The following is a 139456-nucleotide window of genomic DNA, read 5'->3' as shown; positions in this document are numbered from 1 at the left end:
TTCTTTCTAGTGTCCTTCGTTTGGGAGAAAAATGCAAAGGTACAATACAGCTTTTCCTTGCCGATATCTCTATTTTGCAAAGAGATAGGCATTGGAAAATTCAGGGCTATAACGTGTAGATGAAGCACTAACAGGAGGCTTTAAAATTTTCATTCTTGTGTCTTTCGTTTGGGAGAAAAATGCAAAGGTACAATACAGCTTTTCCTTGCCGATATCTCTCTTTTGCAAAGAGATAGGCATTGGAAAATTCAGGGCAATAACGTGTAGATGAAGCACTAACAGGAGGCTTTAAAATTTTCATTCTAGTGTCCTTTGTTTGGGAGAAAAATGCAAAGGTACAATGCAGCTTTTCCTTGCCGATATCTCTCTTTTGCAAAGAGATAGGCATTGGAAAATTCAGAACTATAACGTGTAGATGAAGCACTAACAGGAGGCTTTAAAATTTTCATTCTAGTGTCCTTCGTTTGGGAGAAAAATGCAAAGGTACAATGCAGCTTTTCCTTGCCGATATCTCTCTTTTGCAAAGAGATAGGCATTGGAAAATTCAGGGCTATAACGTGTAGATGAAGCACTAACAGGAGGCTTTAAAATTTTCATTCTAGTGTCCTTCGTTTGGGAGAAAAATGCTAAGGTACAATGCAGCTTTTCCTTGCCGATATCTCTCTTTTGCAAAGAGATAGGCATTGGAAAATTCAGGGCTATAACGTGTAGATGAAGCACTAACAGGAGGCTTTAAAATTTTCATTCTAGTGTCCTTCGTTTGGGAGAAAAATGCAAAGGTTCAATACAGCTTTTCCTTGCCAATATCTCTCTTTTGCAAAGAGATAGGCATTGGAAAATTCAGGGCTATGCCGTGTAGATGATGGCCTAACAGGAGGCTTTAAGATTTTCTTTCTAGTGTCCTTCGTTTGGGAGAAAAATGCAAAGGTACATTGCAGCTTTTCCTTGCCGATATCTCTCTTTTGCAAAGAGATAGGCATTGGAAAATTCAGGGCTATAACGTGTAGACGAAGCACTAACAGGAGGCTTTAAAATTTTCATTCTATTGTCCTTCGTTTGGGAGAAAAATGCAAAGGTACATTGCAGCTTTTCCTTGCCGATATCTCTCTTTTGCAAAGAGATAGGCATTGGAAAATTCAGGGCTATGCCGTGTAGATGATGGCCTAACAGGAGGCTTTAAAATTTTCTTTCTAGTGTCCTTCGTTTGGGAGAAAAATGCAAAAGTACAATACAGCTTTTCCTTGCCGATATCTCTCTTTTGCAAAGAGATAGGCATTGGAAAATTCAGGGCTATAACGTGTAGATGAAGCAATAACAGGAGGCTTTAAAATTTTCATTCTAGTGTCTTTCGTTTGGGAGAAAAATGCAAAGGTACAATACAGCTTTTCCTTGCCGATATCTCTTTTTTGCAAAGAGATAGGCATTGGAAAATTCAGGGCTATAACGTGTAGATGAAGCACTAACAGGAGGCTTTAAAATTTTCATTCTTGTGTCTTTCGTTTGGGAGAAAAATGCAAAGGTACAATACAGCTTTTCCTTGCCGATATCTCTCTTTTGCAAAGAGATAGGCATTGGAAAATTTAGGGCTATAACGTGTAGATGAAGCACTAACAGGAGGCTTTAAAATTTTCATTCTAGTGTCCTTCGTTTGGGAGAAAAATGCAAAGGTACAATGCAGCTTTTCCTTGCCGATATCTCTCTTTTGCAAAGAGATAGGCATTGGAAAATTCAGGGCTATAACGTGTAGATGAAGCACTAACAGGAGGCGTTAAAATTTTCATTCTAGTGTCCTTCGTTTGGGAGAAAAATGCAAAGGTACAATGCAGCTTTTCCTTGCCGATATCTCTCTTTTGCAAAGAGATAGGCATTGGAAAATTCAGGGCTATAACGTGTAGATGAAGCACTAACAGGAGGCTTTAAAATTGTCATTCTAGTGTCCTTCGTTTGGGAGAAAAATGCAAAGGTACAATGCAGCTTTTCCTTGCCGATATCTCTCTTTTGCAAAGAGATAGGCATTGGAAAATTCAGGGCTATAACGTGTAGATGAAGCACTAACAGGAGGCTTTAAAATTTTCATTCTAGTGTCTTTCGTTTGGGAGAAAAATGCAAAGGTACAATACAGCTTTTCCTTGCCGATATCTCTCTTTTGCAAAGAGATAGGCATTGGAAAATTCAGGGCTATAACGTGTAGATGAAGCACTAACAGGAGGCTTTAAAATTGAAATTCTAGTGTCCTTCGTTTGGGAGAAAAATGCAAAGGTTCAATACAGCTTTTCCTTGCCAATATCTCTCTTTTGCAAAGAGATAGGCATTGCCGTGTAGATGATGGCCTAACAGGAGGCTTTAAAATTTTCTTTCTAGTGTCCTTCGTTTGGGAGAAAAATGCAAAGGTACATTGCAGCTTTTCCTTGCCGATATCTCTCTTTTGCAAAGAGATAGGCATTGGAAAATTCAGGGCTATGCCGTGTAGATGATGGCCTAACAGGTGGCTTTAAAATTTTCTTTCTAGTGTCCTTCGTTTGGGAGAAAAATGCAAAGGTACAATACAGCTTTTCCTTGCCAATATCTCTCCTTTGCAAAGAGATAGGCATTGGAAAATTCAGGGCTATAACGTGTAGACGAAGCACTAACAGGAGGCTTTAAAATTTTATTTCTATTGTCCTTCGTTTGGGAGAAAAATCCAAAGGTACATTGCAGCTTTTCCTTGCCGATATCTCTCTTTTGCAAAGAGATAGGCATTGGAAAATTCAGGGCTATGCCGTGTAGATGATGGCCTAACAGGAGGCTTTAAAATTTTCTTTCTAGTGTCCTTCGTTTGGGAGAAAAATGCAAAGGTACAATACAGCTTTTCCTTGCCGATATCTCTATTTTGCAAAGAGATAGGCATTGGAAAATTCAGGGCTATAACGTGTAGATGAAGCACTAACAGGAGGCTTTAAAATTTTCATTCTTGTGTCTTTCGTTTGGGAGAAAAATGCAAAGGTACAATACAGCTTTTCCTTGCCGATATCTCTCTTTTGCAAAGAGATAGGCATTGGAAAATTCAGGGCTATAACGTTTAGATGAAGCACTAACAGGAGGCTTTAAAATTTTCATTCTAGTGTCCTTCGTTTGGGAGAAAAATGCAAAGGTACAATGCAGCTTTTCCTTGCCGATATCTCTCTTTTGCAAAGAGATAGGCATTGGAAAATTCAGAACTATAACGTGTAGATGAAGCACTAACAGGAGGCTTTAAAATTTTCATTCTAGTGTCCTTCGTTTGGGAGAAAAATGCAAAGGTACAATGCAGCTTTTCCTTGCCGATATCTCTCTTTTGCAAAGAGATAGGCATTGGAAAATTCAGGGCCATAACGTGTAGATGAAGCACTAACAGGAGGCTTTAAAATTTTCATTCTAGTGTCTTTCGTTTGGGAGAAAAATGCAAAGGTACAATACAGCTTTTCCTTGCCAATATCTCTCTTTTGCAAAGAGATAGGCATTGGAAAATTCAGGGCTATAACGTGTAGACGAAGCACTAACAGGAGGCTTTAAAATTTTCATTCTATTGTCCTTCGTTTGGGAGAAAAATGCAAAGGTACATTGCAGCTTTTCCTTGCCGATATCTCTCTTTTGCAAAGAGATAGGCATTGGAAATTCAGGGCTATGCCGTGTAGATGAAGGCCTAACAGGAGGCTTTAAAATTTTCTTTCTAGTGTCCTTCGTTTGGGAGAAAAATGCAAAGGTACAATACAGCTTTTCCTTGCCGATATCTCTATTTTGCAAAGAGATAGGCATTGGAAAATTCAGGGCTATAACGTGTAGATGAAGCACTAACAGGAGGCTTTAAAATTTTCATTCTTGTGTCTTTCGTTTGGGAGAAAAATGCAAAGGTACAATACAGCTTTTCCTTGCCGATATCTCTCTTTTGCAAAGAGATAGGCATTGGAAAATTCAGGGCTATAACGTGTAGATGAAGCACTAACAGGAGGCTTTAAAATTTTCATTCTAGTGTCCTTCGTTTGGGAGAAAAATGCAAAGGTACAATGCAGCTTTTCCTTGCCGATATCTCTCTTTTGCAAAGAGATAGGCATTGGAAAATTCAGAACTATAACGTGTAGATGAAGCACTAACAGGAGGCTTTAAAATTGTCATTCTAGTGTCCTTCGTTTGGGAGAAAAATGCAAAGGTACAATGCAGCTTTTCCTTGCCGATATCTCTCTTTTGCAAAGAGATAGGCATTGGAAAATTCAGGGCTATAACGTGTAGATGAAGCACTAACAGGAGGCTTTAAAATTTTCATTCTAGTGTCTTTCGTTTGGGAGAAAAATGCAAAGGTACAATACAGCTTTTCCTTGCCGATATCTCTCTTTTGCAAAGAGATAGGCATTGGAAAATTCAGGGCTATAACGTGTAGATGAAGCACTAACAGGAGGCTTTAAAATTTTAATTATAGTGTCCTTCGTTTGGGAGAAAAATGCAAAGGTTCAATACAGCTTTTCCTTGCCAATATCTCTCTTTTGCAAAGAGATAGGCATTGGAAAATTCAGGGCTATGCCGTGTAGATGATGGCCTAACAGGAGGCTTTAAAATTTTCTTTCTAGTGTCCTTCGTTTGGGAGAAAAATGCAAAGGTACATTGCAGCTTTTCCTTGCCGATATCTCTCTTTTGCAAAGAGATAGGCATTGGAAAATTCAGGGCTATGCCGTGTAGATGATGGACTAACAGGAGGCTTTAAAATTTTCTTTCTAGTTTCCTTCGTTTGGGAGAAAAATGCAAAGGTACAATACAGCTTTTCCTTGCCAATATCTCTCTTTTGCAAAGAGATAGGCATTGGAAAATTCAGGGCTATGCCGTGTAGATGATGGCCTAACAGGAGGCTTTAAAATTTTCTTTCTAGTGTCCTTCGTTTGGGAGAAAAATGCAAAGGTACATTGCAGCTTTTCCTTGCCGATATCTCTCTTTTGCAAAGAGATAGGCATTGGAAAATTCAGGGCTATAACGTGTAGATGAAGCACTAACAGGAGGCTTTAAAATTTTAATTCTAGTGTCCTTCGTTTGGGAGAAAAATGCAAAGGTTCAATACAGCTTTTCCTTGCCAATATCTCTCTTTTGCAAAGAGATAGGCATTGGAAAATTCAGGGCTATGCCGTGTAGATGATGGCCTAACAGGAGGCTTTAAAATTTTCTTTCTAGTGTCCTTCGTTTGGGAGAAAAATGCAAAGGTACATTGCAGCTTTTCCTTGCCGATATCTCTCTTTTGCAAAGAGATAGGCATTGGAAAATTCAGGGCTATAACGTGTAGATGAAGCACTAACAGGAGGCTTTAAAATTTTCATTCTATTGTCCTTCGTTTGGGAGAAAAATGCAAAGGTACATTGCAGCTTTTCCTTGCCGATATCTCTCTTTTGCAAAGAGATAGGCATTGGAAAATTCAGGGCTATGCCGTGTAGATGATGGCCTAACAGGAGGCTTTAAAATTTTCTTTCTAGTGTCCTTCGTTTGGGAGAAAAATGCAAAGGTACATTGCAGCTTTTCCTTGCCGATATCTCTCTTTTGCAAAGAGATAGGCATTGGAAAATTCAGGGCTATAACGTGTAGATGAACCACTAACAGGAGGCTTTAAAATTTTAATTCTAGTGTCCTTCGTTTGGGAGAAAAATGCAAAGGTTCAATACAGCTTTTCCTTGCCAATATCTCTCTTTTGCAAAGAGATAGGCATTGGAAACTTCAGGGCTATGCCGTGTAGATGATGGCCTAACAGGAGGCTTTAAAATTTTCTTTCTAGTGTCCTTCGTTTGGGAGAAAAATGCAAAGGTACATTGCAGCTTTTCCTTGCCGATATCTCTCTTTTGCAAAGAGATAGGCATTGGAAAATTCAGGGCTATGCCGTGTAGATGATTGCCTAACAGGAGGCTTTAAAATTTTCTTTCTAGTGTCCTTCGTTTGGGAGAAAAATGCAAAGGTACATTGCAGCTTTTCCTTGCCGATATCTCTCTTTTGCAAAGAGATAGGCATTGGAAAATTCAGGGCTATGCCGTGTAGATGATGGCCTAACAGGAGGCTTTAAAATTTTCTTTCTAGTGTCCTTCGTTTGGGAGAAAAATGCAAAGGTACATTGCAGCTTTTCCTTGCCGATATCTCTCTTTTGCAAAGAGATAGGCATTGGAAAATTCAGGGCTATAACGTGTAGACGAAGCACTAACAGGAGGCTTTAAAATTTTCATTCTATTGTCCTTCGTTTGGGAGAAAAATGCAAAGGTACATTGCAGCTTTTCCTTGCCGATATCTCTCTTTTGCAAAGAGATAGGCATTGGAAAATTCAGGGCTATGCCGTGTAGATGATGGCCTAACAGGAGGCTTTAAAATTTTCTTTCTAGTGTCCTTCGTTTGGGAGAAAAATGCAAAGGTACATTGCAGCTTTTCCTTGCCGATATCTCTCTTTTGCAAAGAGATAGGCATTGGAAAATTCAGGGCTATAACGTGTAGATGAAGCACTAACAGGAGGCTTTAAAATTTTAATTCTAGTGTCCTTCGTTTGGGAGAAAAATGCAAAGGTTTAATACAGCTTTTCCTTGCCAATATCTCTCTTTTGCAAAGAGATAGGCATTGGAAAATTCAGGGCTATGCCGTGTAGATGATGGCCTAACAGGAGGCTTAAAAATTTTCTTTCTAGTGTCCTTCGTTTGGGAGAAAAATGCAAAGGTACATTGCAGCTTTTCCTTGCCGATATCTCTCTTTTGCAAAGAGATAGGCATTGGAAAATTCAGGGCTAGGCCGTGTAGATGATTGCCTAACAGGAGGCTTTAAAATTTTCTTTCTAGTGTCCTTCGTTTGGGAGAAAAATGCAAAGGTACATTGCAGCTTTTCCTTGCCGATATCTCTCTTTTGCAAAGAGATAGGCATTGGAAAATTCAGGGCTATGCCGTGTAGATGATGGCCTAACAGGAGGCTTTAAAATTTTCTTTCTAGTGTCCTTCGTTTGGGAGAAAAATGCAAAGGTACATTGCAGCTTTTCCTTGCCGATATCTCTCTTTTGCAAAGAGATAGGCATTGGAAAATTCATGGCTATAACGTGTAGACGAAGCACTAACAGGAGGCTTTAAAATTTTCATTCTATTGTCCTTCGTTTGGGAGAAAAATGCAAAGGTACATTGCAGCTTTTCCTTGCCGATATCTCTCTTTTGCAAAGAGATAGGCATTGGAAAATTCAGGGCTATAACGTGTAGACGAAGCACTAACAGGAGGCTTTAAAATTTTCATTCTATTGTCCTTCGTTTGGGAGAAAAATGCAAAGGTACAATGCAGCTTTTCCTTGCCGATATCTCTCTTTTGCAAAGAGATAGGCATTGGAAAATTCAGGGCTATAACGTGTAGATGAAGCACTAACAGGAGGCTTTAAAATTTTCATTCTAGTGTCTTTCGTTTGGGAGAAAAATGCAAAGGTACAATACAGCTTTTCCTTGCCGATATCTCTCTTTTGCAAAGAGATAGGCATTGGAAAATTCAGGGCTATAACGTGTAGATGAAGCACTAACAGGAGGCTTTAAAATTTTAATTCTAGTGTCCTTCGTTTGGGAGAAAAATGCAAAGGTACAATACAGCTTTTCCTTGCCAATATCTCTCTTTTGCAAAGAGATAGGCATTGGAAAATTCAGGGCTATGCCGTGTAGATGATGGCCTAACAGGAGGCTTTAAAATTTTCTTTCTAGTGTCCTTCGTTTGGGAGAAAAATGCAAAGGTACATTGCAGCTTTTCCTTGCCGATATCTCTCTTTTGCAAAGAGATAGGCATTGGAAAATTCAGGGCTATGCCGTGTAGATGAAGCACTAACAGGAGGCTTTAAAATTTTAATTCTAGTGTCCTTCGTTTGGGAGAAAAATGCAAAGGTTCAATACAGCTTTTCCTTGCCAATATCTCTCTTTTGCAAAGAGATAGGCATTGGAAAATTCAGGGCTATGCCGTGTAGATGATGGCCTAACAGGAGGCTTTAAAATTTTCTTTCTAGTGTCCTTCGTTTGGGAGAAAAATGCAAAGGTACATTGCAGCTTTTCCTTGCCGATATCTCTCTTTTGCAAAGAGATAGGCATTGGAAAATTCAGGGCTATGCCGTGTAGATGATGGCCTAACAGGAGGCTTTAAAATTTTCTTTCTAGTGTCCTTCGTTTGGGAGAAAAATGCAAAGGTACATTGCAGCTTTTCCTTGCCGATATCTCTCTTTTGCAAAGAGATAGGCATTGGAAAATTCAGGGCTATGCCGTGTAGATGAAGCACTAACAGGAGGCTTTAAAATTTTAATTCTAGTGTCCTTCGTTTGGGAGAAAAATGCAAAGGTTCAATACAGCTTTTCCTTGCCAATATCTCTCTTTTGCAAAGAGATAGGCATTGGAAAATTCAGGGCTATGCCGTGTAGATGATGGCCTAACAGGAGGCTTTAAAATTTTCTTTCTAGTGTCCTTCGTTTGGGAGAAAAATGCAAAGGTACATTGCAGCTTTTCCTTGCCGATATCTCTCTTTTGCAAAGAGATAGGCATTGGAAAATTCAGGGCTATGCCGTGTAGATGATTGCCTAACAGGAGGCTTTAAAATTTTCTTTCTAGTGTCCTTCGTTTGGGAGAAAAATGCAAAGGTACATTGCAGCTTTTCCTTGCCGATATCTCTCTTTTGCAAAGAGATAGGCATTGGAAAATTCAGGGCTATGCCGTGTAGATGATGGCCTAACAGGAGGCTTTAAAATTTTCTTTCTAGTGTCCTTCGTTTGGGAGAAAAATGCAAAGGTACATTGCAGCTTTTCCTTGCCGATATCTCTCTTTTGCAAAGAGATAGGCATTGGAAAATTCAGGGCTATAACGTGTAGATGAAGCACTAACAGGAGGCTTTAAAATTTTCATTCTAGTGTCTTTCGTTTGGGAGAAAAATTCAAAGGTACAATACAGCTTTTCCTTGCCGATATCTCTCTTTTGCAAAGAGATAGGCATTGGAAAATTCAGGGCTATAACGTGTAGATGAAGCACTAACAGGAGGCTTTAAAATTTTAATTCTAATGTCCTTCGTTTGGGAGAAAAATGCAAAGGTTCAATACAGCTTTTCCTTGCCAATATCTCTCTTTTGCAAAGAGATAGGCATTGGAAAATTCAGGGCTATGCCGTGTAGATGATGGCCTTACAGGAGGCTTTAAAATTTTCTTTCTAGTGTCCTTCGTTTGGGAGAAAAATGCAAAGGTACATTGCAGCTTTTCCTTGCCGATATCTCTCTTTTGCAAAGAGATAGGCATTGGAAAATTCAGGGCTATGCCGTGTAGATGATGGCCTAACAGGAGGCTTTTAAAATTTTCTTTCTAGTGTCCTTCGTTTGGGAGAAAAATGCAAAGGTACAATACAGCTTTTCCTTGCCAATATCTCTCTTTTGCAAAGAGATAGGCATTGGAAAATTCAGGGCTATGCCGTGTAGATGATGGCCTAACAGGAGGCTTTAAAATTTTCTTTCTAGTGTCCTTCGTTTGGGAGAAAAATGCAAAGGTACATTGCAGCTTTTCCTTGCCGATATCTCTCTTTTGCAAAGAGATATTCATTGGAAAATTCAGGGCTATAACGTGTAGATGAAGCACTAACAGGAGGCTTTAAAATTTTAATTCTAGTGTCCTTCGTTTGGGAGAAAAATGCAAAGGTTCAATACAGCTTTTCCTTGCCAATATCTCTCTTTTGCAAAGAGATAGGCATTGGAAAATTCAGGGCTATGCCGTGTAGATGATGGCCTAACAGGAGGCTTTAAAATTTTCTTTCTAGTGTCCTTCGTTTGGGAGAAAAATGCAAAGGTACATTGCAGCTTTTCCTTGCCGATATCTCTCTTTTGCAAAGAGATAGGCATTGGAAAATTCAGGGCTATGCCGTGTAGATGATGGCCTAACAGGAGGCTTTAAAATTTTCATTCTAGTGTCCTTCGTTTGGGAGAAAAATGCAAAGGTACATTGCAGCTTTTCCTTGCCGATATCTCTCTTTTGCAAAGAGATAGGCATTGGAAAATTCAGGGCTATAACGTGTAGACGAAGCACTAACAGGAGGCTTTAAAATTTTCATTCTATTGTCCTTCGTTTGGGAGAAAAATGCAAAGGTACATTGCAGCTTTTCCTTGCCGATATCTCTCTTTTGCAAAGAGATAGGCATTGGAAAATTCAGGGCTATGCCGTGTAGATGATGGCCTAACAGGAGGCTTTAAAATTTTCTTTCTAGTGTCCTTCGTTTGGGAGAAAAATGCAAAGGTACATTGCAGCTTTTCCTTGCCGATATCTCTCTTTTGCAAAGAGATAGGCATTGGAAAATTCAGGGCTATAACGTGTAGACGAAGCACTAACAGGAGGCTTTAAAATTTTCATTCTATTGTCCTTCGTTTGGGAGAAAAATGCAAAGGTACATTGCAGCTTTTCCTTGCCGATATCTCTCTTTTGCAAAGAGATAGGCATTGGAAAATTCAGGGCTATAACGTGTAGACGAAGCACTAACAGGAGGCTTTAAAATTTTCATTCTAGTGTCCTTCGTTTGGGAGAAAAATGCAAAGGTACAATGCAGCTTTTCCTTGCCGATATCTCTCTTTTGCAAAGAGATAGGCATTGGAAAATTCAGGGCTATAACGTGTAGATGAAGCACTAACAGGAGGCTTTAAAATTTTCATTCTAGTGTCTTTCGTTTGGGAGAAAAATACAAAGGTACAATACAGCTTTTCCTTGCCGATATCTCTCTTTTGCAAAGAGATAGGCATTGGAAAATTCAGGGCTATAACGTGTAGATGAAGCACTAACAGGAGGCTTTAAAATTTTAATTCTAGTGTCCTTCGTTTGGGAGAAAAATGCAAAGGTTCAATACAGCTTTTCCTTGCCAATATCTCTCTTTTGCAAAGAGATAGGCATTGCCGTGTAGATGATGGCCTAACAGGAGGCTTTAAAATTTTCTTTCTAGTGTCCTTCGTTTGGGAGAAAAATGCAAAGGTACAATACAGCTTTTCCTTGCCAATATCTCTCTTTTGCAAAGAGATAGGCATTGGAAAATTCAGGGCTATGCCGTGTAGATGATGGCCTAACAGGAGGCTTTAAAATTTTCTTTCTAGTGTCCTTCGTTTGGGAGAAAAATGCAAAGGTACATTGCAGCTTTTCCTTGCCGATATCTCTCTTTTGCAAAGAGATATTCATTGGAAAATTCAGGGCTATAACGTGTAGATGAAGCACTAACAGGAGGCTTTAAAATTTTAATTCTAGTGTCCTTCGTTTGGGAGAAAAATGCAAAGGTTCAATACAGCTTTTCCTTGCCAATATCTCTCTTTTGCAAAGAGATAGGCATTGGAAAATTCAGGGCTATGCCGTGTAGATGATGGCCTAACAGGAGGCTTTAAAATTTTCTTTCTAGTGTCCTTCGTTTGGGAGAAAAATGCAAAGGTACATTGCAGCTTTTCCTTGCCGATATCTCTCTTTTGCAAAGAGATAGGCATTGGAAAATTCAGGGCTATGCCGTGTAGATGATGGCCTAACAGGAGGCTTTAAAATTTTCATTCTAGTGTCCTTCGTTTGGGAGAAAAATGCAAAGGTACATTGCAGCTTTTCCTTGCCGATATCTCTCTTTTGCAAAGAGATAGGCATTGGAAAATTCAGGGCTATAACGTGTAGACGAAGCACTAACAGGAGGCTTTAAAATTTTCATTCTATTGTCCTTCGTTTGGGAGAAAAATGCAAAGGTACATTGCAGCTTTTCCTTGCCGATATCTCTCTTTTGCAAAGAGATAGGCATTGGAAAATTCAGGGCTATGCCGTGTAGATGATGGCCTAACAGGAGGCTTTAAAATTTTCTTTCTAGTGTCCTTCGTTTGGGAGAAAAATGCAAAGGTACATTGCAGCTTTTCCTTGCCGATATCTCTCTTTTGCAAAGAGATAGGCATTGGAAAATTCAGGGCTATAACGTGTAGACGAAGCACTAACAGGAGGCTTTAAAATTTTCATTCTATTGTCCTTCGTTTGGGAGAAAAATGCAAAGGTACATTGCAGCTTTTCCTTGCCGATATCTCTCTTTTGCAAAGAGATAGGCATTGGAAAATTCAGGGCTATAACGTGTAGACGAAGCACTAACAGGAGGCTTTAAAATTTTCATTCTAGTGTCCTTCGTTTGGGAGAAAAATGCAAAGGTACAATGCAGCTTTTCCTTGCCGATATCTCTCTTTTGCAAAGAGATAGGCATTGGAAAATTCAGGGCTATAACGTGTAGATGAAGCACTAACAGGAGGCTTTAAAATTTTCATTCTAGTGTCTTTCGTTTGGGAGAAAAATACAAAGGTACAATACAGCTTTTCCTTGCCGATATCTCTCTTTTGCAAAGAGATAGGCATTGGAAAATTCAGGGCTATAACGTGTAGATGAAGCACTAACAGGAGGCTTTAAAATTTTAATTCTAGTGTCCTTCGTTTGGGAGAAAAATGCAAAGGTTCAATACAGCTTTTCCTTGCCAATATCTCTCTTTTGCAAAGAGATAGGCATTGCCGTGTAGATGATGGCCTAACAGGAGGCTTTAAAATTTTCTTTCTAGTGTCCTTCGTTTGGCAGAAAAATGCAAAGGTACATTGCAGCTTTTCCTTGCCGATATCTCTCTTTTGCAAAGAGATAGGCATTGGAAAAATCAGTGCTATGCCGTGTAGATGATGGCCTAACAGGAGGCTTTAAAATTTTCTTTCTAGTGTCCTTCGTTTGGGAGAAAAATGCAAAGGTACAATACAGCTTTTCCTTGCCAATATCTCTCTTTTGCAAAGAGATAGGCATTGGAAAATTCAGGGCTATAACGTGTAGACGAAGCACTAACAGGAGGCTTTAAAATTTTCATTCTATTGTCCTTCGTTTGGGAGAAAAATGCAAAGGTACATTGCAGCTTTTCCTTGCCGATATCTTTCTTTTGCAAAGAGATAGGCATTGGAAAATTCAGGGCTATGCCGTGTAGATGATGGCCTAACAGGAGGCTTTAAAATTTTCTTTCTAGTTTCCTTCGTTTGGGAGAAAAATGCAAAGGTACATTGCAGCTTTTCCTTGCCGATATCTCTCTTTTGCAAAGAGATAGGCATTGGAAAATTCAGGGCTATAACGTGTAGATGAAGCACTAACAGGAGGCTTTAAAATTTTAATTCTAGTGTCCTTCGTTTGGGAGAAAAATGCAAAGGTTTAATACAGCTTTTCCTTGCCAATATCTCTCTTTTGCAAAGAGATAGGCATTGGAAAATTCAGGGCTATGCCGTGTAGGTGATGGCCTAACAGGAGGCTTAAAAATTTTCTTTCTAGTGTCCTTCGTTTGGGAGAAAAATGCAAAGGTACATTGCAGCTTTTCCTTGCCGATATCTCTCTTTTGCAAAGAGATAGGCATTGGAAAATTCAGGGCTAGGCCGTGTAGATGATTGCCTAACAGGAGGCTTTAAAATTTTCTTTCTAGTGTCCTTCGTTTGGGAGAAAAATGCAAAGGTACATTGCAGCTTTTCCTTGCCGATATCTCTCTTTTGCAAAGAGATAGGCATTGGAAAATTCAGGGCTATAACGTGTAGATGAAGCACTAACAGGAGGCTTTAAAATTTTAATTCTAGTGTCCTTCGTTTGGGAGAAAAATGCAAAGGTTCAATACAGCTTTTCCTTGCCAATATCTCTCTTTTGCAAAGAGATAGGCATTGGAAAATTCAGGGCTATGCCGTGTAGATGATGGCCTAACAGGAGGCTTTAAAATTTTCTTTCTAGTGTCCTTCATTTGGGAGAAAAATGCAAAGGTACATTGCAGCTTTTCCTTGCCGATATCTCTCTTTTGCAAAGAGATAGGCATTGGAAAATTCAGGGCTATGCCGTGTAGATGATGGCCTAACAGGAGGCTTTAAAATTTTCTTTCTAGTGTCCTTCGTTTGGGAGAAAAATGCAAAGGTACAATACAGCTTTTCCTTGCCAATATCTCTCTTTTGCAAAGAGATAGGCATTGGAAAATTCAGGGCTATGCCGTGTAGATGATGGCCTAACAGGAGGCTTTAAAATTTTCTTTCTAGTGTCCTTCGTTTGGGAGAAAAATGCAAAGGTACATTGCAGCTTTTCCTTGCCGATATCTCTCTTTTGCAAAGAGATAGGCATTGGAAAATTCAGGGCTATGCCGTGTAGATGAAGCACTAACAGGAGGCTTTAAAATTTTAATTCTAGTGTCCTTCGTTTGGGAGAAAAATGCAAAGGTTCAATACAGCTTTTCCTTGCCAATATCTCTCTTTTGCAAAGAGATAGGCATTGGAAAATTCAGGGCTATGCCGTGTAGATGATGGCCTAACAGGAGGCTTTAAAATTTTCTTTCTAGTGTCCTTCGTTTGGGAGAAAAATGCAAAGGTACATTGCAGCTTTTCCTTGCCGATATCTCTCTTTTGCAAAGAGATAGGCATTGGAAAATTCAGGGCTATGCCGTGTAGATGATTGCCTAACAGGAGGCTTTAAAATTTTCTTTCTAGTGTCCTTCGTTTGGGAGAAAAATGCAAAGGTACATTGCAGCTTTTACTTGCCGATATCTCTCTTTTGCAAAGAGATAGGCATTGGAAAATTCAGGGCTATGCCGTGTAGATGATGGCCTAACAGGAGGCTTTAAAATTTTAATTCTAATGTCCTTCGTTTGGGAGAAAAATGCAAAGGTTCAATACAGCTTTTCCTTGCCAATATCTCTCTTTTGCAAAGAGATAGGCATTGGAAAATTCAGGGCTATGCCGTGTAGATGATGGCCTAACAGGAGGCTTAAAAATTTTCTTTCTAGTGTCCTTCGTTTGGGAGAAAAATGCAAAGGTACATTGCAGCTTTTCCTTGCCGATATCTCTCTTTTGCAAAGAGATAGGCATTGGAAAATTCAGGGCTAGGCCGTGTAGATGATTGCCTAACAGGAGGCTTTAAAATTTTCTTTCTAGTGTCCTTCGTTTGGGAGAAAAATGCAAAGGTACATTGCAGCTTTTCCTTGCCGATATCTCTCTTTTGCAAAGAGATAGGCATTGGAAAATTCAGGGCTATGCCGTGTAGATGATGGCCTAACAGGAGGCTTTAAAATTTTCTTTCTAGTGTCCTTCGTTTGGGAGAAAAATGCAAAGGTACATTGCAGCTTTTCCTTGCCGATATCTCTCTTTTGCAAAGAGATAGGCATTGGAAAATTCATGGCTATAACGTGTAGACGAAGCACTAACAGGAGGCTTTAAAATTTTCATTCTATTGTCCTTCGTTTGGGAGAAAAATGCAAAGGTACATTGCAGCTTTTCCTTGCCGATATCTCTCTTTTGCAAAGAGATAGGCATTGGAAAATTCAGGGCTATGCCGTGTAGATGATGGCCTAACAGGAGGCTTTAAAATTTTCTTTCTAGTGTCCTTCGTTTGGGAGAAAAATGCAAAGGTACAATACAGCTTTTCCTTGCCGATATCTCTCTTTTGCAAAGAGATAGGCATTGGAAAATTCAGGGCTATAACGTGTAGATGAAGCACTAACAGGAGGCTTTAAAATTTTCATTCTAGTGTCCTTCGTTTGGGAGAAAAATGCAAAGGTACAATGCAGCTTTTCCTTGCCGATATCTCTCTTTTGCAAAGAGATAGGCATTGGAAAATTCAGAACTATAACGTGTAGATGAAGCACTAACAGGAGGCTTTAAAATTTTCATTCTAGTGTCCTTCGTTTGGGAGAAAAATGCAAAGGTACAATGCAGCTTTTCCTTGCCGATATCTCTCTTTTGCAAAGAGATAGGCATTGGAAAATTCAGGGCTATAACGTGTAGATGAAGCACTAACAGGAGGCTTTAAAATTTTAATTCTAGTGTCCTTCGTTTGGGAGAAAAATGCAAAGGTTCAATACAGCTTTTCCTTGCCAATATCTCTCTTTTGCAAAGAGATAGGCATTGGAAAATTCAGGGCTATGCCGTGTAGATGATGGCCTAACAGGAGGCTTTAAAATTTTCTTTCTAGTGTCCTTCATTTGGGAGAAAAATGCAAAGGTACATTGCAGCTTTTCCTTGCCGATATCTCTCTTTTGCAAAGAGATAGGCATTGGAAAATTCAGGGCTATGCCGTGTAGATGATGGCCTAACAGGAGGCTTTAAAATTTTCTTTCTAGTGTCCTTCGTTTGGGAGAAAAATGCAAAGGTACAATACAGCTTTTCCTTGCCAATATCTCTCTTTTGCAAAGAGATAGGCATTGGAAAATTCAGGGCTATGCCGTGTAGATGATGGCCTAACAGGAGGCTTTAAAATTTTCTTTCTAGTGTCCTTCGTTTGGGAGAAAAATGCAAAGGTACATTGCAGCTTTTCCTTGCCGATATCTCTCTTTTGCAAAGAGATAGGCATTGGAAAATTCAGGGCTATGCCGTGTAGATGAAGCACTAACAGGAGGCTTTAAAATTTTAATTCTAGTGTCCTTCGTTTGGGAGAAAAATGCAAAGGTTCAATACAGCTTTTCCTTGCCAATATCTCTCTTTTGCAAAGAGATAGGCATTGGAAAATTCAGGGCTATGCCGTGTAGATGATGGCCTAACAGGAGGCTTTAAAATTTTCTTTCTAGTGTCCTTCGTTTGGGAGAAAAATGCAAAGGTACATTGCAGCTTTTCCTTGCCGATATCTCTCTTTTGCAAAGAGATAGGCATTGGAAAATTCAGGGCTATGCCGTGTAGATGATGGCCTAACAGGAGGCTTTAAAATTTTCTTTCTAGTGTCCTTCGTTTGGGAGAAAAATGCAAAGGTACATTGCAGCTTTTCCTTGCCGATATCTCTCTTTTGCAAAGAGATAGGCATTGGAAAATTCAGGGCTATGCCGTGTAGATGAAGCACTAACAGGAGGCTTTAAAATTTTAATTCTAGTGTCCTTCGTTTGGGAGAAAAATGCAAAGGTTCAATACAGCTTTTCCTTGCCAATATCTCTCTTTTGCAAAGAGATAGGCATTGGAAAATTCAGGGCTATGCCGTGTAGATGATGGCCTAACAGGAGGCTTTAAAATTTTCTTTCTAGTGTCCTTCGTTTGGGAGAAAAATGCAAAGGTACATTGCAGCTTTTCCTTGCCGATATCTCTCTTTTGCAAAGAGATAGGCATTGGAAAATTCAGGGCTATGCCGTGTAGATGATTGCCTAACAGGAGGCTTTAAAATTTTCTTTCTAGTGTCCTTCGTTTGGGAGAAAAATGCAAAGGTACATTGCAGCTTTTCCTTGCCGATATCTCTCTTTTGCAAAGAGATAGGCATTGGAAAATTCAGGGCTATGCCGTGTAGATGATGGCCTAACAGGAGGCTTTAAAATTTTCTTTCTAGTGTCCTTCGTTTGGGAGAAAAATGCAAAGGTACATTGCAGCTTTTCCTTGCCGATATCTCTCTTTTGCAAAGAGATAGGCATTGGAAAATTCAGGGCTATAACGTGTAGATGAAGCACTAACAGGAGGCTTTAAAATTTTAATTCTAATGTCCTTCGTTTGGGAGAAAAATGCAAAGGTTCAATACAGCTTTTCCTTGCCAATATCTCTCTTTTGCAAAGAGATAGGCATTGGAAAATTCAGGGCTATGCCGTGTAGATGATGGCCTTACAGGAGGCTTTAAAATTTTCTTTCTAGTGTCCTTCGTTTGGGAGAAAAATGCAAAGGTACATTGCAGCTTTTCCTTGCCGATATCTCTCTTTTGCAAAGAGATAGGCATTGGAAAATTCAGGGCTATGCCGTGTAGATGATGGCCTAACAGGAGGCTTTTAAAATTTTCTTTCTAGTGTCCTTCGTTTGGGAGAAAAATGCAAAGGTACAATACAGCTTTTCCTTGCCAATATCTCTCTTTTGCAAAGAGATAGGCATTGGAAAATTCAGGGCTATGCCGTGTAGATGATGGCCTAACAGGAGGCTTTAAAATTTTCTTTCTAGTGTCCTTCGTTTGGGAGAAAAATGCAAAGGTACATTGCAGCTTTTCCTTGCCGATATCTCTCTTTTGCAAAGAGATATTCATTGGAAAATTCAGGGCTATAACGTGTAGATGAAGCACTAACAGGAGGCTTTAAAATTTTCATTCTAGTGTCTTTCGTTTGGGAGAAAAATTCAAAGGTACAATACAGCTTTTCCTTGCCGATATCTCTCTTTTGCAAAGAGATAGGCATTGGAAAATTCAGGGCTATAACGTGTAGATGAAGCACTAACAGGAGGCTTTAAAATTTTAATTCTAATGTCCTTCGTTTGGGAGAAAAATGCAAAGGTTCAATACAGCTTTTCCTTGCCAATATCTCTCTTTTGCAAAGAGATAGGCATTGGAAAATTCAGGGCTATGCCGTGTAGATGATGGCCTAACAGGAGGCTTAAAAATTTTCTTTCTAGTGTCCTTCGTTTGGGAGAAAAATGCAAAGGTACATTGCAGCTTTTCCTTGCCGATATCTCTCTTTTGCAAAGAGATAGGCATTGGAAAATTCAGGGCTAGGCCGTGTAGATGATTGCCTAACAGGAGGCTTTAAAATTTTCTTTCTAGTGTCCTTCGTTTGGGAGAAAAATGCAAAGGTACATTGCAGCTTTTCCTTGCCGATATCTCTCTTTTGCAAAGAGATAGGCATTGGAAAATTCAGGGCTATGCCGTGTAGATGATGGCCTAACAGGAGGCTTTAAAATTTTCTTTCTAGTGTCCTTCGTTTGGGAGAAAAATGCAAAGGTACATTGCAGCTTTTCCTTGCCGATATCTCTCTTTTGCAAAGAGATAGGCATTGGAAAATTCAGGGCTATAACGTGTAGACGAAGCACTAACAGGAGGCTTTAAAATTTTCATTCTATTGTCCTTCGTTTGGGAGAAAAATGCAAAGGTACATTGCAGCTTTTCCTTGCCGATATCTCTCTTTTGCAAAGAGATAGGCATTGGAAAATTCAGGGCTATGCCGTGTAGATGATGGCCTAACAGGAGGCTTTAAAATTTTCTTTCTAGTGTCCTTCGTTTGGGAGAAAAATGCAAAGGTACAATACAGCTTTTCCTTGCCGATATCTCTCTTTTGCAAAGAGATAGGCATTGGAAAATTCAGGGCTATAACGTGTAGATGAAGCACTAACAGGAGGCTTTAAAATTTTCATTCTAGTGTCCTTCGTTTGGGAGAAAAATGCAAAGGTACAATGCAGCTTTTCCTTGCCGATATCTCTCTTTTGCAAAGAGATAGGCATTGGAAAATTCAGAACTATAACGTGTAGATGAAGCACTAACAGGAGGCTTTAAAATTTTCATTCTAGTGTCCTTCGTTTGGGAGAAAAATGCAAAGGTACAATGCAGCTTTTCCTTGCCGATATCTCTCTTTTGCAAAGAGATAGGCATTGGAAAATTCAGGGCTATAACGTGTAGATGAAGCACTAACAGGAGGCTTTAAAATTTTAATTCTAGTGTCCTTCGTTTGGGAGAAAAATGCAAAGGTTCAATACAGCTTTTCCTTGCCAATATCTCTCTTTTGCAAAGAGATAGGCATTGGAAAATTCAGGGCTATGCCGTGTAGATGATGGCCTAACAGGAGGCTTTAAAATTTTCTTTCTAGTGTCCTTCGTTTGGGAGAAAAATGCAAAGGTACATTGCAGCTTTTCCTTGCCGATATCTCTCTTTTGCAAAGAGATAGGCATTGGAAAATTCAGGGCTATGCCGTGTAGATGATGGCCTAACAGGAGGCTTTAAAATTTTCATTCTAGTGTCCTTCGTTTGGGAGAAAAATGCAAAGGTACATTGCAGCTTTTCCTTGCCGATATCTCTCTTTTGCAAAGAGATAGGCATTGGAAAATTCAGGGCTATAACGTGTAGACGAAGCACTAACAGGAGGCTTTAAAATTTTCATTCTATTGTCCTTCGTTTGGGAGAAAAATGCAAAGGTACATTGCAGCTTTTCCTTGCCGATATCTCTCTTTTGCAAAGAGATAGGCATTGGAAAATTCAGGGCTATGCCGTGTAGATGATGGCCTAACAGGAGGCTTTAAAATTTTCTTTCTAGTGTCCTTCGTTTGGGAGAAAAATGCAAAGGTACATTGCAGCTTTTCCTTGCCGATATCTCTCTTTTGCAAAGAGATAGGCATTGGAAAATTCAGGGCTATAACGTGTAGACGAAGCACTAACAGGAGGCTTTAAAATTTTCATTCTATTGTCCTTCGTTTGGGAGAAAAATGCAAAGGTACATTGCAGCTTTTCCTTGCCGATATCTCTCTTTTGCAAAGAGATAGGCATTGGAAAATTCAGGGCTATAACGTGTAGACGAAGCACTAACAGGAGGCTTTAAAATTTTCATTCTAGTGTCCTTCGTTTGGGAGAAAAATGCAAAGGTACAATGCAGCTTTTCCTTGCCGATATCTCTCTTTTGCAAAGAGATAGGCATTGGAAAATTCAGGGCTATAACGTGTAGATGAAGCACTAACAGGAGGCTTTAAAATTTTCATTCTAGTGTCTTTCGTTTGGGAGAAAAATACAAAGGTACAATACAGCTTTTCCTTGCCGATATCTCTCTTTTGCAAAGAGATAGGCATTGGAAAATTCAGGGCTATAACGTGTAGATGAAGCACTAACAGGAGGCTTTAAAATTTTAATTCTAGTGTCCTTCGTTTGGGAGAAAAATGCAAAGGTTCAATACAGCTTTTCCTTGCCAATATCTCTCTTTTGCAAAGAGATAGGCATTGCCGTGTAGATGATGGCCTAACAGGAGGCTTTAAAATTTTCTTTCTAGTGTCCTTCGTTTGGCAGAAAAATGCAAAGGTACATTGCAGCTTTTCCTTGCCGATATCTCTCTTTTGCAAAGAGATAGGCATTGGAAAAATCAGTGCTATGCCGTGTAGATGATGGCCTAACAGGAGGCTTTAAAATTTTCTTTCTAGTGTCCTTCGTTTGGGAGAAAAATGCAAAGGTACAATACAGCTTTTCCTTGCCAATATCTCTCTTTTGCAAAGAGATAGGCATTGGAAAATTCAGGGCTATAACGTGTAGACGAAGCACTAACAGGAGGCTTTAAAATTTTTATTCTATTGTCCTTCGTTTGGGAGAAAAATGCAAAGGTACATTGCAGCTTTTCCTTGCCGATATCTTTCTTTTGCAAAGAGATAGGCATTGGAAAATTCAGGGCTATGCCGTGTAGATGATGGCCTAACAGGAGGCTTTAAAATTTTCTTTCTAGTGTCCTTCGTTTGGGAGAAAAATGCAAAGGTACATTGCAGCTTTTCCTTGCCGATATCTCTCTTTTGCAAAGAGATAGGCATTGGAAAATTCAGGGCTATAACGTGTAGATGAAGCACTAACAGGAGGCTTTAAAATTTTAATTCTAGTGTCCTTCGTTTGGGAGAAAAATGCAAAGGTTTAATACAGCTTTTCCTTGCCAATATCTCTCTTTTGCAAAGAGATAGGCATTGGAAAATTCAGGGCTATGCCGTGTAGATGATGGCCTAACAGGAGGCTTAAAAATTTTCTTTCTAGTGTCCTTCGTTTGGGAGAAAAATGCAAAGGTACATTGCAGCTTTTCCTTGCCGATATCTCTCTTTTGCAAAGAGATAGGCATTGGAAAATTCAGGGCTAGGCCGTGTAGATGATTGCCTAACAGGAGGCTTTAAAATTTTCTTTCTAGTGTCCTTCGTTTGGGAGAAAAATGCAAAGGTACATTGCAGCTTTTCCTTGCCGATATCTCTCTTTTGCAAAGAGATAGGCATTGGAAAATTCAGGGCTATGCCGTGTAGATGATGGCCTAACAGGAGGCTTTAAAATTTTCTTTCTAGTGTCCTTCGTTTGGGAGAAAAATGCAAAGGTACATTGCAGCTTTTCCTTGCCGATATCTCTCTTTTGCAAAGAGATAGGCATTGGAAAATTCATGGCTATAACGTGTAGACGAAGCACTAACAGGAGGCTTTAAAATTTTCATTCTATTGTCCTTCGTTTGGGAGAAAAATGCAAAGGTACAAGACAGCTTTTCCTTGCCGATATCTCTCTTTTGCAAAGAGATAGGCATTGGAAAATTCAGGGCTATGCCGTGTAGATGATGGCCTAACAGGAGGCTTTAAAATTTTCTTTCTAGTGTCCTTCGTTTGGGAGAAAAATGCAAAGGTACAATACAGCTTTTCCTTGCCGATATCTCTCTTTTGCAAAGAGATAGGCATTGGAAAATTCAGGGCTATAACGTGTAGATGAAGCACTAACAGGAGGCTTTAAAATTTTCATTCTAGTGTCCTTCGTTTGGGAGAAAAATGCAAAGGTACAATGCAGCTTTTCCTTGCCGATATCTCTCTTTTGCAAAGAGATAGGCATTGGAAAATTCAGAACTATAACGTGTAGATGAAGCACTAACAGGAGGCTTTAAAATTTTCATTCTAGTGTCCTTCGTTTGGGAGAAAAATGCAAAGGTACAATGCAGCTTTTCCTTGCCGATATCTCTCTTTTGCAAAGAGATAGGCATTGGAAAATTCAGGGCTATAACGTGTAGATGAAGCACTAACAGGAGGCTTTAAAATTTTCATTCTAGTGTCTTTCGTTTGGGAGAAAAATGCAAAGGTACAATACAGCTTTTCCTTGCCGATATCTCTCTTTTGCAAAGAGATAGGCATTGGAAAATTCAGGGCTATAACGTGTAGATGAAGCACTAACAGGAGGCTTTAAAATTTTAATTCTAGTGTCCTTCGTTTGGGAGAAAAATGCAAAGGTTCAATACAGCTTTTCCTTGCCAATATCTCTCTTTTGCAAAGAGATAGGCATTGGAAAATTCAGGGCTATGCCGTGTAGATGATGGCCTAACAGGAGGCTTTAAAATTTTCTTTCTAGTGTCCTTCATTTGGGAGAAAAATGCAAAGGTACATTGCAGCTTTTCCTTGCCGATATCTCTCTTTTGCAAAGAGATAGGCATTGGAAAATTCAGGGCTATGCCGTGTAGATGATGGCCTAACAGGAGGCTTTAAAATTTTCTTTCTAGTGTCCTTCGTTTGGGAGAAAAATGCAAAGGTACAATACAGCTTTTCCTTGCCAATATCTCTCTTTTGCAAAGAGATAGGCATTGGAAAATTCAGGGCTATGCCGTGTAGATGATGGCCTAACAGGAGGCTTTAAAATTTTCTTTCTAGTGTCCTTCGTTTGGGAGAAAAATGCAAAGGTACATTGCAGCTTTTCCTTGCCGATATCTCTCTTTTGCAAAGAGATAGGCATTGGAAAATTCAGGGCTATGCCGTGTAGATGAAGCACTAACAGGAGGCTTTAAAATTTTAATTCTAGTGTCCTTCGTTTGGGAGAAAAATGCAAAGGTTCAATACAGCTTTTCCTTGCCAATATCTCTCTTTTGCAAAGAGATAGGCATTGGAAAATTCAGGGCTATGCCGTGTAGATGATGGCCTAACAGGAGGCTTAAAAATTTTCTTTCTAGTGTCCTTCGTTTGGGAGAAAAATGCAAAGGTACATTGCAGCTTTTCCTTGCCGATATCTCTCTTTTGCAAAGAGATAGGCATTGGAAAATTCAGGGCTAGGCCGTGTAGATGATTGCCTAACAGGAGGCTTTAAAATTTTCTTTCTAGTGTCCTTCGTTTGGGAGAAAAATGCAAAGGTACATTGCAGCTTTTCCTTGCCGATATCTCTCTTTTGCAAAGAGATAGGCATTGGAAAATTCAGGGCTATGCCGTGTAGATGATGGCCTAACAGGAGGCTTTAAAATTTTCTTTCTAGTGTCCTTCGTTTGGGAGAAAAATGCAAAGGTACATTGCAGCTTTTCCTTGCCGATATCTCTCTTTTGCAAAGAGATAGGCATTGGAAAATTCATGGCTATAACGTGTAGACGAAGCACTAACAGGAGGCTTTAAAATTTTCATTCTATTGTCCTTCGTTTGGGAGAAAAATGCAAAGGTACATTGCAGCTTTTCCTTGCCGATATCTCTCTTTTGCAAAGAGATAGGCATTGGAAAATTCAGGGCTATGCCGTGTAGATGATGGCCTAACAGGAGGCTTTAAAATTTTCTTTCTAGTGTCCTTCGTTTGGGAGAAAAATGCAAAGGTACAATACAGCTTTTCCTTGCCGATATCTCTCTTTTGCAAAGAGATAGGCATTGGAAAATTCAGGGCTATAACGTGTAGATGAAGCACTAACAGGAGGCTTTAAAATTTTCATTCTAGTGTCCTTCGTTTGGGAGAAAAATGCAAAGGTACAATGCAGCTTTTCCTTGCCGATATCTCTCTTTTGCAAAGAGATAGGCATTGGAAAATTCAGAACTATAACGTGTAGATGAAGCACTAACAGGAGGCTTTAAAATTTTCATTCTAGTGTCCTTCGTTTGGGAGAAAAATGCAAAGGTACAATGCAGCTTTTCCTTGCCGATATCTCTCTTTTGCAAAGAGATAGGCATTGGAAAATTCAGGGCTATAACGTGTAGATGAAGCACTAACAGGAGGCTTTAAAATTTTCATTCTAGTGTCTTTCGTTTGGGAGAAAAATGCAAAGGTACAATACAGCTTTTCCTTGCCGATATCTCTCTTTTGCAAAGAGATAGGCATTGGAAAATTCAGGGCTATAACGTGTAGATGAAGCACTAACAGGAGGCTTTAAAATTTTAATTCTAGTGTCCTTCGTTTGGGAGAAAAATGCAAAGGTTCAATACAGCTTTTCCTTGCCAATATCTCTCTTTTGCAAAGAGATAGGCATTGGAAAATTCAGGGCTATGCCGTGTAGATGATGGCCTAACAGGAGGCTTTAAAATTTTCTTTCTAGTGTCCTTCATTTGGGAGAAAAATGCAAAGGTACATTGCAGCTTTTCCTTGCCGATATCTCTCTTTTGCAAAGAGATAGGCATTGGAAAATTCAGGGCTATGCCGTGTAGATGATGGCCTAACAGGAGGCTTTAAAATTTTCTTTCTAGTGTCCTTCGTTTGGGAGAAAAATGCAAAGGTACAATACAGCTTTTCCTTGCCAATATCTCTCTTTTGCAAAGAGATAGGCATTGGAAAATTCAGGGCTATGCCGTGTAGATGATGGCCTAACAGGAGGCTTTAAAATTTTCTTTCTAGTGTCCTTCGTTTGGGAGAAAAATGCAAAGGTACATTGCAGCTTTTCCTTGCCGATATCTCTCTTTTGCAAAGAGATAGGCATTGGAAAATTCAGGGCTATGCCGTGTAGATGAAGCACTAACAGGAGGCTTTAAAATTTTAATTCTAGTGTCCTTCGTTTGGGAGAAAAATGCAAAGGTTCAATACAGCTTTTCCTTGCCAATATCTCTCTTTTGCAAAGAGATAGGCATTGGAAAATTCAGGGCTATGCCGTGTAGATGATGGCCTAACAGGAGGCTTTAAAATTTTCTTTCTAGTGTCCTTCGTTTGGGAGAAAAATGCAAAGGTACATTGCAGCTTTTCCTTGCCGATATCTCTCTTTTGCAAAGAGATAGGCATTGGAAAATTCAGGGCTATGCCGTGTAGATGATTGCCTAACAGGAGGCTTTAAAATTTTCTTTCTAGTGTCCTTCGTTTGGGAGAAAAATGCAAAGGTACAATACAGCTTTTCCTTGCCAATATCTCTCTTTTGCAAAGAGATAGGCATTGGAAAATTCAGGGCTATGCCGTGTAGATGATGGCCTAACAGGAGGCTTTAAAATTTTCTTTCTAGTGTCCTTCGTTTGGGAGAAAAATGCAAAGGTACATTGCAGCTTTTCCTTGCCGATATCTCTCTTTTGCAAAGAGATATTCATTGGAAAATTCAGGGCTATAACGTGTAGATGAAGCACTAACAGGAGGCTTTAAAATTTTAATTCTAGTGTCCTTCGTTTGGGAGAAAAATGCAAAGGTTCAATACAGCTTTTCCTTGCCAATATCTCTCTTTTGCAAAGAGATAGGCATTGGAAAATTCAGGGCTATGCCGTGTAGATGATGGCCTAACAGGAGGCTTTAAAATTTTCTTTCTAGTGTCCTTCGTTTGGGAGAAAAATGCAAAGGTACATTGCAGCTTTTCCTTGCCGATATCTCTCTTTTGCAAAGAGATAGGCATTGGAAAATTCAGGGCTATGCCGTGTAGATGATGGCCTAACAGGAGGCTTTAAAATTTTCATTCTAGTGTCCTTCGTTTGGGAGAAAAATGCAAAGGTACATTGCAGCTTTTCCTTGCCGATATCTCTCTTTTGCAAAGAGATAGGCATTGGAAAATTCAGGGCTATAACGTGTAGACGAAGCACTAACAGGAGGCTTTAAAATTTTCATTCTAGTGTCCTTCGTTTGGGAGAAAAATGCAAAGGTACAATGCAGCTTTTCCTTGCCGATATCTCTCTTTTGCAAAGAGATAGGCATTGGAAAATTCAGGGCTATAACGTGTAGATGATGGCCTAACAGGAGGCTTTAAAATTTTCTTTCTATTGTCCTTCGTTTGGGAGAAAAATGCAAAGGTACATTGCAGCTTTTCCTTGCCGATATCTCTCTTTTGCAAAGAGATAGGCATTGGAAAATTCAGGGCTATGCCGTGTAGATGATGGCCTAACAGGAGGCTTTAAAATTTTCATTCTAGTGTCCTTCGTTTGGGAGAAAAATGCAAAGGTACAATGCAGCTTTTCCTTGCCGATATCTCTCTTTTGCAAAGAGATAGGCATTGGAAAATTCAGGGCTATAACGTGTAGATGAAGCACTAACAGGAGGCTTTAAAATTTTCATTCTAGTGTCTTTCGTTTGGGAGAAAAATACAAAGGTACAATACAGCTTTTCCTTGCCGATATCTCTCTTTTGCAAAGAGATAGGCATTGGAAAATTCAGGGCTATAACGTGTAGATGAAGCACTAACAGGAGGCTTTAAAATTTTAATTCTAGTGTCCTTCGTTTGGGAGAAAAATGCAAAGGTTCAATACAGCTTTTCCTTGCCAATATCTCTCTTTTGCAAAGAGATAGGCATTGCCGTGTAGATGATGGCCTAACAGGAGGCTTTAAAATTTTCTTTCTAGTGTCCTTCGTTTGGGAGAAAAATGCAAAGGTACATTGCAGCTTTTCCTTGCCGATATCTCTCTTTTGCAAAGAGATAGGCATTGGAAAATTCAGGGCTATGCCGTGTAGATGATGGCCTAACAGGAGGCTTTAAAATTTTCATTCTAGTGTCCTTCGTTTGGGAGAAAAATGCAAAGGTACATTGCAGCTTTTCCTTGCCGATATCTCTCTTTTGCAAAGAGATAGGCATTGGAAAATTCAGGGCTATAACGTGTAGACGAAGCACTAACAGGAGGCTTTAAAATTTTCATTCTATTGTCCGTTTGGGAGAAAAATGCAAAGGTACATTGCAGCTTTTCCTTGCCGATATCTCTCTTTTGCAAAGAGATAGGCATTGGAAAATTCAGGGCTATGCCGTGTAGATGATGGCCTAACAGGAGGCTTTAAAATTTTCATTCTAGTGTCCTTCGTTTGGGAGAAAAATGCAAAGGTACAATGCAGCTTTTCCTTGCCGATATCTCTCTTTTGCAAAGAGATAGGCATTGGAAAATTCAGGGCTATAACGTGTAGATGAAGCACTAACAGGAGGCTTTAAAATTTTCATTCTAGTGTCTTTCGTTTGGGAGAAAAATACAAAGGTACAATACAGCTTTTCCTTGCCGATATCTCTCTTTTGCAAAGAGATAGGCATTGGAAAATTCAGGGCTATAACGTGTAGATGAAGCACTAACAGGAGGCTTTAAAATTTTAATTCTAGTGTCCTTCGTTTGGGAGAAAAATGCAAAGGTTCAATACAGCTTTTCCTTGCCAATATCTCTCTTTTGCAAAGAGATAGGCATTGCCGTGTAGATGATGGCCTAACAGGAGGCTTTAAAATTTTCTTTCTAGTGTCCTTCGTTTGGCAGAAAAATGCAAAGGTACATTGCAGCTTTTCCTTGCCGATATCTCTCTTTTGCAAAGAGATAGGCATTGGAAAAATCAGTGCTATGCCGTGTAGATGATGGCCTAACAGGAGGCTTTAAAATTTTCTTTCTAGTGTCCTTCGTTTGGGAGAAAAATGCAAAGGTACAATACAGCTTTTCCTTGCCGATATCTCTCTTTTGCAAAGAGATAGGCATTGGAAAATTCAGGGCTATAACGTGTAGATGAAGCACTAACAGGAGGCTTTAAAATTTTCATTCTTGTGTCTTTCGTTTGGGAGAAAAATGCAAAGATACAATACAGCTTTTCCTTGCCGATATCTCTCTTTTGCAAAGAGATAGGCATTGGAAAATTCAGGGCTATAACGTGTAGATGAAGCACTAACAGGAGGCTTTAAAATTATCATTCTAGTGTCCTTCGTTTGGGAGAAAAATGCAAAGGTACAATGCAGCTTTTCCTTGCCGATATCTCTCTTTTGCAAAGAGATAGGCATTGGAAAATTCAGAACTATAACGTGTAGATGAAGCACTAACAGGAGGCTTTAAAATTTTCATTCTAGTGTCCTTCGTTTGGGAGAAAAATGCAAAGGTACAATGCAGCTTTTCCTTGCCGATATCTCTCTTTTGCAAAGAGATAGGCATTGGAAAATTCAGGGCTATAACGTGTAGATGAAGCACTAACAGGAGGCTTTAAAATTTTCATTCTAGTGTCTTTCGTTTGGGAGAAAAATGCAAAGGTACAATACAACTTTTCCTTGCCGATATCTCTCTTTTGCAAAGAGATAGGCATTGGAAAATTCAGGGCTATAACGTGTAGATGAAGCACTAACAGGAGGCTTTAAAATTTTAATTCTAGTGTCCTTCGTTTGGGAGAAAAATGCAAAGGTTCAATACAGCTTTTCCTTGCCAATATCTCTCTTTTGCAAAGAGATAGGCATTGGAAAATTCAGGGCTATGCCGTGTAGATGATGGCCTAACAGGAGGCTTTAAAATTTTCTTTCTAGTGTCCTTCGTTTGGGAGAAAAATGCAAAGGTACAATACAGCTTTTCCTTGCCAATATCTCTCTTTTGCAAAGAGATAGGCATTGGAAAATTCAGGGCTATGCCGTGTAGATGAAGCACTAACAGGAGGCTTTAAAATTTTCTTTCTAGTGTCCTTCGTTTGGGAGAAAAATGCAAAGGTACATTGCAGCTTTTCCTTGCCGATATCTCTCTTTTGCAAAGAGATAGGCATTGGAAAATTCAGGGCTATAACGTGTAGATGAAGCACTAACAGGAGGCTTTAAAATTTTAATTCTAGTGTCCTTCGTTTGGGAGAAAAATGCAAAGGTTCAATACAGCTTTTCCTTGCCAATATCTCTCTTTTGCAAAGAGATAGGCATTGGAAAATTCAGGGCTATGCCGTGTAGATGATGGCCTAACAGGAGGCTTTAAAATTTTCTTTCTAGTGTCCTTCGTTTGGGAGAAAAATGCAAAGGTACAGTGCAGCTTTTCCTTGCCGATATCTCTCTTTTGCAAAGAGATAGGCATTGGAAAATTCAGGGCTATGCCGTGTAGATGATTGCCTAACAGGAGGCTTTAAAATTTTCTTTCTAGTGTCCTTCGTTTGGGAGAAAAATGCAAAGGTACATTGCAGCTTTTCCTTGCCGATATCTCTCTTTTGCAAAGAGATAGGCATTGGAAAATTCAGGGCTATGCCGTGTAGATGATGGCCTAACAGGAGGCTTTAAAATTTTCTTTCTAGGGTCCTTCGTTTGGGAGAAAAATGCAAAGGTACATTGCAGCTTTTCCTTGCCGATATCTCTCTTTTGCAAAGAGATAGGCATTGGAAAATTCAGGGCTATGCCGTGTAGATGATGGCCTAACAGGAGGCTTTAAAATTTTCTTTCTAGTGTCCTTCGTTTGGGAGAAAAATGCAAAGGTACATTGCAGCTTTTCCTTGCCGATATCTCTCTTTTGCAAAGAGATAGGCATTGGAAAATTCAGGGCTATGCCGTGTAGATGATGGCCTAACAGGAGGCTTTAAAATTTTCTTTCTAGTGTCCTTCGTTTGGGAGAAAAATGCAAAGGTACATTGCAGCTTTTCCTTGCCGATATCTCTCTTTTGCAAAGAGATAGGCATTGGAAAATTCAGGGGTATAACGTGTAGACGAAGCACTAACAGGAAGCTTTAAAATTTTCATTCTATTGTCCTTCGTTTGGGAGAAAAATGCAAAGGTTCAATACAGCTTTTCCTTGCCAATATCTCTCTTTTGCAAAGAGATAGGCATTGGAAAATTCAGGGCTATGCCGTGTAGATGATGGCCTAACAGGAGGCTTTAAAATTTTCTTTCTAGTGTCCTTCGTTTGGGAGAAAAATGCAAAGGTACAATACAGCTTTTCCTTGCCAATATCTCTCTTTTGCAAAGAGATAGGCATTGGAAAATTCAGGGCTATGCCGTGTAGATGAAGCACTAACAGGAGGCTTTAAAATTTTCTTTCTAGTGTCCTTCGTTTGGGAGAAAAATGCAAAGGTACATTGCAGCTTTTCCTTGCCGATATCTCTCTTTTGCAAAGAGATAGGCATTGGAAAATTCAGGGCTATAACGTGTAGATGAAGCACTAACAGGAGGCTTTAAAATTTTAATTCTAGTGTCCTTCGTTTGGGAGAAAAATGCAAAGGTTCAATACAGCTTTTCCTTGCCAATATCTCTCTTTTGCAAAGAGATAGGCATTGGAAAATTCAGGGCTATGCCGTGTAGATGATGGCCTAACAGGAGGCTTTAAAATTTTCTTTCTAGTGTCCTTCGTTTGGGAGAAAAATGCAAAGGTACAGTGCAGCTTTTCCTTGCCGATATCTCTCTTTTGCAAAGAGATAGGCATTGGAAAATTCAGGGCTATGCCGTGTAGATGATTGCCTAACAGGAGGCTTTAAAATTTTCTTTCTAGTGTCCTTCGTTTGGGAGAAAAATGCAAAGGTACATTGCAGCTTTTCCTTGCCGATATCTCTCTTTTGCAAAGAGATAGGCATTGGAAAATTCAGGGCTATGCCGTGTAGATGATGGCCTAACAGGAGGCTTTAAAATTTTCTTTCTAGTGTCCTTCGTTTGGGAGAAAAATGCAAAGGTACATTGCAGCTTTTCCTTGCCGATATCTCTCTTTTGCAAAGAGATAGGCATTGGAAAATTCAGGGCTATAACGTGTAGACGAAGCACTAACAGGAGGCTTTAAAATTTTCATTCTATTGTCCTTCGTTTGGGAGAAAAATGCAAAGGTACATTGCAGCTTTTCCTTGCCGATATCTCTCTTTTGCAAAGAGATAGGCATTGGAAAATTCAGGGCTATGCCGTGTAGATGATGGCCTAACAGGAGGCTTTAAAATTTTCTTTCTAGTGTCCTTCGTTTGGGAGAAAAATGCAAAGGTACATTGCAGCTTTTCCTTGCCGATATCTCTCTTTTGCAAAGAGATAGGCATTGGAAAATTCAGGGCTATGCCGTGTAGATGATGGCCTAACAGGAGGCTTTAAAATTTTCTTTCTAGTGTCCTTCGTTTGGGAGAAAAATGCAAAGGTACATTGCAGCTTTTCCTTGCCGATATCTCTCTTTTGCAAAGAGATAGGCATTGGAAAATTCAGGGGTATAACGTGTAGACGAAGCACTAACAGGAAGCTTTAAAATTTTCATTCTATTGTCCTTCGTTTGGGAGAAAAATGCAAAGGTACATTGCAGCTTTTCCTTGCCGATATCTCTCTTTTGCAAAGAGATAGGCATTGGAAAATTCAGGGCTATGCCGTGTAGATGATGGCCTAACAGGAGGCTTTAAAATTTTCTTTCTAGTGTCCTTCGTTTGGGAGAAAAATGCAAAGGTACAATACAGCTTTTCCTTGCCGATATCTCTCTTTTGCAAAGAGATAGGCATTGGAATATTCAGGGCTATAACGTGTAGATGAAGCACTAACAGGAGGCTTTAAAATATTCATTCTAGTGTCCTTCGTTTGGGAGAAAAATGCAAAGGTACAATGCAGCTTTTCCTTGCCGATATCTCTCTTTTGCAAAGAGATAGGCATTGGAAAATTCAGGGCTATAACGTGTAGATGAAGCACTAACAGGAGGCTTTAAAATTTTCATTCTAGTGTCTTTCGTTTGGGAGAAAAATGCAAAGGTACACTACAGCTTTTCCTTGCCGATATCTCTCTTTTGCAAAGAGATAGGCATTGGAAAATTCAGGGCTATAACGTGTAGATGAAGCACTAACAGGAGGCTTTAACATTTTCTTTCTAGTGTCCTTCGTTTGGGAGAAAAATGCAAAGGTACATTGCAGCTTTTCCTTGCCGATATCTCTCTTTTGCAAAGAGATAGGCATTGGAAAATTCAGGGCTATGCCGTGTAGATGATGGCCTAACAGGAGGCTTTAAAATTTTCTTTCTAGTGTCCTTCGTTTGGGAGAAAAATGCAAAGGTACAATACAGCTTTTCCTTGCCAATATCTCTCTTTTGCAAAGAGATAGGCATTGGAAAATTCAGGGCTATGCCGTGTAGATGATGGCCTAACAGGAGGCTTTAAAATTTTCTTTCTAGTGTCCTTCGTTTGGGAGAAAAATGCAAAGGTACATTGCAGCTTTTCCTTGCCGATATCTCTCTTTTGCAAAGAGATAGGCATTGGAAAATTCAGGGCTATAACGTGTAGATGAAGCACTAACAGGAGGCTTTACAATTTTAATTGTAGTGTCCTTCGTTTGGGAGAAAAATGCAAAGGTACATTGCAGCTTTTCCTTGCCGATATCTCTCTTTTGCAAAGAGATAGGCATTGGAAAATTCAGGGCTATGCCGTGTAGATGATGGCCTAACAGGAGGCTTTAGAATTTTCTTTCTAGTGTCCTTCGTTTGGGAGAAAAATGCAAAGGTACAAGACAGCTTTTCCTTGCCAATATCTCTCTTTTGCAAAGAGCTGCGCATTGGAAAATTCAGGGCTATGCCGTGTAGATGATGGCCTAACAGGAGGCTTTAAAATTTTATTTCTAGTGTCCTTCGTTTGGGAGAAAAATGCAAAGGTACAAGACAGCTTTTCCTTGCCAATATCTCTCTTTTGCAAAGAGCTACGCATTGGAAAATTCAGGGCTATACCGTGTAGATGAAGCACTAACAGGAGGCTTTAAAATTTTCATTCTAGTGTCCTTCGTTTGGGAGAAAAATCCAATGGTACAAGACAGCTTTTCCCTTGCCAATATCTCTCTTTTGCACAAAGCTGCGCATTGGAAAATTCAGGGCTATGCCGTGTAGATGATGGCCTAACAGGAGGCTTTAAAATTTTCTTTCTAGTGTCCTTCGTTTGGGAGAAAAATGCAAAGGTACAAGACAGCTTTTCCTTGCCAATATCTCTCTTTTGCAAAGAGATAGGCTTTGGAAAATTCAGGGCTATGCCGTGTAGATGATGGCCTAACAGGAGGCTTTAAATTTTTCTTTCTAGTGTCCTTCGTTTGGGAGAAAAATGCAAAGGTACATTGCAGCTTTTCCTTGCCGATATCTTTTTTTTGCAAAGAGATAGGCATTGGAAAATTCAGGTCTATGCCGTGTAGATGATTGCCTAACAGGAGGCTTTAAAATTTTCTTTCTAGTTTCCTTCGTTTGGGAGAAAAATGCAAAGGTACATTGCAGCTTTTCCTAGCCGATATCTCTCTTTTGCAAAGAGATAGGCATTGGAAAATTCAGGGCTATGCCGTGTAGATGATGGCCTAAGAGGAGGCTTTAAAATTTTCTTTCTAGTGTCCTTCGTTTGGGAGAAAAATGCAAAGGTACAAGACAGCTTTTCCTTGCCAATATCTCTCTTTTGCAAAGAGCTGCGCATTGGAAAATTCAGGGCTATGCCGTGTAGATGATGGCCTAACAGGAGGCTTTAAAATTTTATTTCTACTGTCCTTCGTTTGGGAGAAAAATGCAAAGGTACAAGACAGCTTTTCCTTGCCGATATCTCTCTTTTGCAAAGAGATAGGCATTGGAAAATTCAGGGCTATAACGTGTAGACGAAGCACTAACAGGAGGCTTTAAAATTTTCATTCTATTGTCCTTCGTTTGGGAGAAAAATGCAAAGGTACATTGCAGCTTTTCCTTGCCGATATCTCTCTTTTGCAAAGAGATAGGCATTGGAAAATTCAGGGCTATAACGTGTAGACGAAGCACTAACAGGAGGCTTTAAAATTTTCATTCTAGTGTCCTTCGTTTGGGAGAAAAATGCAAAGGTACAATGCAGCTTTTCCTTGCCGATATCTCTCTTTTGCAAAGAGATAGGCATTGGAAAATTCAGGGCTATAACGTGTAGATGAAGCACTAACAGGAGGCTTTAAAATTTTCATTCTAGTGTCTTTCGTTTGGGAGAAAAATACAAAGGTACAATACAGCTTTTCCTTGCCGATATCTCTCTTTTGCAAAGAGATAGGCATTGGAAAATTCAGGGCTATAACGTGTAGATGAAGCACTAACAGGAGGCTTTAAAATTTTAATTCTAGTGTCCTTCGTTTGGGAGAAAAATGCAAAGGTTCAATACAGCTTTTCCTTGCCAATATCTCTCTTTTGCAAAGAGATAGGCATTGCCGTGTAGATGATGGCCTAACAGGAGGCTTTAAAATTTTCTTTCTAGTGTCCTTCGTTTGGCAGAAAAATGCAAAGGTACATTGCAGCTTTTCCTTGCCGATATCTCTCTTTTGCAAAGAGATAGGCATTGGAAAAATCAGTGCTGTGCCGTGTAGATGATGGCCTAACAGGAGGCTTTAAAATTTTCTTTCTAGTGTCCTTCGTTTGGGAGAAAAATGCAAAGGTACAATACAGCTTTTCCTTGCCAATATCTCTCTTTTGCAAAGAGATAGGCATTGGAAAATTCAGGGCTATAACGTGTAGACGAAGCACTAACAGGAGGCTTTAAAATTTTCATTCTATTGTCCTTCGTTTGGGAGAAAAATGCAAAGGTACATTGCAGCTTTTCCTTGCCGATATCTCTCTTTTGCAAAGAGATAGGCATTGGAAAATTCAGGGCTATGCCGTGTAGATGATGGCCTAACAGGAGGCTTTAAAATTTTCTTTCTAGTGTCCTTCGTTTGGGAGAAAAATGCAAAGGTACAATACAGCTTTTCCTTGCCGATATCTCTCTTTTGCAAAGAGATAGGCATTGGAAAATTCAGGGCTATAACGTGTAGATGAAGCACTAACAGGAGGCTTTAAAATTTTCATTCTTGTGTCTTTCGTTTGGGAGAAAAATGCAAAGGTACAATACAGCTTTTCCTTGCCGATATCTCTCTTTTGCAAAGAGATAGGCATTGGAAAATTCAGGGCTATAACGTGTAGATGAAGCACTAACAGGAGGCTTTAAAATTTTCATTCTAGTGTCCTTCGTTTGGGAGAAAAATGCAAAGGTACAATGCAGCTTTTCCTTGCCGATATCTCTCTTTTGCAAAGAGATAGGCATTGGAAAATTCAGAACTATAACGTGTAGATGAAGCACTAACAGGAGGCTTTAAAATTTTCATTCTAGTGTCCTTCGTTTAGGAGAAAAATGCAAAGGTACAATGCAGCTTTTCCTTGCCGATATCTCTCTTTTGCAAAGAGATAGGCATTGGAAAATTCAGGGCTATAACGTGTAGATGAAGCACTAACAGGAGGCTTTAAAATTTTCATTTTAGTGTCTTTCGTTTGGGAGAAAAATGCAAAGGTACAATACAGCTTTTCCTTGCCAATATCTCTCTTTTGCAAAGAGATAGGCATTGGAAAATTCAGGGCTATGCCGTGTAGATGAAGCACTAACAGGAGGCTTTAAAATTTTCTTTCTAGTGTCCTTCGTTTGGGAGAAAAATGCAAAGGTACATTGCAGCTTTTCCTTGCCGATATCTCTCTTTTGCAAAGAGATAGGCATTGGAAAATTCAGGGCTATAACGTGTAGATGAAGCACTAACAGGAGGCTTTAAAATTTTAATTCTAGTGTCCTTCGTTTGGGAGAAAAATGCAAAGGTTCAATACAGCTTTTCCTTGCCAATATCTCTCTTTTGCAAAGAGATAGGCATTGGAAAATTCAGGGCTATGCCGTGTAGATGATGGCCTAACAGGAGGCTTTAAAATTTTCTTTCTAGTGTCCTTCGTTTGGGAGAAAAATGCAAAGGTACATTGCAGCTTTTCCTTGCCGATATCTCTCTTTTGCAAAGAGATAGGCATTGGAAAATTCAGGGCTATGCCGTGTAGATGATTGCCTAACAGGAGGCTTTAAAATTTTCTTTCTAGTGTCCTTCGTTTGGGAGAAAAATGCAAAGGTACATTGCAGCTTTTCCTTGCCGATATCTCTCTTTTGCAAAGAGATAGGCATTGGAAAATTCAGGGCTATGCCGTGTAGATGATGGCCTAACAGGAGGCTTTAAAATTTTCTTTCTAGTGTCCTTCGTTTGGGAGAAAAATGCAAAGGTACATTGCAGCTTTTCCTTGCCGATATCTCTCTTTTGCAAAGAGATAGGCATTGGAAAATTCAGGGCTATAACGTGTAGACGAAGCACTAACAGGAGGCTTTAAAATTTTCATTCTATTGTCCTTCGTTTGGGAGAAAAATGCAAAGGTACATTGCAGCTTTTCCTTGCCGATATCTCTCTTTTGCAAAGAGATAGGCATTGGAAAATTCAGGGCTATGCCGTGTAGATGATGGCCTAACAGGAGGCTTTAAAATTTTCTTTCTAGTGTCCTTCGTTTGGGAGAAAAATGCAAAGGTACATTGCAGCTTTTCCTTGCCGATATCTCTCTTTTGCAAAGAGATAGGCATTGGAAAATTCAGGGCTATGCCGTGTAGATGATTGCCTAACAGGAGGCTTTAAAATTTTCTTTCTAGTGTCCTTCGTTTGGGAGAAAAATGCAAAGGTACATTGCAGCTTTTCCTTGCCGATATCTCTCTTTTGCAAAGAGATAGGCATTGGAAAATTCAGGGCTATGCCGTGTAGATGATGGCCTAACAGGAGGCTTTAAAATTTTCTTTCTAGTGTCCTTCGTTTGGGAGAAAAATGCAAAGGTACAATACAGCTTTTCCTTGCCGATATCTCTCTTTTGCAAAGAGATAGGCATTGGAATATTCAGGGCTATAACGTGTAGATGAAGCACTAACAGGAGGCTTTAAAATATTCATTCTAGTGTCCTTCGTTTGGGAGAAAAATGCAAAGGTACAATGCAGCTTTTCCTTGCCGATATCTCTCTTTTGCAAAGAGATAGGCATTGGAAAATTCAGGGCTATAACGTGTAGATGAAGCACTAACAGGAGGCTTTAAAATTTTCATTCTAGTGTCTTTCGTTTGGGAGAAAAATGCAAAGGTACACTACAGCTTTTCCTTGCCGATATCTCTCTTTTGCAAAGAGATAGGCATTGGAAAATTCAGGGCTATAACGTGTAGATGAAGCACTAACAGGAGGCTTTAACATTTTCTTTCTAGTGTCCTTCGTTTGGGAGAAAAATGCAAAGGTACATTGCAGCTTTTCCTTGCCGATATCTCTCTTTTGCAAAGAGATAGGCATTGGAAAATTCAGGGCTATGCCGTGTAGATGATGGCCTAACAGGAGGCTTTAAAATTTTCTTTCTAGTGTCCTTCGTTTGGGAGAAAAATGCAAAGGTACAATACAGCTTTTCCTTGCCAATATCTCTCTTTTGCAAAGAGATAGGCATTGGAAAATTCAGGGCTATGCCGTGTAGATGATGGCCTAACAGGAGGCTTTAAAATTTTCTTTCTAGTGTCCTTCGTTTGGGAGAAAAATGCAAAGGTACATTGCAGCTTTTCCTTGCCGATATCTCTCTTTTGCAAAGAGATAGGCATTGGAAAATTCAGGGCTATAACGTGTAGATGAAGCACTAACAGGAGGCTTTACAATTTTAATTCTAGTGTCCTTCGTTTGGGAGAAAAATGCAAAGGTTCAATACAGCTTTTCCTTGCCAATATCTCTCTTTTGCAAAGAGATAGGCATTGCCGTGTAGATGATGGCCTAACAGGAGGCTTTAAAATTTTCTTTCTAGTGTCCTTCGTTTGGGAGAAAAATGCAAAGGTACAAGACAGCTTTTCCTTGCCAATATCTCTCTTTTGCACAAAGCTGCGCATTGGAAAATTCAGGGCTATGCCGTGTAGATGATGGCCTAACAGGAGGCTTTAAAATTTTCTTTCTAGTGTCCTTCGTTTGGGAGAAAAATGCAAAGGTACAAGACAGCTTTTCCTTGCCAATATCTCTCTTTTGCAAAGAGCTGCGCATTGGAAAATTCAGGGCTATGCCGTGTAGATGATGGCCTAACAGGAGGCTTTAAAATTTTCTTTCTAGTGTCCTTCGTTTGGGAGAAAAATGCAAAGGTACAAGACAGCTTTTCCTTGCCAATATCTCTCTTTTGCAAAGAGCTGCGCATTGGAAAATTCAGGGCTATGCCGTGTAGATGATGGCCTAACAGGAGGCTTTAAAATTTTCTTTCTAGTGTCCTTCGTTTGGGAGAAAAATGCAAAGGTACAAGACAGCTTTTCCTTGCCAATATCTCTCTTTTGAAAAGAGCTACGCATTGGAAAATTCAGGGCTATACCGTGTAGATGAAGCACTAACAGGAGGCTTTAAAATTTTCATTCTAGTGTCCTTCGTTTGGGAGAAAAATCCAATGGTACAAGACAGCTTTTCCTTGCCAATATCTCTCTTTTGCACAAAGCTGCGCATTGGAAAATTCAGGGCTATGCCGTGTAGATGATGGCCTAACAGGAGGCTTTAAAATTTTCTTTCTAGTGTCCTTCGTTTGGGAGAAAAATGCAAAGGTACAAGACAGCTTTTCCTTGCCAATATCTCTCTTTTGCTTAGAGCTGCGCATTGGAAAATTCAGGGCTATGCCGTGTAGATGATGGCCTAACAGGAGGCTTTAAAATTTTCTTTCTAGTGTCCTTCGTTTGGGAGAAAAATGCAAAGGTACAAGACAGCTTTTCCTTGCCAATATCTCTCTTTTGCAAAGAGCTGCGCATTGGAAAATTCAGGGCTATGCCGTGTAGATGATGGCCTAACAGGAGGCTTTAAAATTTTCTTTCTAGTGTCCTTCGTTTGGGAGAAAAATGCAAAGGTACAAGACAGCTTTTCCTTGCCAATATCTCTCTTTTGCAAAGAGCTGCGCATTGGAAAATTCAGGGCTATGCCGTGTAGATGATGGCCTAACAGGAGGCTTTAAAATTTTCTTTCTAGTGTCCTTCGTTTGGGAGAAAAATGCAAAGGTACAAGACAGCTTTTCCTTGCCAATATCTCTCTTTTGCAAAGAGCTGCGCATTGGAAAATTCAGGGCTATGCCGTGTAGATGATGGCCTAACAGGAGGCTTTAAAATTTTCTTTCTAGTGTCCTTCGTTTGGGAGAAAAATGCAAAGGTACAAGACAGCTTTTCCTTGCCAATATCTCTCTTTTGCAAAGAGCTGCGCATTGGAAAATTCAGGGCTATGCCGTGTAGATGATGGCCTAACAGGAGGCTTTAAAATTTTCTTTCTAGTGTCCTTCGTTTGGGAGAAAAATGCAAAGGTACAAGACAGCTTTTCCTTGCCAATATCTCTCTTTTGCACAAAGCTGCGCATTGGAAAATTCAGGGCTATGCCGTGTAGATGATGGCCTAACAGGAGGCTTTAAAATTTTCTTTCTAGTGTCCTTCGTTTGGGAGAAAAATGCAAAGGTACAAGACAGCTTTTCCTTGCCAATATCTCTCTTTTGCAAAGAGCTGCGCATTGGAAAATTCAGGGCTATGCCGTGTAGATGATGGCCTAACAGGAGGCTTTAAAATTTTCTTTCTAGTGTCCTTCGTTTGGGAGAAAAATGCAAAGGTACAAGACAGCTTTTCCTTGCCAATATCTCTCTTTTGCAAAGAGCTGCGCATTGGAAAATTCAGGGCTATGCCGTGTAGATGATGGCCTAACAGGAGGCTTTAAAATTTTCTTTCTAGTGTCCTTCGTTTGGGAGAAAAATGCAAAGGTACAAGACAGCTTTTCCTTGCCAATATCTCTCTTTTGCAAAGAGCTGCGCATTGGAAAATTCAGGGCTATGCCGTGTAGATGATGGCCTAACAGGAGGCTTTAAAATTTTCTTTCTAGTGTCCTTCGTTTGGGAGAAAAATGCAAAGGTACAAGACAGCTTTTCCTTGCCAATATCTCTCTTTTGCAAAGAGCTGCGCATTGGAAAATTCAGGGCTATGCCGTGTAGATGATGGCCTAACAGGAGGCTTTAAAATTTTCTTTCTAGTGTCCTTCGTTTGGGAGAAAAATGCAAAGGTACAAGACAGCTTTTCCTTGCCAATATCTCTCTTTTGCAAAGAGCTGCGCATTGGAAAATTCAGGGCTATGCCGTGTAGATGATGGCCTAACAGGAGGCTTTAAAATTTTCTTTCTAGTGTCCTTCGTTTGGGAGAAAAATGCAAAGGTACAAGACAGCTTTTCCTTGCCAATATCTCTCTTTTGCAAAGAGCTGCGCATTGGAAAATTCAGGGCTATGCCGTGTAGATGATGGCCTAACAGGAGGCTTTAAAATTTTCTTTCTAGTGTCCTTCGTTTGGGAGAAAAATGCAAAGGTACAAGACAGCTTTTCCTTGCCAATATCTCTCTTTTGCACAAAGCTGCGCATTGGAAAATTCAGGGCTATGCCGTGTAGATGATGGCCTAACAGGAGGCTTTAAAATTTTCTTTCTAGTGTCCTTCGTTTGGGAGAAAAATGCAAAGGTACAAGACAGCTTTTCCTTGCCAATATCTCTCTTTTGCAAAGAGCTGCGCATTGGAAAATTCAGGGCTATGCCGTGTAGATGATGGCCTAACAGGAGGCTTTAAAATTTTCTTTCTAGTGTCCTTCGTTTGGGAGAAAAATGCAAAGGTACAAGACAGCTTTTCCTTGCCAATATCTCTCTTTTGCAAAGAGCTGCGCATTGGAAAATTCAGGGCTATGCCGTGTAGATGATGGCCTAACAGGAGGCTTTAAAATTTTCTTTCTAGTGTCCTTCGTTTGGGAGAAAAATGCAAAGGTACAAGACAGCTTTTCCTTGCCAATATCTCTCTTTTGCAAAGAGCTACGCATTGGAAAATTCAGGGCTATACCGTGTAGATGAAGCACTAACAGGAGGCTTTAAAATTTTCATTCTAGTGTCCTTCGTTTGGGAGAAAAATCCAATGGTACAAGACAGCTTTTCCTTGCCAATATCTCTCTTTTGCACAAAGCTGCGCATTGGAAAATTCAGGGCTATGCCGTGTAGATGATGGCCTAACAGGAGGCTTTAAAATTTTCTTTCTAGTGTCCTTCGTTTGGGAGAAAAATGCAAAGGTACAAGACAGCTTTTCCTTGCCAATATCTCTCTTTTGCTTAGAGCTGCGCATTGGAAAATTCAGGGCTATGCCGTGTAGATGATGGCCTAACAGGAGGCTTTAAAATTTTCTTTCTAGTGTCCTTCGTTTGGGAGAAAAATGCAAAGGTACAAGACAGCTTTTCCTTGCCAATATCTCTCTTTTGCAAAGAGCTGCGCATTGGAAAATTCAGGGCTATGCCGTGTAGATGATGGCCTAACAGGAGGCTTTAAAATTTTCTTTCTAGTGTCCTTCGTTTGGGAGAAAAATGCAAAGGTACAAGACAGCTTTTCCTTGCCAATATCTCTCTTTTGCAAAGAGCTGCGCATTGGAAAATTCAGGGCTATGCCGTGTAGATGATGGCCTAACAGGAGGCTTTAAAATTTTCTTTCTAGTGTCCTTCGTTTGGGAGAAAAATGCAAAGGTACAAGACAGCTTTTCCTTGCCAATATCTCTCTTTTGCAAAGAGCTGCGCATTGGAAAATTCAGGGCTATGCCGTGTAGATGATGGCCTAACAGGAGGCTTTAAAATTTTCTTTCTAGTGTCCTTCGTTTGGGAGAAAAATGCAAAGGTACAAGACAGCTTTTCCTTGCCAATATCTCTCTTTTGCAAAGAGCTGCGCATTGGAAAATTCAGGGCTATGCCGTGTAGATGATGGCCTAACAGGAGGCTTTAAAATTTTCTTTCTAGTGTCCTTCGTTTGGGAGAAAAATGCAAAGGTACAAGACAGCTTTTCCTTGCCAATATCTCTCTTTTGCACAAAGCTGCGCATTGGAAAATTCAGGGCTATGCCGTGTAGATGATGGCCTCACAGGAGGCTTTAAAATTTTCTTTCTAGTGTCCTTCGTTTGGGAGAAAAATGCAAAGGTACAAGACAGCTTTTCCTTGCCAATATCTCTCTTTTGCAAAGAGCTGCGCATTGGAAAATTCAGGGCTATGCCGTGTAGATGATGGCCTAACAGGAGGCTTTAAAATTTTCTTTCTAGTGTCCTTCGTTTGGGAGAAAAATGCAAAGGTACAAGACAGCTTTTCCTTGCCAATATCTCTCTTTTGCAAAGAGCTGCGCATTGGAAAATTCAGGGCTATGCCGTGTAGATGATGGCCTAACAGGAGGCTTTAAAATTTTCTTTCTAGTGTCCTTCGTTTGGGAGAAAAATGCAAAGGTACAAGACAGCTTTTCCTTGCCAATATCTCTCTTTTGCAAAGAGCTGCGCATTGGAAAATTCAGGGCTATGCCGTGTAGATGATGGCCTAACAGGAGGCATTAAAATTTTCTTTCTAGTGTCCTTCGTTTGGGAGAAAAATGCAAAGGTACAAGACAGCTTTTCCTTGCCAATATCTCTCTTTTGCAAAGAGCTGCGCATTGGAAAATTCAGGGCTATGCCGTGTAGATGATGGCCTAACAGGAGGCTTTAAAATTTTCTTTCTAGTGTCCTTCGTTTGGGAGAAAAATGCAAAGGTACAAGACAGCTTTTCCTTGCCAATATCTCTCTTTTGCACAAAGCTGCGCATTGGAAAATTCAGGGCTATGCCGTGTAGATGATGGCCTAACAGGAGGCTTTAAAATTTTCTTTCTAGTGTCCTTCGTTTGGGAGAAAAATGCAAAGGTACAAGACAGCTTTTCCTTGCCAATATCTCTCTTTTGCAAAGAGCTGCGCATTGGAAAATTCAGGGCTATGCCGTGTAGATGATGGCCTAACAGGAGGCTTTAAAATTTTCTTTCTAGTGTCCTTCGTTTGGGAGAAAAATGCAAAGGTACAAGACAGCTTTTCCTTGCCAATATCTCTCTTTTGCAAAGAGCTGCGCATTGGAAAATTCAGGGCTATGCCGTGTAGATGATGGCCTAACAGGAGGCTTTAAAATTTTCTTTCTAGTGTCCTTCGTTTGGGAGAAAAATGCAAAGGTACAAGACAGCTTTTCCTTGCCAATATCTCTCTTTTGCAAAGAGCTGCGCATTGGAAAATTCAGGGCTATGCCGTGTAGATGATGGCCTAACAGGAGGCATTAAAATTTTCTTTCTAGTGTCCTTCGTTTGGGAGAAAAATGCAAAGGTACAAGACAGCTTTTCCTTGCCAATATCTCTCTTTTGCAAAGAGCTGCGCATTGGAAAATTCAGGGCTATGCCGTGTAGATGATGGCCTAACAGGAGCCTTTACAATTTTCTTTCTAGTGTCCTTCGTTTGGGAGAAAAATGCAAAGGTACAATACAGCTTTTCCTTGCCAATATCTCTCTTTTGCAAAGAGCTGCGCATTGGAAAATTCAGGGCTATGCCGTGTAGATGATGGCCTAACAGGAGGCTTTAAAATTTTCTTTCTAGTGTCCTTCGTTTGGGAGAAAAATGCAAAGGTACAAGACAGCTTTTCCTTGCCAATATCTCTCTTTTGCAAAGAGCTGCGCATTGGAAAATTCAGGGCTATGCCGTGTAGATGATGGCCTAACAGGAGGCTTTAAAATTTTATTTCTACTGTCCTTCGTTTGGGAGAAAAATGCAAAGGTACAAGACAGCTTTTCCTTGCCAATATCTCTCTTTTGCAAAGAGCTACGCATTGGAAAATTCAGGGCTATACCGTGTAGATGAAGCACTAACAGGAGGCTTTAAAATTTTCATTCTAGTGTCCTTCGTTTGGGAGAAAAATCCAATGGTACAAGACAGCTTTTCCTTGCCAATATCTCTCTTTTGCACAAAGCTGCGCATTGGAAAATTCAGGGCTATGCCGTGTAGATGATGGCCTAACAGGAGGCTTTAAAATTTTCTTTCTAGTGTCCTTCGTTTGGGAGAAAAATGCAAAGGTACAAGACAGCTTTTCCTTGCCAATATCTCTCTTTTGCAAAGAGCTGCGCATTGGAAAATTCAGGGCTATGCCGTGTAGATGATGGCCTAACAGGAGGCTTTAAAATTTTCTTTCTAGTGTCCTTCGTTTGGGAGAAAAATGCAAAGGTACAAGACAGCTTTTCCTTGCCAATATCTCTCTTTTGCAAAGAGCTGCGCATTGGAAAATTCAGGGCTATGCCGTGTAGATGATGGCCTAACAGGAGGCTTTAAAATTTTCTTTCTAGTGTCCTTCGTTTGGGAGAAAAATGCAAAGGTACAAGACAGCTTTTCCTTGCCAATATCTCTCTTTTGCAAAGAGCTGCGCATTGGAAAATTCAGGGCTATGCCGTGTAGATGATGGCCTAACAGGAGGCTTTAAAATTTTCTTTCTAGTGTCCTTCGTTTGGGAGAAAAATGCAAAGGTACAAGACAGCTTTTCCTTGCCAATATCTCTCTTTTGCAAAGAGCTGCGCATTGGAAAATTCAGGGCTATGCCGTGTAGATGATGGCCTAACAGGAGGCTTTAAAATTTTCTTTCTAGTGTCCTTCGTTTGGGAGAAAAATGCAAAGGTACAAGACAGCTTTTCCTTGCCAATATCTCTCTTTTGCAAAGAGCTGCGCATTGGAAAATTCAGGGCTATGCCGTGTAGATGATGGCCTAACAGGAGGCTTTAAAATTTTCTTTCTAGTGTCCTTCGTTTGGGAGAAAAATGCAAAGGTACAAGACAGCTTTTCCTTGCCAATATCTCTCTTTTGCAAAGAGCTGCGCATTGGAAAATTCAGGGCTATGCCGTGTAGATGATGGCCTAACAGGAGGCTTTAAAATTTTCTTTCTAGTGTCCTTCGTTTGGGAGAAAAATGCAAAGGTACAAGACAGCTTTTCCTTGCCAATATCTCTCTTTTGCAAAGAGCTGCGCATTGGAAAATTCAGGGCTATGCCGTGTAGATGATGGCCTAACAGGAGGCTTTAAAATTTTCTTTCTAGTGTCCTTCGTTTGGGAGAAAAATGCAAAGGTACAAGACAGCTTTTCCTTGCCAATATCTCTCTTTTGCACAAAGCTGCGCATTGGAAAATTCAGGGCTATGCCGTGTAGATGATGGCCTAACAGGAGGCTTTAAAATTTTCTTTCTAGTGTCCTTCGTTTGGGAGAAAAATGCAAAGGTACAAGACAGCTTTTCCTTGCCAATATCTCTCTTTTGCAAAGAGCTGCGCATTGGAAAATTCAGGGCTATGCCGTGTAGATGATGGCCTAACAGGAGGCTTTAAAATTTTCTTTCTAGTGTCCTTCGTTTGGGAGAAAAATGCAAAGGTACAAGACAGCTTTTCCTTGCCAATATCTCTCTTTTGCAAAGAGCTGCGCATTGGAAAATTCAGGGCTATGCCGTGTAGATGATGGCCTAACAGGAGGCTTTAAAATTTTCATTCTAGTGTCCTTCGTTTGGGAGAAAAATCCAATGGTACAAGACAGCTTTTCCTTGCCAATATCTCTCTTTTGCACAAAGCTGCGCATTGGAAAATTCAGGGCTATGCCGTGTAGATGATGGCCTAACAGGAGGCTTTAAAATTTTCATTCTAGTGTCCTTCGTTTGGGAGAAAAATGCAAAGGTACAAGACAGCTTTTCCTTGCCAATATCTCTCTTTTGCTTAGAGCTGCGCATTGGAAAATTCAGGGCTATGCCGTGTAGATGATGGCCTAACAGGAGGCTTTAAAATTTTCTTTCTAGTGTCCTTCGTTTGGGAGAAAAATGCAAAGGTACAAGACAGCTTTTCCTTGCCAATATCTCTCTTTTGCAAAGAGCTGCGCATTGGAAAATTCAGGGCTATGCCGTGTAGATGATGGCCTAACAGGAGGCTTTAAAATTTTCTTTCTAGTGTCCTTCGTTTGGGAGAAAAATGCAAAGGTACAAGACAGCTTTTCCTTGCCAATATCTCTCTTTTGCACAAAGCTGCGCATTGGAAAATTCAGGGCTATGCCGTGTAGATGATGGCCTAACAGGAGGCTTTAAAATTTTCTTTCTAGTGTCCTTCGTTTGGGAGAAAAATGCAAAGGTACAAGACAGCTTTTCCTTGCCAATATCTCTCTTTTGCAAAGAGCTGCGCATTGGAAAATTCAGGGCTATGCCGTGTAGATGATGGCCTAACAGGAGGCTTTAAAATTTTCTTTCTAGTGTCCTTCGTTTGGGAGAAAAATGCAAAGGTACAAGACAGCTTTTCCTTGCCAATATCTCTCTTTTGCAAAGAGCTGCGCATTGGAAAATTCAGGGCTATGCCGTGTAGATGATGGCCTAACAGGAGGCTTTAAAATTTTCATTCTAGTGTCCTTCGTTTGGGAGAAAAATCCAATGGTACAAGACAGCTTTTCCTTGCCAATATCTCTCTTTTGCACAAAGCTGCGCATTGGAAAATTCAGGGCTATGCCGTGTAGATGATGGCCTAACAGGAGGCTTTAAAATTTTCATTCTAGTGTCCTTCGTTTGGGAGAAAAATGCAAAGGTACAAGACAGCTTTTCCTTGCCAATATCTCTCTTTTGCTTAGAGCTGCGCATTGGAAAATTCAGGGCTATGCCGTGTAGATGATGGCCTAACAGGAGGCTTTAAAATTTTCTTTCTAGTGTCCTTCGTTTGGGAGAAAAATGCAAAGGTACAAGACAGCTTTTCCTTGCCAATATCTCTCTTTTGCAAAGAGCTGCGCATTGGAAAATTCAGGGCTATGCCGTGTAGATGATGGCCTAACAGGAGGCTTTAAAATTTTCTTTCTAGTGTCCTTCGTTTGGGAGAAAAATGCAAAGGTACAAGACAGCTTTTCCTTGCCAATATCTCTCTTTTGCAAAGAGCTGCGCATTGGAAAATTCAGGGCTATGCCGTGTAGATGATGGCCTAACAGGAGGCTTTAAAATTTTCTTTCTAGTGTCCTTCGTTTGGGAGAAAAATGCAAAGGTACAAGACAGCTTTTCCTTGCCAATATCTCTCTTTTGCAAAGAGCTGCGCATTGGAAAATTCAGGGCTATGCCGTGTAGATGATGGCCTAACAGGAGGCTTTAAAATTTTCTTTCTAGTGTCCTTCGTTTGGGAGAAAAATGCAAAGGTACAAGACAGCTTTTCCTTGCCAATATCTCTCTTTTGCAAAGAGCTGCGCATTGGAAAATTCAGGGCTATGCCGTGTAGGTGATGGCCTAACAGGAGGCTTTAAAATTTTCTTTCTAGTGTCCTTCGTTTGGGAGAAAAATGCAAAGGTACAAGACAGCTTTTCCTTGCCAATATCTCTCTTTTGCAAAGAGCTGCGCATTGGAAAATTCAGGGCTATGCCGTGTAGATGATGGCCTAACAGGAGGCTTTAAAATTTTCTTTCTAGTGTCCTTCGTTTGGGAGAAAAATGCAAAGGTACAAGACAGCTTTTCCTTGCCAATATCTCTCTTTTGCACAAAGCTGCGCATTGGAAAATTCAGGGCTATGCCGTGTAGATGATGGCCTAACAGGAGGCTTTAAAATTTTCTTTCTAGTGTCCTTCGTTTGGGAGAAAAATGCAAAGGTACAAGACAGCTTTTCCTTGCCAATATCTCTCTTTTGCAAAGAGCTGCGCATTGGAAAATTCAGGGCTATGCCGTGTAGATGATGGCCTAACAGGAGGCTTTAAAATTTTCTTTCTAGTGTCCTTCGTTTGGGAGAAAAATGCAAAGGTACAAGACAGCTTTTCCTTGCCAATATCTCTCTTTTGCAAAGAGCTGCGCATTGGAAAATTCAGGGCTATGCCGTGTAGATGATGGCCTAACAGGAGGCTTTAAAATTTTCTTTCTAGTGTCCTTCGTTTGGGAGAAAAATGCAAAGGTACAAGACAGCTTTTCCTTGCCAATATCTCTCTTTTGCAAAGAGCTGCGCATTGGAAAATTCAGGGCTATGCCGTGTAGATGATGGCCTAACAGGAGGCTTTAAAATTTTCTTTCTAGTGTCCTTCGTTTGGGAGAAAAATGCAAAGGTACAAGACAGCTTTTCCTTGCCAATATCTCTCTTTTGCAAAGAGCTGCGCATTGGAAAATTCAGGGCTATGCCGTGTAGATAATGGCCTAACAGGAGGCTTTAAAATTTTATTTCTAGTGTCCTTCGTTTGGGAGAAAAATGCAAAGGTACAAGACAGCTTTTCCTTGCCAATATCTCTCTTTTGCAAAGAGCTACGCATTGGAAAATTCAGGGCTATACCGTGTAGATGAAGCACAAACAGGAGGCTTTAAAATTTTCATTCTAGTGTCCTTCGTTTGGGAGAAAAATCCAATGGTACAAGACAGCTTTTCCTTGCCAATATCTCTCTTTTGCACAAAGCTGCGCATTGGAAAATTCAGGGCTATGCCGTGTAGATGATGGCCTAACAGGAGGCTTTAAAATTTTCTTTCTAGTGTCCTTCGTTTGGGAGAAAAATGCAAAGGTACAAGACAGCTTTTCCTTGCCAATATCTCTCTTTTGCAAAGAGCTGCGCATTGGAAAATTCAGGGCTATGCCGTGTAGATGATGGCCTAACAGGAGGCTTTAAAATTTTCTTTCTAGTGTCCTTCGTTTGGGAGAAAAATGTAAAGGTACAAGACAGCTTTTCCTTGCCAATATCTCTCTTTTGCAAAGAGCTGTGCATTGGAAAATTCAGGGCTATGCCGTGTAGATGATGGCCTAACAGGAGGCTTTAAAATTTTCTTTCTAGTGTCCTTCGTTTGGGAGAAAAATGCAAAGGTACAAGACAGCTTTTCCTTGCCAATATCTCTCTTTTGCAAAGAGCTGCGCATTGGAAAATTCAGGGCTATGCCGTGTAGATGATGGCCTAACAGGAGGCTTTAAAATTTTCTTTCTAGTGTCCTTCGTTTGGGAGAAAAATGCAAAGGTACAAGACAGCTTTTCCTTGCCAATATCTCTCTTTTGCTTAGAGCTGCGCATTGGAAAATTCAGGGCTATGCCGTGTAGATGATGGCCTAACAGGAGGCTTTAAAATTTTCTTTCTAGTGTCCTTCGTTTGGGAGAAAAATGCAAAGGTACAAGACAGCTTTTCCTTGCCAATATCTCTCTTTTGCTTAGAGCTGCGCATTGGAAAATTCAGGGCTATGCCGTGTAGATGATGGCCTAACAGGAGGCTTTAAAATTTTCTTTCTAGTGTCCTTCGTTTGGGAGAAAAATGCAAAGGTACAAGACAGCTTTTCCTTGCCAATATCTCTCTTTTGCAAAGAGCTGCGCATTGGAAAATTCAGGGCTATGCCGTGTAGATGATGGCCTAACAGGAGGCTTTAAAATTTTCTTTCTAGTGTCCTTCGTTTGGGAGAAAAATGCAAAGGTACAAGACAGCTTTTCCTTGCCAATATCTCTCTTTTGCAAAGAGCTGCGCATTGGAAAATTCAGGGCTATGCCGTGTAGATGATGGCCTAACAGGAGGCTTTAAAATTTTCTTTCTAGTGTCCTTCGTTTGGGAGAAAAATGCAAAGGTACAAGACAGCTTTTCCTTGCCAATATCTCTCTTTTGCAAAGAGCTGCGCATTGGAAAATTCAGGGCTATGCCGTGTAGATGATGGCCTAACAGGAGGCTTTAAAATTTTCTTTCTAGTGTCCTTCGTTTGGGAGAAAAATGCAAAGGTACAAGACAGCTTTTCCTTGCCAATATCTCTCTTTTGCAAAGAGCTGCGCATTGGAAAATTCAGGGCTATGCCGTGTAGATGATGGCCTAACAGGAGGCTTTAAAATTTTCTTTCTAGTGTCCTTCGTTTGGGAGAAAAATGCAAAGGTACAAGACAGCTTTTCCTTGCCAATATCTCTCTTTTGCAAAGAGCTACGCATTGGAAAATTCAGGGCTATACCGTGTAGATGAAGCACTAACAGGAGGCTTTAAAATTTTCATTCTAGTGTCCTTCGTTTGGGAGAAAAATCCAATGGTACAATACAGCTTTTCCTTGCCAATATCTCTCTTTTGCAAAGAGCTGCGCATTGGAAAATTCAGGGCTATGCCGTGTAGATGATGGCCTAACAGGAGGCTTTAAAATTTTCTTTCTAGTGTCCTTCGTTTGGGAGAAAAATGCAAAGGCATGGATCTGCTGCGTTGTAATGCTGATACTTTTTTTTTCAAAGTACCAATAGCTTCATATAATGTTCACAATTTTTATGCAGGATCAAATAGCTCAATAGGTAGGGTGTTTGATTAGAATTCAACAGGTTATAGGTTTGAATCCTGGGTATGGTAGTTTGAGATGTGTTATTTAATAAAGTATGTTGTTCTAACTGCCGGCATCCTATCACCTGGGATATCATACTAAATAAATGGAGTTGATCAATTTTTTTTTATTTTTTTTTTAAACTAGGGACAATTTCCAGATACTTTTCTTTATAACTGAGATTGCCCACTGGAACTTCACATCAGTTGACAACTATGCATGAGTGGGCAGTGCTTGCTCTGGATCTGCCCACCCATTTATGTGCCGTCATAAAAGAAAGCACAACTGACAGTTATCCTGGGCGTACACTACACAATTATCTGTCAGGCTATCTATCCAGTCTGGATGGATGGAATGAAAATCTGGTAATGTATAGGAGCAAATGTCAATTAACCATTTGCTCCCAAACACTAGAAAAGTGGTCAAAAATGGTCATTACACAAATTGGTTAAACCCAAAATGTAACCAATTTGTTTAGGGGACCATTTTTGTCCATTTTCTAGTGTTTGAGAGTAAATCGTTGATGGTCATTTGCTCACATAGATAACCGGATTTCTATTCCAACCAGCCAGTGTTGGAGATATGGTCTGCCAGAATGCATAATGCATACCAGAGCCATAACTAGACTTTTTGGTGCCCTGTGACAGATAATTATATGCCCCCCCCCCCTCCTCCTCCCCATTTTTGCAATATGGACAAAAGGCGCATGCCTTGTGGGGAAGGGGCATAACAAGATTGGTCTCAGAGAAAGCACATGAGATATGAAGATATATCTAGTATACTTGACACTCAATGGTTTGTGGTATTGCCGGGGTGCCCTCCTTAAATGCATATATAGTCACACATGGCGTGTTTGTGCAAATGGCATATCAGCAGTCAGCACTAACTGGTGACATGCCATTTGTACAAGTAAACCATGTGTGACTAATATATAAACATACTTTATTAAATAACACCTCAAACTATCATACCCAGGATTCAAACCTATAACCTGTTGAATTCTAATCAAATACCCTACCCATTGAGCTACTTGATCCTGCATCTATTCTAACCTCCAAAAACAGATTCAGTTGCATTTTCCAGCGTGTTTTGTTTGCGCCTTTGCAAATGTCTTACATCGACAAACTTATTTAGTACTATTTTGCAAATAGGGTTACATTGTCGCAACATTGTGTTCCCTAATTGCTTGATTTTTTTAAATGCAACAATTGATAAAGACACCTGATAATTGCTCTGTGGAGTCTTATTTTGTGTCTACTTCTTATCTACATTTAATTCCCTACCTCTAATCAAGGCATTTTTAAATGCTGGGGGCTGCCAGGACGTGAGGCCTACCTAGACTTTAGATCTGAATTTGAATGTACTTGTGAACTAACTTAATTTCCTACTTCTAAATTCATTCCTAAATTCACTACTTATATTAATCCTGTAGTTGGGCATTTTGAGCCTTCAATTGTGGGCATTGTTTTGTGTCCAGACCAGCAGCTGGTGGTGTGCATTTTGCTGGAAAGGCATCGAAGACCTCCGATATGCTGCATCTCCTGATGTGTGTCTCCCTCAAGTGGCTGTCAGCAAATGCATGCTAGACACCCCATTCCAAGCTGATTGTGACATCACGGAACATGCATCATAGAACAGGCATGCTAGAATATGGGTCTTCAACCTGCGACCCTCCAGCTGCTGTGGAACTACATATACCAGCATGCCCTGCCTCAGTTTTAGCATACCTTAATAGCAAAACTGTGGCAGGGCATGCTGGGATGTGTAGTTTCACAGCAGCTGGAGGGCCACAGGATGAAGACCCATGTGCTAGAGCCAAGCCGCAGGTACATTGAATGCTAGCAAGCTGAATGTTTAAATCATTTTTGTTCCGCAGCATTCCAATGCGGAAGATTCCATGGAACCAGAGATTATTCCATTGAGAAGGACATGCTGCCTGGATGACTGCACTGTGCAAATTAAATCACGGAGGCAGTTGGCTTGTGGGTGGCTCTGGTGACTGGGTGGTTGGGTGGGCGGTGTGTCGGAGGTGGAGCACATGCAAATGAATGTGTATCATCCAGCTAGTGAGAGTGAAAACTCATGCAGGAGTGTGCCTGCTTGTCAGTGGGTTATGCACCTTGCCAGGCGTCAAATCTACATGGAGCAGCTGGAGGGGACAAGAGCAGGTTTGCAAAATATAGATAGAAGAGCATATATGCTGGCGCATTCTCCATGATTGTGTCAGCTTATGTTTTGGTGCACTGCACTTTCCTTCACTAAGTTTTAGCCATTTTGGTTAAACACAAGTGTAGTTGCTTCTCGCCCTTTTGGCTGTGATCTTGTATCGTGGTTGAAGAGTCTTCTGGAGGGATTGTTTTCTTCATTGGCGAGAGACTGAAGATATTCCAGGATGGAAGGCTTGGGAACACTATCCGTTTTTCAGTTGTGGAAGAGTTGAAAGACCGGATTGGACTACATTCTATAGTAAAGGATATCTTTGTATTTATTAATCCTCCCTTTATATGTGTCTGTCTTTCAATAAAGCTTCGGGCTTGTGATTCCTTCACCCTCTTACACTCCACACCCATAGCCTTATTAACTGTTGTATTATTGTATTGTTTAAATGTATAGTGCAGTTCATGATTTATAGTGTAGGCTGGCCTGTGCTGTAGTTCTTGAACTGTACTATACCGACAGCATTTGTATTGTGTTTTGGCTGTGCTGCAACACGGTACTTATGTGTGTAATGTTTATGTATGTTTTTTTGCTTCTTTATGTCAATAAAGACTGCTTTTTCAATCCAATATCTGAAAACAATCAATGTTTATCTTTGATGGCAATAGAAGTGGTATGATATTTGCTGCTTTTGAAAGGCAATATCTGATATGTCCCCTATCTGGGAACCATATATTAAATGGCTTTTCAGAAAAGGGAGATGGGAGAAGAGCTTTCAGTACTTGTAGGACCAATGCTCATTTCCTATTCTAGCCTCCAAAAACAGATTCAGTTGCATTTTCCAGCGTGTTTTGGATGCGCCTTTGCAAATGTCTTACATCGACAAACTTATTTAGTACTATTTTGCAAATAGGGTTACATTGTTGCAACATTGTGTTCCCTAATTGCTTGATTTTTTAAATGCAACAATTGATAAAGACACCTGATAACTGCTCTGTGGAGTCTTATTTTGTGTCTACTTCTTATCTACATTTAATTCACTACCTCTAATCAAGGCATTTTTAAATGCTGGGGGCTGCCAGGACGTGAGGCCTACCTAGACTTTAGATCTGAATTTGAATGTACAAAGGGAGATGGTAGAAGAGCTTTCAGTACTTGTAGGACCGATGCACATTTCCTATTCTAGCCTCCAAAAACATACTCAGTTGCATTTTCCAGCGTGTTTTGGATGCGCCTTTGCAAATGTCTTACATCGACAAACTTATTTAGTACTATTTTGCAAATAGGGTTACATTGTTGCAACATTGTGTTCCCTAATTGCTTGATTTTTTAAATGCAACAATTGATAAAGACACCTGATAACTGCTCTGTGGAGTCTTATTTTGTGTCTACTTTTTATCTACATTTAATTCTCTACCTCTAATCAAGGCATTTTTAAGTGCTGGGGGCTGCCAGGACGTGAGGCCTACCTAGACTTTAGATCTGAATTTGAATGTACTTGTGAACTAACTTAATTTCTGTTATGCACACCAGTGCCTGCAGGAAAGTACTGGTGTCAGAACTGTTATGCACTCCAGTGTCTGCAGGAATGTACTGGTGTTTGAACTGTTATGCAAAACAAATGGACTCACAGACAAACTGGGGAATATGACATAACGTACACAGAAGGTAATAGGGTAACAAAATACACACAAAGTGAACAGAGAAGCCCAGAGGCTAAGGAACTGGGTATCTCCCTTGTATTAGAACTGCACAGATGGAAAAAGCAAGATGTTGTGTTTTAATACGTAGAGAACCCGAAATGCTGTTGCTAAGGGCAACAGCAAAACCCTAAAGGGTTACCAACGGGTGTGGCAGTAAACTCCTTGGTCAGAGATGGAATGATAGACACAAGGAGAGTCTCCACAATCCTATTTCTCACTTGCAGTGCACAGGTTTTAGCTTACTGCCACTAAACTGACCCCTGACACCTAGCACAGTGAGACAGGATTAGACAGGCAAGTCTTAGAATACAGCCGCAAACTTGCTAAGTTCACAGAGTAGTAACAGAACCCCAGCAAGCTAAACGACTGACTCCAGTCTTACTGCTAGGTCTGGATTGGCAGAGTGTAATACCAAATCCCCAGGCCTATTTGCAGTAAGCAACAAACAAATACAAAGCTACACAGTACTGGCTAACTTTCATGAACTGACTAACCAACAAAGATTCAGCAGCATCTGCTTACCCTGAAAAGAGGCCTTATAAAGCAGGTGCTGTCCACGCCCCACTCAGACCTCACAGACTGTGAGCACAAAAACCAGCACCGGATCCCCTGCCGTGCACAGAGCCTATAACCACTGCACAGCAAAAGACCCGAACCGGAGTATCAGCTGCGCTCAGGTTACTCCACTAGCACTTGTCTCCCGGTTGCCATGACGACGTGGCAGCACAGGGCAGGAGACCCTAACAGTACCCCCCCTCTGACGAGGGGTCAAAGAACCCCTACCACCGGGTTTATCAGGGAACTGCGAGAAGAAAGAGCGTATCAGTCTGGGGGCATGAAGATCACAACTGCGCACCCACGACCGCTCCTCCGGGCCATACCCCTTCCAGTGCACCAAAAATGACAGCCGACCCCGAACCACCTTGGAGTCAAGAATCCTTTCAACAACAAACTCCCTCTGGCCACGTATCAGAAGAGGGGAAGGTCTTCCACTGGAAGAAGGATTACTAATCGCCCGTTTTAAAAGGGAACAATGAAATGTTTTATTGATACCCAAAGAACGGGGCAGATCTAACTGAAATGCCACCGGATTGATAACCCTGGTGATCTTATAAGGGCCGATGAACCGGGGCCCTAACTTATGAGATGGCTGTCTCAACTTCAAATTCTTGGTAGACAACCAGACGAAGTCTCCTAATTTGAAGCTGCAGGGTCTTTTCCGCTTATCAAAAACCCTTTTGGTCACTAATGACACAGACACAAGGGCTTTCTTCACTTTCCGCCAAATACCTCTAAGGACCGAAACCACAGAGGAACCACCAGGCGTGGAGTCCAGGGGGTCAAAAGAATTGGCCTTAGGATGATGCCCATACACACAAAGGAAGGGAGAGATCCCTGTAGCAGAGTGAGCCGCGTTGTTATAGGCAAACTCCGCCATGGACAGATGAGCAACCCAGTCAGTCTGACACTTGGAGACATAACACCTGAGGAACTGCTCCAAGGACTGGTTCACCCTTTCAGTCTGCCCATTAGACTGCGGATGGTAGCCTGACGACAAGCTGACAGAAATCTGGAGATCGGAACAAAATGCCCTCCAGAATTTGGCCACAAACTGGGATCCGCGGTCAGAGACCACATCAAGTGGCAACCCGTGGAGACGCACAACATGCAGCATAAATAATTCAGACAGGCGTCTGGCTGATGGCAGCCCAACCAGTGGAACGAAGTGCGCCATCTTCGAAAACCTGTCAACGACAACCCAGATGGCTGTCATCCCCGAGGATTTGGGCAAGTCCACCACAAAATCCATTGAAATGTGGGTCCATGGCTTAGATGGGATAGAGAGTGGATGTAATGGGCCAACAGGAACCCCTCTAGGAGTCTTATTTCGGGCACAGATGTCACATGCCCGAACCCACTGATCCACATCCTTAGCCACCGAGGGCCACCACACCGCCCTAGATAGCAACTCCCGAGTTCTGGCAATACCCGGGTGACCTGCCGACTTCTTGGCATGGAATTCCAGGAACACTCGCTGTCTTAACCTAGGAGGCACAAACAAAAGACCTACCGGAAGGTATGGAGGAGCCTGCTCCTGTGCTCTAAGGACTAATGATAAGAGGTCCTGGGTAATGCCCACTTTAATACATGATGGGGAAACAATGGGCAACGGCTCCTCGGTGGTCTCCTGGATTGGAGCAAAACTCCGCGAGAGCGCATCAGCCTTGATGTTTTTTGACCCAGGGCGATATGTTATCAAAAAATTAAAGCGAGCAAAAAACAAAGCCCATCGTGCCTGCCTGGCATTGAGACGCTTCGCTGACTCTAAATATGCCAGATTCTTATGGTCAGTGAGAATTGAGACCACAAACTTAGCCCCCTCAAGCCAGTGTCTCCACTCCTCGAGTGCATCCTTAATAGCCAACAATTCCCGGTTACCCACGTCATAATTCATCTCGGCAGGCGAAAATTTACGGGAAAAGTAAGCACAGGGATGAAGGCGATTATCAGACACTCCCATCTGAGAAAGCACTGCCCCAATACCCATCTCAGAGGCATCCACCTCCACCACAAAAGGACGCTCTGGATCTGGGTGTCGCAGCACCTTGGCCGAAACAAATGCCCTTTTGAGACGGGCAAAAGCCGCTTTAGCCTCACAAGACCAGTGAGCAACATCCGCCCCTTTCTTAGTGAGTGCCACCAAGGGCGCCACTATAGACGAAAATCCAGCGATAAATCGTCTATAAAAATTCGCAAAGCCCAGGAAACGCTGAAGCGCCTTCAAACTAGTGGGCTGCACCCAATCCAGGACTGCCTGTACCTTGGAACCCTCCATTTGGAAACCCTCTGGGGAGATAATATATCCTAGAAATGCGATTTGCTGAACTTCAAATTCGCACTTCTCCAGCTTCGCCCCAAGCCGGTGGTCTCTGAGTTTCTGGAGGACTAAGCGTACATGCTTCCGATGTTCCTCCAGGGAATGGGAGAAGATTAGGATGTCATCTAAGTATACAACTAAGAATCTATCCAAATATTCCCTGAGCACATCATTCATGAAATCCTGGAAGACTGCCGGGGCATTACAGAGCCCAAAAGGCATCACCAAATATTCATAATGCCCTGAGTGGGTATTAAAGGCAGTCTTCCATTCATCCCCCTCTCTTATTCGGATTAGATTGTACGCACCGCGTAGGTCAATCTTAGAAAAAATGGTGGCAGTACGAAGCTGGTCAAACAAGACCGAAATGAGAGGCAGTGGGTATGAGTTTTTAATCGTGATACGGTTCAATTCCCTGAAGTCGATGCAGGGTCGCAACGAACCGTCCTTTTTACCCACGAAGAAGAACCCCGACCCAACTGGAGACTGTGAAGGTCTGATAAATCCCTTAGCCAAGTTCTCCTGAATGTACTCTGCCATAGCCTGAGTCTCAGGACGTGACAGGGAGTACAACCTGCTCTTGGGAAGCTTAGCATTTGGCAACAAATCAATGGCACAGTCATAGGGGCGATGGGGAGGTAGTACCTCTGCAACTTTTTTGGAGAACACGTCCGCAAAATCAGCATAACACCCTGGCAATCCTGGCAAACTTAGCTGCGAGAGCCTGACTGGAAGGCTCAAGCAACTCCTGAAACAATCAGTACCCCAACTAAGAATCTCCCCAGAGACCCAGTCAAATTGAGGATTGTGGGCCCTTAACCAGGGTAACCCCAACACCAATGGGGCAAAAGTACAGACAGTCACATAAAAGGACAATTTTTCAGAGTGTGTGGCTCCAATAAACAAAGAAATCTGGCTAGTGCAAGAGGTAATTTTACCTTGGGATAATGGTTCCCCGTTTAACCCACAAATCTCAATTTCCGATGCCAAGGGTACTAAGGGAACAGAGTGTTTCAGGGCGAATTGGCGGTCCATAAAAACCCCGTCGGCCCCACTGTCCACAAAGGCCTCAGTCTTGACAGTTTGACCGAGGATCTTCAAGGTCACCGAAATGATAAAAGTCTTCTTGGGAAATTCTGACTTCTGGCCTGACAGGATATTTCCCATCACCCTCAGGCCCTGAAGTTTTCCGGCTTTTCTGGGCATGATACTACCACATGACCTTTATTCCCACAGTACAAACACAACCCCTGCTGTCTCCTCCGCGTCTTCTCACGCGAGGAGAGGCGGGTAGCCCCAATCTGCATAGGCTCCTCAGAAAATTCCTTAGAGTCTGAGGTTCCCTTGGGAAGGAAGGAAATCTCAGTCTCCCTTTCAAGCCTACGCTCTCTCAGCCGTCTATCCACCCGGATGGATAACTGCATGAGCTGATCCAAGCTATCAGGCAAGGGATATTGTACCAGTTGGTCCTTTATCTGGTTAGAAAGACCTCTTCGGTACTGGTGTCTCAGGGCTGGGTCATTCCACTGGGTATCATAGCCCAACCTCCGAAACTCCGTACAGTAAACCTCAACTGGCCTTCGCCCTTGCTTAAGGATCGAAATCTGAGCCTCGGCTGAGGCCGTCTTGTCAGGGTCATCATACAACATGCCCAGTGCCGTAAAAAAAGCATCAACACTTTTAAGCGACGGACAGTCAGGCTGCAACCCATATGCCCAGACCTGTGGGTCTCCTTGTAGCAAGGAAATCACTATGCCCACCCGCTGAATCTCCGACCCAGAAGACTGAGGCCTAAGCCGGAAGTATAGCTTGCAGCTCTCCTTGAAACAAAAGAACTGCGAGCGATCTCCAGAAAAACGATCCGGGAGATTTACTTTCGGCTCCTTAACCCCTGCAGGTGCTGCTGCTGCGGGAGCTCCGCCAGCAGCCTGGGAGGTGTGCATTTTAATGGACAAATCATTAAATTGTCGAGTCAGGACCTGCACCTGATCGACCACCTGTTGCAACGTATTTTGAGGGGTATGCTCCATATTCCCACAAAATTTCAACAGGAGTATTAGGCTGCTGAATATGTTATGCACACCAGTGCCTGCAGGAAAGTACTGGTGTCAGAACTGTTATGCACTCCAGTGTCTGCAGGAATGTACTGGTGTTTGAACTGTTATGCAAAACAAATGGACTCACAGACAAACTGGCGAATATGACATAACGTACACAGAAGGTAATAGGGTAACAAAATACACACAAAGTGAACAGAGAAGCCCAGAGGCTAAGGAACTGGGTATCTCCCTTGTATTAGAACTGCACAGATGGAAAAAGCAAGATGTTGTGTTTTAATACGTAGAGAACCCGAAATGCTGTTGCTAAGGGCAACAGCAAAACCCTAAAGGGTTACCAACGGGTGTGGCAGTAAACTCCTTGGTCAGAGATGGAATGATAGACACAAGGAGAGTCTCCACAATCCTATTTCTCACTTGCAGTGCACAGGTTTTAGCTTACTGCCACTAAACTGACCCCTGACACCTAGCACAGTGAGACAGGATTAGACAGGCAAGTCTTAGAATACAGCCGCAAACTTGCTAAGTTCACAGAGTAGTAACAGAACCCCAGCAAGCTAAACGACTGACTCCAGTCTTACTGCTAGGTCTGGATTGGCAGAGTGTAATACCAAATCCCCAGGCCTATTTGCAGTAAGCAACAAACAAATACAAAGCTACACAGTACTGGCTAACTTTCATGAACTGACTAACCAACAAAGATTCAGCAGCATCTGCTTACCCTGAAAAGAGGCCTTATAAAGCAGGTGCTGTCCACGCCCCACTCAGACCTCACAGACTGTGAGCACAAAAACCAGCACCGGATCCCCTGCCGTGCACAGAGCCTATAACCACTGCACAGCAAAAGACCCGAACTGGAGTATCAGCTGCGCTCAGGTTACTCCACTAGCACTTGTCTCCCGGTTGCCATGACGACGTGGCAGCACAGGGCAGGAGACCCTAACAATTTCCTACTTCTAAATTCATTCCTAAATTCACTACTTACATGAATCCTGTAGTTGGGCATTTTGGGACTTCGATTGTGGGCATTGTTTTGTGTCCAGACCAGCAGCAGGTGGTGTGCATTTGCTGGAAAGGCATCGAAGACCTCCGATATGCTGCATCTCCTGATGTGTGTCTCCCTCAAGTGGCTGTCAGCAAATGCCTGCTAGACACCCCATTCCAAGCTGATTGTGACATCACGGTACATGCATCATAGAACAGGCATGCTAGAACATGGGTCTTCAACCTGCGACCCTCCAGCTGCTGTGGAACTACACATCCCAGCATGCCCTGCCTCAGTTTTAGCATACCTTAATAGCAAAACTGTGGCAGGGCATGCTGGGATGTGTAGTTTCACAGCAGCTGGAGGGCCACAGGATGAAGACCCATGTGCTAAAGCCAAGCCGCAGGTACATTGAATGCTAGCAAGCTGAATATTTAAATCCTTTTTATTCCGCAGCATTCCAATGTGGAAGATTCCATGGAACCAGAGATCCTTCCATTGAGAAGGACATGCTGCCTGGATGACTACACTGTGCAAATTAAATCACGGAGCCAGTTGGCTTGTGGGTGGCTCTGGTCACTGGGTGGTTGGGTGGGTGGTGTGTCAGAGGTGGAGCACATGCAAATGATTGTGTATCATCCAGCTAGTGAGAGAGAAAACTCATGCAGGAGTGTGCCTGCTTGTCAGTGGGTTATGCACCTTTCCAGACGTCAAATCTACATGGAGCAGCTGGAGAGGACAAGAGCAGGTTTGCAAAATATAGACAGAAGAGCTCTCCAGCCTAGTTTGCTGTCTGTTTCCACTTCTCTTTTCTTGAGCCGCTCCCTTCTATGCCCTTGCGCACTATCCTGACTTCTCCCATCTGCTTACTTTGTGCCTTCCAACGCACAATGCGAACTACAGGTAGTGCTGCAGGGCCCACACCCTTTTACTTGCCATACAGAGCAGCTCTGGAGCTGTTACAGTGCCCAGCTTCTGCAAGAAATCAGCTTGAATGCTTCAGGGGCTGGGGCATAGCCAACATGAGCCCCACACCGAAGGAGGGTGGAGGTGTTTAATGCGAACTAGGGGTCATCCAAGCGCCGCAAAAGGCCGCCATGCCCTGCACGCCCCTTTTCTCTTTTCATATGCAGACGAGGGTTGAAGCCAACTTTGACCCACTGCTTGGATGACATCACCATATGCAAATCCATCTGCTGCAGGCCTTCCCCCAGGAATGCTTGCACTAGTTGTTGCATTTGGTTTGTTGTTTGGGGGTGCTTCAGTATTAGGCAGCCTTCTGCCCTCCCATGTTCATCTGAAAATATGTGTTCTCCCTGCAGTTGTTGTCCCCAGATGAGAGTTCCCTTGTGCTGCCTCAGTTGAATCTTCTTAACTTGACAGAGATGTGCCTGAGCAGCGGCCCTCCCCAGCCCTATCCCAAATCATACTTATTTTGCATAGGAGATACCATGGTCATGAAGATTGTTCTCCCAGGGTGAGGTTCATTCATTGCATTCTGGGTATGCTGACCCCTGTGATTTCCCCAAATGTGGGAAACTTGACTGCATTATTTGTGGTAGTGGGGGACTGTGTTTGTGCTTTCCTCTGGTCAGCTCTGGTAAAAGTCAGATTTCTTTGTCTCAGATCTTCCTCTAGCCTTGTTCTTCTTTCGAGAGTTCCCTTGTGCTGCCTCAGTTGGATCTCCTTCACTTGACAGGGGGGTGCCCAAGCAGCGACCCTCCCCAGCTCTAGCCCAACTCCTACTTACCTGCCAGGTGAGATACTATGATCATGAAGGTGCTTCTCCCAGGGCAAGGCTCACCCATTGCACTCTGGGTGTGCTGCCCCTGTGATTTCCCCAAATGTGGGAAACTTGACTGCATAATTTGTGTTTCCACTGGTCGGCTTTCATATAATTCAGATCTCTTTGTCTCAGGTCTCTCTCCAGCCTAGTTTGCAGTCTGTTTCCACTTCTTTTTTTTTGAGCCCCTCCCTTCTATACCCTTGTGCACTATCCTGATTTCTCCTCCTGTCTGCTTACTTTGTGCCTTCCAATGCACAATGCAAACTACAGGTAGTGCTGCAGGGCCCACAAACTTTTACTTGCATTACAGAGCAGCTCTGGAGCTGTTACAGTGCCAAGCTGCTGCAAGAAATCAGCTTGAATGCTTCAGGGGCTGGGGCATTGCCAACATGAGCCCCACACCGAAGGAGGGTGGGGGTGTTTAATGCGAACTAAGGGTCATCCAAGCGCCGCAAAAGGCCGCCATTCCCTGCATACCCCTTTTCTCTTTTCATATGCAGATGAGGGTTCCAGCCAACTTTGACCCACTGCTTGGATGACATCACCATATGCAAATCCATCTGCTGCAGGCCTTCCCCCAGGAATGCTTGCACTAGTTGTTGCATTTGGTTTGTTGTTTGGGGGTGCTTCAGTATTAGGCAGCCTTCTGCCCTCCCATGTTCATCTGAAAATATGTGTTCTCCCTGCAGTTGTTGTCCCCAGATGAGAGTTCCCTTGTGCTGCCTCAGTTGAATCTCCTTTACTTGACAGAGATGTGCCTGAGCAGCGGCCCTCCCCAGCTCTATCCCAAATCATACTTATTTTGCATAGGAGATACCATGGTCATGAAGATTGTTCTCCCAGGTTGAGGTTCATTCATTGCATTCTGGGTATGCTGACCCCTGTGATTTCCCCAAATGTGGGAAACTTGACTGCATTATTTGTGGTAGTGGGGGACTGTGTTTGTGCTTTCCTCTGGTCAGTTCTGGTAAAAGTCAGATTTCTTTGTCTCAGATCTTCCTCTAGCCTTGTTCTTCTTTCGAGAGTTCCCTTGTGCTGCCTCAGTTGGATCTCCTTCACTTGACAGGGGGGTGCCCGAGCTGCGACCCTCCCCAGCTCTAGCCCAACTCCTACTTACCTGCCAGGTGAGATACTATGATCATGTAGGTGCTTCTCCCAGGGCAAGGCTCACCCATTGCACTCTGGGTGTGCTGCCCCTGTGATTTCCCCAAATGTGGGAAACTTGACTGCATAATTTGTGTTTCCCCTGGTCGGCTCTCGTATAATTCAGATCTCTTTGTCTCAGGTCTCTCTCCAGCCTGGTTTGCTGTCTGTTTCCACTTCTCTTTTCTTGAGCCGCTCCCTTCTATGCCCTTGCGCACTATTCTGACCTCTCCCGTCTGCTTACTTTGTGCCTTCCAACGCACAATGCAAACTACAGGTAGTGCTGCAGGGCCCACACCCTTTTACATGCTTTACAGAGCAGCTCTGGAGCTGTTACAGTGCCCAGCTGCTGCAAGAAATCAGCTTGAATGCTTCAGGGGCTGGGGCATAGCCAACATGAGCCCCACACCGAAGGAGGGTGGAGATGTTTAATGCGAATTAGGGGTCATCCAAGCGCCGCAAAAGGCCGCCATGCCCTGCACGCCCCTCTTCTCTATTCATATGCAGATGAGTGTTGAAGCCAACTTTGACCCACTGCTTGGATGACATCACCATATGCAAATCCATCTGCTGCAGGCCTTCCCCCAGGAATGCTTGCACTAGTTGTTGCATTTGGTTTGTTGTTTGGGGGTGCTTCAGTATTAGGCAGCCTTCTGCCCTCCCATGTTCATCTGAAAATATGTGTTCTCCCTGCAGTTGTTGTCCCAAGATGAGAGTTCCCTTGTGCTGCCTCAGTTGAATCTTCTTAACTTGACAGAGATGTGCCTGAGCAGCGGCCCTCCCCAGCCCTATCCCAAATCATACTTATTTTGCATAGGAGATACCATGGTCATGAAGATTGTTCTCCCAGGGTGAGGTTCATTCATTGCATTCTGGGTATGCTGACCCCTGTGATTTCCCCAAATGTGGGAAACTTGACTGCATTATTTGTGGTAGTGGGGGACTGTGTTTGTGCTTTCCTCTGGTCAGCTCTGGTAAAAGTCAGATTTCTTTGTCTCAGATCTTCCTCTAGCCTTGTTCTTCTTTCGAGAGTTCCCTTGTGCTGCCTCAGTTGGATCTCCTTCACTTGACAGGGGGGTGCCCAAGCAGCGACCCTCCCCAGCTCTAGCCCAACTCCTACTTACCTGCCAGGTGAGATACTATGATCATGAAGGTGCTTCTCCCAGGGCAAGGCTCACCCATTGCACTCTGGGTGTGCTGCCCCTGTGATTTCCCCAAATGTGGGAAACTTGACTGCATGATTTGTGTTTCCACTGGTCGGCTTTCATATAATTCAGATCTCTTTGTCTCAGGTCTCTCTCCAGCCTAGTTTGCAGTCTGTTTCCACTTCTTTTTTTTGAGCCCCTCCCTTCTATACCCGTGTGCACTATCCTGATTTCTCCTCCTGTCTGCTTACTTTGTGCCTTCCAATGCACAATGCAAACTACAGGTAGTGCTGCAGGGCCCACAAACTTTTACTTGCATTACAGAGCAGCTCTGGAGCTGTTACAGTGCCAAGCTGCTGCAAGAAATCAGCTTGAATGCTTCAGGGGCTGGGGCATTGCCAACATGAGCCCCACACCGAAGGAGGGTGGGGGTGTTTAATGCGAACTAAGGGTCATCCAAGCGCCGCAAAAGGCCGCCATTCCCTGCATACCCCTTTTCTCTTTTCATATGCAGATGAGGGTTCCAGCCAACTTTGGCCCACTGCTTGGATGACATCACTGTATGCAAATCCGTCTTCTGCAGACCTTCCCCCAGGAATGCTTGTACTAGTTGTTGCATTTGGTTTGTTGTTTGGGGGTGCTTCAGTATTAGGCAGCCTTCTGCCCTCCCATGTTCATCTGAAAATATGTGTTCTCCCTGCAGTTGTTGTCCCCAGATGAGAGTTCCCTTGTGCTGCCTCAGTTGAATCTCCTTAACTTGACAGAGATGTGCCTGAGCAGCGGCCCTCCCCAGCCCTATCCCAAATCATACTTATTTTGCATAGGAGATATCATGGTAATGAAGACTGTTATCCCAGGGTGAGGTTCATTCATTGCATTCTGGGTATGCTGACCCCTGTGATTTCCCCAAATGTGGGAAACTCGACTTCATTATTTGTGGTAGTGGGGGACTGTGTTTGTGCTTTCCTCTGGTCAGCTCTGGTAAAAGTCAGATTTATTTGTCTCAGATCTTCCTCTAGCCTTGTTCTTCTTTCGAGAGTTCCCTTGTGCTGACTCAGTTGGATCTCCTTCACTTGACAGGGGGGTGCCCGAGCTGCGACCCTCCCCAGCTCTAGCCCAACTCCTACTTACCTGCCAGGTGAGATATTATGATCATGTAGGTGCTTCTCCCAGGGCAAGGCTCACCCATTGCACTCTGGGTGTGCTGCTCTTGCGATTTCCCCAAATGTGGGAAACTTGACTGCATAATTTGTGTTTCCCCTGGTCGGCTCTCGTATAATTCAGATCTCTTTGTCTCAGGTCTTTCTCCAGCCTAGTTTGCTGTCTGTTTCCACTTCTCTTTTCTTGAGCCGCTCCCTTCTATGCCCTTGCGCACTATCCTGACTTCTCCCGTCTGCTTACTTTGTGCCTTCCAATTCACAATGCAAACTACAGGTAGTGCTGCAGGGCCCACGCCCTTTTACATGCTTTACAGAGCAGCTCTGGAGCTGTTACAGTGCCCAGCTGCTGCAAGAAATCAGCTTGAATGCTTCAGGGGCTGGGGCATAGCCAACATGAGCCCCACACCGAAGGAGGGTGGGGGTGTTTAATGTGAATTAGGGGTCATCCAAGCGCCGCAAAAGGCCGCCATGCCCTGCACATCCCTTTTTTCTTTTCATATGCAGACGAGGGTTGAAGCCAACTTTGACCCACTGCTTGGATGACATCACCATATGCAAATCCATCTGCTGCAGGCCTTCCCCCAGGAATGCTTGCACTAGTTGTTGTATTTGGTTTGTTGTTTGGGGGTGCTTCAGTATTAGGCAGCCTTCTGCCCTCCCATGTTCATCTGAAAATATGTGTTCTCCCTGCAGTTGTTGTCCCCAGATGAGAGTTCCCTTGTGCTGCCTCAGTTGAATCTCCTTTACTTGACAGAGATGTGCCTGAGCAGCGGCCCTCCCCAGCTCTATCCCAAATCATACTTATTTTGCATAGGAGATACCATGGTCATGAAGATTGTTCTCCCAGGTTGAGGTTCATTCATTGCATTCTGGGTATGCTGACCCCTGTGATTTCCCCAAATGTGGGAAACTTGACTGCATTATTTGTGGTAGTGGGGGACTGTGTTTGTGCTTTCCTCTGGTCAGCTCTTGTAAAAGTCAGATTTCTTTGTCTCAGATCTTCCTCTAGCCTTGTTCTTCTTTCGAGAGTTCCCTTGTGCTGCCTCAGTTGGATCTCCTTCACTTGACAGGGGGGTGCCCGAGCTGCGACCCTCCCCAGCTCTAGCCCAACTCCTACTTACCTGCCAGGTGAGATACTATGATCATGTAGGTGCTTCTCCCAGGGCAAGGCTCACCCATTGCACTCTGGGTGTGCTGCCCCTGTGATTTCCCCAAATGTGGGAAACTTGACTGCATAATTTGTGTTTCCTCTGGTCGGCTCTCGTAAAATTCAGATCTCTTTGTCTCAGGTCTCTCTCCAGCCTAGTTTGCTGTCTGTTTCCACTTCTCTTTTCTTGAGCCGCTCCCTTCTATGCCCTTGCGCACTATTCTGACCTCTCCTGTCTGCTTACTTTGTGCCTTCCAACGCACAATGCAAACTACAGGTAGTGCTGCAGGGCCCACACCCTTTTACATGCTTTACAGAGCAGCTCTGGAGCTGTTACAGTGCCCAGCTGCTGCAAGAAATCAGCTTGAATGCTTCAGGGGCTGGGGCATAGCCATCATGAGCCCCACACCGAAGGAGGGTGGAGGTGTTTAATGCAAACTAGGGGTCATCCAAGCACCGCAAAAGGCCGCCATGCCCTGCATGCCAATTTTATCTTTTCATATGCAGACGAGGGTTGAAGCCAACTTTGACCCACTGCTTGGATGACATCACCATATGCAAATCCATCTGCTGCAGGCCTTCCCCCAGGAATGCTTGCACTAGTTGTTGCATTTGGTTTGTTGTTTGGGGGTGCTTCAGTATTAAGCAGCCTTCTGCCCTCCCATGTTCATCTGAAAATATGTGTTCTCCCTGCAGTTGTTGTCCCCAGATGAGAGTTCCCTTGTGCTGCCTCAGTTGAATCTCCTTTACTTGACAGAGATGTGCCTGAGCAGTGGCCCTCCCCAGCCCTATCCCAAATCATACTTATTGTGCATAGGCGATACCATGGTCATGAAGATTATTCTCTCAGGGTGAGGTTCATTCATTGCATTCTGGGTATGCTGACCCCTGTGATTTCCCTAAATGTGGGAAACTCGACTGCATTATTTGTGGTATTGCTTTCCTCTGGTCAGCTCTGGTAAAAGTCAGATTTCTTTGTCTCAGATTTTCCTCTAGCCTTGTTCTTCTTTCGAGAGTTCCCTTGTGCTGCCTCAGTTGGATCTCCTTCACTTGACAGGGGGGTGCCCGAGCAGCGACCCTCCCCAGCTCTAGCCCAACTCCTACTTACCTGCCAGGTGAGATACTATGATCATGAAGTTGCTTCTCCCTGGGCAAGGATCACCCATTGCACTCTGGGTGTGCTGCCCCTGTGATTTCCCCAAATGTGGGAAACTTGACTGCGTAATTTGTGTTTCCCCTGGTCGGCTCTCATATAATTCAGATCTCTTTGTCTCAGGTCTCTCTCCAGCCTAGTTTACTGTCTGTTTCCACTTCTTTTTTCTTGAGCCCCTCCCTTCTATACCCGTGTGCACTATCCTGACTTCTACTCCCGTCTGCTTACTTTGTGCCTTACAATGCACAATGCAAACTACAGGTAGTGCTGCAGGGCCCACACCCTTTTACTTGCCTTACAGAGCAGCTCTGGAGCTGTTACAGTGCCCAGCTGCTGCAAGAAATCAGCTTGAATGCTTCAGGGGCTGGGGCATGGCCAACATGAGCCCCACACAGAAGGAGGGTGGGGGTATTTAATGCGAACTAGGGGTCATCCAAGCGCCGCAAAAGGCCGCCATGCCCTGCATACCCCTTTTCTCTTTTCATATGCAGATGAGGGTTCCAGCCAACTTTGGCCCACTGCTTGGATGACATCACCGTATGCAAATCCGTCTTCTGCAGACCTTCCCCAAGGAATGCTTGTACTAGTTGTTGCATTTGGTTTGTTGTTTGGGGGTGCTTCAGTATTAGGCAGCCTTCTGCCCTCCCATGTTCATCTGAAAATATGTGTTCTCCCTGCAGTTGTTGTCCCCAGATGAGAGTTCCCTTGTGCTGCCTCAGTTGAATCTCCTTTACTTGACAGAGATGTGCCTGAGCAGCGGCCCTCCCCAGCCCTATCCCAAATCATACTTATTTTGCATAGGAGATACCATGGTCATGAAGATTGTTCTCCCAGGGTGAGGTTCATTCATTGCATTCTGGGTATGCTGACCCCTGTGATTTCCCCAAATGTGGGAAACTTGACTGCATTATTTGTGGTAGTGAGTGACTGTGTTTGTGCTTTCCTCTGGTCAGCTCTGGTAAAAGTCAGATTTCTTTGTCTCAGATCTTCCTCTAGCCTTGTTCTTCTTTCGAGAGTTTCCTTGTGCTGCCTCAGTTGGATCTCCTTCACTTGAGAAGGGGGTGCCCGAGCAGCGACCCTCCCCAGCTCTAGCCCAACTCCTACTTACCTGCCAGGTGAGATACTATGATCATGAAGGTGCTTCTCCCAGGGCAAGGCTCACCCATTGCACTCTGGGTGTGCTGCTCCTGCGATTTCCCCAAATGTGGGAAACTTGACTGCATAATTTGTGTTCCCCTGGTCGGCTCTCGTATAATTCAGATCTCTTTGTCTCAGGTCTCTCTCCAGCCTAGTTTGCTGTCTGTTTCCACTTCTCTTTTCTTGAGCCCCTCCCTTCTATGCCCTTGCGCACTATCCTGACTTCTCCCGTCTGCTTACTTTTTGCCTTCCAACGCACAATGCGAACTACAGGTAGTGCTGCAGGTCCCACACCCTTTTATTTGCCTTACAGAGCAGCTCTGGAGCTGTTACAGTGCCCAGCTGCTGCAAGAAATCAGCTTGAATGCTTCAGGGGCTGGGGCATAGCCAACATGAGCCCCACAGCGAAGGAGGGTGGAGGTGTTTAATGCGAGCTAGGGGTCATCCAAGCGCCGCAAAAGGCTGCCATGCCCTGCACGCCCCTTTTCTCTTTTCATATGCAGACGAGGGTTGAAGCCAACTTTGACCCACTGCTTGGATGACATCACCATATGCAAATCCATCTGCTGCAGGCCTTCCCCCAGGAATGCTTGCACTAGTTGTTGCATTTTGTTTGTTGTTTGGGGGTGCTTCAGTATTAGGTAGCCTTCTGCCCTCCCATGTTCATCTGAAAATATGTGTTCTCCCTGCAGTTGTTGTCCCCAGATGAGAGTTCCCTTGTGCTGCCTCAGTTGAATCTCCTTTACTTGACAGAGATGTGCCTGAGCAGCGGCCCTCCCCAGCCCTATCCCAAATCATACTTATTTTGCATAGGAGATACCATGGTCATGAAGATTGTTCTCCCAGGGTGAGGTTCATTCATTGCATTCTGGGTATGCTGACCCCTGTGATTTCCACAAATGTGGGAAACTCGACTGCATTATTTGTGGTAGTGGGGGGCTGTGTTTGTGCTTTCCACTGGACAGCTCTGGTAAAAGTCAGATTTCTTTGTCTCAGATTTTCCTCTAGCCTTGTTCTTCTTTCGAGAGTTCCCTTGTGCTGCCTCAGTTGGATCTCCTTCACTTGACAGGGGGCTGCCCGAGCAGCGACCCTCCCTAGCTCTAGCACATGTAAGTTTGTTTTTATTTTACTACATTGTGGTTTGTGGCTCTATACCATGTAATGCATGTCTTTTAACAGTAGTCAAGTCTTCCAATGTGCTTGTTAGTGAAACCCAATACATAGCTTTATTTTATTTTGTTTCTTCAAATATTGAATGCATATGTCTTTTTAACTTTTTTTTTCAATATATAAACATTTTTATTATAAGATTTTCAATGACACAAGTACATCCAAGTTGCAGATTATGGGTTGTGAAGGACAAATCAACCATATAAACAATTTAAGCAATTTAAATTGCATGCAGGTAGTAGAATATCAAACTCCTTGGATGAGAGTTGGTCGTAATAAACTAGGATAGAAAAGAATAAAGTAGAAAATAAGATTTTAAACCTACCGGTAAATCTTTTTCTCGTAGTCCGTAGAGGGTGTTGGGGACTCCGAAAGGACCATGGGGATAGACGGGCTCCGCAGGAGACATGGGCACTTTAAGAAAGACTTTAGTTCTGGGTGTGCACTGGCTCCTCCCTCTATGCGCCTCTATGCCACAGTTAGAGAAACTGTGCCCAGAGGAGACTGACAGTATGAGGAAAGGATTTTGTTAATCCAGGGCAAGATTTTTTGTTAATTAAAGTAATCCAAAACTGGGATTGATATGTTGGCTCTTTTATTTTTACTTACAGTACAATAACTTTTACCATTTTAATTTGTTTTAATAGTATATTGACAGTATTGTTTTCTTTCAAAAATCCACTTAATTTTCTTTACCCTATTATTAAAATGGTAATTGACAAAAAAGGGCCAAGGAAAAGTACTTGTAGCCTTCTGCGTGGTAGGAGTCATACTAGGTAGGCAAGTTGTTTTAGCAGTAGCCAGATCAGCTACAATCTTATTGAGGTCTTCTCCAAAGAGAGTGTCTCCCTTGAAAGGAAGCACCTCCAGGGTTTTCTTGGAATCCATATCCACCGACCAGGATCTCAACCAGCTGTATAAAGTATTACCTTGGAACTGGTGATATGCCATTTGCACAAGCAAGCCATGTGTGACTGTATATGCATTTAAGGAGGGCCCCCCGGCAATACCACAAACCATTGAGTGTCAAGTATACTAGATATATCTTCATATCTCATGTGCTTTCTCTGAGACCAATCTTGTTATGCCCCTTCCCCACGAGGCATGCGCCTTTTGTCCATATTGCAAAAATAGTGGGGGGGGGGCATATAATTCTCTGTCACAGGGCACTAAAAAGTCTAGTTATGGCTCTGGTATGCATTATGTAATCTGGCAGACCATCTCTCCAACACTGGCTGATTGGAATAGAAATCCGGTTATCTATTAGCATTGCAACTCAGCAGATCAATGCAGTGTGCAGCCACACACTCCATATATCTGCTCAGCCACAATGCTGATTATTTCTTCACAAAGTACAAGGTGAGCTCCAAATAGAATTCTCTAGCTTAGATTATACCTTTCTATGCAAGGGTAAATAGCTCAATTGTTTGACTGCAATGCCACAGGAAATGGTTTGGATCCAAGACAGTGTGACTGAATAATAAAGAAACCTTAAGATGAGTTCATGAATGTTGTATAAGTATTAGTGAGAGAAGGGGTCAGGAGCATGCTAGGCTGCAAAAAATAAGGTAGGCTGCAAGTGAAAGTAATGATCTCCTATATATTTTCCCAGATCTGTCACTCTGTGTGGCTAACTCTGGGGGAAGTCACAGCAATGGGCGGAGACGGCATCTGCAGGACGATACACCAGTGCCAGCAGCAGACCGTAACAAAGTGACAGATTAGGGAGAATATATAGGAGGTAGGGAGGTGGCCATGGTACATGGCTGACCAAGGGACACTAGCTCATGTACCCCTTTACCACTGAGGCTAGCCACCAAGGATGGACCTGTCACCAGTGCACATGCAATAACCTCTTCTGCTGCCCTCTTTGCAACTCAGATTGCCCAGTGCTCCCCTTCGCTAACAGTCCACAAAGTTTCCCCATCTCACGATCTGCCTCCTCACCGCCACTTTCATCTCTACAGCACACGCGCATATCATACAAGATCCCATCATGCGTACGTAGGTCTGAAATGCCAGAGGGAGGTTGGGGGGAGATTGGCATGCGCCAGCAACACCACACAGCTCACTGTGACAACAGTGGAGAGGCGCTGCAACAGGACAATACACCAACCTCGGAGCAAGGAACTGCGTCGGTCAGGAGGAGAACTATTTCAATAGCATAAAAAGGTTAGTGCGTCCCACCCTATGAACACCAGACTCATCAAGTCACTGTTGCCAGAGTCTCATACAATGACTCTGAACCTCTAAGCACACTATTTGACTGTCTACACCCTGCTGTGCCTATTACCCATCTCCTCCACCACCCTCAACACTGACCCACACATCATTCACCCACAAAGATACAATAAAGGTAGTTTGGATAAATTAGCTAAATGAAATGGATTTAACCAATTTATCTAAATGACGATCGCGCCCATTACTTTATTCAGGTTTAGGTGCTTTGTGCACCAAAACCAGAGTGTAATGGGCGCAATAATTGAGGGCATTTGAATTTCCCTTATATGTGTGTGTGTGATATACACACAGACACACATACTGTATTTCTTTATATAATGGAGACCTCAGTTTCTATTCATTCATGTCCTGCCCCCTACTCTGTCAGACCCCTTCCCCTCTACTTTTCTGACCCCAAACGCCACTCATTCTTGTTGAGTGCTGGTGGGCCCATTCAGAATTTTGCTATGGGGCCCACAAAGGTCTAGTTACGCCACTGGGCAGGGTTATAGAGGAGGCGGTGCAAGGCATCCTGGGAACAGTCAAAGCTTTAGCCTGTTGGTGCCTTGGATCAACATCCAACTCTACACCCCGATGTTAGTGTAGTGCCTTTTGGGGTTAAGGTTTTACAGAAAGTTACAGGTTTTTTTAATTTAGTAAAATATGCCCCATTTTAAAGATAGGGCATTTAAATTTGTTGCACCTGTGCAGTACATAGCAGCCTGCAGGGCATGTACAGTGGCTTCATTTGGGTGCACATACATTGCCGGCTCCTGGTCGCAAACTGAAATTATTGTGTGTAAGTGGAATTAGCGGTGTTTATGTCATACAGGGGGGTGGGGGAGGTTTGTGGTTGGCGGGGGGCACGCTGTGCGATTATTATCCTGCATCTATACATACATGCGCTAACACCTGGACATACACTGATGTACCCACACCTAATATCCATACATACACGCCCTGACACCTGGACATACACCAACATTCCCACACCTGCATCTATACATACACATGCTGACATCTGGACATACACCAACATACAAGCACCTGCATCTATATATACACGCGCTGACAAATGGACATACACCGACGTACCCACACTTGCATCTATACATACATGCACTGACATCTGGACATACAAGCACCTGCATCTATACATACACGCGCTGACACCTGAACCTACACTGACGTTCCCACACCTGCATCTATACATACACATTCTGACACCTGGACATACACAGACGTACCCACACCTGCATCTATACATACACGCGTTGACACCTGGACGTACACTGACGTACACACACCTACATCTATATATGCATGGATGCAAATGTGGGTACGTCTGTATACGTCCAGTTGTTAGCATGTGTATGTATAGATGTTAGGTGTGGGTACATCAGTGTATGTCCAGGTGTCAGCACATGTATGTATAGATTCACATGTGGGTACGTTGGTGTACGTTTAGGGGTCAGCGTGTTTATGTATGTATGTATATGTATAGAGGAAGGTGTGATACATACATATAACACATACATGATAGATACATACATATATCACACACACGATAGATAGATAGATAGATAGATAGAACACATACATACAAGATAGATACATACATACATACATACATACATACATACATGATAGATACATATATACACACACACATACGATAGATAGATAGATAGATAGATAGATAGATAGATAGATAGATATCACAAACATATATGATTCATACATATATCACACACACATACATGATACATACATGAGAAAGACCTGGGATGGTGATGAGGCCCGGGCCCCCTGCTGATGTTGCGTTGAGGAAGGCAGTGTTCCAGGGCGGATGCCAGTCGGGGAGAGCGCCGCGCAGCCCGGGAAAAATACTGCTGAGGAGCTACATCTGGAAGAGCCCCAGGGAGGGAGAGTGTCACATGCCCCATACTTCGCGGCACACTCTGCAGGCCTGCACATGGGAAGGGAGGTCTCTGGCCACACATACTCACCCTGCTGCTGAAGCCCCGCTGCTGTCCTCATCAGCGCTCTCCAGCGGGGAGCGGGGCCAGGATGAACCTCAACCTGTGAGAACTATCTTCATGATCAAGAGATCTCATATGCAAGATAAGTATGTGTTGGGAAAGGGCTGGGGCGGGCGGCTGCTCGGGCACACCCTCGTCAAGTTAAGGAGATTTAACTGAGGAAGCACAAGGGAACTCTCGTCTGGGGACAACAACTGCAGGGAGACCACATCTTTTCAGATGAACATGGGATGGCGGAAGGCTGCCGAATACTGAAGCACCCTCAGACATTAAACCATATGCAACAACTATTGCAAGCATTCCTGGGGGAAGGTCTGCAGCAGACGGATTTGCATTCGGTGATGTCATCCAAGCAGTGGGCCAAAGTTGGCTGGAACCCTCATCTGTATATGAAAAGAGAAAAGGGGCATGCGGGGCATGGCGGTCTTTTGCGGCGCTTGGATAACCCCAAGTTTGCATTAAACACCCCCACCCTCCTTCGGTGTGGGGCTCATGTTGGCCATGCCCAAGCCCCTGAAGCATTCAAGCTGATTTCTTGCAGCAGCTGGGCACTGTAACAGCTTCAGAGCTGCTCTACAAGACAAGTAAAGGGGTGTGGGCCCTGCAGCACCACCGGTAGTTTGCATACACACATATATAGGACAGCATCTCTTATATGCCCCAGGGTCAATAAAATAGTATCCTTGTCTAGGCTATCCATCCCCTCAGATAAGGCATTTGTCCATGCCGCTACAGCACTACACACCCAGGTCGACGCAATTGCCGGTCTGAGTAAGGTACCTGAATGTGTATAAATGGACTTCAGGGTAATCTCCTGTTTGCGGTCAGCACACTCTTTGAGGGTAGCCGTATCCTGGGACGGGAGGGCTACCTTCTTGGATAAGCGTGTTAATGCTTTGTCCACCCTAGGGGAGGATTCCCATCGTAACCTATCCGTTGATGGGAAAGGATACGCCATAAGAATCCTTTTGGAAATCTGCAGTCTTTTATCTGGAGATTTCCAAGCTTTTTTACATAACTCGTTCAGCTCGTGTGAGGGGGGAAAGGTTACCTCAGGCTTCTTTCCCTTGTACATATGTACCCTCTTGTCAGCGACAGGGGGTTACTCTGTGATGTGCAAAACATCTTTTATTGCCATAATCATAAATCGAATGGATTTTGCCAATTTTGGCTGTAACTTTGCATCATCGTAATCGACACTGGAGTCAGAATCCGTGTCGGTATCTGTGTCAACAAACTGGGATAGTGGGCGCTTATGAGACCCTGACAGTCCCTGCAACATAGGATCAGGCATGGGTTGAGACCCTGACTGTCCCAAAGCTTCTGCCTTGTCTAATCTTTTGTGCAATGAGTTTACACTAGCATTTAAAACATTCCACATATCCATCCAATCAGCTGTCGGCGGAGACACCACATTCATTTGCTCCCGCTCCTCTCTAATATAGCCTTCTTCCTCAGACATGTCGACACACGTGTACCGACACACCACACACACAGGGAATGCTTTTTCTGAAGACAGTTTCCCCACAAGGCCCTTTGGAGAGACAGAGAGGGAGTATGCCAGCACACACCCCAGCGCTATATAACCCAGGAATAAAACAGTAACTTAATGTTTGCCCAGTAGTGCTGCTGTATGTAATTTGCGAATTATGTGCCCCCCCCCCCTCTTTTCAACCCTCTTGTCTAACGTGGTATAAGCAGGGTAGAGTCCGGGGAGCTTCCTCTCAGCGGTGCTGTGGAGAAAAAATGGCGCTGGTGAGTGCTGAGGGAGAAGCCCCGCCCCCTCGGAGGCGGGCTTCTGTCCCGCTTAAACTGTAAAATTGGTGGGGGCTCATACATATATACAGTGCCCAGCTGTATATATGTTATATTTTTGCGAAAGAGGTTTATATTGCTGCCCGGGGCGCCCCCCCTGCGCCCTGCACCCTTACAGTGACCGGAGTATGTGAGGTGTATGGGAGCAAAGGCACGCAGCTGCAGTGCTGTGCGTTACCTCAGTGAAGATCATGAAGTCTTCTGCCGCCTCTGAAGTCTTCTTTTCTTCTCATACTCACCCGGCTTCTATCTTCCGGCTCTGCGAGGGGGACAGAGGCGCGGCTCTGGGACGGACGGCGAGGGTGAGATCCTGCGTACCAATCCCTTTGGAGCTAATGGTGTCCAGTAGCCTAAGAAGCAGGACCTTGCAACTCAGAGAGTAGGGCTGCTTCTCTCCCCTCAGTCCCTCGATGAGGGAGTCTGTTGCCAGCAGTGCTCCCTGAAAATTAAAAACCTAACAAAATACTTTCTGTCAGAAAGCTCAGGAGAGCTCCTGAAAAGCATCCAGTCTCCACTGGGCACAGTATCAAACTGAGGTCTGGAGGAGGGGCATAGAGGGAGGAGCCAGTGCACACCCAGAACTAAAGTCTTTCTTAAAGTGCCCATGTCTCCTGCGGAGCCCGTCTATCCCCATGGTCCTTACGGAGTCCCCAGCATCCTCTAGGACTTTAGAGAAAATAGGATTTTAATACCTACTGGTAAATCCTTTTCTCTTAGTCCGTAGAGGATGCTGGGCACCCGTCCCAGTGCGTACTGTGTCTGCAGTTATTAAATGGCCCTTAACTCCAGAACATTTATGTGGAGACAACTTTCCTGACTTGACCATCTTCCTTGGATGTTTTCCCCCTGTGTGACTGCTCCCCAGCCTCGGAGGGTTGCATCCGTGGTCCCTAGGATCCCGTCCTGGATCCCAAACCATCACCCCTCTAGGTGGTGAGAACTGTGCAGCCACCAATGGAGTGAGATTCTGGTCTTGGAAGACAGGATTATCCTCCGGTGCATGTGTAGGTGGGATCCGGACCACTTGTCCAACAGGTCCCACTGGAACACTCTGGCATGGAGCCTGCCAAACTGAATGGCCTCGTAGGCCGCAACCATCTTCCCCAGCAACCGAATGCATTGATGGATTAACACTCTTGCTGGTTTCAGAATTTGTTTGACCAGACTCTGGATCTCCAGAGCCATTCCACTAGAAGAAAACCTCTTCTGTGTCCAGTATCACTCCCAAAAACAACAACCGCGTCATTAGGACCAACTGCGATTTTGGCAAGTTTAGGAGCCAACCATGTTGTTAAAGAACTGTCAGGGAGAGTAGATGTTTTGCACCAACTGGTACCTGGATCTCGCCTTTATCAGGAGATCATCCAAGTACGGGATAATTGTGACTCCTTGCTTGCGAAGGAGAACCATCATTTCCGCCATCACCCTGGTGAAAATCCTCGGAGCCGTGGACAGACCAAACGGCAACGTCTGAAATTGGTAATGACAATCCTGAATTGCAAACCTCAGGTAGCTTGATGCAGTGGCTAAATGGGAACATGTAAGTAGGCATCCTTTATGTCTACCAAAACCATGAAATCTCCTTTATCCCCCGGACTGGAGATCACTACCCTGAGAGATTCCATCTTGAAATTGAATTTTTTTAGGTAGAAATTAAGGGATTTCAGATTTAAGATTGGTCTGACTGAGCCGTCCGGCTTCGGGACCACGAAGAGGCTTGAATAAAAACCTTCTCCCTGCTGACTAAGGCTGATTTGAACAATCGGTGAGGGGGAACTTCTTGAAACCCCAGTTTGTACCCTTGGGACACTATTTGTAAAACCCACGAGTCCAGGTCCGAATGAATCCAGAACTGACTGAAGAGTTTTAGACGTGCCCCCCAGTGGCGGAACTAGCGAGCAGTGGGCCCATGTGCGACAAAATGGCTTGGGGCCCCCCCCCATCCCATCCCATCCAAGTCCACCCCCTCACCCCTGGAGAGGATCTGGTGAGGGGGGCCTGCTCAGGGAAGTGGATACCTAGCAACAGTGCCGTAACTAGACATTTTAGCAGTGTGTGCAAGAAACGGCATTGGAGCCCCACCCCTGCATGCAAAACAGGGGCAGTGCGCGCCGTAGGCGCGCGCAAAAAAACATAGTGGCGTGGCTTCGTGGTTAAGCGGTGTGGCTACAAAATAATACCAATTCATAACACGGTGCACAGTAGTCTCCATTATTCAAATTACGCCGCACAGTAGCACCACTACACCAGGTAGAGACCCTTTTACACCTTACGGCGGACAGATTCCTCTTTTTACACATTACAGCAGACAGCGTCCTCTTTTTACACATTACAGCAGACAGCGTCCCCTTTTTACACATTACGGCAGACAGCATCCCCCTATTTTACACAACGGCAGACAGCGTGCCCTTGTTACACATAGCGGCAGACAGCGTACATTTTTTTCACATAACGGCAGACAGCCTGCCCTTGTTAAACATAGCGGCAGACAGCGTACACTTTTTACACATAACGGCAGACAGCCTGCCCTTGTTAAACATAGCGGCAGACAGCGTACACTTTTTTCACATAACAGCAGTCAGCCTGCCCTTGTTACACATAATGGCAGACATCGTACAGTTTTTACACATTACAGCAGACAGCTTGCCCTTGTTACACATTACAGCAGACAGCTTGCCCTTGTTACACATTATGGCAGACAGCGTGCCCTTGTTACACATTACGGCAGACAGCATCCCCCTTGTTACACATTACGGCAGGCAGATTTCCCCTTGTTACACATTGCGGCAAGCAGATTCCCCCTTTTTACACATTGCGGCAAGCAGATTCCCCCTTTTTACACATTGCGGCAGGCAGATTCCCCCTTTTTACACACTGCGGCAGGCAGTCCCCCTTTTTACACATAGCTGTAGGCAGATTCCCCCTTTTTACACATAGCGGCAGGCAGATTCCCCCTTTTTACACATTGCGGCAGGCAGTCCCCCTTTTTACACATAGCTGCAGGCAGATTCCCCCTTTTAACACATAGCTGCAGGCAGATTCCCCCCTTTTACACATAGCTGCAGGCAGATTCCCCCTTTTTACACATAGCGGCAGGCAGATTCCCCCTTTTTACACATAGCGGCAGGCAGATTCCCCCTTTTTACACATAGCGGCAGGCAGATTCCCCCTTTTTACACATAGCGGCAGGCAGTCCCAACAAAGAAAGAAAGAGACGAAAGAAAGAAAGAAAGAAAGAAAGAAAGAAAGAAAGAAAGAAAGAAAGAAAGAAAGAAAGAAAGAAGAATTATACTTACCCTCTCCGCTGGCTCAGGCTCCTCGTGCAGCTTGACGATTCCCGGGCAGTAGAGAAGGATGAGGAGGGAGGTGGAGGAGGGAACCGCAGCAGCGCTGTGTTATTGGTGGAGGCGCTGCTGCTGCTGCCCCTCTGCTTCACTATAGGCTGTTCTCGGAAGACAGCCTATAGTGAAGCAGAGGGGCAGCAGCGCCTCCACCAGTAACAAAGCGCTGCTGCGGCTCCTTCCTTCACCTCCCTCCTCCTACTCCTCCCCCCCGTGCCGCTGCTCCTCTCATCTCCAAGCGACCCTCCTCCCTCTTCGTGTGTTACAGAGGCGGCAGCGTGTCTGGTGCTGCGGCTGCTGCCCGTAGTGCCCTGGCCTGATCTGTTCGTTACGACGGGCGGGCGGCGGGAGTCGCAGGACGCAGACCCGACGGGAGCGCTGGTGTGCGGCTGCGGCATGATACAATGAGTCATTGTGACTCATTGTAATGCCGGCGGCTGTGGGCCCTTGAGTGCGGCGGGGCCCCAGTGCAATGCACTGCCTGCCCTGCCAGTAGTTCCGCCCCTGGTGCCCCCCACTGGTGTGGGCTCCTGCAAGAGAGCCCCAGCGTCATGCAGTGGATTTGGCAGAAGCAGAGGACTCTGCTCCTGCGATCTTGAAGAGGCTTCTTGGAGTCAGCATCAGCATTCCCTTGGTGAATCCACAATGCCCTCCTATCCGAGACTGCCATGAAATTGGCCCGTGAGCACTTGTGCCCGGTGTAGGATTTTTAAATATGTGTAGTTTACTGTATGCAAGGGTTTAAAACCTTTTAGGAACTGAGATCTAAGGTGTATTACATGTAGTTTAAAAAAAACAAAAAAGGTTTATTTTATGGCAGTAGTTTCCAAACTGGGGTTCTTGCACTGGTAGCATAGTTTGGTGGTCCAGGACCAATTAAAATTATTTATACTTTATTAAATTGCCAAAACCATTCCCTCACAACATAACTGAACCTGAGGATGACATGCTATAAACACAATTTACTTAATTTTATATTTTTTTCTGAATTTCTCAATAAAAAAAACTTTGGCCTAGGGGTGCCGTGAAACAAATTTTGATACTATTTATTTATATAGTGCTCTTTCTCCAACAGGACTCAAGGCGCTTGAGATATGGCTTCTGGAACTGAACACAGGATTCTAAATGTGGCTGTACCAAGGACCTATACAGTGGCATTACAGGTTGAGTATCCCTTATCCAAAATGCTTGGGACCAGAGGAATTTTGGATATCGGATTTTTCTGTATTTTGGAATAATTGCATACCATAACGAGATATTATGGTGATGGGACCTAAATCTAAGCACAGAATGCATTTATGTTTCATATATACCATATACACACAGCCTGAAGGTCATTTTAGCCAATATTTTTTATAACTTTGTGCATTAAACAAAGTGTGTGTACATTCACAGAATTCATTTATGTGTCATATACACCTTATACACACAGTCTGAAGTTCATTTAATACAATATTTTTAATAACTTTGAGTATTAAACAAAGTTTGTGTACACTGAGCCATCAAAAAACAAAGGTTTCACTATCTCAGTCTCACTCAAAAAAGTCCGTATTTCGGAATATTCCGTATTTCGGAATATTTGGATATGGGATACTCAACCTGTATTACTTTTTTCTGCTACTGGTTCTTTACCTATGCAAACAAGCATCTGACTTGCCTTTCCTATTGCTTTGTTACATTGCTCACCTGAAATAGTAATACTTAGATAGCTTTCCTCTTGCCATTATAATGCCCTTAATATTATAGTTAGCCTTTGTATTTTTGAGACGTGTATGATTTTGCATTTTTTGGCATTAAATGTTGCCATGTTCTTGACCATTCCTCTAGTCCAGGGGCGGAACTGCCAGAGACAACGGAGTCAGTTGCCGCCGGGCTCCAGCCCTAACGGGGCTTCCTCCATTGCCCTCCGGCTGTTACGTGCCCTTCCTATTAAATAGACAAAGGCGCTACCAGCAGGGTCTCGCAGTTTGTACATTCCATGCCGTAACACCCTTCTTTCCACCTTTTTCAAGACCCAGCCCAGCAGCCTCGCCGCTGCCACCACCGCTAGCTGCAGCACTGCCAGCGGTGGGGTGCCCCTGCTTCTTCTCACACCACAGATAGCTGGGCAGCACTGCAACTGCCTGCCTGATTGCTCCGCCCCCTTCCGGCTCCCAAGCACCTCTGCTGCCCAGTGATCCAGGAGCCTGCTGCTAGGAAGAAGTGGCCGAGCTTCAGCAAGCGAGTCTGGACACTGGCGGAGGAAGCCATGATAACCAGATAATGGGGAGTGGAGAGCCAGTTCCAAGGTAATACTTTATACAGCTGGTTGAGATCCTGGTCGGTGGATATGGATTCCAAGAAAACCCTGGAGGTGCTTCCTTTCAAGGGAGACACTCTCTTTGGAGAAGACCTCAATAAGATTGTAGCTGATCTGGCTACTGCTAAAACAGCTTGCCTACCTAGTATGACTCCTACCACGCAGAAGGCTAAAAGTACTTTCCCTTGGCCCTTTCATCCTCAAGGTAAAATGTACCCAAGGTCAGGCATACCCAAAGCAAGCTCATGCTTCCAGACCTGCCAAGCCCAGACTGAAGCAAGCCTGGGCTGCCCATCAGCCTGCTTCCAAAACGGACAAGCCTGCCACATGACGGTGCAGGCCTCCCTCTGGGGGATCCCAGGGTGGGGGGCCCGACTTCTAGGTTTGGCATAATTCTAAGCTAGAGAATTCTGTTTGGAGCTCACCTTGTACTTTGTGAAGAAATAATCAGCATTGTGGCTGAGCAGATACATGTAGTGTGTGGCTGCAAACTGCATGGATCTGCTGCGTTGTACTGCTGATACTTTTTTTTTCAAAGTACCAATAGCTTCATATAATGTTCACAATTTTTATGCAGGATCAAATAGCTCAATAGGTAGGGTGTTTGATTAGAATTCAACAGGTTATAGGTTTGAATCCTGGGTATGGTAGTTTGAGATGTGTTATTTAATAAAGTATGTTGTTCTGACTGCCGGCATCCTATCACCTGGGATATCATACTAAATAAATGGAGTTGATCAATTTTTTTTATTTTTTTTTTAAACTAGGGACAATTTCCAGATACTTTTCTTTATAACTGAGATTGCCCCCTGGAACTTCACATCAGTTGACAACTATGCATGAGTGGGCAGTGCTTGCTCTGGATCTGCCCACCCATTTATGTGCCGTCATAAAAGAAAGCACAACTGACAGTTATCCTGGGCGTACACTACACAATTATCTGTCAGGCTATCAATCCAGTCTGGATGGATGGAATGAAAATCTGGTAATGTATCGGAGCAAATGTCAATTAACCATTTGCTCCCAAACACTAGAAAAGTGGTCAAAAATGGTCATTACACAAATTGGTTAAACCCAAAATTTAACCAATTTGTTTAGGGGACCATTTTTGTCCATTTTCTAGTGTTTGAGAGTAAATCGTTGATGGTCATTTGCTCACATAGATAACCGGATTTCTATTCCAACCAGCCAGTGTTGGAGATATGGTCTGCCAGATTACATAATGCATACCAGAGCCATAACTAGACTTTTTGGTGCCCTGTGACAGATAATTATATGCGCCCCCCCCTCCCCATTTTTGCAATATGGACAAAAGGCGCATGCCTTGTGGGGAAGGGACATAACAAGATTGGTCTCAGAGAAAGCACATGAGATATGAAGATATATCTAGTATACTTGACACTCAATGGTTTGTGGTATTGCCGGGGTGCCCTCCTTAAATGCATATACAGTCACACATGGCGTGTTTGTGCAAATGGCATATCAGCAGTCAGCACTAACTGGTGACATGCCATTTGTACAAGTAAGCCATGTGTGACTAATATATAAACATACTTTATTAAATAACACCTCAAACTATCATACCCAGGATTCAAACCTATAACCTGTTGAATTCTAATCAAATACCCTACCCATTGAGCTACTTGATCCTGCATCTATTCTAACCTCCAAAAACAGATTCAGTTGCATTTTCCAGCGTGTTTTGTTTGCGCCTTTGCAAATGTCTTACATCGACAAACTTATTTAGTACTATTTTGCAAATAGGGTTACATTGTCGCAACATTGTGTTCCCTAATTGCTTGATTTTTTTAAATGCAACAATTGATAAAGACACCTGATAATTGCTCTGTGGAGTCTTATTTTGTGTCTACTTCTTATCTACATTTAATTCCCTACCTCTAATCAATGCATTTTTAAATGCTGGGGGCTGCCAGGACGTGAGGCCTACCTAGACTTTAGATCTGAATTTGAATGTACTTGTGAACTAACTTAATTTCCTACTTCTAAATTCATTCCTAAATTCACTACTTACATTAATCCTGTAGTTGGGCATTTTGAGCCTTCAATTGTGGGCATTGTTTTGTGTCCAGACCAGCAGCTGGTGGTGTGCATTTGCTGGAAAGGCATCGAAGACCTCCGATATGCTGCATCTCCTGATGTGTGTCTCCCTCAAGTGGCTGTCAGCAAATGCATGCTAGACACCCCATTCCAAGCTGATTGTGACATCACGGAACATGCATCATAGAACAGGCATGCTAGAATATGGGTCTTCAACCTGCGACCCTCCAGCTGCTGTGGAACTACATATACCAGCATGCCCTGCCTCAGTTTTAGCATACCTTAATAGCAAAACTGTGGCAGGGCATGCTGGGATGTGTAGTTTCACAGCAGCTGGAGGGCCACAGGATGAAGACCCATGTGCTAAAGCCAAGCCGCAGGTACATTGAATGCTAGCAAGCTGAATATTTAAATCCTTTTTATTCCGCAGCATTCCAATGTGGAAGATTCCATGGAACCAGAGATCCTTCCATTGAGAAGGAAATGCTGCCTGGATGACTACACTGTGCAAATTAAATCACGGAGCCAGTTGGCTTGTGGGTGGCTCTGGTCACTGGGTGGTTGGGTGGGTGGTGTGTCAGAGGTGGAGCACATGCAAATGATTGTGTATCATCCAGCTAGTGAGAGAGAAAACTCATGCAGGAGTGTGCCTGCTTGTCAGTGGGTTATGCACCTTTCCAGACGTCAAATCTACATGGAGCAGCTGGAGAGGACAAGAGCAGGTTTGCAAAATATAGACAGAAGAGCTCTCCAGCCTAGTTTGCTGTCTGTTTCCACTTCTCTTTTCTTGAGCCGCTCCCTTCTATGCCCTTGCGCACTATCCTGACTTCTCCCATCTGCTTACTTTGTGCCTTCCAACGCACAATGCGAACTACAGGTAGTGCTGCAGGGCCCACACCCTTTTACTTGCCATACAGAGCAGCTCTGGAGCTGTTACAGTGCCCAGCTTCTGCAAGAAATCAGCTTGAATGCTTCAGGGGCTGGGGCATAGCCAACATGAGCCCCACACCGAAGGAGGGTGGAGGTGTTTAATGCGAACTAGGGGTCATCCAAGCGCCGCAAAAGGCCGCCATGCCCTGCACGCCCCTTTTCTCTTTTCATATGCAGACGAGGGTTGAAGCCAACTTTGACCCACTGCTTGGATGACATCACCATATGCAAATCCATCTGCTGCAGGCCTTCCCCCAGGAATGCTTGCACTAGTTGTTGCATTTGGTTTGTTGTTTGGGGGTGCTTCAGTATTAGGCAGCCTTCTGCCCTCCCATGTTCATCTGAAAATATGTGTTCTCCCTGCAGTTGTTGTCCCCAGATGAGAGTTCCCTTGTGCTGCCTCAGTTGAATCTTCTTAACTTGACAGAGATGTGCCTGAGCAGCGGCCCTCCCCAGCCCTATCCCAAATCATACTTATTTTGCATAGGAGATACCATGGTCATGAAGATTGTTCTCCCAGGGTGAGGTTCATTCATTGCATTCTGGGTATGCTGACCCCTGTGATTTCCCCAAATGTGGGAAACTTGACTGCATTATTTGTGGTAGTGGGGGACTGTGTTTGTGCTTTCCTCTGGTCAGCTCTGGTAAAAGTCAGATTTCTTTGTCTCAGATCTTCCTCTAGCCTTGTTCTTCTTTCGAGAGTTCCCTTGTGCTGCCTCAGTTGGATCTCCTTCACTTGACAGGGGGGTGCCCAAGCAGCGACCCTCCCCAGCTCTAGCCCAACTCCTACTTACCTGCCAGGTGAGATACTATGATCATGTAGGTGCTTCTCTCAGGGCAAGGCTCACCCATTGCACTCTGGGTGTGCTGCCCCAGTGATTTCCCCAAATGTGGGAAACTTGACTGCATAATTTGTGTTTCCACTGGTCGGCTTTCATATAATTCAGATCTCTTTGTCTCAGGTCTCTCTCCAGCCTAGTTTGCAGTCTGTTTCCACTTCTTTTTTTTTGAGCCCCTCCCTTCTATACCCTTGTGCACTATCCTGATTTCTCCTCCTGTCTGCTTACTTTGTGCCTTCCAATGCACAATGCAAACTACAGGTAGTGCTGCAGGGCCCACAAACTTTTACTTGCATTACAGAGCAGCTCTGGAGCTGTTACAGTGCCAAGCTGCTGCAAGAAATCAGCTTGAATGCTTCAGGGGCTGGGGCATTGCCAACATGAGCCCCACACCGAAGGAGGGTGGGGTGTTTAATGCGAACTAAGGGTCATCCAAGCGCCGCAAAAGGCCGCCATTCCCTGCATACCCCTTTTCTCTTTTCATATGCAGATGAGGGTTCCAGCCAACTTTGGCCCACTGCTTGGATGACATCACTGTATGCAAATCCGTCTTCTGCAGACCTTCCCCCAGGAATGCTTGTACTAGTTGTTGCATTTGGTTTGTTGTTTGGGGGTGCTTCAGTATTAGGCAGCCTACTGCCCTCCCATGTTCATCTGAAAATATGTGTTCTCCCTGCAGTTGTTGTCCCCAGATGAGAGTTCCCTTGTGCTGCCTCAGTTGAATCTCCTTAACTTGACAGAGATGTGCCTGAGCAGCGGCCCTCCCCAGCCCTATCCCAAATCATACTTATTTTGCATAGGAGATATCATGGTAATGAAAACTGTTATCCCAGGGTGAGGTTCATTCATTGCATTCTGGGTATGCTGACCCCTGTGATTTCCCCAAATGTGGGAAACTCGACTTCATTATTTGTGGTAGTGGGGGACTGTGTTTGTGCTTTCCTCTGGTCAGCTCTGGTAAAAGTCAGATTTATTTGTCTCAGATCTTCCTCTAGCCTTGTTCTTCTTTCGAGAGTTCCTTTGTGCTGACTCAGTTGGATCTCCTTCACTTGACAGGGAAGTGCCCGAGCAGCGACCCTACCCAGCTCTAGCCCAACTCCTACTTACCTGCCAGGTGAGATACTATGATCATGAAGGTGCTTCTCCCTGGGCAAGGCTCATCCATTGCACTCTGGGTGTGCTGCTCTTGCGATTTCCCCAAATGTGGGAAACTTGACTGCATAATTTGTGTTTCCCCTGGTCGGCTCTCGTATAATTCAGATCTCTTTGTCTCAGGTCTCTCTCCAGCCTAGTTTGCTGTCTGTTTCCACTTCTATTTTCTTGAGCCGCTCCCTTCTATGCCCTTGCGCACTATCCTGACTTCTCCCGTCTGCTTACTTTGTGCCTTCCAACGCACAATGCAAACTACAGGTAGTGCTGCAGGGCCCACGCCCTTTTACATGCTTTACAGAGCAGCTCTGGAGCTGTTACAGTGCCCAGCTGCTGCAAGAAATCAGCTTGAATGCTTCAGGGGCTGGGGCATAGCCAACATGAGCCCCACACCGAAGGAGGGTGGAGGTGTTTAATGTGAATTAGGGGTCATCCAAGCGCCGCAAAAGGCCGCCATGCCCTGCACATCCCTTTTTTCTTTTCATATGCAGACGAGGGTTGAAGCCAACTTTGACCCACTGCTTGGATGACATCACCATATGCAAATCCATCTGCTGCAGGCCTTCCCCCAGGAATGCTTGCACTAGTTGTTGCATTTGGTTTGTTGTTTGGGGGTGCTTCAGTATTAGGCAGCCTTCTGCCCTCCCATGTTCATCTGAAAATATGTGTTCTCCCTGCAGTTGTTGTCCCCAGATGAGAGTTCCCTTGTGCTGCCTCAGTTGAATCTCCTTTACTTGACAGAGATGTGCCTGAGCAGCGGCCCTCCCCAGCTCTATCCCAAATCATACTTATTTTGCATAGGAGATACCATGGTCATGAAGATTGTTCTCCCAGGTTGAGGATCATTCATTGCATTCTGGGTATGCTGACCCCTGTGATTTCCCCAAATGTGGGAAACTTGACTGCATTATTTGTGGTAGTGGGGGACTGTGTTTGTGCTTTCCTCTGGTCAGCTCTGGTAAAAGTCAGATTTCTTTGTCTCAGATCTTCCTCTAGCCTTGTTCTTCTTTCGAGAGTTCCCTTGTGCTGCCTCAGTTGGATCTCCTTCACTTGACAGGGGGGTGCCCGAGCTGCGACCCTCCCCAGCTCTAGCCCAACTCCTACTTACCTGCCAGGTGAGATACTATGATCATGTAGGTGCTTCTCCCAGGGCAAGGCTCACCCATTGCACTCTGGGTGTGCTGCCCCTGTGATTTCCCCAAATGTGGGAAACTTGACTGCATAATTTGTGTTTCCCCTGGTCGGCTCTCGTATAATTCAGATCTCTTTGTCTCAGGTCTCTCTCCAGCCTAGTTTGCTGTCTGTTTCCACTTCTCTTTTCTTGAGCCGCTCCCTTCTATGCCCTTGCGCACTATTCTGACCTCTCCTGTCTGCTTACTTTGTGCCTTCCAACGCACAATGCAAACTACAGGTAGTGCTGCAGGGCCCACACCCTTTTACATGCTTTACAGAGCAGCTCTGGAGCTGTTACAGTGCCCAGCTGCTGCAAGAAATTAGCTTGAATGCTTCAGGGGCTGGGGCATAGCCAACATGAGCCCCACACCGAAGGAGGGTGGAGATGTTTTATGCGAATTAGGGGTCATCCAAGCGCCGCAAAAGGCCGCCATGCCCTGCACGCCCCTCTTCTCTATTCATATGCAGATGAGTGTTGAAGCCAACTTTGACCCACTGCTTGGATGACATCACCATATGCAAATCCATCTGCTGCAGGCCTTCCCCCAGGAATGCTTGCACTAGTTGTTGCATTTGGTTTGTTGTTTGGGGGTGCTTCAGTATTAGGCAGCCTTCTGCCCTCCCATGTTCATCTGAAAATATGTGTTCTCCCTGCAGTTGTTGTCCCCAGATGAGAGTTCCCTTGTGCTGCCTCAGTTGAATCTCCTTTACTTGACAGAGATGTGCCTGAGCAGCGGCCCTCCCCAGCTCTATCCCAAATCATACTTATTTTGCATAGGAGATACCATGGTCATGAAGATTGTTCTCCCAGGGTGAGGTTCATTCATTGCATTCTGGGTATGCTAACCCTTGTGATTTCCCCAAATGTGGGAAACTGGACTGCATTATTTGTGGTAGTGAGGGACTGTGTTTGTGCTTTCCTTTGGTCAGCTCTGGTAAAAGTCAGATTTCTTTGTCTCAGATCTTCCTCTAGCCTTGTTCTTCTTTCGAGAGTTCCCTTGTGCTGCCTCAGTTGGATCTCCTTCACTTGACAGGGGGGTGCCCGAGCAGCGATCCTCCCCAGCTCTAGCCCAGCTCCTACTTACCTGCCAGGTGAGATACTATGATCATGAAGGTGCTTCTCCTAGTGCAAGGCTCACCCATTGCACTCTGGGTGTGCTACTCCTGCGGTTTCCCCAAATGTTGGACACTTGACTGCATAATTTGTGTTTCACCTGGTCGGCTCTCGTATAATTCAGATCTCTTTGTCTCAGGTCTCTCTCCAGCCTAATTTGCAGTCTGTTTCCACTTCTCTTTTCTTGAGTTGCTCCCTTCTATGCCCTTGCGCACTATCCTGACTTCTCCCGTCTGCTTACTTTGTGCCTTGCAACGCACAATGCAAACTACAGGTAGTGCTGCAGGGCCCACACCCTTTTACTTGCCTTACAGAGCAGCTCTGGAGCTGTTACAGTGCCCAGCTGCTGCAAGAAATCAGCTTGAATGCTTCAGGGGCTGGGGCATAGCCATCATGAGCCCCACACCGAAGGAGGGTGGAGGTGTTTAATGCAAACTAGGGGTCATCCAAGCACCGCAAAAGGCCGCCATGCCCTGCATGCCAATTTTATCTTTTCATATGCAGACGAGGGTTGAAGCCAACTTTGACCCACTGCTTGGATGACATCACCATATGCAAATCCATCTGCTGCAGGCCTTCCCCCAGGAATGCTTGCACTAGTTGTTGCATTTGGTTTGTTGTTTGGGGGTGCTTCAGTATTAAGCAGCCTTCTGCCCTCCCATGTTCATCTGAAAATATGTGTTCTCCCTGCAGTTGTTGTCCCCAGATGAGAGTTCCCTTGTGCTGCCTCAGTTGAATCTCCTTTACTTGACAGAGATGTGCCTGAGCAGCGGCCCTCCCCAGCCCTATCCCAAATCATACTTATTGTGCACAGGTGATACCATGGTCATGAAGATTGTTCTCTCAGGATGAGGTTCATTCATTGCATTCTGGGTATGCTGACCCCTGTGATTTCCCTAAATGTGGGAAACTCGACTGCATTATTTGTGGTAGTGCTTTCCTCTGGTCAGCTCTGGTAAAAGTCAGATTTCTTTGTCTCAGATTTTCCTCTAGCCTTGTTCTTCTTTCGAGAGTTCCCTTGTGCTGCCTCAGTTGGATCTCCTTCACTTGACAGGGGGGTGCCCGAGCAGCGACCCTCCCCAGCTCTAGCCCAACTCCTACTTACCTGCCAGGTGAGATACTATGATCATGAAGTTGCTTCTCCCTGGGCAAGGATCACCCATTGCACTCTGGGTGTGCTGCCCCTGTGATTTCTCCAAATGTGGGAAACTTGACTGCGTAATTTGTGTTTCCCCTGGTCGGCTCTCATATAATTCAGATCTCTTTGTCTCAGGTCTCTCTCCAGCCTAGTTTACTGTCTGTTTCCACTTCTTTTTTCTTGAGCCCCTCCCTTCTATACCCTTGTGCACTATTCTGACTTCTCCTCCCGTCTGCTTACTTTGTGCCTTACAATGCACAATGCAAACTACAGGTAGTGCTGCAGGGCCCACACCCTTTTACTTGCCTTACAGAGCAGCTCTGGAGCTGTTACAGTGCCCAGCTGCTGCAAGAAATCAGCTTGAATGCTTCAGGGGCTGGGGCATGGCCAACATGAGCCCCACACAGAAGGAGGGTGGGGGTATTTAATGCGAACTAGGGGTCATCCAAGCGCCGCAAAAGGCCGCCATGCCCTGCATACCCCTTTTCTCTTTTCATATGCAGATGAGGGTTCCAGCCAACTTTGGCCCACTGCTTGGATGACATCACCGTATGCAAATCCGTCTTCTGCAGACCTTCCCCCAGGAATGCTTGTACTAGTTGTTGCATTTGGTTTGTTGTTTGGGGGTGCTTCAGTATTAGGCAGCCTTCTGCCCTCCCATGTTCATCTGAAAATATGTGTTCTCCCTGCAGTTGTTGTCCCCAGATGAGAGTTCCCTTGTGCTGCCTCAGTTGAATCTCCTTTACTTGACAGAGATGTGCCTGAGCAGCGGCCCTCCCCAGCCCTATCCCAAATCATACTTATTTTGCATAGCAGATACCATGGTCATGAAGATTGTTCTCCCAGGGTGAGGTTCATTCATTGCATTCTGGGTATGCTGACCCCTGTGATTTCCCCAAATGTGGGAAACTTGACTGCATTATTTGTGGTAGTGAGTGACTGTGTTTGTGCTTTCCTCTGGTCAGCTCTGGTAAAAGTCAGATTTCTTTGTCTCAGATCTTCCTCTAGCCTTGTTCTTCTTTCGAGAGTTTCCTTGTGCTGCCTCAGTTGGATCTCCTTCACTTGAGAAGGGGGTGCCCGAGCAGCGACCCTCCCCAGCTCTAGCCCAACTCCTACTTACCTGCCAGGTGAGATACTATGATCATGAAGGTGCTTCTCCCAGGGCAAGGCTCACCCATTGCACTCTGGGTGTGCTGCTCCTGCGATTTCCCCAAATGTGGGAAACTTTACTGCATAATTTGTGTTCCCCTGGTCGGCTCTCGTATAATTCAGATCTCTTTGTCTCAGGTCTCTCTCCAGCCTAGTTTGCTGTCTGTTTCCACTTCTCTTTTCTTGAGCCCCTCCCTTCTATGCCCTTGCGCACTATCCTGACTTCTCCCGTCTGCTTACTTTTTGCCTTCCAACGCACAATGCGAACTACAGGTAGTGCTGCAGGTCCCACACCCTTTTATTTGCCTTACAGAGCAGCTCTGGAGCTGTTACAGTGCCCAGCTGCTGCAAGAAATCAGCTTGAATGCTTCAGGGGCTGGGGCATAGCCAACATGAGCCCCACACCGAAGGAGGGTGGAGGTGTTTAATGCGAGCTAGGGGTCATCCAAGCGCCGCAAAAGGCTGCCATGCCCTGCACGCCCCTTTTCTCTTTTCATATGCAGACGAGGGTTGAAGCCAACTTTGACCCACTGCTTGGATGACATCACCATATGCAAATCCATCTGCTGCAGGCCTTCCCCCAGGAATGCTTGCACTAGTTGTTGCATTTTGTTTGTTGTTTGGGGGTGCTTCAGTATTAGGTAGCCTTCTGCCCTCCCATGTTCATCTGAAAATATGTGTTCTCCCTGCAGTTGTTGTCCCCAGATGAGAGTTCCCTTGTGCTGCCTCAGTTGAATCTCCTTTACTTGACAGAGATGTGCCTGAGCAGCGGCCCTCCCCAGCCCTATCCCAAATCATACTTATTTTGCATAGGAGATACCATTGTCATGAAGATTGTTCTCCCAGGGTGAGGTTCATTCATTGCATTCTGGGTATGCTGACCCCTGTGATTTCCACAAATGTGGGAAACTCGACTGCATTATTTGTGGTAGTGGGGGGCTGTGTTTGTGCTTTCCTCTGGACAGCTCTGGTAAAAGTCAGATTTCTTTGTCTCAGATTTTCCTCTAGCCTTGTTCTTCTTTCGAGAGTTCACTTGTGCTGCCTCAGTTGGATCTCCTTCACTTGACAGGGGGCTGCCCGTGCAGCGACCCTCCCCAGCTCTAGCACATGTAAGTTTGTTTTTATTTTACTACATTGTGGTTTGTGGCTCTATACCATGTAATGCATGTCTTTTAACAGTAGTCAAGTCTTCCAATGTGCTTGTTAGTGAAACCCAATACATAGCTTTATTTTATTTTGTTTCTTCAAATATTGAATGCATATGTCTTATAACTTTTTTTTTCAATATGTAAACATTTTTATTATAAGATTTTCAATGACACAAGTACATCCAAGTTGCAGATTATGGGTTGTGAAGGACAAATCAACCATATAAACAATTTAAGCAATTTAAATTGCATGCAGGTAGTAGAATATCAAACTCCTTGGATGAGAGTTGGTCGTAATAAACTAGGATAGAAAAGAATAAAGTAGAAAATAAGATTTTAAACCTACCGGTAAATCTTTTTCTCGTAGTCCGTAGAGGGTGTTGGGGACTCCGAAAGGACCATGGGGATAGACGGGCTCCGCAGGAGACATGGGCACTTTAAGAAAGACTTTAGTTCTGGGTGTGCACTGGCTCCTCCCTCTATGCGCCTCTATGCCACAGTTAGAGAAACTGTGCCCAGAGGAGACTGACAGTATGAGGAAAGGATTTTGTTAATCCAGGGCAAGATTCATACCAGCCACACCAATCACACCGTATAACTTGTGATAAACTACCCAGTTATGAGTACGAAAAAACAACATACTGTAGCATCAGTGCAGGACCGATGCAACTATAACATAACCCTTATTGAAGCAATAACTATATACAAGTATTGCAGAAGTAGTCCGCACTTGGGACGGGCGCCCAGCATCCTCTACGGACTACGAGAAAAAGATTTACCGGTAGGTTTAAAATCTTATTTTCTCTAACGTCCTAGAGGATGCTGGGGACTCCGTAAGGACCATGGGGATTATACCAAAGCTCCAAAACGGGCGGGAGAGTGCGGATGACTCTGCAGCACCGATTGAGCAAACATGAGTTCCTCCTCAGCCAGGGTATCAAACTTATAGTATTTTGAAAAGGTGTTTGAACCTGACCAAGTAGCAGCTCGACACAGCTGTAGTGCCGAGACCCCTCGGGCAGCCGCCCAAGAAGAGCCCACTTTCCTCGTGGAATGGGCCTAGACCGATTTCGGTAACTGCAATCCAGCCATAGAATGCGCTTGCTGAATCGTGTTACAAATCCAGCGAGCAATAGCCTGCTTTGAAGCAGGGGCACCAATCTTGTTGGTTGCATACAGGACAAACAGCGCTTCAGTTTTCCTGACTCTAGCCGTCCTGGCCACGTAAATTTTCAAAGCCCTGACCACATCAAGTAACTCGGAATCCTCCAAGTCACGCGTAGCCAAAGGCACCACAATAGGTTGGTTCATATGAAAAGATGAGACCACTTTTGGTAGGAATTGAGGATGGGTCCGCAATTCCGCTCTATCCACATGGAACACCAAATATGGGCTTTTATGTGACAAAGCCGCTAATTCCGACACTCGCCTAGCCGAAGCCAAGGCTAATAACATGACCACCTTCCACGTGAGATATGTTAACTCCACCGTTTTAAATAGCGAGCAATCAACTCAGAATGACCCCCATAGTGTATTGCAAAAAAATATCTGTAAATCCAATGGTACCGTAAGTGCGGTATATACTCGCACTTCTTTGCGGGGCGAGAACATCTCCCCTAAGTGAAGTCAGCCCTATGAATAGAGTTTGTGTGATCCCTGTGCAGCAGTCACAGAAAGCTTTCATCTCTGCAGTTTGTCACTCAAATTACATTGTTGCATTTTTTCTAGAAGTGGATCTGAGAGCTGTTACCCGCAGACCAGCTACAATAATTATCCTGGGATAGTGCGCAAGGGCATAGAAGGGAGCGGCTCAAGAAAAGAGAAGTGGAAACAGACAGCAAACTAGGCTGGAGAGAGACCTGAGACAAAGAGATCTGAATTATACGAGAGCCGACCAGGGGAAACACAAATTATGCAGTCAAGTTTCCCACATTTGGGGAAATCGCAGGAGCAGCACACCCAGAGTGCAATGGGTGAGCCTTGCCCTGGGAGAAGCACCTTCATGATCATAGTATCTCACCTGGCAGGTAAGTAGGAGTTGGGCTAGAGCTGGGGAGGGTCGTTGCTCGGGCACCCCCCTGTCAAGTGAAGGAGATCCAACTGAGGCAGCACAAGGAAACTCTCGAAAGAAGAACAAGGCTAGAGGAAGATCTGAGACAAAGAAATCTGACTTTTACCAGAGCTGACCAGAGGAAAGCACAAACACAGTCCCCCACTACCACAAATAATGCTGTCAAGTTTCCCACATTTGGGGAAATCACAGGGGTCAGCATACCCAGAATGTAATGAATGAACCTCACCCTGGGAGAACAATCTTCATGACCATGGTATCTCCTATGCAAAATAAGTATGATTTGGGATAGGGCTTGGGAGGGCCGCTGCTCAGGCACATCTCTGTCAAGTAAAGGAGATTCAACTGAGGCAGCACAAGGGAACTCTCATCTGGGGACAACAACTGCAGGGAGAACACATATTTTCAGATGAACATGGGAGGGCAGAAGGCTACCTAATACTGAAGCACCCCCAAACAACAAACAAAAAGCAACAACTAGTGCAAGCATTCCTGGGGGAAGGCCTGCAGCAGATGGATTTGCATATGGTGATGTCATCCAAGCAGTGGGTCAAAGTTGGCTTCAACCCTCGTCTGCATATGAAAAGAGAAAAGGGGCGTGCAGGGCATGGCGGCCTTTTGCGGCGCTTGGATGACCCCTAGTTCGCATTAAACACCTCCACCCTACTTCGGTGTGGGGCTCATGTTGGCTATGCCCCAGCCCCTGAAGCATTCAAGCTGATTACTTGCAGCAGCTGGGCACTGTAATAGCTCCAGAGCTGCTCTGTAAGGCAACTAAAAGGGTGTGGGCCCTGCAGCAATACCTGTAGTTCGAATTGTGCGTTGGAAGGCACAAAGTAAGCAGACAGGAGAAGTCAGAATAGTGGAGATAAGAAGTAGACGCAAAATAAGACTCCACAGAGCAGTTATCAGGTGTCTTTATCAATTGTTGCATTTAAAAAATCAAGCAATTAGGGAACACAATGTTGCAACAATGTAACCCTATTTGCAAAATAGTACTAAATAAGTTTGTCGATGTAAGACATTTGCAAAGGCGCATCCAAAACACGCTGGAAAATGCAACTGAATCTGTTTTTGGAGGCTAGAATAGGAAATGAGCATCGGTCCTACAAGTACTGAAAGCTCTTCTCCCATCTCCCTTTTCTGAAAAGCCATTTAATATATGGTTCCCAGATAGGGGACATATCAGATATTGCCTTTCAAAAGCAGCAAATATCATACCACTTCTATTGCCATCAAAGATAAACATTGATTGTTTTCAGATATTGGATTGAAAAAGCAGTCTTTATTGACATAAAGAAGCAAAAAAACATACATAAACATTACACACATAAGTACCGTTTTGCAGCACAGCCAAAACACAATACAAATGCTGTCGGTATAGTACAGTTCAAGAACTACAGCACAGGCCAGCCTACACTATAAATCATGAACTGCACTATACATTTAAACAATACAATAATACAACAGTTAATAAGGCTATGTGTGTGGAGTGTAAGAGGGTGAGGGAATCACAAGCCCGAAGCTTTATTGAAAGACAGACACATATAAAGGGAGGATTAATAAATACAAAGATATCCTTTACTATAGAATGTAGTCCAATCCGGTCTTTCAACTCTTCCACAACTGAAAAACGGATAGTGTTCCCAAGCCTTCCATCCTGGAATATCTTCAGTCTCTCGCCAATGAAGAAAACAATCCCTCCAGCAGACTCTTCAACCACGATACAAGATCACAGCCAAAAGGGCGAGAAGCAACTACACTTGCATTTAACCAAAATGGCTAAAACTTAGTGAAGGAAAGTGCAGTGCACCAAAACATAAGCTGACACAATCATGGAGAATGCGCCAGCATATATGCTCTTCTATCTATATTTTGCAAACCTGCTCTTGTCCCCTCCAGCTGCTCCATGTAGATTTGACACCTGGCAAGGTGCATAACCCACTGACAAGCAGGCACACTCCTGCATGAGTTTTCACTCTCACTAGCTGGATGATACACATTCATTTGCATGTGCTCCACCTCCGACACACCGCCCACCCAACCACCCAGTCACCAGAGCCACCCACAAGCCAACTGGCTCCGTGATTTAATTTGCACAGTGCAGTCATCCAGGCAGCATGTCCTTCTCAATGGAATAATCTCTGGTTCCATGGAATCTTCCGCATTGGAATGCTGCGGAACAAAAATGATTTAAACATTCAGCTTGCTAGCATTCAATGTACCTGCGGCTTGGCTCTAGCACATGGGTCTTCATCCTGTGGCCCTCCAGCTGCTGTGAAACTACACATCCCAGCATGCCCTGCCACAGTTTTGCTATTAAGGTATGCTAAAACTGAGGCAGGGCATGCTGGTATATGTAGTTCCACAGCAGCTGGAGGGTCGCAAGTTGAAGACCCATATTCTAGCATGCCTGTTCTATGATGCATGTTCCGTGATGTCACAATCAGCTTGGAATGGGGTGTCTAGCATGCATTTGCTGACAGCCACTTGAGGGAGACACACATCAGGAGATGCAGCATATCGGAGGTCTTCGATGCCTTTCCAGCAAATGCACACCACCAGCTGCTGGTTTGGACACAAAACAATGCCCACAATTGAAGGCTCAAAATGCCCAACTACAGGATTAATGTAAGTAGTGAATTTAGGAATGAATTTAGAAGTAGGAAATTAAGTTAGTTCACAAGTACATTCAAATTCAGATCTAAAGTCTAGGTAGGCCTCACGTCCTGGCAGCCCCCAGCATTTAAAAATGCCTTGATTAGAGGTAGGGAATTAAATGTAGATAAGAAGTAGACACAAAATAAGACTCCACAGAGCAATTATCAGGTGTCTTTATCAATTGTTGCATTTAAAAAAATCAAGCAATTAGGGAACACAATGTTGCGACAATGTAACCCTATTTGCAAAATAGTACTAAATAAGTTTGTCGATGTAAGACATTTGCAAAGGCGCAAACAAAACACGCTGGAAAATGCAACTGAATCTGTTTTTGGAGGTTAGAATAGATGCAGGATCAAGTAGCTCAATGGGTAGGGTATTTGATTAGAATTCAACAGGTTATAGGTTTGAATCCTGGGTATGATAGTTTGAGGTGTTATTTAATAAAGTATGTTTATATACTAGTCACACATGGCTTACTTGTACAAATGGCATGTCACCAGTTAGTGCTGACTGCTGATATGCCATTTGCACAAACACGCCATGTGTGACTGTATATGCATTTAAGGAGGGCACCCCGGCAATACCACAAACCATTGAGTGTCAAGTATACTAGATATATCTTCATATCTCATGTGCTTTCTCTGAGACCAATCTTGTTATGCCCCTTCCCCACAAGGCATGCGCCTTTTGTCCATATTGCAAAAATGGGGAGGGGGGGGGGCATATAATTATCTGTCACAGGGCACCAAAAAGTCTAGTTATGGCTCTGGTATGCATTATGTAATCTGGCAGACCATATCTCCAACACTGGCTGGTTGGAATAGAAATCCGGTTATCTATGTGAGCAAATGACTATCAACGATTTACTCTCAAACACTAGAAAATGGACAAAAATGGTCCCCTAAACAAATTGGTTAAATTTTGGGTTTAACCAATTTGTGTAATGACCATTTTTGACCACTTTTCTAGTGTTTGGGAGCAAATGGTTAATTGACATTTGCTCCTATACATTACCAGATTTTCATTCCATCCATCCAGACTGGATAGATAGCCTGACAGATAATTGTGTAGTGTACGCCCAGGATAACTGTCAGTTGTGCTTTCTTTTATGACGGCACATAAATGGGTGGGCAGATCCAGAGCAAGCACTGCCCACTCATGCATAGTTGTCAACTGATGTGAAGTTCCAGGGGGCAATCTCAGTTATAAAGAAAAGTATCTGGAAATTGTCCCTAGTTTAAAAAAAAAATTAAAAAAAATTGATCAACTCCATTTATTTAGTATGATATCCCAGGTGATAGGATGCCGGCAGTCAGAACAACATACTTTATTAAATAACACATCTCAAACTACCATACCCAGGATTCAAACCTATAACCTGTTGAATTCTAATCAAACACCCTACCTATTGAGCTATTTGATCCTGCATAAAAATTGTGAACATTATATGAAGCTATTGGTACTTTGAAAAAAAAAGTATCAGCATTACAACGCAGCAGATCCATGCAGTTTGCAGCCACACACTACATGTATCTGCTCAGCCACAATGCTGATTATTTCTTCACAAAGTACAAGGTGAGCTCCAAACAGAATTCTCTAGCTTAGAATTATGCCAAACCTAGAAGTCGGGCCCCCCACCCTGGGATCCCCCAGAGGGAGGCCTGCACCGTCATGCGGCAGGCTTGTCCGTTTTGGAAGCAGGCTGATGGGCAGCCCAGGCTTGCTTCAGTCTGGGCTTGGCAGGTCTGGAAGCATGAGCTTGCTTTGGGTATGCCTGACCTTGGGTACGCTTTACCTTGAGGATGAAAGGGCCAAGGGAAAGTACTTTTAGCCTTCTGCGTGGTAGGAGTCATACTAGGTAGGCAAGCTGTTTTAGCAGTAGCCAGATCAGCTACAATCTTATTGAGGTCTTCTCCAAAGAGAGTGTCTCCCTTGAAAGGAAGCACCTCCAGGGTTTTCTTGGAATCCATATCCACCGACCAGGATCTCAACCAGCTGTATAAAGTATTACCTTGGAACTGGCTCTCCACTCCCCATTATCTGGTTATCATGGCTTCCTCCGCCAGTGTCCAGACTCGCTTGCTGAAGCTCGGCCACTTCTTCCTAGCAGCAGGCTCCTGGATCACTGGGCAGCAGAGGTGCTTGGGAGCCGGAAGGGGGCGGAGCAATCAGGCAGGCAGTTGCAGTGCTGCCCAGCTATCTGTGGTGTGAGAAGAAGCAGGGGCACCCCACCGCTGGCAGTGCTGCAGCTAGCGGTGGTGGCAGCGGCGAGGCTGCTGGGCTGGGTCTTGAAAAAGGTGGAAAGAAGGGTGTTACGGCATGGAATGTACAAACTGCGAGACCCTGCTGGTAGCGCCTTTGTCTATTTAGTAGGAAGGGCACGTAACAGCCGGAGGGCAATGGAGGAAGCCCCTTTAGGGCTGGAGCCCGGCGGCAACTGACTCCGTTGTCTCTGGCAGTTCCGCCCCTGGACTAGAGGAATGGTTAAGAACATGGCAACATTTAATGCCAAAAAATGCAAAATCATACACGTCTCAAAAATACAAAGGCTAACTATAATATTAAGGGCATTATAATGGCAAGAGGAAAGCTATCTAAGTATTACTATTTCAGGTGAGCAATGTAACAAAGCAATAGGAAAGGCAAGTCAGATGCTTGTTTGCATAGGTAAAGAACCAGTAGCAGAAAAAAGTAATACAGGTTGAGTATCCCATATCCAAATATTCCGAAATACGGAATATTCCGAAATACGGACTTTTTTGAGTGAGACTGAGATAGTGAAACCTTTGTTTTTTGATGGCTCAGTGTACACAAACTTTGTTTAATACTCAAAGTTATTAAAAATATTGTATTAAATGAACTTCAGACTGTGTGTATAAGGTGTATATGACACATAAATTAATTCTGTGAATGTACACACACTTTGTTTAATGCACAAAGTTATAAAAAATATTGGCTAAAATGACCTTCAGGCTGTGTGTATATGGTATATATGAAACATAAATGCATTCTGTGCTTAGATTTAGGTCCCATCACCATAATATCTCGTTATGGTATGCAATTATTCCAAAATACAGAAAAATCCGATATCCAAAATTCCTCTGGTCCCAAGCATTTTGGATAAGGGATACTCAACCTGTAATGCCACTGTATAGGTCCTTGGTACAGCCACATTTAGAATCCTGTGTTCAGTTCCAGAAGCCATATCTCAAGCGCCTTGAGTCCTGTTGGAGAAAGAGCACTATATAAATAAATAGTATCAAAATTTGTTTCACGGCACCCCTAGGCCAAAGTTTTTTTTATTGAGAAATTCAGAAAAAAATATAAAATTAAGTAAATTGGTTCAGTTATGTTGTGAGGGAATGGTTTTGCCAATTTAATAAAGTATAAATAATTTTAATTGGTCCTGGACCACCAAACTATGCTACCAGTGCAAGAACCCCAGTTTGGAAACTACTGCCATAAAATAAACCTTTTTTGTTTTTTTTAAACTACATGTAATACACCTTAGATATCAGTTCCTAAAAGGTTTTAAACCCTTGCATACAGTAAACTACACATATTTAAAAATCCTACACCGGGCACAAGTGCTCACGGGCCAATTTCATGGCAGTCTCGGATAGGAGGGCATTGTGGATTCACCAAGGGAATGCTGATGCTGACTCCAAGAAGCCTCTTCAAGATCGCAGGAGCAGAGTCCTCTGCTTCTGCCAAATCCACTGCATGACGCTGGGGCTCTCTTGCAGGAGCCCACACCAGTGGGGGGCACCAGGGCGGAACTACTGGCAGGGCAGGCAGTGCATTGCACTGGGGCCCCGCCGCACTCAAGGGCCCACAGCCGCCGGCATTACAATGAGTCACAATGACTCATTGTATCATGCCGCAGCCGCACACCAGCGCTCCCGTCGGGTCTGCGTCCTGCGACTCCCGCCGCCCGCCCGTCGTAACGAACAGATCAGGCCAGGGCACTACGGGCAGCAGCCGCAGCACCAGACACGCTGCCACCTCTGTAACACACGAAGAGGGAGGAGGGTCGCTTGGAGATGAGAGGAGCAGCGGCACGGGGGGGAGGAGGAGGAGGAGGGAGGTGAAGGAAGGAGCCGCAGCAGCGCTTTGTTACTGGTGGAGGCGCTGCTGCTGCCCCTCTGCTTCACTATAGGCTGTCTTCCGAGAACAGCCTATAGTGAAGCAGAGGGGCAGCAGCAGCAGCGCCTCCACCAATAACACAGCGCTGCTGCGGCTCCCTCCTCCACCTCCCTCCTCCTCCTTCTCTACTGCCCGGGAATCGTCAAGCTGCACGAGGAGCCTGAGCCAGCGGAGAGGGTAAGTATAATTCTTCTTTCTTTCTTTCTTTCTTTCTTTCTTTCTTTCTTTCTTTCTTTCTTTCTTTCTTTCTTTCTTTCTTTCTTTCTTTCTTTCTTTCTTTCTTTCTTTCTTCTCTTTCTTTGTTGGGACTGCCTGCCGCTATGTGTAAAAAGGGGGAATCTGCCTGCCGCTATGTGTAAAAAGGGGGAATCTGCCTGCCGCTATGTGTAAAAAGGGGGAATCTGCCTGCCGCTATGTGTAAAAAGGGGGAATCTGCCTGCAGCTATGTGTAAAAGGGGGGAATCTGCCTGCAGCTATGTGTTAAAAGGGGGAATCTGCCTGCAGCTATGTGTAAAAAGGGGGACTGCCTGCCGCAATGTGTAAAAAGGGGGAATCTGCCTGCCGCTATGTGTAAAAAGGGGGAATCTGCCTGCAGCTATGTGTAAAAAGGGGGACTGCCTGCCGCAATGTGTAAAAAGGGGGAATCTGCCTGCCGCAATGTGTAAAAAGGGGGAAGCTGCTTGCCGCAATGTGTAAAAAGGGGGAATCTGCTTGCCGCAATGTGTAACAAGGGGGAATCTGCCTGCCGTAATGTGTAACAAGGGGGATGCTGTCTGCCGTAATGTGTAACAAGGGCACGCTGTCTGCCATAATGTGTAACAAGGGCAAGCTGTCTGCTGTAATGTGTAACAAGGGCAAGCTGTCTGCTGTAATGTGTAAAAAGTGTACGATGTCTGCCATTATGTGTAACAAGGGCAGGCTGACTGCTGTTATGTGTAAAAAGTGTACGCTGTCTGCCGCTATGTTTAACAAGGGCAGGCTGTCTGCCGTTATGTGTAAAAAGTGTACGCTGTCTGCCGCTATGTTTAACAAGGGCAGGCTGTCTGCCGTTATGTGAAAAAAATGTACGCTGTCTGCCGCTATGTGTAACAAGGGCACACTGTCTGCCGTTGTGTAAAAAAGGGGGATGCTGTCTGCCGTAATGTGTAAAAAGGGGACGCTGTCTGCTGTAATGTGTAAAAAGAGGACGCTGTCTGCTGTAATGTGTAAAAAGAGGAATCTGTCCGCCGTAAGGTGTAAAAGGGTCTCTACCTGGTGTAGTGGTGCTACTGTGCGGCGTAATTTGAATAATGGAGACTACTGTGCACCGTTTTATGAATTGGTATTATTTTGTGGCCACACCCCTTAACCACGAAGCCACGCCACTATGTTTTTTTGCGCGCGCCTACGGCGCGCACTGCCCCTGTTTTGCATGCAGGGGTGGGGCTCCAATGCCGTTTCTTGCACACACTGCTAAAATGTCTAGTTACGGCACTGTTGCTAGGTATCCACTTCCCTGAGCAGGCCCCCCTCACCAGATCCTCTCCAGGGGTGAGGGGGTGGACTTGGATGGGATGGGATGGGGGGGGGGCCCAAGCCATTTTGTCGCACATGGGCCCACTGCTCGCTAGTTCAGCCACTGGGGGGCACGTCTAAAACTCTTCAGTCAGTTCTGGATTCATTCGGACCTGGACTCGTGGGTTTTACAAATAGTGTCCCAAGGGTACAAACTGGGGTTTCAAGAAGTTCCCCCTCACCGATTGTTCAAATCAGCCTTAGTCAGCAGGGAGAAGGTTTTTATTCAAGCCTCTTCGTGGTCCCGAAGCCGGACGGCTCAGTCAGACCAATCTTAAATCTGAAATCCCTTAATTTCTACCTAAAGAAATTCAATTTCAAGATGGAATCTCTCAGGGTAGTGATCTCCAGTCCGGGGGATAAAGGAGATTTCATGGTTTTGGTAGACATAAAGGATGCCTACTTACATGTTCCCATTTAGCCACTGCATCAAGCTACCTGAGGTTTGCAATTCAGGATTGTCATTACCAATTTCAGACGTTGCCGTTTGGTCTGTCCACGGCTCCGAGGATTTTCACCAGGGTGATGGCGGAAATGATGGTTCTCCTTCGCAAGCAAGGAGTCACAATTATCCCGTACTTGGATGATCTCCTGATAAAGGCGAGATCCCGGTACCAGTTGGTGCAAAACATCTACTCTCCCTGACAGTTCTTTAACAACATGGTTGGCTCCTAAACTTGCCAAAATCGCAGTTGGTCCTAATGACGCGGTTGTTGTTTTTGGGAGTGATACTGGACACAGAAGAGGTTTTCTTCTAGTGGAATGGCTCTGGAGATCCAGAGTCTGGTCAAACAAATTCTGAAACCAGCAAGAGTGTTAATCCATCAATGCATTCGGTTGCTGGGGAAGATGGTTGCGGCCTACGAGGCCATTCAGTTTGGCAGGCTCCATGCCAGAGTGTTCCAGTGGGACCTGTTGGACAAGTGGTCCGGATCCCACCTACACATGCACCGGAGGATAATCCTGTCTTCCAAGACCAGAATCTCACTCCATTGGTGGCTGCACAGTTCTCACCACCTAGAGGGGCGATGGTTTGGGATCCAGGACGGGATCCTAGGGACCACGGATGCAACCCTCCGAGGCTGGGGAGCAGTCACACAGGGGGAAAACATCCAAGGAAGATGGTCAAGTCAGGAAAGTTGTCTCCACATAAATGTTCTGGAGTTAAGGGCCATTTAATAACTGCAGACACAGTACGCACTGGGACGGGTGCCCAGCATCCTCTACGGAATAAGAGAAAAGGATTTACCAGTAGGTATTAAAATCCTATTTTCTCTAACGTCCTAGAGGATGCTGGGGACTCCGTAAGGACCATGGGGATAGACGGGCTCCGCAGGAGACATGGGCACTTTAAGAAAGACTTTAGTTCTGGGTGTGCACTGGCTCCTCCCTCTATGCCCCTCCTCCAGACCTCAGTTTGATACTGTGCCCAGTGGAGACTGGGTGCTTTTCAGGAGCTCTCCTGAGCTTTCTGACAGAAAGTATTTTGTTAGGTTTTTAATTTTCAGGGAGCACTGCTGGCAACAGACTCCCTCATCGAGGGACTGAGGGGAGAGAAGAAGCCCTACTCTCTGAGTTGCAAGGTCCTGCTTCTTAGGCTACTGGACACCATTAGCTCCAGAGGGATTGGTACGCAGGATCTCACCCTCGCCGTCCGTCCCAGAGCCGCGCCGCCGACCCCCTCGCAGAGCCGGAAGATAGAAGCCGGGTGAGTATGAGAAGAAAAGAAGACTTCAGAGGCGGCAGAAGACTTCATGATCTTCACTGAGGTAACGCACAGCACTGCAGCTGTGTGCCTTTGCTCCCATACACCTCACATACTCCGGTCACTGTAAGGGTGCAGGGCGCAGGGGGGGCGCCCTGGGCAGCAATATAAACCTCTTTCGCAAAAATATAACATATATACAGCTGGGCACTGTATAAATGTATGAGCCCCCACCAATTTTACAGTTTAAGCGGGACAGAAGCCCGCCTCCGAGGGGGCGGGGCTTCTCCCTCAGCACTCACCAGCGCCATTTTTTCTCCACAGCACCGCTGAGAGGAAGCTCCCCGGACTCTACCCTGCTTATACCACGTTAGACAAGAAGGTTGAAAAGAGGGGGGGGGGGGGTGGCACATAATTCGCAAATTACATACAGCAGCACTACTGGGCAAACATTAAGTTACTGTTTTATTCCTGGGTTATATAGCGCTGGGGTGTGTGCTGGCATACTCCCTCTCTGTCTCTCCAAAGGGCCTTGTGGGGAAACTGTCTTCAGAAAAAGCATTCCCTGTGTGTGTGGTGTGTCGGTACACGTGTGTCGACATGTCTGAGGAAGAAGGCTATATTAGAGAGGAGCGGGAGCAAATGAATGTGGTGTCTCCGCCGACAGCTGATTGGATGGATATGTGGAATGTTTTAAATGCTAGTGTAAACTCATTGCACAAAAGATTAGACAAGGCAGAAGCTTTGGGACAGTCAGGGTCTCAACCCATGCCTGATCCTATGTTGCAGGGACTGTCAGGGTCTCATAAGCGCCCACTATCCCAGTTTGTTGACACAGATACCGACACGGATTCTGACTCCAGTGTCGATTACGATGATGCAAAGTTACAGCCAAAATTGGCAAAATCCATTCGATTTATGATTATGGCAATAAAAGATGTTTTGCACATCACAGAGTAACCCCCTGTCGCTGACAAGAGGGTACATATGTACAAGGGAAAGAAGTCTGAGGTAACCTTTCCCCCCTCACACGAGCTGAACGAGTTATGTAAAAAAGCTTGGAAATCTCCAGATAAAAGACTGCAGATTTCCAAAAGGAATCTTATGGCGTATCCTTTCCCATCAACGGATAGGTTACGATGGGAATCCTCCCCTAGGGTGGACAAAGCATTAACACGCTTATCCAAGAAGGTAGCCCTCCCGTCCCAGGATACGGCTACCCTCAAAGAATGTGCTGACCGCAAACAGGAGATTACCCTGAAGTCCATTTATACACATTCAGGTACCTTACTCAGACCGGCAATTGTGTCGACCTGGGTGTGTAGTGCTGTAGCGGCATGGACAAATGCCTTATCTGAGGGGATGGATAGCCTAGACAAGGATACTATTTTATTGACCCTGGGGCATATAAGAGATGCTGTCCTATATATGTGTGTATGCAAACTACCGGTGGTGCTGCAGGGCCCACACCCTTTTACTTGTCTTGTAGAGCCCAGCTGCTGCAAGAAATCAGCTTGAATGCTTCAGGGGCTTGGGCATGGCCAACATGAGCCCCACACCGAAGGAGGGTGGGGGTGTTTAATGCAAACTTGGGGTTATCCAAGCGCCGCAAAAGACCGCCATGCCCCGCATGCCCCTTTTCTCTTTTCATATACAGATGAGGGTTCCAGCCAACTTTGGCCCACTGCTTGGATGACATCACTGAATGCAAATCCGTCTGCTGCAGACCTTCCCCCAGGAATGCTTGCAATAGTTGTTGCATATGGTTTAATGTCTGAGGGTGCTTCAGTATTAGGCAGCCTTCCGCCCTCCCATGTTCATCTGAAAAGATGTGGTCTCCCTGCAGTTGTTGTCCCCAGACGAGAGTTCCCTTGTGCTTCCTCAGTTAAATCTCCTTAACTTGACGAGGGTGTGCCCGAGCAGCCGCCCTCCCCAGCCCTTTCCCAACACATACTTATCTTGCATATGAGATCTCTTGATCATGAAGATAGTTCTCACAGGTTGAGGTTCATCCTGGCCCCGCTCCCCGCTGGAGAGCGCTGATGAGGACAGCAGCGGGGTGAGTATGTGTGGCCAGAGACCTCCCTTCCCATGTGCAGGCCTGCAGAGTGTGCCGCGAAGTATGGGGCATGTGACACTCTCCCTCCCTGGGGCTCTTCCAGATGTAGCTCCTCAGCAGTATTTTTCCCGGGCTGCGCGGCGCTCTCCCCGACTGGCATCCGCCCTGGAACACTGCCTTCCTCAACGCAACATCAGCAGGGGGCCCGGGCCTCATCACCTTCCCAGGTCTTTCTCATGTATGTATCATGTATGTGAGTGTGATATATGTATGAATTATATATGTTTGTGATATATATATCTATGTATCTATCTATCTATCTATCTATCGTATGTGTGTGTATATATGTATCTATCTTGTATGTATGTGTTCTATCTATCTATCTATCTATCGTGTGTGTGATATATGTATGTATCTATCATGTATGTGTTATATGTATGTATCACACCTTCCTCTATACATATACATATACATACATACATACACACACCTATATCTGTACGTACACTGACATACACACACCAACATCTATACATAAACACGCTGACCCCTAAACGTACACCAACGTACCCACATGTGAATCTATACATACATGTGCTGACACCTGGACATACACTGATGTACCCACACCTAACATCTATACATACACATGCTAACAACTGGACGTATACAGACGTACCCACATTTGCATCCATGCATATATAGATGTAGGTGTGTGTACGTCAGTGTACGTCCAGGTGTCAACGCGTGTATGTATAGATGCAGGTGTGGGTACGTCTGTGTATGTCCAGGTGTCAGAATGTGTATGTATAGATGCAGGTGTGGGAACGTCAGTGTAGGTTCAGGTGTCAGCGCGTGTATGTATAGATGCAGGTGCTTGTATGTCCAGATGTCAGTGCATGTATGTATAGATGCAAGTGTGGGTACGTCGGTGTATGTCCATTTGTCAGCGCGTGTATATATAGATGCAGGTGCTTGTATGTTGGTGTATGTCCAGGTGTCAGCATGTGTATGTATAGATGCAGGTGTGGGAATGTTGGTGTATGTCCAGGTGTCAGGGCGTGTATGTATGGATATTAGGTGTGGGTACATCAGTGTATGCCCAGGTGTTAGCGCATGTATGTATAGATGCATGGTATCTCCTATGCAAAATAAGTATGACTTGGGATAGAGCTGGGGAGGGCCGCTGCTCAGGCACATCTCTGTCAAGTAAAGGAGATTCAACTGAGGCAGCACAAGGGAACTCTCATCTGGGGACAACAACTGCAGGGAGAACACATATTTTCAGATGAACATGGGAGGGCAGAAGGCTGCCTAATACTGAAGCACCCCCAAACAACAAACCAAATGCAACAACTAGTGCAAGCATTCCTGGGGGAAGGCCTGCAGCAGATGGATTTGCATATGGTGATGTCATCCAAGCAGTGGGTCAAAGTTGGCTTCAACCCTCGTCTGCATATGAAAAGAGAAAAGGGGCGTGCAGGGCATGGCGGCCTTTTGCGGCGCTTGGATGACCCCTAGTTCGCATTAAACACCTCCACCCTCCTTCGGTGTGGGGCTATGCCCCAGCCCCTGAAGCATTCAAGCTGATTTCTTGCAGCAGCTGGGCACTGTAACAGCTCCAGAGCTGCTCTGTAAGGCAAGTAAAAGGGTGTGGGCCCTGCAGCACTACCTGTAGTTTGCATTGTGCGTTGGAAGGCACAAAGTAAGCAGACGGGAGAAGTCAGGATAGTGCGCAAGGGCATAGAAGGGAGCAACTCAAGAAAAGAGAAGTGGAAACAGACAGCAAACTAGGCTGGAGAGAGACCTGAGACAAAGAGATCTGAATTATACGAGAGCCGACCAGGGGAAACACAAATTATGCAGTCAAGTGTCCAACATTTGGGGAAACCGCAGGAGCAGCACACCCAGAGTGCAATGGGTGAGCCTTGCCCTGGGAGAAGCACCTTCATGATCATAGTATCTCACCTGGCAGGTAAGTAGGAGTTGGGCTAGAGCTGGGGAGGGTCGCTGCTCGGGCACCCCCCTGTCAAGTGAAGGAGATCCAACTGAGGCAGCACATGGAAACTCTCGAAAGAAGAACAAGGCTAGAGGAAGATCTGAGACAAATAAATCTGACTTTTACCAGAGCTGACCAGAGGAAAGCACAAACACAGTCCCCCACTACCACAAATAATGCAGTCGAGTTTCCCACATTTGGGGAAATCACAGGGGTCAGCATACCCAGAATGCAATGAATGAACCTCACCCTGGGAGAACAATCTTCATGACCATGGTATCTCCTATGCAAAATAAGTATGATTTGGGATAGGGCTGGGGAGGGCCGCTGCTCAGGCACATCTCTGTCAAGAATTTATAAAGTCTATACATATATATAACCAAATGTCAATATATATATATATAGAACCCAGCGCTCCTATCAAAACGTATCTATTTCACCAATTTGTTGCTTATTTAATCTTTATACATCTATTAATTTTCACCATATATTATAAAATGCTGCTCCCATAGGTAGTACTGTTCTACCAATAATAAACCAAATTTTAAAGATAATCACACTTGTTATCAATGGAGCGCAAAAAATAAAATGTACAAGCTCTTTATTTTTAAAAAATATATATAGACAGAAGAAACCCACATTCAATAAAATACAATGGAGTCAACATATATAGGCACCACTATCCATATCTAAATGTAATCAGGATCTATTTCATATTGCCCTTGATGACAACGGAATGTTTATTAAAGTGTCCAAAAAATCCTCCTGGATACAGCTGTTGTAATTTAATCGTTACTTTCCAATTGTAATTGATACATTAAATTCCTTCTTGTGGATGAACAGCAACAGTTGTAACCAACGCCTCTTATTTACTGCAGTTAAAGTTCATATGTAACTCACGTGAGTAATGAAAGAAAACAGGGGGAGAGCGCTGTGATGGTTGGTGAAACACAGCGGTATGCTACGACCCCCGTTAACCGTGGCTGGATCTTATTGGCACTCGCGGTCGGGATATTTCTCCCTGCCGTGGGGTAGAGACCTCCTTTTGCTCGGTCTCAAATTGCTTTTTCCCCTTCACCGCTGTCTTTACATCAGACGTCCGCCGTGATGTAGCTCGTTCATGAACGGGCTTATATCTCAGCAATCAGAGTGTCCGGTAATCACCTTCCTTACGCGTTTCTCCGCTGTTATCCAAGAGCGGTTTCGTCAGAGGATACATCAGCAGCCTAGCAGGCTCTTTTTAAAATGCACCGGACCAATAGCATTACTAATTAGTTGATTGGATACATACATGTACTAATTGGATGCATACATGTAATGACCCACATATGGAACAACTTTCTAATTGCAATTGCACATATAAAGGCATTTCATAATATAAAAATAAGCAACATGGTGATTAAAAATAATAATAAAATAAGCAACAAGGTGGTTTAAAAAATAACAGAAAATATATAATCTATATACAGATTAACCTATAATCTTTCAATCAATACCTCATATCTATAATCACATATACATAATTCAGAGACTCAGCACTAAGGATCCCCATTTACTTATATAAAACCTTTTAGGGTAACATAAATCCATTTCACTACTAAAGCAGTTCTTGTGGCGCAGGGGAAACATCAAATGCACTCTATGCAGCTAGTCCCATGTTCGAATCCAACCCGCTCAGCTTAACATCCATATTATTTATTTACTTTTAATGGGATCATTCTATCAATTCATTTTTACCTTTAATTTTTGTTAATATTATTTCTATATTTCATTATTTTAACCCCTGGAATAATTACATTGCTGTTTAAACAACAAAAAGAAATGAAGAAAAAATAAATATTAAACAGACAATTTAAGGATTCGAAGATTTAAATATTTAAAGATTTTAAAATTTAAAACAGGGAGGGGGGGGGAGGGGGGCCTTTTGGGAGAAGGAGGGAAAAAAAAAATAGAAAAAAAATATATATATATAGAACCAAGAGAAAGTGTAAAAAGAGGATGGAGGAAGAAATCTGATGTTCATCATTACTAGTGGATTTTACTAAAGAACTTTAAAGGAACACACACAACAGGATTATACAGTTTCATCCTAAGAGGAAAGCTGTTTCCAAAATAGCTACTTCTAATAATTTTGTTTATTTATTAAACATACAATAAATGGATATTCAATAAATAATATATTAGGTAAATCAATAGATAAAATCTTCAGAGACTGCCAATGTTGTTCAGTTCGATGCTCTCATTCAGACCATCAGGTGTAAGGGTACCCAAAGAAAAAATCCAAAATGCCTCCCTTGTCAAGTAAAGGAGATTCAACTGAGGCAGCACAAGGGAACTCTCATCTGGGGACAACAATTGCAGGGAGAACACATATTTTCAGATGAACATGGGAGGGCAGAAGGCTGCCTAATACTGAAGCACCCCCAAACAACAAACCAAATGCAACAACTAGTACAAGCATTCCTGGGGGAAGGCCTGCAGCAGATGGATTTGCATATGGTGATGTCATCCAAGCAGTGGGTCAAAGTTGGCTTCAACCCTCGTCTGCATATGAAAAGAGAAAAGGGGCGTGCAGGGCATGGCGGCCTTTTGCGGCGCTTGGATGACCCCTAGTTCGCATTAAACACCTCCACCCTACTTCGGTGTGGGGTTCATGTTGGCTATGCCCCAGCCCCTGAAGCATTCAAGCTGATTACTTGCAGCAGCTGGGCACTGTAATAGCTCCAGAGCTGCTCTGTAAGGCAACTAAAAGGGTGTGGGCCCTGCAGCACTACCTGTAGTTCGCATTGTGCGTTGGAAGGCACAAAGTAAGCAGACGGGAGAAGTCAAGATAGTGCGCAAGGGCATAGAAGGTAGTGGCTCAAGAAAAGAGAAGTGTAAACAGACAGCAAACTAGGCTGGAGAGAGACATGAGACAAAGAGATCTGAATTATACGAGAGCCGACCAGGGGAAACACAAATTATGCAGTCAAGTTTCCCACATTTGGGGATATCGCAGGAGCAGCACACCCAGAGTGCAATTGGTGAGCCTTGCCCTGGGAGAAGCACCTTCATGATCATAGTATCTCACCTGGCAGGTAAGTAGGAGTTGGGCTAGAGCTGGGGAGGGTCGCTGCTCGGGCACCCCCCTGTCAAGTTAAGGAGATCCAACTGAGGCAGCACAAGGGAACTCTCGAAAGAAGAACAAGGCTAGAGGAAGATCTGAGACAAAGAAATCTGACTTTTACCAGAGCTGACCAGAGGAAAGCACAAACACAGTCCCCCACTACCACAAATAATGCTGTCAAGTTTACCACATTTGGGGAAATAACAGGGGTCAGCATACCCAGAATGCAATGAATGAACCTCACCCTGGGAGAACAATCTTCATGACCATGGTATCTCCTATGCAAAATAAGTATGATTTGGGATAGGGCTGGAGAGGGCCGCTGCTCAGGCACATCTCTGTCAAGTAAAGGAGATTCAACTGAGGCAGCACAAGGGAACTCTCATCTGGGGACAACAACTGCAGGAGGTACACATATTTTCAGATGAACATGGGAGGGCAGAAGGCTGCCTAATACTGAAGCACCCCCAAACAACAAACCAAATGCAACAACTAGTGCAAGCATTCCTGGGGGAAGGCCTGCAGCAGATGGATTTGCATATGGTGATGTCATCCAAGCAGTGGATCAAAGTTGGCTTCAACCCTCGTCTGCATATGAAAAGATAAAATTGGCATGCAGGGCATGGCGGCCTTTTGCGGTGCTTGGATGACCCCTAGTTCGCATTAAACACCTCCACCCTCCTTCGGTGTGGGGCTCATGATGGCTATGCCCCAGCCCCTGAAGCATTCAAGCTGATTTCTTGCAGCAGCTGGGCACTGTAACAGCTCCAGAGCTGCTCTGTAAGGCAAGTAAAAGGGTGTGGGCCCTGCAGCACTACCTGTAGTTTGCATTGTGCGTTGGAAGGCACAAAGTAAGCAGACGGGAGAAGTCAGGATAGTGCGCAAGGGCATAGAAGGGAGCAACTCAAGAAAAGAGAAGTGTAAACAGACAGCAAATTAGGCTGGAGAGAGACCTGAGACAAAGAGATCTGAATTATACGAGAGCAGACCAGGTGAAACACAAATTATGCAGTCAAGTGTCCAACATTTGGGGAAACCGCAGGAGTAGCACACCCAGAGTGCAATGGGTGAGCCTTGCCCTGGGAGAACAATCTTCATGACCATGGTATCTCCTATGCAAAATAAGTATGATTTGGGATAGGGCTGGGGAGGGCCGCTGCTCAGGCACATCTCTGTCAAGTAAAGGCGATTCAACTGAGGCAGCACAAGGGAACTCTCATCTTGGGACAACAATTGCAGGGAGAACACATATTTTCAGATGAACATGGGAGGGCAGAAGGCTGCCTAATACTGAAGCACCCCCAAACAACAAACCAAATGCAACAACTAGTGCAAGCATTCCTGGGGAAGGCCTGCAGTAGATGGATTTGCATATGGTGATGTCATCCAAGCAGTGGGTCAAAGTTGGCTTCAACCCTCGTCTGCATATGAAAAGAAAAAAGGGATGTGCAGGGAATGGCGGCCTTTTGCGGCGCTTGGATGACCCCTAATTCGCATTAAACATCTCCACCCTCCTTCGGTGTGGGGCTCATGTTGGCTATGCCCCAGCCCCTGAAGCATTCAAGCTGATTTCTTGCAGCAGCTGGGCACTGTAACAGCTCCAGAGCTGCTCTGTAAAGCATGTAAAAGGGTGTGGGCCCTGCAGCACTACCTGTAGTTTGCATTGTGCGTTGGAAGGCACAAAGTAAGCAGACAGGAGAGGTCAGAATAGTGCGCAAGGGCATAGAAGGGAGCGGCTCAAGAAAAGAGAATTGGAAACAGACAGCAAACTAGGCTGGAGAGAGACCTGAGACAAAGAGATCTGAATTATACGAGAGCCGACCAGGGGAAACACAAATTATGCAGTCAAGTTTCCCACATTTGGGGAAATCACAGGGGCAGCACACCCAGAGTGCAATGGGTGAGCCTTGCCCTGGGAGAAGCACCTACATGATCATAGTATCTCACCTGGCAGGTAAGTAGGAGTTGGGCTAGAGCTGGGGAGGGTCGCAGCTCGGGCACCCCCCTGTCAAGTGAAGGAGATCCAACTGAGTCAGCACAAGGGAACTCTCGAAAGAAGAACAAGGCTAGAGGAAGATCTGAGACAAAGAAATCTGACTTTTACCAGAGCTGACCAGAGGAAAGCACAAACACAGTCCCCCACTACCACAAATAATGCAGCCAAGTTTCCCACATTTGGGGAAATCACAGGGGTCAGCATACCCAGAATGCAATGAATGAACCTCAACCTGGGAGAACAATCTTCATGACCATGGTATCTCCTATGCAAAATAAGTATGATTTGGGATAGAGCTGGGGAGGGCCGCTGCTCAGGCACATCTCTGTCAAGTAAAGGAGATTCAACTGAGGCAGCACAAGGGAACTCTCATCTGGGGACAACAACTGCAGGGAGAACACATATTTTCAGATGAACATGGGAGGGCAGAAGGCTGCCTAATACTGAAGCACCCCCAAACAACAGACCAAATGCAACAACTAGTGCAAGCATTCCTGGGGGAAGGCCTGCAGCAGATGGATTTGCATATGGTGATGTCATCCAAGCAGTGGGTCAAAGTTGGCTTCAACCCTCGTCTGCATATGAAAAGAAAAAAGGGATGTGCAGGGCATGGCGGCCTTTTGCGGCGCTTGGATGACCCCTAATTCACATTAAACACCTCCACCCTCCTTCGGTGTGGGGCTCATGTTGGCTATGCCCCAGCCCCTGAAGCATTCAAGCTGATTTCTTGCAGCAGCTGGGCACTGTAACAGCTCCAGAGCTGCTCTGTAAAGCATGTAAAAGGGTGTGGGCCCTGCAGCACTACCTGTAGTTTGCATTGACGTTGGAAGGCACAAAGTAAGCAGACAGGAGAGGTCATAATAGTGCGCAAGGGCATAGAAGGTAGCGGCTCAAGAAAAGAGAAGTGGAAACAGACAGCAAACTAGGCTGGAGAGAGACCTGAGACAAAGAGATCTGAATTATACGAGAGCCGACCAGGGGAAACACAAATTATGCAGTCAAGTTTCCCACATTTGAGGAAATCGCAAGAGCAGCACACCCAGAGTGCAATGGGTGAGCCTTGCCCTGGGAGAAGCACCTTCATGATCATAGTATCTCACCTGGCAGGTAAGTAGGAGTTGGGCTAGAGCTGGGTAGGGTCGCTGCTCGGGCACTTCCCTGTCAAGTGAAGGAGATCCAACTGAGTCAGCACAAGGGTACTCTCGAAAGAAGAACAAGGCTAGAGGAAGATCTGAGACAAATAAATCTGACTTTTACCAGAGCTGACCAGAGGAAAGCACAAACACAGTCCCCCACTACCACAAATAATGAAGTCGAGTTTCCCACATTTGGGGAATTCACAGGGGTCAGCATACCCAGAATGCAATGAATGAATCTCACCCTGGGATAACAGTCTTCATTACCATGATATCTCCTATGCAAAATAAGTATGATTTGGGATAGGGCTGGGGAGGGCCGCTGCTCAGGCACATCTCTGTCAAGTAAAGGAGATTCAACTGAGGCAGCACAAGGGAACTCTCATCTGGGGACAACAACTGCAGGGAGAACACATATTTTCAGATGAACATGGGAGGGCAGAAGGCTGCCTAATACTGAAGCACCCCCAAACAACAAACCAAATGCAACAACTAGTACAAGCATTCCTGGGGGAAGGTCTGCAGAAGACGGATTTGCATACAGTGATGTCATCCAAGCAGTGGGCCAAAGTTGGCTGGAACCCTCATCTGCATATGAAAAGAGAAAAGGGGTATGCAGTGAATGGCGGCCTTTTGCGGCGCTTGGATGACCCTTAGTTCGCATTAAACACCCCCACCCTCCTTCGGTGTGGGGCTCATGTTGGCAATGCCCCAGCCCCTGAAGCATTCAAGCTGATTTCTTGCAGCAGCTTGGCACTGTAACAGCTCCAGAGCTGCTCTGTAATGCAAGTAAAAGTTTGTGGGCCCTGCAGCACTACCTGTAGTTTGCATTGTGCATTGGAAGGCACAAAGTAAGCAGACAGGAGGAGAAGTCAGGATAGTGCACAAGGGTATAGAAGGGTGGGGCTCAAAAAAAAAGAAGTGGAAACAGACTGCAAACTAGGCTGGAGAGAGACCTGAGACAAAGAGATCTGAATTATATGAAAGCCGACCAGTGGAAACACAAATTATGCAGTCAAGTTTCCCACATTTGGGGAAATCACAGGGGCAGCACACCCAGAGTGCAATGGGTGAGCCTTGCCCTGGGAGAAGCACCTTCATGATCATAGTATCTCACCTGGCAGGTAAGTAGGAGTTGGGCTAGAGCTGGGGAGGGTCGCTGCTTGGGCACCCCCCTGTCAAGTAAAGGAGATCCAACTGAGGCAGCACAAGGGAACTCTCGAAAGAAGAACAAGGCTAGAGGAAGATCTGAGACAAATAAATCTGACTTTTACCAGAGCTGACCAGAGGAAAGCACAAACACAGTCCCCCACTACCACAAATAATGAAGTCGAGTTTCCCACATTTGGGGAAATCACAGGGGTCAGCATACCCAGAATGCAATGAATGAACCTCACCCTGGGATAACAGTCTTCATTACCATGATATCTCCTATGCAAAATAAGTATGATTTGGGATAGGGCTGGGGAGGGCCGCTGCTCAGGCACATCTCTGTCAAGTAAAGGAGATTCAACTGAGGCAGCACAAGGGAACTCTCATCTGGGGACAACAACTGCAGGGAGAACACATATTTTCAGATGAACATGGGAGGGCAGAAGGCTGCCTAATACTGAAGCACCCCCAAACAACAAACCAAATGCAACAACTAGTACAAGCATTCCTGGGGGAAGGTCTGCAGAAGACGGATTTGCATACAGTGATGTCATCCAAGCAGTGGGCCAAAGTTGGCTGGAACCCTCATCTGCATATGAAAAGAGAAAAGGGGTATGCAGTGAATGGCGGCCTTTTGCGGCGCTTGGATGACCCTTAGTTCGCATTAAACACCCCCACCCTCCTTCGGTGTGGGGCTCATGTTGGCAATGCCCCAGCCCCTGAAGCATTCAAGCTGATTTCTTGCAGCAGCTTGGCACTGTAACAGCTCCAGAGCTGCTCTGTAATGCAAGTAAAAGTTTGTGGGCCCTGCAGCACTACCTGTAGTTTGCATTGTGCATTGGAAGGCACAAAGTAAGCAGACAGGAGGAGAAGTCAGGATAGTGCACAAGGGTATAGAAGGGAGGGGCTCAAAAAAAAAGAAGTGGAAACAGACTGCAAACTAGGCTGGAGAGAGACCTGAGACAAAGAGATCTGAATTATATGAGAGCCGACCAGTGGAAACACAAATTATGCAGTCAAGTTTCCCACATTTGGGGAAATCACAGGGGCAGCACACCCAGAGTGCAATGGGTGAGCCTTGCCCTGGGAGAAGCACCTTCATGATCATAGTATCTCACCTGGCAGGTAAGTAGGAGTTGGGCTAGAGCTGGGGAGGGTCGCTGCTTGGGCACCCCCCTGTCAAGTAAAGGAGATCCAACTGAGGCAGCACAAGGGAACTCTCGAAAGAAGAACAAGGCTAGAGGAAGATCTGAGACAAAGAAATCTGACTTTTACCAGAGCTGACCAGAGGAAAGCACAAACACAGTCCCCCACTACCACAAATAATGCAGTCAAGTTTCCCACATTTGGGGAAATCACAGGGGTCAGCATACCCAGAATGCAATGAATGAACCTCACCCTGGGAGAACAATCTTCATGACCATGGTATCTCCTATGCAAAATAAGTATGATTTAGGATAGGGCTGGGGAGGGCCGCTGCTCAGGCACATCTCTGTCAAGTAAAGAAGATTCAACTGAGGCAGCACAAGGGAACTCTCATCTGGGGACAACAACTGCAGGGAGAACACATATTTTCAGATGAACATGGGAGGGCAGAAGGCTGCCTAATACTGAAGCACCCCCAAACAACAAACCAAATGCAACAACTAGTGCAAGCATTCCTGGGGGAAGGCCTGCAGCAGATGGATTTGCATATGGTGATATCATCCAAGCAGTGGGTCAAAGTTGGCTTCAACCCTCGTCTGCATATGAAAAGAGAAAAGGGGCGTGCAGGGCATGGCGGCCTTTTGCGGTGCTTGGATGACCCCTAGTTCGCATTAAACACCTCCACCCTCCTTCGGTGTGGGGCTCATGTTGGCTATGCCCCAGCCCCTGAAGCATTCAAGCTGATTTCTTGCAGAAGCTGGGCACTGTAACAGCTCCAGAGCTGCTCTGTATGGCAAGTAAAAGGGTGTGGGCCCTGCAGCACTACCTGTAGTTCGCATTGTGCGTTGGAAGGCACAAAGTAAGCAGATGGGAGAAGTCAGGATAGTGCGCTAGGGCATAGAAGGGAGCGGCTCAAGAAAAGAGAAGTGGAAACAGACAGCAAACTAGGCTGGAGAGCTCTTCTGTCTATATTTTGCAAACCTGCTCTTGTCCTCTCCAGCTGCTCCATGTAGATTTGACGTCTGGAAAGGTGCAAAACCCACTGACAAGCAGGCACACTCCTGCATGAGTTTTCTCTCTCACTAGCTGGATGATACACAATCATTTGCATGTGCTCCACCTCCGACACACCACCCACCCAACCACCCAGTGACCAGAGCCACCCACAAGCCAACTGGCTCCGTGATTTAATTTGCACAGTGTAGTCATCCAGGCAGCATGTCCTTCTCAATGGAAGGATCTCTGGTTCCATGGAATCTTCCACATTGGAATGCTGCGGAATAAAAAGGATTTAAATATTCAGCTTGCTAGCATTCAATGTACCTGCGGCTTGGCTTTAGCACATGGGTCTTCATCCTGTGGCCCTCCAGCTGCTGTGAAACTACACATCCCAGCATGCCCTGCCACAGTTTTGCTATTAAGGTATGTTAAAACTGAGGCAGGGCATGCTGGGATGTGTAGTTCCACAGCAGCTGGAGGGTCGCAGGTTGAAGACCCATGTTCTAGCATGCCTGTTCTATGATGCATGTACCGTGATGTCACAATCAGCTTGAAATGGGGTGTCTAGCAGGCATTTGCCGATAGCCACTTGAGGGAGATGCAGCATATCGGAGGTCTTCGATGCCTTTCCAGCAAATGCACACCACCTGCTGCTGGTCTGGACACAAAACAATGCCCACAATCGAAGTCCCAAAATGCCCAACTACAGGATTCATGTAAGTAGTGAATTTAGGAATGAATTTAGAAGTAGGAAATTAAGTTAGTTCACAAGTACATTCAAATTCAGATCTAAAGTCTAGGTAGGCCTCACGTCCTGGCAGCCCCCAGCACTTAAAAATGCCTTGATTAGAGGTAGAGAATTAAATGTAGATAAAAAGTAGACACAAAATAAGACTCCACAGAGCAGTTATCAGGTGTCTTTATCAATTGTTGCATTTAAAAAATCAAGCAATTAGGGAACACAATGTTGCAACAATGTAACCCTATTTGCAAAATAGTACTAAATAAGTTTGTCGATGTAAGACATTTGCAAAGGCGCATCCAAAACACGCTGGAAAATGCAACTGAATCTGTTTTTGGAGGCTAGAATAGGAAATGTGCATCGGTCCTACAAGTACTGAAAGCTCTTCTACCATCTCCCTTTTCTGAAAAGCCATTTAATATATGGTTTCCAGATAGGGGACATATCAGATATTGCCTTTCAAAAGCAGCAAATATCATACCACTTCTATTGCCATCAAAGATAAACATTGATTGTTTTCAGATATTGGATTGAAAAAGCAGTCTTTATTGACATAAAGAAGCAAAAAAACATACATAAACATTACACACATAAGTACTGTGTTGCAGCACAGCCAAAACACAATACAAATGCTGTCGGTATAGTACAGTTCAAGAACTACAGCACAGGCCAGCCTACACTATAAATCATGAACTGCACTATACATTTAAACTATACAATAATACAACAGTTAATAAGGCTATGTGTGTGGAGTGTAAGAGGGTGAGGGAATCACAAGACCAAAGCTTTATTGTAACACAGACACATATAAGGGGAGGGGCAATAAATAGAAAGGTATCCTTTACTATAGAATGTAGTCCAATCCGACCTCTGTGCTCTTCCACAACTGAAAAACGGATAGTGTTCCCAAGCCTTCCATCCTGGAATATCTTTGGTCTTTCGCCAATGAAGAAAACAATCCCTCCCTCCAGCAGACCCTTCAACCACGATACAAGATCACAGCCAAAAGGCCGAGAAGCAACTACACTTGAGCTTAACAAAAATGGCTAAAACTTAGTGGAGGAAAGTGCAGTGCACCAAAACATAAGCTGACACAATCATGGAGAATGCGCCAGCATATATGCTCTTCTATCTATATTTTGCAAACCTGCTCTTGTCTACTCCAGCTGCTCTATGTAGATTTGACGTCTGGCAAGGTGCATAACCCACTGACAAGCAGGCACACTCCTGCATGAGTTTTCTCTCTCACTAGCTGGATGATACACAATCATTTTAGAGATGAGCGCCGGAAATTTTTCGGGTTTTGTGTTTTGGTTTTGGGTTCGGTTCCGCGGCCGTGTTTTGGGTTCGACCGCGTTTTGGCAAAACCTCACCGAATTTTTTTTGTCGGATTCGGGTGTGTTTTGGATTCGGGTGTTTTTTTCAAAAAACCCTAAAAAACAGCTTAAATCATAGAATTTGGGGGTAATTTTGATCCCAAAGTATTATTAACCTCAAAAAACATAATTTACACTCATTTTCAGCCTATTCTGAACACATCACACCTCACAATATTATTTTTAGTCCTAAAATTTGCACCGAGGTCGCTGTGTGAGTAAGATAAGCGACCCTAGTGGCCGACACAAACACCGGGCCCATCTAGGAGTGGCACTGCAGTGTCACGCAGGATGGCCCTTCCAAAAAACCCTCCCCAAACAGCACATGACGCAAAGAAAAAAAGAGGCGCAATGAGGTAGCTGACTGTGTGAGTAAGATTAGCGACCCTAGTGGCCGACACAAACACCGGGCACATCTAGGAGTGGCACTGCAGTGTCACGCAGGATGTCCCTTCCAAAAAACCCTCCCCAAACAGCACATGACGCAAAGAAAAAAAGAGGCGCAATGAGGTAGCTGACTGTGTGAGTAAGATAAGCGACCCTAGTGGCCGACACAAACACCGGGCCCATCTAGGAGTGGCACTGCAGTGTCACGCAGGATGGCCCTTCCAAAAAACCCTCCCCAATCAGCACATGATGCAAAGAAAAAGAAAAGAAAAAAGAGGTGCAAGATGGAATTATCCTTGGGCCCTCCCACCCACCCTTATGTTGTATAAACAAAACAGGACATGCACACTTTAACCAACCCATCATTTCAGTGACAGGGTCTGCCACACGACTGTGACTGATATGACGGGTTGGTTTGGACCCCCCCCAAAAAAGAAGCAATTAATCTCTCCTTGCACAAACTGGCTCTACAGAGGCAAGATGTCCACCTCATCTTCACCCTCCGATATATCACCGTGTACATCCCCCTCCTCACAGATTATCAATTCGTCCCCACTGGAATCCACCATCTCAGCTCCCTGTGTACTTTGTGGAGGCAATTGCTGCTGGTCAATGTCTCCGCGGAGGAATTGATTATAATTCATTTTAATGAACATCATCTTCTCCACATTTTCTGGATGTAACCTCGTACGCCGATTGCTGACAAGGTGAGCGGCGGCACTAAACACTCTTTCGGAGTACACACTTGTGGGAGGGCAACTTAGGTAGAATAAAGCCAGTTTGTGCAAGGGCCTCCAAATTGCCTCTTTTTCCTGCCAGTATAAGTACGGACTGTGTGACGTGCCTACTTGGATGCGGTCACTCATATAATCCTCCACCATTCTATCAATGTTGAGAGAATCATATGCAGTGACAGTAGACGACATGTCCGTAATCGTTGTCAGGTCCTTCAGTCCGGACCAGATGTCAGCATCAGCAGTCGCTCCAGACTGCCCTGCATCACCGCCAGCGGGTGGGCTCGGAATTCTGAGCCTTTTCCTCGCACCCCCAGTTGCGGGAGAATGTGAAGGAGGAGATGTTGACAGGTCGCGTTCCGCTTGACTTGACAATTTTGTCACCAGCAGGTCTTTCAACCCCAGCAGACCTGTGTCTGCCGGAAAGAGAGATCCAAGGTAGGCTTTAAATCTAGGATCGAGCACGGTGGCCAAAATGTAGTGCTCTGATTTCAACAGATTGACCACCCGTGAATCCTTGTTAAGCGAATTAAGGGCTGCATCCACAAGTCCCACATGCCTAGCGGAATCGCTCCGTGTTAGCTCCTTCTTCAATGCCTCCAGCTTCTTCTGCAAAAGCCTGATGAGGGGAATGACCTGACTCAGGCTGGCAGTGTCTGAACTGACTTCACGTGTGGCAAGTTCAAAGGGCATCAGAACCTTGCACAACGTTGAAATCATTCTCCACTGCACTTGAGACAGGTGCATTCCATCTCCTATATCGTGCTCAATTGTATAGGCTTGAATGGCCTTTTGCTGCTCCTCCAACCTCTGAAGCATATAGAGGGTTGAATTCCACCTCGTTACCACTTCTTGCTTCAGATGATGGCAGGGCAGGTTCAGTAGTTTTTGGTGGTGCTCCAGTCTTCTGTACGTGGTGCCTGTACGCCGAAAGTGTCCCGCAATTTTTCTGGCCACCGACAGCATCTCTTGCACGCCCCTGTCGTTTTTTAAAAAATTCTGCACCACCAAATTCAAGGTATGTGCAAAACATGGGACGTGCTGGAATTTGCCCATATTTAATGCACACACAATATTGCTGGCGTTGTCCGATGCCACAAATCCACAGGAGAGTCCAATTGGGGTAAGCCATTCCGCGATGATCTTCCTCAGTTGCCGTAAGAGGTTTTCAGCTGTGTGCGTATTCTGGAAAGCGGTGATACAAAGCGTAGCCTGCCTAGGAAAGAGTTGGCGTTTGCGAGATGCTGCTACTGGTGCCGCCGCTGCTGTTCTTGCGGCGGGAGTCCATACATCTACCCAGTGGGCTGTCACAGTCATATAGTCCTGACCCTGCCCTGCTCCACTTGTCCACATGTCCGTGGTTAAGTGGACATTGGGTACAACTGCATTTTTTAGGACACTGGTGAGTCTTTTTCTGAGGTCCGTGTACATTTTCGGTATCGCCTGCCTAGAGAAGTGGAACCTAGATGGTATTTGGTAACGGGGGCACACTGCCTCAATAAATTGTCTAGTTCCCTGTGAACTAACGGCGGATACCGGACGCACGTCTAACACCAACATAGTTGTCAAGGACTCAGTTATCCGCTTTGCAGTAGGATGACTGCTGTGATATTTCATCTTCCTCGCAAAGGACTGTTGAACAGTCAATTGCTTACTGGAAGTAGTACAAGTGGGCTTACGACTTCCCCTCTGGGATGACCATCGACTCCCAGCGGCAACAACAGCAGCGCCAGCAGCAGTAGGCGTTACACGCAAGGATGCATCGGAGGAATCCCAGGCAGGAGAGGACTCGTCAGACTTGCCAGTGACATGGCCTGCAGGACTATTGGCATTCCTGGGGAAGGAGGAAATTGACACTGAGGGAGTTGGTGGGGTGGTTTGCGTGAGCTTGGTTACAAGAGGAAGGGATTTACTGGTCAGTGGACTGCTTCCGCTGTCACCCAAAGTTTTTGAACTTGTCACTGACTTATTATGAATGCGCTGCAGGTGACGTATAAGGGAGGATGTTCCGAGGTGGTTAACGTCCTTACCCCTACTTATTACAGCTTGACAAAGGGAACACACGGCTTGACACCTGTTGTCCGCATTTCTGGTGAAATACCTCCACACCGAAGAGCTGATTTTTTTGGTATTTTCACCTGGCATGTCAACGGCCATATTCCTCCCACGGACAACAGGTGTCTCCCCGGGTGCCTGACTTAAACAAACCACCTCACCATCAGAATCCTCCTGGTCAATTTCCTCCCCAGCGCCAGCAACACCCATATCCTCCTCATCCTGGTGTACTTCAACACTGACATCTTCAATCTGACTATCAGGAACTGGACTGCGGGTGCTCCTTCCAGCACTTGCAGGGGGCATGCAAATAGTGGAAGGCGCATGCTCTTCACGTCCAGTGTTGGGAAGGTCAGGCATCGCAAACGACACAATTGGACTCTCCTTGTGGATTTGGGATTTCAAAGAACGCACAGTTCTTTGCGGTGCTTTTGCCAGCTTGAGTCTTTTCAGTTTTCTAGCGAGAGGCTGAGTGCTTCCATCCTCATGTGAAGCTGAACCACTAGCCATGAACATAGGCCAGGGCCTCAGCCGTTCCTTGCCACTCCGTGTGGTAAATGGCATATTGGCAAGTTTACGCTTCTCCTCCGACAATTTTATTTTAGGTTTTGGAGTCCTTTTTTTTCTGATATTTGGTGTTTTGGATTTGACATGCTCTGTACTATGACATTGGGCATCGGCCTTGGCAGACGACGTTGCTGGCATTTCATCGTCTCGGCCATGACTAGTGGCAGCAGCTTCAGCACGAGGTGGAAGTGGATCTTGATCTTTCCCTAATTTTGGAACCTCAACTTTTTTGTTCTCCATATTTTATAGGCAGAACTAAAAGGCACCTCAGGTAAACAATGGAGATGGATGGATTGGATACTAGTATACAATTATGGACGGACTGCCACGGTTAGGTGGTATAAAAAAACCACGGTTAGGTGGTATATATTATAATAATAATACAATTATGGATGGACGGACTGCCTGCCGACTGCCGACACAGAGGTAGCCACAGCCGTGAACTACCGCACTGTACACTGGTTGATAAAGAGATAGTAGTATACTCGTAACAACTAGTATGACACTATGACGACGGTATAAAGAATGAAAAAAAAACCACGGTTAGGTGGTATATATTATAATAATAATACAATTATGGATGGACGGACTGCCTGCCGACTGCCGACACAGAGGTAGCCACAGCCGTGAACTACCGCACTGTACACTGGTTGATAAAGAGATAGTAGTATACTCGTAACAACTAGTATGACACTATGACGACGGTATAAAGAATGAAAAAAAAACCACGGTTAGGTGGTATATATTATAATAATAATACAATTATGGATGGACGGACTGCCTGCCGACTGCCGACACAGAGGTAGCCACAGCCGTGAACTACCGCACTGTACACTGGTTGATAAAGAGATAGTAGTATACTCGTAACAACTAGTATGACACTATGACGACGGTATAAAGAATGCAAAAAAAACCACAGTTAGGTGGTATATATTATAATAATAATACAATTATGGATGGACGGACTGCCTGCCGACTGCCGACACAGAGGTAGCCACAGCCGTGAACTACCGCACTGTACACTGGTTGATAAAGAGATAGTAGTATACTCGTAACAATTAGGATGACACTATGACGGTATAAAGAATGAAAAAAAAACCACGGTTAGGTGGTATATATTGTAATACAATTATGGATGGACGGACTGCCTGCCGAGTTCCGACACAGAGGTAGCCACAGCCGTGAACTACCGCACTGTACACTGGTTGATAAAGAGATAGTAGTATACTCGTAACAACTAGTATGACACTATGACGACGGTATAAAGAATGCAAAAAAAACCACAGTTAGGTGGTATATATTATAATAATAATACAATTATGGATGGACGGACAGCCTGCCGACTGCCGACACAGAGGTAGCCACAGCCGTGAACTACCGCACTGTACACTGGTTGATAAAGAGATAGTAGTATACTCGTAACAATTAGGATGACACTATGACGGTATAAAGAATGAAAAAAAAAACCACGGTTAGGTGGTATATATTGTAATACAATTATGGATGGACGGACTGCCTGCCGAGTTCCGACACAGAGGTAGCCACAGCCGTGAACTACCGCACTGTACACTGGTTGATAAAGAGATAGTAGTATACTCGTAACAACTAGTATGACACTATGACGGTATAAAGAATGAAAAAAAAACCACGGTTAGGTGGTATATATTGTAATACAATTATGGATGGACGGACTGCCTGCCGAGTTCCGACACAGAGGTAGCCACAGCCGTGAACTACCGCACTGTACACTGGTTGATAAAGAGATAGTAGTATACTCGTAACAACTAGTATGACACTATGACGACGGTATAAAGAATGAAAAAAAAACCACGGTTAGGTGGTATATATTATAATAATAATACAATTATGGATGGACGGACTGCCTGCCGACTGCCGACACAGAGGTAGCCACAGCCGTGAACTACCGCACTGTACACTGGTTGATAAAGAGATAGTAGTATACTCGTAACAATTAGGATGACACTATGACGGTATAAAGAATGAAAAAAAAACCACGGTTAGGTGGTATTTATTGTAATACAATTATGGATGGACGGACTGCCTGCCGAGTTCCGACACAGAGGTAGCCACAGCCGTGAACTACCGCACTGTACACTGGTTGATAAAGAGATAGTAGTATACTCGTAACAACTAGTATGACACTATGACGGTATAAAGAATGAAAAAAAAACCACGGTTAGGTGGTATATATTATAATAATAATACAATTATGGATGGACGGACTGCCTGCCGACTGCCGACACAGAGGTAGCCACAGCCGTGAACTACCGCACTGTACACTGGTTGATAAAGAGATAGTAGTATACTCGTAACAATTAGGATGACACTATGACGGTATAAAGAATGAAAAAAAAACCACGGTTAGGTGGTATATATTGTAATACAATTATGGATGGACGGACTGCCTGCCGAGTTCCGACACAGAGGTAGCCACAGCCGTGAACTACCGCACTGTACACTGGTTGATAAAGAGATAGTAGTATACTCGTAACAACTAGTATGACACTATGACGGTATAAAGAATGAAAAAAAAACCACGGTTAGGTGGTATATATTATAATAATAATACAATTATGGATGGACGGACTGCCTGCCGACTGCCGACACAGAGGTAGCCACAGCCGTGAACTACCGCACTGTACACTGGTTGATAAAGAGATAGTAGTATACTCGTAACAATTAGGATGACACTATGACGGTATAAAGAATGAAAAAAAAAACCACGGTTAGGTGGTATATATTGTAATACAATTATGGATGGACGGACTGCCTGCCGAGTTCCGACACAGAGGTAGCCACAGCCGTGAACTACCGCACTGTACACTGGTTGATAAAGAGATAGTAGTATACTCGTAACAACTAGTATGACACTATGACGGTATAAAGAATGAAAAAAAAACCACGGTTAGGTGGTATATATTATAATAATAATACAATTATGGATGGACGGACTGCCTGCCGACTGCCGACACAGAGGTAGCCACAGCCGTGAACTACCGCACTGTACACTGGTTGATAAAGAGATAGTAGTATACTCGTAACATTTAGGATGACACTATGACGGTATAAAGAATGAAAAAAAAACCACGGTTAGGTGGTATATATTGTAATACAATTATGGATGGACGGACTGCCTGCCGACTGCCGACACAGAGGTAGCCACAGCCGTGAACTACCGCACTGTACACTGGTTGATAAAGAGATAGTAGTATACTCGTAACAATTAGGATGACACTATGACGGTATAAAGAATGAAAAAAAAACCACGGTTAGGTGGTAGGTATATAATAATAAATAATACAATTCTGGTCGGACGGACTGCCTGCCGTGTGCCGACACAGAGGTAGCCACAGCCGTGAACTACCGCACTGTACACTGGTTGATAAAGAGATAGTAGTATACTCGTAACAATTAGGATGACACTATGACGGTATAAAGAATGAAAAAAAAACCACGGTTAGGTGGTAGGTATATAATAATAAATAATACAATTCTGGTCGGACGGACTGCCTGCCGTGTGCCGACACAGAGGTAGCCACAGCCGTGAACTACCGCACTGTACACTGGTTGATAAAGAGATAGTAGTATACTCGTAACAATTAGGATGACACTATGACGGTATAAAGAATGAAAAAAAAACCACGGTTAGGTGGTAGGTATATAATAATAAATAATACAATTCTGGTCGGACGGACTGCCTGCCGTGTGCCGACACAGAGGTAGCCACAGCCGTGAACTACCGCACTGTACACTGGTTGATAAAGAGATAGTAGTATACTCGTAACATTTAGGATGACACTATGACGGTATAAAGAATGAAAAAAAAACCACGGTTAGGTGGTATATATTGTAATACAATTATGGATGGACGGACTGCCTGCCGAGTTCCGACACAGAGGTAGCCACAGCCGTGAACTACCGCACTGTACACTGGTTGATAAAGAGATAGTAGTATACTCGTAACAACTAGTATGACACTATGACGGTATAAAGAATGAAAAAAAAACCACGGTTAGGTGGTATATATTATAATAATAATACAATTATGGATGGACGGACTGCCTGCCGACTGCCGACACAGAGGTAGCCACAGCCGTGAACTACCGCACTGTACACTGGTTGATAAAGAGATAGTAGTATACTCGTAACAATTAGGATGACACTATGACGGTATAAAGAATGAAAAAAAAACCACGGTTAGGTGGTAGGTATATAATAATAAATAATACAATTCTGGTCGGACGGACTGCCTGCCGTGTGCCGACACAGAGGTAGCCACAGCCGTGAACTACCGCACTGTACACTGGTTGATAAAGAGATAGTAGTATACTCGTAACAATTAGGATGACACTATGACGGTATAAAGAATGAAAAAAAAACCACGGTTAGGTGGTAGGTATATAATAATAAATAATACAATTCTGGTCGGACGGACTGCCTGCCGTGTGCCGACACAGAGGTAGCCACAGCCGTGAACTACCGCACTGTACACTGGTTGATAAAGAGATAGTAGTATACTCGTAACAATTAGGATGACACTATGACGGTATAAAGAATGAAAAAAAAAACACGGTTAGGTGGTAGGTATATAATAATAAATAATACAATTCTGGTCGGACGGACTGCCTGCCGTGTGCCGACACAGAGGTAGCCACAGCCGTGAACTACCGCACTGTACACTGGTTGATAAAGAGATAGTAGTATACTCGTAACAATTAGGATGACACTATGACGGTATAAAGAATGAAAAAAAAACCACGGTTAGGTGGTAGGTATATAATAATAAATAATACAATTCTGGTCGGACGGACTGCCTGCCGTGTGCCGACACAGAGGTAGCCACAGCCGTGAACTACCGCACTGTACTGTGTCTGCTGCTAATATAGACTGGTTGATATTTAAAGAGATATTAGTAGTATACAACAATACTATACTGGTGGTCAGGCACTGGTCACCACTCCTGCAGCAAAAGTGTGCACTGTTAATTAATATAATTGTACTCCTGGCTCCTGCTAACAACCTGCAGTGCTCCCCAGTCTCCCCCACAATTAATTATAAGCTTTTAATTTATACATTGATGACTGTGCAGCACACTGGGCTGAGCTGAGTGCACACAGACTGAGTCACACTGTGTGACTGACTGTGCTGTGTATCGTTTTTTTTTCAGGCAGAGAACGGATATAGCAGAGAGAAGTGAACGGATATATTATATTAAATAAAAGTTAACTAGCAACTGCACTGGTCACTGACTGTGGTAAACTAACTCTGTCTGCGACTCTGCACAATCTCTCTCTATCTAATCTATCTATCTCTATTCTAATGGAGAGGACGCCAGACACGTCCTCTCCCTATCAATCTCAATGCACGAGTGAAAATGGCGGCGACGCGCGGCTCCTTATATAGAATCCGAGTCTCGCGATAGAATCCGAGCCTCGCGAGAATCCGACAGCGTCATGATGACGTTCGGGCGCGCTCGGGTTAACCGAGCAAGGCGGGAAGATCCGAGTCGCTCGGACCCGTGAAAAAAAAAGTGAAGTTCGTGCGGGTTCGGATTCAAAGAAACCGAACCCGCTCATCTCTAAATCATTTGCATGTGCTCCACCTCAGACACACCACCCACCCAACCACCCAGTCACCAGAGCCACCCACAAACCAACTGGCTCCGTGATTTAATTTGCACAGTGTAGTCATCCAGGCAGCATGTCCTTCTCAATGGAATAATCTCTGGTTCCATGGAATCTTCCGCATTGGAATGCTGCGGAACAAAAATGATTTAAACATTCAGCTTGCTAGCATTCAATATACCTGCGGCTTGGCTCTAGCACATGGGTCTTCATCCTGTGGCCCTCCAGCTGCTGTGAAACTACACATCCCAGCATGCCCTGCCACAGTTTTGCTATTAAGGTATGCTAAAACTGAGGCAGGGCATGCTGGTATATGTAGTTTCACAGCAGCTGGAGGGTCGCAGGTTGAAGACCCATATTCTAGCATGCCTGTTCTATGATGCATGTTCCGTGATGTCACAATCAGCTTGGAATGGGGTGTCTAGCATGCATTTGCTGACAGCCACTTGAGGGAGACACACATCAGGAGATGCAGCATATCGGAGGTCTTCGATGCCTTTCCAGCAAATGCACACCACCAGCTGCTGGTCTGGACACAAAACAATGCCCACAATTGAAGGCTCAAAATGCCCAACTACAGGATTAATGTAAGTAGTGAATTTAGGAATGAATTTAGAAGTAGGAAATTAAGTTAGTTCACAAGTACATTCAAATTCAGATCTAAAGTCTAGGTAGGCCTCACGTCCTGGCAGCCCCCAGCATTTAAAAATGCCTTGATTAGAGGTAGGGAATTAAATGTAGATAAGAAGTAGACATAAAATAAGACTCCACAGAGCAATTATCAGGTGTCTTTATCAATTGTTGCATTTAAAAAAATCAAGCAATTAGGGAACACAATGTTGCGACAATGTAACCCTATTTGCAAAATAGTACTAAATAAGTTTGTCGATGTAAGACATTTGCAAAGGCGCAAACAAAACACGCTGGAAAATGCAACTGAATCTGTTTTTGGAGGTTAGAATAGATGCAGGATCAAGTAGCTCAATGGGTAGGGTATTTGATTAGAATTCAACAGGTTATAGGTTTGAATCCTGGGTATGATAGTTTGAGGTGTTATTTAATAAAGTATGTTTATATATTAGTCACACATGGCTTACTTGTACAAATGGCATGTCACCAGTTAGTGCTGACTGCTGATATGCCATTTGCACAAACACGCCATGTGTGACTGTATATGCATTTAAGGAGGGCACCCCGACAATACCACAAACCATTGAGTGTCAAGTATACTAGATATATCTTCATATCTCATGTGCTTTCTCTGAGACCAATCTTGTTATGTCCCTTCCCCACAAGGCATGCGCCTTTTGTCCATATTGCAAAAATGGGGAGGGGGGGGGCGCATATAATTATCTGTCACAGGGCACCAAAAAGTCTAGTTATGGCTCTGGTATGCATTATGTAATCTGGCAGACCATATCTCCAACACTGGCTGGTTGGAATAGAAATCCGGTTATCTATGTGAGCAAATGACCATCAACGATTTACTCTCAAACACTAGAAAATGGACAAAAATGGTCCCCTAAACAAATTGGTTAAATTTTGGGTTTAACCAATTTGTGTAATGACCATTTTTGACCACTTTTCTAGTGTTTGGGAGCAAATGGTTAATTGACATTTGCTCCGATACATTACCAGATTTTCATTCCATCCATCCAGACTGGATAGATAGCCTGACAGATAATTGTGTAGTGTACGCCCAGGATAACTGTCAGTTGTGCTTTCTTTTATGACGGCACATAAATGGGTGGGCAGATCCAGAGCAAGCACTGCCCACTCATGCATAGTTGTCAACTGATGTGAAGTTCCAGGGGGCAATCTCAGTTATAAAGAAAAGTATCTGGAAATTGTCCCTAGTTTAAAAAATAAATAAAAAAAATTGATCAACTCCATTTATTTAGTATGATATCCCAGGTGATAGGATGCCGGCAGTCAGAACAACATACTTTATTAAATAACACGTCTCAAACTACCATACCCAGGATTCAAACCTATAACCTGTTGAATTCTAATCAAACACCCTACCTATTGAGCTATTTGATCCTGCATAAAAATTGTGAACATTATATGAAGCTATTGGTACTTTGAAAAAAAAAGTATCAGCATTACAACGCAGCAGATCCATGCAGTTTGCAGCCACACACTACATGTATCTGCTCAGCCACAATGCTGATTATTTCTTCACAAAGTACAAGGTGAGCTCCAAACAGAATTCTCTAGCTTAGAATTATGCCAAACCTAGAAGTCGGGCCCCCCACCCTGGGATCCCCCAGAGGGAGGCCTGCACCGTCATGCGGCAGGCTTGTCCGTTTTGGAAGCAGGCTGATGGGCAGCCCAGGCTTGCTTCAGTCTGGGCTTGGCAGGTCTGGAAGCATGAGCTTGCTTTGGGTATGCCTGACCTTGGGTACGCTTTACCTTGAGGATGAAAGGGCCAAGGGAAAGTACTTTTAGCCTTCTGCGTGGTAGGAGTCATACTAGGTAGGCAAGCTGTTTTAGCAGTAGCCAGATCAGCTACAATCTTATTGAGGTCTTCTCCAAAGAGAGTGTCTCCCTTGAAAGGAAGCACCTCCAGGGTTTTCTTGGAATCCATATCCACCGACCAGGATCTCAACCAGCTGTATAAAGTATTACCTTGGAACTGGCTCTCCACTCCCCATTATCTGGTTATCATGGCTTCCTCCGCCAGTGTCCAGACTCGCTTGCTGAAGCTCGGCCACTTCTTCCTAGCAGCAGGCTCCTGGATCACTGGGCAGCAGAGGTGCTTGGGAGCCGGAAGGGGGCGGAGCAATCAGGCAGGCAGTTGCAGTGCTGCCCAGCTATCTGTGGTGTGAGAAGAAGCAGGGGCACCCGACCGCTGGCAGTGCTGCAGCTAGCGGTGGTGGCAGCGGCGAGGCTGCTGGGCTGGGTCTTGAAAAAGGTGGAAAGAAGGGTGTTACGGCATGGAATGTACAAACTGCGAGACCCTGCTGGTAGCGCCTTTGTCTATTTAATAGGAAGGGCACGTAACAGCCGGAGGGCAATGGAGGAAGCCCCTTTAGGGCTGGAGCCCGGCGGCAACTGACTCCGTTGTCTCTGGCAGTTCCGCCCCTGGACTAGAGGAATGGTCAAGAACATGGCAACATTTAATGCCAAAAAATGCAAAATCATACACGTCTCAAAAATACAAAGGCTAACTATAATATTAAGGGCATTATAATGGCAAGAGGAAAGCTATCTAAGTATTACTATTTCAGGTGAGCAATGTAACAAAGCAATAGGAAAGGCAAGTCAGATGCTTGTTTGCATAGGTAAAGAACCAGTAGCAGAAAAAAGTAATACAGGTTGAGTATCCCATATCCAAATATTCCGAAATACGGAATATTCCGAAATACGGACTTTTTTGAGTGAGACTGAGATAGTGAAACCTTTGTTTTTTGATGGCTCAGTGTACACAAACTTTGTTTAATACTCAAAGTTATTAAAAATATTGTATTAAATGAACTTCAGACTGTGTGTATAAGGTGTATATGACACATAAATGAATTCTGTGAATGTACACACACTTTGTTTAATGCACAAAGTTATAAAAAATATTGGCTAAAATGACCTTCAGGCTGTGTGTATATGGTATATATGAAACATAAATGCATTCTGTGCTTAGATTTAGGTCCCATCACCATAATATCTCGTTATGGTATGCAATTATTCCAAAATACAGAAAAATCCGATATCCAAAATTCCTCTGGTCCCAAGCATTTTGGATAAGGGATACTCAACCTGTAATGCCACTGTATAGGTCCTTGGTACAGCCACATTTAGAATCCTGTGTTCAGTTCCAGAAGCCATATCTCAAGCGCCTTGAGTCCTGTTGGAGAAAGAGCACTATATAAATAAATAGTATCAAAATTTGTTTCACGGCACCCCTAGGCCAAAGTTTTTTTTATTCAGAAATTCAGAAAAAAATATAAAATTAAGTAAATTGTGTTTATAGCATGTCATCCTCAGGTTCAGTTATGTTGTGAGGGAATGGTTTTGGCAATTTAATAAAGTATAAATAATTTTAATTGGTCCTGGACCACCAAACTATGCTACCAGTGCAAGAACCCCAGTTTGGAAACTACTGCCATAAAATAAACCTTTTTTGTTTTTTTTAAACTACATGTAATACACCTTAGATCTCAGTTCCTAAAAGGTTTTAAACCCTTGCATACAGTAAACTACACATATTTAAAAATCCTACACCGGGCACAAGTGCTCACGGGCCAATTTCATGGCAGTCTCGGATAGGAGGGCATTGTGGATTCACCAAGGGAATGCTGATGCTGACTCCAAGAAGCCTCTTCAAGATCGCAGGAGCAGAGTCCTCTGCTTCTGCCAAATCCACTGCATGACGCTGGGGCTCTCTTGCAGGAGCCCACATCAGTGGGGGGCACCAGGGCGGAACTACTGGCAGGGCAGGCAGTGCATTGCACTGGGGCCCCGCCGCACTCAAGGGCCCACAGCCGCCGGCATTACAATGAGTCACAATGACTCATTGTATCATGCCGCAGCCGCACACCAGCGCTCCCGTCGGGTCTGCGTCCTGCGACTCCCGCCGCCCGCCCGTCGTAACGAACAGATCAGGCCAGGGAACTACGGGCAGCAGCCGCAGCACCAGACACGCTGCCGCCTCTGTAACACACGAAGAGGGAGGAGGGTCGCTTGGAGATGAGAGGAGCAGCGGCACGGGGGGGAGGAGTAGGAGGAGGGAGGTGAAGGAAGGAGCCGCAGCAGCGCTTTGTTACTGGTGGAGGCGCTGCTGCTGCTGCCCCTCTGCTTCACTATAGGCTGTCTTCCGAGAACAGCCTATAGTGAAGCAGAGGGGCAGCAGCAGCAGCGCCTCCACCAATAACACAGCGCTGCTGCGGCTCCCTCCTCCACCTCCCTCCTCCTCCTTCTCTACTGCCCGGGAATCGTCAAGCTGCACGAGGAGCTTGAGCCAGCGGAGAGGGTAAGTATAATTCTTCTTTCTTTCTTTCTTTCTTTCTTTCTTTCTTTCTTTCTTTCTTTCTTTCTTTCTTTCTTTCTTTCGTCTCTTTCTTTCTTTGTTGGGACTGCCTGCCGCTATGTGTAAAAAGGGGGAATCTGCCTGCCGCTATGTGTAAAAAGGGGGAATCTGCCTGCCGCTATGTGTAAAAAGGGGGAATCTGCCTGCCGCTATGTGTAAAAAGGGGGAATCTGCCTGCAGCTATGTGTAAAAGGGGGGAATCTGCCTGCAGCTATGTGTAAAAAGGGGGAATCTGCCTGCAGCTATGTGTAAAAAGGGGGACTGCCTGCCGCAATGTGTAAAAAGGGGGAATCTGCCTGCCGCTATGTGTAAAAAGGGGGAATCTGCCTACAGCTATGTGTAAAAAGGGGGACTGCCTGCCGCAGTGTGTAAAAAGGGGGAATCTGCCTGCCGCAATGTGTAAAAAGGGGGAAGCTGCTTGCCGCAATGTGTAAAAAGGGGGAATCTGCTTGCCGCAATGTGTAACAAGGGGGAATCTGCCTGCCGTAATGTGTAACAAGGGGGATGCTGTCTGCCGTAATGTGTAACAAGGGCACGCTGTCTGCCATAATGTGTAACAAGGGCAAGCTGTCTGCTGTAATGTGTAACAAGGGCAAGCTGTCTGCTGTAATGTGTAAAAAGTGTACGATGTCTGCCATTATGTGTAACAAGGGCAGGCTGACTGCTGTTATGTGAAAAAAGTGTACGCTGTCTGCCGCTATGTTTAACAAGGGCAGGCTGTCTGCCGTTATGTGTAAAAAGTGTACGCTGTCTGCCGCTATGTTTAACAAGGGCAGGCTGTCTGCCGATATGTGAAAAAAATGTACGCTGTCTGCCGCTATGTGTAACAAGGGCACGCTGTCTGCCGTTGTGTAAAATAGGGGGATGCTGTCTGCCGTAATGTGTAAAAAGGGGACGCTGTCTGCTGTAATGTGTAAAAAGAGGACGCTGTCTGCTGTAATGTGTAAAAAGAGGAATCTGTCCGCCGTAAGGTGTAAAAGGGTCTCTACCTGGTGTAGTGGTGCTACTGTGCGGCGTAATTTGAATAATGTAGACTACTGTGCACCGTGTTATGAATTGGTATTATTTTGTGGCCACACCGCTTAACCACGAAGCCACGCCACTATGTTTTTTTGCGCGCGCCTACGGCGCGCACTGCCCCTGTTTTGCATGCAGGGGTGGGGCTCCAATGCCGTTTCTTGCACACACTGCTAAAATGTCTAGTTACGGCACTGTTGCTAGGTATCCACTTCCCTGAGCAGGCCCCCCTCACCAGATCCTCTCCAGGGGTGAGGGGGTGGACTTGGATGGGATGGGATGGGGGGGGCCCCAAGCCATTTTGTCGCACATGGGCCCACTGCTCGCTAGTTACGCCACTGGGGGGCACGTCTAAAACTCTTCAGTCAGTTCTGGATTCATTCGGACCTGGACTCGTGGGTTTTACAAATAGTGTCCCAAGGGTACAAACTGGGGTTTCAAGAAGTTCCCCCTCACCGATTGTTCAAATCAGCCTTAGTCAGCAGGGAGAAGGTTTTTATTCAAGCCTCTTCGTGGTCCCGAAGCCGGACGGCTCAGTCAGACCAATCTTAAATCTGAAATCCCTTAATTTCTACCTAAAGAAATTCAATTTCAAGATGGAATCTCTCAGGGTAGTGATCTCCAGTCCGGGGGATAAAGGAGATTTCATGGTTTTGGTAGACATAAAGGATGCCTACTTACATGTTCCCATTTAGCCACTGCATCAAGCTACCTGAGGTTTGCAATTCAGGATTGTCATTACCAATTTCAGACGTTGCCGTTTGGTCTGTCCACGGCTCCGAGGATTTTCACCAGGGTGATGGCGGAAATGATGGTTCTCCTTCGCAAGCAAGGAGTCACAATTATCCCGTACTTGGATGATCTCCTGATAAAGGCGAGATCCAGGTACCAGTTGGTGCAAAACATCTACTCTCCCTGACAGTTCTTTAACAACATGGTTGGCTCCTAAACTTGCCAAAATCGCAGTTGGTCCTAATGACGCGGTTGTTGTTTTTGGGAGTGATACTGGACACAGAAGAGGTTTTCTTCTAGTGGAATGGCTCTGGAGATCCAGAGTCTGGTCAAACAAATTCTGAAACCAGCAAGAGTGTTAATCCATCAATGCATTCAGTTGCTGGGGAAGATGGTTGCGGCCTACGAGGCCATTCAGTTTGGCAGGCTCCATGCCAGAGTGTTCCAGTGGGACCTGTTGGACAAGTGGTCCGGATCCCACCTACACATGCACCGGAGGATAATCCTGTCTTCCAAGACCAGAATCTCACTCCATTGGTGGCTGCACAGTTCTCACCACCTAGAGGGGTGATGGTTTGGGATCCAGGACGGGATCCTAGGGACCACGGATGCAACCCTCCGAGGCTGGGGAGCAGTCACACAGGGGGAAAACATCCAAGGAAGATGGTCAAGTCAGGAAAGTTGTCTCCACATAAATGTTCTGGAGTTAAGGGCCATTTAATAACTGCAGACACAGTACGCACTGGGACGGGTGCCCAGCATCCTCTACGGACTAAGAGAAAAGGATTTACCAGTAGGTATTAAAATCCTATTTTCTCTAAAGTCCTAGAGGATGCTGGGGACTCCGTAAGGACCATGGGGATAGACGGGCTCCGCAGGAGACATGGGCACTTTAAGAAAGACTTTAGTTCTGGGTGTGCACTGGCTCCTCCCTCTATGCCCCTCCTCCAGACCTCAGTTTGATACTGTGCCCAGTGGAGACTGGGTGCTTTTCAGGAGCTCTCCTGAGCTTTCTGACAGAAAGTATTTTGTTAGGTTTTTAATTTTCAGGGAGCACTGCTGGCAACAGACTCCCTCATCGAGGGACTGAGGGGAGAGAAGCAGCCCTACTCTCTGAGTTGCAAGGTCCTGCTTCTTAGGCTACTGGACACCATTAGCTCCAGAGGGATTGGTACGCAGGATCTCACCCTCGCCATCCGTCCCAGAGCCGCGCCTCCGTCCCCCTCGCAGAGCCGGAAGATAGAAGCCGGGTGAGTATGAGAAGAAAAGAAGACTTCAGAGGCGGCAGAAGACTTCATGATCTTCACTGAGGTTACGCACAGCACTGCAGCTGTGTGCCTTTGCTCCCATACACCTCACATACTCCGGTCACTGTAAGGGTGCAGGGCGCAGGGGGGGCGCCCCGGGCAGCAATATAAACCTCTTTCGCAAAAATATAACATATATACAGCTGGGCACTGTATATATGTATGAGCCCCCACCAATTTTACAGTTTAAGCGGGACAGAAGCCCGCCTCCAAGGGGGCGGGGCTTCTCCCTCAGCACTCACCAGCGCCATTTTTTCTCCACAGCACCGCTGAGAGGAAGCTCCCCGGACTCTACCCTGCTTATACCACGTTAGACAAGAGGGTTGAAAAGAGGGGGGGGGGCACATAATTCGCAAATTACATACAGCAGCACTACTGGGCAAACATTAAGTTACTGTTTTATTCCTGGGTTATATAGCGCTGGGGTGTGTGCTGGCATACTCCCTCTCTGTCTCTCCAAAGGGCCTTGTGGGGAAACTGTCTTCAGAAAAAGCATTCCCTGTGTGTGTGGTGTGTCGGTACACGTGTGTCGACATGTCTGAGGAAGAAGGCTATATTAGAGAGGAGCGGGAGCAAATGAATGTGGCGTCTCCGCCGACAGCTGATTGGATGGATATGTGGAATGTTTTAAATGCTAGTGTAAACTCATTGCACAAAAGATTAGACAAGGCAGAAGCTTTGGGACAGTCAGGGTCTCAACCCATGCCTGATCCTATGTTGCAGGGACTGTCAGGGTCTCATAAGCGCCCACTATCCCAGTTTGTTGACACAGATACCGACACGGATTCTGACTCCAGTGTCGATTACGATGATGCAAAGTTACAGCCAAAATTGGCAAAATCCATTCGATTTATGATTATGGCAATAAAAGATGTTTTGCACATCACAGAGTAACCCCCTGTCGCTGACAAGAGGGTACATATGTACAAGGGAAAGAAGCCTGAGGTAACCTTTCCCCCCTCACACGAGCTGAACGAGTTATGTAAAAAAGCTTGGAAATCTCCAGATAAAAGACTGCAGATTTCCAAAAGGAATCTTATGGCGTATCCTTTCCCATCAACGGATAGGTTACGATGGGAATCCTCCCCTAGGGTGGACAAAGCATTAACACGCTTATCCAAGAAGGTAGCCCTCCCGTCCCAGGATACGGCTACCCTCAAAGAGTGTGCTGACCGCAAACAGGAGATTACCCTGAAGTCCATTTATACACATTCAGGTACCTTACTCAGACCGGCAATTGCGTCGACCTGGGTGTGTAGTGCTGTAGCGGCATGGACAAATGCCTTATCTGAGGGGATGGATAGCCTAGACAAGGATACTATTTTATTGACCCTGGGGCATATAAGAGATGCTGTCCTATATATGTGTGTATGCAAACTACCGGTGGTGCTGCAGGGCCCACACCCCTTTACTTGTCTTGTAGAGCAGCTCTGAAGCTGTTACAGTGCCCAGCTGCTGCAAGAAATCAGCTTGAATGCTTCAGGGGCTTGGGCATGGCCAACATGAGCCCCACACCGAAGGAGGGTGGGGGTGTTTAATGCAAACTTGGGGTTATCCAAGCGCCGCAAAAGACCGCCATGCCCCGCATGCCCCTTTTCTCTTTTCATATACAGATGAGGGTTCCAGCCAACTTTGGCCCACTGCTTGGATGACATCACCGAATGCAAATCCGTCTGCTGCAGACCTTCCCCCAGGAATGCTTGCAATAGTTGTTGCATATGGTTTAATGTCTGAGGGTGCTTCAGTATTCGGCAGCCTTCCGCCCTCCCATGTTCATCTGAAAAGATGTGGTCTCCCTGCAGTTGTTGTCCCCAGACGAGAGTTCCCTTGTGCTTCCTCAGTTAAATCTCCTTAACTTGACGAGGGTGTGCCCGAGCAGCCGCCCTCCCCAGCCCTTTCCCAACACATACTTATCTTGCATATGAGATCTCTTGATCATGAAGATAGTTCTCACAGGTTGAGGTTCATCCTGGCCCCGCTCCCCGCTGGAGAGCGCTGATGAGGACAGCAGCGGGGTGAGTATGTGTGGCCAGAGACCTCCCTTC

General features: G+C 44.5%; 38 non-coding genes and 5 pseudogenes across 38 annotated transcripts; 28 read left to right on the top strand and 15 right to left on the bottom strand.

Annotated features, from left to right (window-relative positions):
• The first annotated feature begins 61260 nt into the window (after positions 1-61260).
• On the top strand, positions 61261-61424 carry LOC134950470 (U1 spliceosomal RNA). Its single transcript, XR_010183384.1, has one exon. It is a non-coding gene; the product is annotated as a U1 spliceosomal RNA (small nuclear RNA).
• Positions 61425-61576: 152 nt separating this feature from the next.
• LOC134952186 (U1 spliceosomal RNA) lies at positions 61577-61739 on the top strand. Its single transcript, XR_010184763.1, has one exon. It is a non-coding gene; the product is annotated as a U1 spliceosomal RNA (small nuclear RNA).
• A 674-nt stretch (positions 61740-62413) lies between these two features.
• LOC134951076 (U1 spliceosomal RNA) lies at positions 62414-62577 on the top strand. Its single transcript, XR_010183883.1, has one exon. It is a non-coding gene; the product is annotated as a U1 spliceosomal RNA (small nuclear RNA).
• A 152-nt stretch (positions 62578-62729) lies between these two features.
• On the top strand, positions 62730-62892 carry LOC134952503 (U1 spliceosomal RNA). The gene has a single exon (XR_010185012.1). It is a non-coding gene; the product is annotated as a U1 spliceosomal RNA (small nuclear RNA).
• Positions 62893-63563: 671 nt separating this feature from the next.
• Positions 63564-63727, top strand: LOC134950468 (U1 spliceosomal RNA). The gene has a single exon (XR_010183382.1). It is a non-coding gene; the product is annotated as a U1 spliceosomal RNA (small nuclear RNA).
• Positions 63728-63879: 152 nt separating this feature from the next.
• On the top strand, positions 63880-64042 carry LOC134952650 (U1 spliceosomal RNA). The gene has a single exon (XR_010185128.1). It is a non-coding gene; the product is annotated as a U1 spliceosomal RNA (small nuclear RNA).
• A 673-nt stretch (positions 64043-64715) lies between these two features.
• LOC134951849 (U1 spliceosomal RNA) lies at positions 64716-64879 on the top strand. Its single transcript, XR_010184512.1, has one exon. It is a non-coding gene; the product is annotated as a U1 spliceosomal RNA (small nuclear RNA).
• A 152-nt stretch (positions 64880-65031) lies between these two features.
• Positions 65032-65194, top strand: LOC134952455 (U1 spliceosomal RNA). Its single transcript, XR_010184972.1, has one exon. It is a non-coding gene; the product is annotated as a U1 spliceosomal RNA (small nuclear RNA).
• Positions 65195-65865: 671 nt separating this feature from the next.
• Positions 65866-66029, top strand: LOC134951075 (U1 spliceosomal RNA). Its single transcript, XR_010183882.1, has one exon. It is a non-coding gene; the product is annotated as a U1 spliceosomal RNA (small nuclear RNA).
• A 152-nt stretch (positions 66030-66181) lies between these two features.
• Positions 66182-66344, top strand: LOC134952461 (U1 spliceosomal RNA). The gene has a single exon (XR_010184976.1). It is a non-coding gene; the product is annotated as a U1 spliceosomal RNA (small nuclear RNA).
• A 671-nt stretch (positions 66345-67015) lies between these two features.
• Positions 67016-67170, top strand: LOC134953546 (U1 spliceosomal RNA; annotated as a pseudogene).
• Positions 67171-67315: 145 nt separating this feature from the next.
• On the top strand, positions 67316-67457 carry LOC134953275 (U1 spliceosomal RNA; annotated as a pseudogene).
• Positions 67458-68152: 695 nt separating this feature from the next.
• On the top strand, positions 68153-68316 carry LOC134951346 (U1 spliceosomal RNA). Its single transcript, XR_010184103.1, has one exon. It is a non-coding gene; the product is annotated as a U1 spliceosomal RNA (small nuclear RNA).
• A 152-nt stretch (positions 68317-68468) lies between these two features.
• Positions 68469-68629, top strand: LOC134952107 (U1 spliceosomal RNA). The gene has a single exon (XR_010184713.1). It is a non-coding gene; the product is annotated as a U1 spliceosomal RNA (small nuclear RNA).
• A 672-nt stretch (positions 68630-69301) lies between these two features.
• On the top strand, positions 69302-69465 carry LOC134951589 (U1 spliceosomal RNA). Its single transcript, XR_010184301.1, has one exon. It is a non-coding gene; the product is annotated as a U1 spliceosomal RNA (small nuclear RNA).
• A 15385-nt stretch (positions 69466-84850) lies between these two features.
• On the top strand, positions 84851-85014 carry LOC134950467 (U1 spliceosomal RNA). The gene has a single exon (XR_010183381.1). It is a non-coding gene; the product is annotated as a U1 spliceosomal RNA (small nuclear RNA).
• Positions 85015-85166: 152 nt separating this feature from the next.
• Positions 85167-85329, top strand: LOC134952766 (U1 spliceosomal RNA). Its single transcript, XR_010185196.1, has one exon. It is a non-coding gene; the product is annotated as a U1 spliceosomal RNA (small nuclear RNA).
• A 673-nt stretch (positions 85330-86002) lies between these two features.
• Positions 86003-86166, top strand: LOC134951921 (U1 spliceosomal RNA). Its single transcript, XR_010184567.1, has one exon. It is a non-coding gene; the product is annotated as a U1 spliceosomal RNA (small nuclear RNA).
• Positions 86167-86318: 152 nt separating this feature from the next.
• Positions 86319-86481, top strand: LOC134952323 (U1 spliceosomal RNA). The gene has a single exon (XR_010184873.1). It is a non-coding gene; the product is annotated as a U1 spliceosomal RNA (small nuclear RNA).
• A 671-nt stretch (positions 86482-87152) lies between these two features.
• Positions 87153-87316, top strand: LOC134951516 (U1 spliceosomal RNA). Its single transcript, XR_010184242.1, has one exon. It is a non-coding gene; the product is annotated as a U1 spliceosomal RNA (small nuclear RNA).
• A 152-nt stretch (positions 87317-87468) lies between these two features.
• LOC134952502 (U1 spliceosomal RNA) lies at positions 87469-87631 on the top strand. The gene has a single exon (XR_010185011.1). It is a non-coding gene; the product is annotated as a U1 spliceosomal RNA (small nuclear RNA).
• A 671-nt stretch (positions 87632-88302) lies between these two features.
• Positions 88303-88466, top strand: LOC134951597 (U1 spliceosomal RNA). The gene has a single exon (XR_010184307.1). It is a non-coding gene; the product is annotated as a U1 spliceosomal RNA (small nuclear RNA).
• Positions 88467-88618: 152 nt separating this feature from the next.
• LOC134953394 (U1 spliceosomal RNA) lies at positions 88619-88781 on the top strand. Its single transcript, XR_010185557.1, has one exon. It is a non-coding gene; the product is annotated as a U1 spliceosomal RNA (small nuclear RNA).
• Positions 88782-89452: 671 nt separating this feature from the next.
• LOC134953430 (U1 spliceosomal RNA) lies at positions 89453-89607 on the top strand (annotated as a pseudogene).
• Positions 89608-89752: 145 nt separating this feature from the next.
• On the top strand, positions 89753-89894 carry LOC134953485 (U1 spliceosomal RNA; annotated as a pseudogene).
• Positions 89895-90589: 695 nt separating this feature from the next.
• On the top strand, positions 90590-90753 carry LOC134951817 (U1 spliceosomal RNA). The gene has a single exon (XR_010184487.1). It is a non-coding gene; the product is annotated as a U1 spliceosomal RNA (small nuclear RNA).
• A 152-nt stretch (positions 90754-90905) lies between these two features.
• LOC134952676 (U1 spliceosomal RNA) lies at positions 90906-91066 on the top strand. The gene has a single exon (XR_010185149.1). It is a non-coding gene; the product is annotated as a U1 spliceosomal RNA (small nuclear RNA).
• A 672-nt stretch (positions 91067-91738) lies between these two features.
• LOC134951326 (U1 spliceosomal RNA) lies at positions 91739-91902 on the top strand. The gene has a single exon (XR_010184087.1). It is a non-coding gene; the product is annotated as a U1 spliceosomal RNA (small nuclear RNA).
• A 2060-nt stretch (positions 91903-93962) lies between these two features.
• LOC134951983 (U1 spliceosomal RNA) lies at positions 93963-94125 on the bottom strand. Its single transcript, XR_010184614.1, has one exon. It is a non-coding gene; the product is annotated as a U1 spliceosomal RNA (small nuclear RNA).
• A 152-nt stretch (positions 94126-94277) lies between these two features.
• Positions 94278-94441, bottom strand: LOC134951627 (U1 spliceosomal RNA). The gene has a single exon (XR_010184332.1). It is a non-coding gene; the product is annotated as a U1 spliceosomal RNA (small nuclear RNA).
• A 13668-nt stretch (positions 94442-108109) lies between these two features.
• Positions 108110-108272, bottom strand: LOC134952855 (U1 spliceosomal RNA). Its single transcript, XR_010185241.1, has one exon. It is a non-coding gene; the product is annotated as a U1 spliceosomal RNA (small nuclear RNA).
• A 152-nt stretch (positions 108273-108424) lies between these two features.
• On the bottom strand, positions 108425-108588 carry LOC134950307 (U1 spliceosomal RNA). Its single transcript, XR_010183248.1, has one exon. It is a non-coding gene; the product is annotated as a U1 spliceosomal RNA (small nuclear RNA).
• A 2622-nt stretch (positions 108589-111210) lies between these two features.
• Positions 111211-111373, bottom strand: LOC134952944 (U1 spliceosomal RNA). Its single transcript, XR_010185310.1, has one exon. It is a non-coding gene; the product is annotated as a U1 spliceosomal RNA (small nuclear RNA).
• A 152-nt stretch (positions 111374-111525) lies between these two features.
• On the bottom strand, positions 111526-111689 carry LOC134951213 (U1 spliceosomal RNA). The gene has a single exon (XR_010183995.1). It is a non-coding gene; the product is annotated as a U1 spliceosomal RNA (small nuclear RNA).
• A 671-nt stretch (positions 111690-112360) lies between these two features.
• On the bottom strand, positions 112361-112523 carry LOC134952760 (U1 spliceosomal RNA). Its single transcript, XR_010185192.1, has one exon. It is a non-coding gene; the product is annotated as a U1 spliceosomal RNA (small nuclear RNA).
• A 670-nt stretch (positions 112524-113193) lies between these two features.
• LOC134952501 (U1 spliceosomal RNA) lies at positions 113194-113356 on the bottom strand. The gene has a single exon (XR_010185010.1). It is a non-coding gene; the product is annotated as a U1 spliceosomal RNA (small nuclear RNA).
• A 152-nt stretch (positions 113357-113508) lies between these two features.
• LOC134951420 (U1 spliceosomal RNA) lies at positions 113509-113672 on the bottom strand. The gene has a single exon (XR_010184164.1). It is a non-coding gene; the product is annotated as a U1 spliceosomal RNA (small nuclear RNA).
• Positions 113673-114342: 670 nt separating this feature from the next.
• On the bottom strand, positions 114343-114505 carry LOC134952490 (U1 spliceosomal RNA). The gene has a single exon (XR_010185001.1). It is a non-coding gene; the product is annotated as a U1 spliceosomal RNA (small nuclear RNA).
• A 152-nt stretch (positions 114506-114657) lies between these two features.
• On the bottom strand, positions 114658-114821 carry LOC134952347 (U1 spliceosomal RNA). Its single transcript, XR_010184893.1, has one exon. It is a non-coding gene; the product is annotated as a U1 spliceosomal RNA (small nuclear RNA).
• Positions 114822-115495: 674 nt separating this feature from the next.
• Positions 115496-115658, bottom strand: LOC134952184 (U1 spliceosomal RNA). Its single transcript, XR_010184762.1, has one exon. It is a non-coding gene; the product is annotated as a U1 spliceosomal RNA (small nuclear RNA).
• A 152-nt stretch (positions 115659-115810) lies between these two features.
• LOC134951848 (U1 spliceosomal RNA) lies at positions 115811-115974 on the bottom strand. The gene has a single exon (XR_010184511.1). It is a non-coding gene; the product is annotated as a U1 spliceosomal RNA (small nuclear RNA).
• A 701-nt stretch (positions 115975-116675) lies between these two features.
• Positions 116676-116811, bottom strand: LOC134952393 (U1 spliceosomal RNA; annotated as a pseudogene).
• A 152-nt stretch (positions 116812-116963) lies between these two features.
• Positions 116964-117127, bottom strand: LOC134950465 (U1 spliceosomal RNA). The gene has a single exon (XR_010183380.1). It is a non-coding gene; the product is annotated as a U1 spliceosomal RNA (small nuclear RNA).
• Positions 117128-139456: the final 22329 nt, after the last annotated feature.

Source organism: Pseudophryne corroboree, chromosome 8 (genome assembly GCF_028390025.1).
Source record: "Pseudophryne corroboree isolate aPseCor3 chromosome 8, aPseCor3.hap2, whole genome shotgun sequence".
In the NCBI taxonomy this organism is placed as follows: Eukaryota; Metazoa; Chordata; class Amphibia; order Anura; family Myobatrachidae; genus Pseudophryne; species Pseudophryne corroboree.
The sequence above is the reverse complement of the archived record's forward strand: the minus strand, read 5'-3'. Positions and strand labels throughout refer to the sequence as shown.